General features: G+C 46.7%; 2 protein-coding genes across 2 annotated transcripts; one reads left to right on the top strand and one right to left on the bottom strand.

Moving 5' to 3' along the window:
• Window positions 1-52,720: 52,720 nt before the first annotated feature.
• On the top strand, window positions 52,721-74,308 carry LOC119373870 (acylpyruvase FAHD1, mitochondrial). Its single transcript, XM_037643934.2, has 4 exons — window positions 52,721-52,919; window positions 56,936-57,032; window positions 66,676-66,828; window positions 69,095-74,308. Exons 1-4 carry the CDS (start codon window positions 52,858-52,860, stop codon window positions 69,440-69,442), a joined length of 660 nt encoding a protein of 219 aa, XP_037499862.1. The 5' UTR covers window positions 52,721-52,857; the 3' UTR covers window positions 69,443-74,308.
• A 2,952-nt stretch (window positions 74,309-77,260) lies between these two features.
• Window positions 77,261-103,314, bottom strand: LOC119374588 (copper homeostasis protein cutC homolog). The gene is made up of 9 exons (XM_037644751.2): window positions 103,101-103,314; window positions 101,754-101,827; window positions 99,208-99,319; window positions 98,171-98,339; window positions 95,740-95,780; window positions 91,669-91,707; window positions 81,432-81,565; window positions 80,715-80,742; window positions 77,261-80,299 (listed from the first exon to the last, which is right to left on the bottom strand). The coding sequence occupies exons 2-9, from the start codon at window positions 101,763-101,765 to the stop codon at window positions 80,109-80,111; spliced, it is 726 nt and encodes a 241-aa protein (XP_037500679.1). The 5' UTR covers window positions 101,766-101,827; window positions 103,101-103,314; the 3' UTR covers window positions 77,261-80,108.
• Between the last annotated feature and the right edge of the window lie 40,865 nt (window positions 103,315-144,179).

The raw sequence follows: 144,179 nt of genomic DNA, 5'->3' as shown, positions 1-144,179 counted from the left end.
CTGCAACTACAACTGACGTTGCCCTGCCTCTACAGGGTCTTTTTCCAAAGCGGCTTCAAGAAGCTCTTAACGCAGCATAGCCAGGCATAGTGTAGTGTAGTAAGGGAGTGGTAAAGGCTAGTGAGGGCGAAAAGGAAGCACAGGAGGAGGAGAGGGTAAAGCATGGCATAGCGTTGTATATTATAGTTTAGTATGTGCCGAGCAGCTTGTAGTTGAGCAAGCGGATGGGAAAGGGAAGTGGGGTGAGGATAACTAATGTCATTGTGAGGAGTATGGAAATGAGGGGGACAAGGAGGAGGTGAGGGCGTATACCACAGCAAAACGATGTACAGTATGCCATAGCAAAGGGCGGGAAAGAGAAGTGAGGGTCAGGAGGAGTTATTTGAGAGCCATCAGGAGCGAAAGGAGGAGAGAGGGCAATGTAGATGGAGATAAAGAAAGAAACATGAAAGAAACAAGAAAGAATGAGACCTAGCAAGAGATACAGGAACAAAGAAATCTGAAAGAAAGCAGAAAAATGAAGATGAAGAGAGAGCCCAGTCTGCGTTCGGCAGGTGTTGGCGCTTGTTTTCCAGTTTCACTGTTTGCGTAGATTGCGCAGGCGCAGAACTGGCTTCAGCATTTTAATGCTCAGCGTTGTGGCTACGCATGTTTTGCGACGATAATGGCGACCATGCAAGGACCCCTGATGTTGCATTCAAAAAACTGTTTACTCTCCACCTTTACTCAGGAAAGCCGGGACCAATGGCAGGCCTTCTGGGAGAAGCACGTCATCGCTTCATTTTAATTTTCGCATCTGTTGCGGAGCATGTTCTTTTTGTTGTTTTTTTTTTTCGACACAACCAACAGAAGGGTGGGGGGCTTGCTGAGGTGAAAGCTTCGACTAGAAACTGCCAAAATTATACTAGTTCTTCCTTGAAGCTATGGTAATCGCCTTTGTCGTATAATACGAGTTTATTGCGAGTTTTATCTGCGTGGAATAGTCTACAGAAGAATACGCCATGTGTAAGGAGGAAGAAGAACAACATGCCGCAGTGGGACACCACCTCAGCTGGGAGAGCCAAGCGCGAGCTGTTGGTGCCAGCGCTGCGATTCTTGTATCGGTTGTCGTCGCCCGCTTTCAGCGTCCATAGGCATCCTGCCCAAGTGCTATTTGCGCCAATAAACCCCGTATCAGAGTGGTGGAGGTGCTGGGTACTCAACCTGGAACTCCGAAACAGGAGACTACCCGCTGCCCCTGAAATGGCCAACGAAACCGCCCAGCAAGGCACGACCCAACCTCCGATGCCCATCGTGCCCACGGCGCTGCGCCTGCGCGATCCACCTTTCTTCAACGGCACCGATGAGCAAGACGTCGAAGACTGGCTGTCGACATTTGAAAAGGTGGGCGCAAGCAACAAGTGGGACGACGCTTCCAAGCTGCAATATGTTTCCTTCTACCTGAAAGAGGTCGCAAGCCTCTGGTTTAACAACCACCAGACAGAATCCACCACTCTGATACGGGGTTTATTGGCGCAAGTAGCACTTGGGCAGGATACCTATGGACGCTGAAAGCGGGCGGCGACAACCATGGAGGAAAGAAAAAAAATATAGGAGGGAGCACGCCTAGCGTTCACAAGCCAACCTCATCTGAAGCCGCGCAATCCTCCTTTGAAACCGCGCCAACCTCCTCTGAAACGCTTGCTCCTCGCGTTCGAGGCTCATTTCCCATGGTGCTCCTGTTTCATTTCCTTTTTTGGTGGGCTCATGAACAAAAAACAAAAATTGACGAGCGCGCGCTTCTAGCGTCCACAAGCCAACCTCCTCGGACGCCGCTCTCCCCCTCTCACCGCTTGCCTATCACGTGAGGGTGCTCATTTCCCAGCATGCCCCTGTTTCATTTCTTTTGGCTGGGCTTCAAAAATGTCACGTGACGCTCCCTCCTGCGACACAAGAATCGCAGCGCTGGCACCAACAGCTCGCGCTTGGCTCTCCCAGCTGAGGTGGTGTCCCACTGCGGCATGTTGTTCTTCTTCCTCCTTACACATAAATTACTTTGTGATCACGGGTTTGGTTAACGTATGGAAGCGTAGAACGCTATTGGGATGAATTGTCAACACAAGATCAGGTGTGTTAGCTGAATGCTGGGTATAGCTAGTGGCTGCATTAACAGTCTGAGTTGGTTCAAATGTGAAGCATCCCCGTATCAACGAAATTACTCTCAATATCATTTTTCGATGTGATAAAGACGAGGTCAGACCTATTTATACCGGGAAAATTAATGCCACTTAACACCGACAATTGGGGCATTCGTAAATCGAAATTGCAGTGATTCTATTGCGTCATGGATCATAGGCATAACTGCGCTGTCGGAATCGGAAAGCAGATAGAATGCGCATAATACGATATGGGGGTGGGCGGCTCTATACCGCACAAATACAATTTCTAGTGAAGTAGTAACGTCAGTACAGTAGCCGTTCAGGTCGAGGTGAGCAGCGATGTGCACAACACCACCACGTTGGTTAGGTCGGTCAGCCCGAAAGATATATGCAAATATGGGTAAGAAGCAAGTATTTCTGCTTTGTTTATGCGTGAATCTATATTTCATTTAGTGACATAACGTTAGAGTCTGAATAGTCAATTTTCTTGGCCAAGATATCATGTTCAGGTATTACGCTGCTTATGTAAGTGAAAAGAAACGAAAGATGATCCCGGCCTTCTTCAGGGCAGCCACGTGTTGACTGTTATGGAATGTGAAGAACCACGTATTGTCCAACCGGGTCATACACGTCGGTATCCTCTCTTGTTACAAGTTCGTTGTGGAGTTAAGGCTTTTTTGTTTGATGCCAATAGCTATGCTTCAAGTATCTGATCAGGCTGCACGAAGCAGGCGCACGACGTCGTGTGTGTGTGTGTGTGTGTGTGTGTGTGTGTGTGTGTGTGTGTGTGTGTGTGTGTGTGTGTGTGTGTGTGTGTGTGTGTGTGTGTGTGTGTGTGTGCTTGCTTGTGTGTACATGTGTGCATGTGTGTGTGTGTGTGTGTGTGTGTGTGTGTGTGTGTGTGTGTGTGTGTGTGTGTGTGTGTGTGTGTGTGTGTGTGTGTGTGTGTGTGTGTGTGTGTGTGTGTGTGTGTGTGTGTGTGTGTGTGTGCTTGCTCAGACTGTTACCTGTTCTATGGGCGGCGCCGACAACCTTCGAGGCTAGCCCACAGGCCGGTCGTATAGAAATTGCTGCTGGTCTAGCTAAACGAATGCTGCACGTATTCAGAAAGGCCAACTCATCACCCGTCACAAGCTCTCACCACATTATTGTTCACGTTGAAGCTATTGGTAGCAATCCCGTCATGCTTCTGATCATTCGAGAAATTGGTCTAGCATGACCCACCTTGTCTGTTGTCGGTTTGCAGGTATCGTTATTGAAGGGCACAGTAATGAGGCAACTTGTTGGAGAGGTTTTATACGTCACGTTGTATCTGGTAACGCCAGCACGAGTCAAATTCTGAAAGAAGAGATGCAAACAAACGCATCTTACGAATACCGCGCTAAGGTAGACAAGTCAATTTGTAAACGTGACCGAAAACGGCTAGCTTTAGCTGCATGAATTGTGGCTGCAGAACCTTTGCAGTGGAACAGTGTGCGGCAGAGTTCACTTGAGATTTGATGACCATGGATCGTTGCTGTATAGCCCACGTTTCGTCAAGAAGAAATTTCGTCAGAGCTGCAACTGCTTCAGGCCAGTTGTTACTGCACCGACATTGCCAAGCCCCCTAATCGAAACGTGGGCTTCCGCGACGTTTCCTGCGTGATCTTTGTAAATAGGCAATTCCATTTTAGCGTGACCGTGATAGCAGGGCTTAAAGGAGTACTGACAGGATTTTTAGACATCGCAAAAGGGGCATATTGCGTTTCCTTGGTATGCACTGTTAACACCCTCCGCACACCGGAGGCAGACAACACGTATAAAATATTTTCCTTTGATTTTAAAGTTTTCGTCACTGAGCATCTGCAATGCCAGCACCACCGCAATGGACATTATCCCGACGAGCCAACACAGTTCCACTGAGTTTGCGAATTCTGCATCCTTAATGCAGCCTAAATCGCAGAAATCACTGTCGGGGTCGCTGGACGACAATTCGCTCGTCGTTGTTTACGTGCGCCACGAGCAGATGACAGTTCTACCGCTAGTACGTCGCTAGTTATTATCTGCCCGTGATCTGACATTGCGATGACACGTTACTGAGAGGCCGCGCCCTCGTTATGGAAACCGAAAGTGTATTTCTAAGGCAGCGGTATTAAGGCAGCGGTTGCAGCGCTGACCGGTTCAGCTCAGAGCCCAAGCGGAGAGAGATCTTCCTTCTCTTCGTCCGGCGCACACGCGCAATGGTCCAAGGGGCTGGCAATATGCATGTAGCAATATATTCGATGCATTCCCAGGCACCACAATACCCTTTTTAGGGTTCTCGAGACCAGTGTTTAAATGCGAAGCATTTCTTAGCGCACTTCTGCGACTTTGAGTGTATCTATCTATCTATCTATCTATCTATCTATCTATCTATCTATCTATCTATCTATCTATCTATCTATCTATCTATCTATCTATCTATCTATCTATCTATCTATCTACTTTGTGCTCTCCTGGCCGTTTCGTTAATGGGACGTATACCAAAATTGGTATGGCACAACACGACTGTATGACGGACATAAATGATAAGTCACAACATGAAAATCAATATATGCATGTCATGAACTTGATGATTTACATGCCATGGCCTTGGTGCTCTTGCGGCCGTTTCGTTAACTTGATATATATCAAAATTGGCAAGGCGTGACAACATTGTCTGACAAACATAAGTGACAGGTCCTATCGTGCAAATCATGACACGGATGTCACGTACAGCATGATTTACATGACATGGTCTACATGACATGACATGGTATTCGTATAAGTTAATTCGGAGCTTCGGCTATAAGGGCCTGAAAGACTGTTCTTTTTTTTCTTTCACTACGTGCTGCAGCTGCACATGCTTGGTAGGGGGCGGGGTCTCTATACCGCGTGAATTTCATCACGAGAGCCAGGTGCTACAACGGTGCTATAACGTGCATATCGCAAAAAGTGAGTCTTCCACCTCAATTTCACACAGTCTCGTGGGAAAAGTATCTTTTGGATCGACTAGACGACCTAAACCCGACCAAGTTGATACAAAGCGATGGGGTGCGATAAGTGTCTTATTACGCAACCTGGGGCAAGAGCTCACGCACGTGACCTCTTTCATTAGGTACTGCAAATGGTAACGATACGCGTACAGCCGTCAGAAAGCTCCACTCTGACGCTCCGCAGCGTGTCCTGAAACGGTTTGATTGACGCCAGCGCCGCGTAGCTTCGGGCTGTGTTGCCGAGATGTTACCAGTGCGTGCCGACATACTATCCAAGCATACCGATATATTATCTCGGCAACAGCTCCCAGCGCCTAAAGCTTGCTGACGACTGTACGTGCGCTTATCGTTAACCTAAAAAAATAAGTATGGCAGCATCGCACTGGTGGTGCCAAGCCTGAAGGAAGTGCGGAACAGGGCGGCCTTCCTTGTTCTGTGTTTCTTGCTCTTTGTTTTTCCTATCTCTTTTTTGTGTCTCTGTATCTTTCGCTATGTGTATATTTCTTTCCTTGTCTTTATATCTTTTTTCTGTCTTCCCTTTCTTTCTCCCTATTTCTTTCTTTTTCTTCCTTTCCATCTTTTTCTTTCTCTCTCTCTCTCTCTCTCTCTCTCCGTACGCGTTCTCTCGTCAACCAAAGTTACTGCATCCAACGCCGGACAAATCGGCGCACGTTTTCTGGGAGCGAAGCAGAAGTTGAACAAGAGAACGAAGAGGAAGAAAAGGATGAAGAGAGCGCGTGCCTATTCACGATTACGATCATTTTCGTTCGCGACGAACAAGACTTTCCCCTAAAAAATGTTCATCTGTCGCACCTATAGCAAATATATACGCCCGGTTTAACGTAAGCAGGGCAGTCTCACCATCGTCTGGGCACTCAGCATTTCGACGACCACGTAATAGTGAGTGAGCTTGATGTACGTGTGCATCAGGGCGTCCTGGGCGAGCGCTTTGAGCTTGTCGTTGTTTTTCACGTCGGCATCCACCCACTTTGGTACCCCGGAGTCTTTTGTTGGCGAGCACGAAGGAGGCGGACGCAGCACGACAAGTGCGAGGGCTATTCCGAGAGCTTTCGCCATGATTCCTGAGGTACGCTGATGAATTTCGCCTTCAAAAATACATTGAAAGAATGAGAGATCTGTCATTAACGAGGCTTATCACAGAGGCTACCTTATCAAAGGCAACGAGGCACTGCAGTACAGTCCTGCTTGATTTCATTTAGCTAATTATCATTGCAATGCATCCGAGAAGCGTCCGAGAAGTGAAAATTGCCTTTAAAGGGCCCCTCACCAGGTTTGACAATTTTGAGCTAACGAGCGCAATGCATACACTGGGTGTTCACGACCACGTCTGCCAAAATTTGCAACGCTACGCGCCGCGGAAATGGGTCAAATTTCAAGGTGAACGCTGCTTGCCCTTCCTCTCGCGGGCGCGCGCTTTAGAGAATGAGGGGATGACGTACATGAGAAAATAGCCCTACGTGGATGGTAGTGCTGTGACGTCGCTCCTCTACGTAGACGACTGTGCTCTGACGTCGCCAACAGCAGCACGTGACGCTGCGATAATTATTTGACACGACATGTTTATTTTGTGTAATTTGTTTCTTGAATAGATTAATAAAACTTGAGAGAAATAATGAGACACACTAAGGGAATGCGTGCGTCTTTTTCTTTTTTTTTTCGTGAATTGCAGCGAGATGCGGGGCTAATGTGCCTCCCTTTCCCATGCGTTCGTGTCCACGCGGTTAGCGCATCGAACAGACGCCAGCCCTGGAAACGAAAGTAATTTTCTGGCGCGCTCGAGCGCTCATTATGCTCGTTTATTCTACCGCATCCAAGTAAACGTTAATGCGGCACTGGCTCATGATACCGCCACTCTCATGCCCGTACAAATGTTTCAACTTTCATGCCTGTCCCGCAGAAACAGGCAGTACACCACAGAGAACGCCGACAAAACGCCCATAGCCGCTACATAAAAAAAAGTTAGCGGCCGTGCAACGCCGCTCGCGTGCTCGGGCTGGCTCGGGCACGTCATGCGCACGTGACCATGCATGCGCATGACGTGTTCATGCGTATGTGTCAAGTGAAGAGGGCGGGGAAGGGATTTGGCTTGCTAAGGCTACACGGGGCGAGTGGCAAGTGTTTGAAACGCGCCTCCTCGCATCATGGTTTCGCGCCGCTACAAATTATTGTTTTTTTCAGCTCGTAATGAACCGATTTGAAAAATTCTTGCGGCATACTGCTCTTCATTTGGCACACAACAACTTCCAGCATCTAACTAAAATTTTCTATGTGGCCTGGTGAGGGGCCTTTTAATAGAAACCAATCGTGTTCATGTCGTTCTTTTTTTTTTTTTAACGCGAAAGTGTTTTATGCCGGGGTCCACCAAGAGTGCAGTGACGTATTTCCGTCACGGAAATGACGTCTAAAAAGTATACACGAGCAGATGGCAAAGAAAAAAAGTTCCGTCAACCGGGCATCGAACCCACGACCAGTCGGTCCGCAACAACAGATGACGGGCACGCCATCCACTACGCCACGGTCACAGACTCTATAGGCTTTACAAACGCGCCTTTTATATCTACCACTCTCCCGGTAGGCGGGGTGGTGATGCGCTCTGGGAGTGGTAAAGTAATTCGTTATTACTGTGGCCTCCGCGATAAGCACCTGCAACACGTAACACGTCCCTCCCATTCGGCGCGTTTTCAATAGAAGTTCAATTTTGTCAATGCCTTAACACATCGCGAGGTGGCGACCTTAGCCAAGCGTCGTAAAAGCGTCGGCCTCGCTCATAGCTCTGCGACGCGCGCCTGCCTCACGTGGCTGTATCACCGCGTTCCCCGCTCACGCGCTTGCCCCTAGAAAAATCGCAGCCGGGCTACCGGGGCGGCACGACGCGCTTTGTGTTTCCCTCTAGTCCGGCCGTGTTGTTCAATCACATTTTAACATGCCGCGGGATGGCGACCAAGTGCTGCGTCCAATATGCGACTCTCTTCTGGCTATCACACCTCGTTCTCTGATTACGCTTTCACCGTTAACTACTACAGCTACCAGTTTAGTCATTTAGCAGGGACGTTAGTCGTCGGGATAGAGATGTAACACCAATCAAAGTGGGCACATCCATGTTAAACGGGGCTATAGCTGCCAGCCGACGTAGCACGTCGGCAGGATAACCGGTCGTGATTAAGGGTAACTGATTGCATTCCAAGAGATGGCAATCGCGTGAGGGGGAGACAGAAAATTAAGTGGGTAGATGACATTAAGAAGTTTGTAGGTATAACGTGGCAGCAGAAAGCACAGGACCGGGTTGATTGGCGGAACATGGGAGAAGCCTTTGCCCTGCAGTGGGCGTAGACAGGCTGCTGCTGCTGCTGCTGCTGCTGATGATGATGATGATGATGATGATAGCTGCCAGACATCAGTATACATTGTGCAAGCTCTCTTATGTCAATTTACAGTAAACAGTCAGTTACTTGTGTATGGGCACGCTTTACTTTCGTTTTATTCCGATTCCTATGACGGAGGGATCAACCATGGTTTTTTTTTGTAAGGTGTATCTCTTCCATTTCGCTGTTCGTTCCTTCTTTATACTTCAGGCACCACTTCTGTCACTTCGGGTTGTTCATCCCCAAAAACTTAGCGCGTATCACGTTTTTCAACAAATGCAGGCTTGCACTCACTTTCTCACACAACCACGTGGAACCGGAACCTCCTGCCCGCCTACAAAACAGGCAAAACTAATCCTGCTGCTTTCAAAAATGCGTTGTAAAGCCGGCTTCCAACAGCAGGAAATGGGGAAAGAAAAAGACCTACCCTGCGCGTAGGTTACTTTCTGCTCTGTGTATTTTTTCCCCTTTTAGACGTAACTCAGTCACTATCTTGTTTCCTCTTTGGTTTTCCTATTTATGCCCCTACGTCATACAATGTATTGATGCCCTAAGGGCACTATAAACAACTCAGTCTCCATCAATAAGTGAACATAATGGGATGTGAAATCGAATGCACTGGGTGTGGAACCGAAAGTCACGGATTCGCGGCCTCGGCGATCACATTTCGATAGAGGTGAAATAATAGCGGCCCGTGTAATATGTGACGTCAGTGTGCGTTAAACAACACCCGAAAGTCGAAATTTCCGGAGCCCTCCACTACATTGTGCCTCCCTTCTGAGACAGCTCGTCCAAAAACTATAGCAAGTAGGGGTGTGCGAATATCAAATTTTTCGAATACGAATCGAATACGAATATCCACCTTCGAATATCGAATCGAATATCGAATATCAAAGAAAAAATGCCTCCACAGTAACAATATTTTATTTAACATGTAGCTATTCGAAAAAAAAAAACATTAACAGCCTGACTGGCAACACAACATACACTGCTATCTCCAGAACACAATGTCCAGGCTAGCACAATGCACATCACAACACAAGCAAATATCACGGCACAATGAAAGTAATGGCTAGATGTTATCATGAAGAAATATGTGTTGCTCCACATGATCAGGCAGCAGGCGCTCCCTTGTAACAGAGACAACCCCCCCTGCCACTGAAAAGGCACGCTCGTTTGGAACAGAAGCGGCTGGTATAGGGAGTTACATGGGGCAAAGCTTTGCCAGACTGGGGTATCTGAAGGTGTTTACAGTCCGCCACCAGTCACATGGGTCACTGTCTTTCTTCAGAAGTGGTCTCGCATAGTGAACGAGTGGTAGTGCGGCACGTTACGGCCGCATGATATTGAAAATGTACGGTTACATGATCGCCAATAGCGCTGCACGTCGGAGATGCGCCAGCAATAAATCATACGTATTTGGACGCTCGTCGCAGGTAGATATCGTGCCTCCGTGCACTTACAATGTTTATCGCTCCTCTCGGCAATGTTTTTAGCTATACGAACGCAGCAGAAATGTGGAAGACGAGTTATTTATTGCATGATAATCGAATCTCATATTCGAATTTTTCGAATATTCGAAGTTATCGAATATTCGAAATTTTTCGAATACGCAATTTTCGAATCGAATACGAATATTTTGAATGTATATTCGACGAATATTCGAAACTTTCGAATATTCGCACACCCCTAATAGCAAGTTATTTTGCTGTGAAACAGTGGAAAAAATTTTCCTCTTACATGGTTGAAGTTCTCGAAGTTTTACCCTCCATATGAATTCCGCATGCTGGTTAGCTACCCTCATCCAAGATAAGGAAGGGTATTTTGTAATTATGCCGGACAGTTTGTTCTCGGAAAAAGCATTAACAGCCATAACAAAAGAATTTTAGGACGGTAAAACTTAAACCATCAGTAGTTAGGCAACGTGCTGTCGACCTTTTGTTAGGACATTGTGCCTCATAATCGTATCGTGGCTTTGGCGTGTAAAACCCCATAAATTATTATTGCGAATCGAATATACTTTGAGACCGCGTTCTCAAGCATGATCACATGGCGCATGTGCCATGCGATTGGTTTGATTGTTATTATTGGTGTGATTGATTGGTGTGATTGGTATTAAAGCCACGCAGGTTAGTGAACGTAATTGTTACGTTTCTTGCTCCTATTTTCCATGTAATTCAGCTGCGGTGAAATTTTTGTGTCGCGATGTTTATTAGGCTAGGTATATTTTAGTTGATAAGCGAAACTTCAAATTCGTTAATGGTACACGAATCAAGCCTGTTTTCAGAGATACGTGTTATTACAAACGGCAGCAAATGGTCTATAACCGAAAATAATTAGAACTCCTTTACAACGCCACATTTTCAGTTACCACGAAAACGCTGCCTACACAAATCACACGTTAAGGCCGACCAGCATGCTGCAGGCTCGCGAAATGTTGCACTCATCGATGTGCGCTTCTATGCCGAATGGCACAGAGGAGAATAATGTTGATGACAACCAGCCTTTGTGCATATTGCTCATTACAAATGCTTAACAAGAGGCCAATGTGAAAAACTGATTGATTGGTGCAAACATAATAATTACTCACATGCTCTGGCCGAAGGAGGCGCTTATATTGTTCATACGTCCCAAGCTACGCCGTTCACCGCAGTTTTATTTTTTTTTATTTCTTCTGTGGCCATAACAACCGTTCCAGCTTGGTTCGCTTTCTATAACAGCTGCCCTTTTCAAAAAATGGGATCGCTATTCCTCCTCAGGCCCTCCTTGCTATATAACTTATGCGACTTAAAACATAATAAGTGGGCGCCGCTTGTATTTACAGCCATTGTTTTTATTATTAGGATAAACTATGTTTTCACTATTAGCCATCTGCGTGCGCTTTCGAAAGAAAATGTATCTGCTTTAAACGATGCAGTCGCGTGTTCTGCTGCAAATCCTCGCTCTAATGACAGTCTTAATGCACCATGAATAAGTGCAAAGGAATGCAGTCCGGTAACTCAAGGCCGGTGTGTTTCTATCTAAATCGATCACCTTCAGAACATGCTCTCTCTGTACAATTGTTTCTGTTATTGACGTCAATGAAAGTGTAATCGTAGTAATTAATACTTCTCTCTTTTTTTCGGTGTCTGACACACTGGTGACCCTTTTAAAAAAGCAATGAATGCGATAGCAAGAAACTAATGCTATACGAAGTGAGGCTCGCCAATGGATACTCTCAGTTTGAACAGCGCTCCTGTTGCAAAGGCGGCCGAAGCAGCGAAGGAAACTAGCGTGCTTCAAGTGTCGAGCTGTGACATTTGATAGTTCGCGCTCATCGTGTGTTTGTTCGTTTGGCGGCGTCCCTTGAGCTCGAGTGACTTTTGTACGCTTCGTAACATGAGCGCGGACACCACGGTGAAAGCTTGAAACAACCCCCTTCCCCTCACCACCAGAAAACCGCGCGAGCAGACAGCGGAAGGGCAAGGTTCTCCCTGCGCAATATGAAGCGAGCGAGCTCGCCGACGACTTTTAAATGCGCCCGTCGTGCTCCTAGCGCCATCTCGCTGGTAATGAAGAAACGCTTATAAGAGCCGGCCGTCTATATATAGCGCTCGCCGTTAGCTACGTGAAGAATCTGCGTTTCGTGGCGTAGCGGTTAGCGCCACTCGCTGCGGAGCAAGAGGTCCCTGGTTCGATTCTGCGCTTCGGAAGCATTTTTCTGAATTATTTTTCTTTAGGGCTTTTTTATATATATACATACTTATACATATACGGTGCATGACGGCGACGGCGACGGCAAAATTCAGCCGAGACTGTCCATATAATTGCTATCGCAATAAAAATAGCACCACCCTTGCGGGCGCACAGCACTATTTTTCGATCGTTTTCACGGTTTAGAAGAAAACCTCATTTGTCCTCAAGCTAAGAGTCGAATGCGTGAATAGGTTTAATAGAACACTCTTAATAATTTTCCCGCGTGCAAGCTTTGCGGCAGCTGTAGGCGGTGGTAGACATTACGGGCAACCCTGCCAGGGGCAACACATGGCTCCCGCTTTGTGTTCATCGAACGACGCAGGACGCCGAGTGTGATGTGATGCTCGAAGTGCGGAACTTCAGAAAGTTCCTCGATCTCAGTACGCGTCTGTCAGCAAACCACATCTGCGCTTCAGAAGACCAGTGCTTTTGGATGCAAGACGGGAAATATTGGATGGAACGTAGAACCGCAAGCCATGCTGCGCACATGCAATATTTCATTTCTATAGTTGGACACAACTTTAAAAATCCGCGGCACATCTTCCTCAAAGGCGGATGCACCTAAGGCTGCACCAATGGGCGCACACTCCAGACTGACGTCATGATGCCGACTGCATGAGCGTGACTATATATTTAGTCGCGGAGGAAATCGGCAGCAGCGCTTCGGTCGTCTGGGCGGGGCTTCTCCGGTCTTCTTAAGTTCTAGCCGACTCAGGCACGAACAAAATGATCAAGTGTCTTGTAACCCACGTCGACTGGAAACCAATAGCCATAGCGTGAAATAAACGGCACCACATGCAAGTTGAGAGGCACTACTGTTTAATACCGGTGCCACAAGGGCCCGTTCGATTGCGATCAGGGCCATTCCGGATCGTATTTCTCGATTGCGATCAACAATGGTTGCTGCTACACGGCTAATCTGGATCGAGTCTGGTTCTGACCAGGGGCGTAGCCAGAAATTTTTTTCGGGGGGGGGGGGGGGTTCAACCATACATTAGGTATGTTTGTGCGTGTGTTTGTATGTGTGCGTGTATATATAGGCCAGCAAAATCGAAAAATTTCGGGGGGGGGGGTTTCAACCCCCCCCCTGGCTACGCCCCTGGTGCTGACGTCAGTCAAACCGCGATCTGGGAGCCTGATCTCGATGCGCTCATCACAATCATCTTGATCCCGATCGAGCCTGATCGCGATTGAGAGAGACCATTATCAGCACCTTATCATGATCGAGTATAATTGAGATCGGCCCTGCTAGCCATCGAGTGACGCCGGTGTAACTGCAAGTGACCCGGCGATTACTGGAGAGAGAAAGATAAAAATGAGGGAAAGGCAGAGGTCAAGCAGAATGATAACATCCGGTTTGCTACCCTACACAAAAGGGAGGAGGAAGGGGAAAGAAAGATGGAAAGGGCAGAGCGGAGTGAAGAAGAGGAAATGTTGCATTGGTCAATGGTAACGCCAATGTTTCTCGAAGTATTGCGGCAGTAACGTCGAACACCATGAAATCGGTCACATTTAATATTTTTTCCACTGGCCGCCTTCGGAAGGTGTAGTGTAAGCCGCCTGCTACTTCCGGAACTTCTGCACTAATCTGTCTATACTTTTGTCTACGCCACCTACAAGTAAAAAATGCGGGGTTGAACAGCGTTGGAGGGCTCCCTGGTTTTCATTGTGTATCTAACATACCAGGTGGATTCAAGAACCCCCAAGGTCAGCGTTAAGCCAAGATAGACCAGCTATATAAAACATATTGCCAAAATGGAGATTGTCAAGTTTATGAACAAGAGGCAGCCATTTTTCTAGTTGCTCGCTAGAGGTGCGCTTAGCCGAGAGACGGAGATTGAAAAGGTCATCGCTCTAAGGCATTGTGAACGCGAAAGATAGCGGTTTAGTTACATGACATGGAGGTATTTTAAAGCTATGATGTTGAGGGACACGCGTCGCAAAAAAATCCAGCGTCGTCGTTGGCGTCGTCAGCGGCGTTGTGCCTGAGCGAAAGATCATCCCAGTGGATGTAAAGGAAAAAAAATGTTGCAATGGCTTAGCTCGGCTATGCCAGGATATACATAGCGTCAGCAAAGGTTCGGCTGATTATTCTTAGGTTTCAGTGTCTCCGCAGCACGTTTAGCCTTCTTCTGCTCATTCTTCCTACGCTCAACCGCTAATTTCCAGGAAACTACTTCGAGATCCGATGAGTTAAGCTTCTCCGCTCTTCTGCGCCGTTGAGCAGCATTTGCGCTCTCCTCCTCTATGGCTATAGGCGATGCGCAAAGCGCCGACCACGCCATCTGCCGCCATGGCTCGGAAGCGCTTGCGGGGCCCGGCGAACACTGTTTCAGCGAGCGTCTACGCGAGTGCACGGATGGATGTGTTTTTCAACGTGATTTAACGACTCTCTCGGGCTTCAGCGATGTCGAAAAATAACTGCTGCGTTGTCGGCTGCTCAAACACATACAAAAACTCGCCAGGAACGCACTTTTACAAGTTTCCGGTGCTATTTCATGAGCGACAGTGACGGCGACGGTGGATTGCGGCTGTCCGACGCAAAAGGTAAGCAATCGCGCTTTGTTTAGGCAGTGTTAGAACGATTACCGTGTTTTTATTTCTCCATTTATGTCGCTACGTCTTCAGCGAACGCTCGCGAAAAAAAAATTCGCCTTCTTTAAAAAATTTAAAAGCCTCCACTGAGCCGCAACCGCCTCTTTCGAATTTCGCGGAAATGGGATTTCGATGAGATGCTACAAAAAAACTATTGTAGCTGTAGGTCTGACAAATTGTCTCCACATACTACCGATAGTTTGCGTCGACAAAACGTTATTACTTCGCAGTTTTGATGCTCTTATTTTAAGAAAAAAATCGCAAAGTCGCAAAGTACCAATGCTTCTCTACAGCATAAAGTTCAATAATGCTCGAATTTAAGATATTTTTTCTCCGCGTGCATAAAGGCCAGACTTCCCAAAAGTTTTGAGAACATTGCGATATATTAGGTTAACAAATTCGTTGAACGAAATTGCTGAGAGTGACTTCAAACGTCAACTGGAAATGTTCAACTGAGGACAAGTCTCTAAAAATGCAATATTTCGAAGATGATTTAAAGAAAACACCATCTTCGATTTTCTTTAAACATTTCAGAATTAAAGCCAAGCACGTGTTCTAACTTAATTTGTAAAAACATGTTGCATTATTTTTGTGACGTAGAAGTTATGAAGCACGAAAAGTAGCCAAATTGACGTAAACTGAGTAACCACAACATTGAGCGAGCATGGAGCAATAATTTCCATTATCATTATTTTTAGGTCGTGAATATGTTCTGTGGATTGATGGATTGACAGAAAAGAACAGGAACAGTTGGTTCTGAAGAGCAAATTATTACTACATTTTACGCACATCACAAAGCAATTTGCAGTGGCTTAGCTCGGCTATGTCAGGATATACGTAGCGTTAGCAAAGGTTCAGCTGATTATTCATAGCTTTCCAGATTATCTAGGATTATTAGCCTACTTCTGTTCATTCTTCGTACGCTGAATCGCTAATTGCCAGGCAACTACTTCGGGATCCTATGAGATAAGCTTCTCGGCCCTTCTGCGCCGTTGAGCAGCATTTGCGCTCTCCTTCTCCATGGCGTTACCCACCTGCAAACGCCAGTCAGAGGCGCTATCGAGCGGCTTCAGCGCAGTGTCAGAAGGCGAAGAGCTGCGCGCGCGCCGGCGCCAGTGTGTCTGGCGAGGCTAGACGCCGCTCCCCCCGAACGTGCAGACCAGCAGCGGCGAGCCGCGCGCGACAGTGGCGGAGTCTGCGCGCGCGCCGGTGCCAGTCTGCCTGGCGCGGCTAAGACGCCACTCCTCCTGAGGGCGCACGCCAGAAGAAGCCTCATCCATCAGAGAAACCGACATTTTGTGCCAGAACTGTTTCAACCGCTTCAAACAGATCGCCGTAGAGTCTCTGGATGCATCTCATTCTGACGAAAATTTTGTTCCCGAACAAATTGCTGTCGAAGAGCTAAACGTATTCGTGAAGACAACAAAATATTTTTTTTTTCAGCGAAATTACAGGGGGTCGACGGACATGCACCGACGTTCTTCTCTGAAGACACCCAGCAAATACGTAGCCAAGCTGCTATGACAAGCTAGGTGACCACCAGCTCCGCAGTGACTCAGTCCCGCGCCACTAGCCCAAGCTGCTGAGATATTTTTTCGCAAGTTTATCGTGCTGGTTTCAAAGTTTTACCAACGCTGACCCTTCGCGTGGCCGCACCTGTGAAATCCATGCGCCGGCGCGACAGCGCTCCCTCAAAATCTCCTATATAAACACATGGCACGTAAACGAAAGTACTGTGTCGAGAAAAAACGTTGGTTCATGCGTCAACGCATGCAGGCATTAGTGATCGGGACGGTGTAAAGAAAGCGGTGTACTTACGATGAGCTCTACTTCGTAAGGAAGCTTGTTGACGCTTGTCTGTCGCAAACACTTGGCGCGTATAGTGGCATTGTTGTCCCACACAGCTGTTACATCGGACACATGTCCACTATTATAAAGCACGGCTCCTTTGCGCACACTATCGCCGCAAAAGTAATTATCAGGGACGCGCACAAGCGGCAAATCGTACGTGCGCACTTCCGTCATGCTTGCAGTGAAAGGAGGCGTCCGCTACGCGACCCGCATGCGGTTCCAATGGCCGCCGCTACGCGGCTTTCAGTGGAGCCCCTATAGGCGTTGCGCATCGCGGATACCACACTGGCAAACGCCAGTCAGAGGCGCTATCAAGCGGCTCCAGCGCAGTGTCAGACGGGGACTGCACAGCGAAGGCGAATAGCTGAGCGCGCGCCGGCGCCACTGCGTCTGGCACGGCTACGACGTCACTGTCTCTGGAATGCGCAGGCCGGCGGCGGCGAGTCGCACGCGGCGGCGGCGGAGTGCGCGGGAGATGCCGGCTCCGGTGCGCCACCTGCGTGACATCACCGATCCTCGCGCATGCGCAGCACGGCTCTTGACGAGCCACGCGAAACCGGCTCGGCTAGGCCAGCGTAGCTAACGCTACAAAATCCGAAACAGCTTGGTCAATGAATGATCAGTCTGACGGCTAATTTATCAGGGAAGCTCCTTCAAACAAAGTAATGTAATTGAGTTGGAGAGGAAATTTGGTAAATTATGGTCAGGGCTTCCGGAAGCAAGACGAGCACTCTTCCAAAAGCCGCGACGGCTCTTTTCTTTTTCCTTTATAACAGGGGCAGCAATCGTTGCACTTACCATGACATTTCAAAAATTAATAATCATGCATACTCACACACAAATAAAAGGCAAGAAACCAGACAATTGCACTATAGAGTGTCACTACAGCCTTCACATATGCTCCGTAATTAAATTATTGTCGAAACACGTTTTATGTTGATCTCGGAGGTTCTCTATTCCTACATAACAGTCTTGCTCAAGGAGGTTGGTCTTGCTCTCATAATAATTGCTGGATTTTAACGTCCCAAAACCGCGATACGATTACGAGACACGCCATAGTGGAGTGGAGAGCTCAGGAAATTTCGACCACCTGAGGTTCTCTAAACTGCACCCAGGGCTGGGCAAAGATACTTTGAAATTGTATCGCGATACAATACAAGATACTCAGGCAAGAAGTATTTGAGATACAGATACAAGATACGACAACACTTAATGTATCCGATACGACACATTCCAATTGTATCTTAAGATACTTCGATACATTCGCAAATTTATTATATGTCTATATAATGTAGCACTAAATGCCTATGCAGAAAAATGTTTGCTTGAAAATTTATTAACTGCGACCAATTTTGTTTCATCTGAATGAAATGTCTGTTAGTATCTCAAAAGCTTTGTATTTCTTGCTCAAGACATAGTAGTTTGATTCTGAAACAACTTATTGGCGTTGAGCTGCTTAACATGGCAGCTCTTTATACACTTCGCTTATTGGGATTCTAGCTTGTCGCTTTTGTAAATGGTGGCAGTCGCTGCTCTGCTTGCCACGAGCTACGGGGTTGCCATCTAATCACAAGTACTTAAATAAGAAGCCTCCGCACAATGGTGCAACTTGCGCTAGGGAGTTCTACCTTGCCCGTAAACGTATTACGGTTTTCGCAATACCGGATCACCAGGCAGGAGTACAGCAGAAATAACGCTGGTAGCGACATTCTTTGCTACCCATCGAGTTTACGTACAGGACATAAAACTGCAATGACTTTTACATTCTACTTATCTGCTAGCGTAAAGCGTTTGTTAGGGACGTACTCACTAATGCGCAATTTTTAAAAAAAGATCTTCTACGAGAGAACATGTGCAGCCCAGAAACATCTCAGATGTATTTTATAGTTGTACAAAGCGCCGCAGGACACGGCGCCATGCCCACTATACTGCCACCTATAGCTCCAATCACCTGGTTATTAGTAACAGTGAAAGCTTTTAGGAAGCCTAAAAATGGAAAACAAATATATCTAAGTGAAATAGAAAAGCGGTTCCGTATCAAACACAGTGAATAAGTATAGAAACGGATAGAGGCGGCACCCTCAAGAGCTAATTATAATTGTTGCATTTTACGTCCCAAAACCACGATATGATTCTGAGAGACGCCGTAGTGGAGGGCTCCGGAAATTTCGACAACCTGAGGTTCTAAAACCTAAATATAAGCACACGGGCCTCTAGCATTTTGCCTCCAACGAAATGCGGCCGCCGCGACCCGGGTCAGCAGTTAAGTATCGTAGCCACCAGACCACCGCGGCGCGTAGCCTCTAATAGCTGTGGCAATTGAGCATTTAAGGCAAGAACAGAGAATACTAAGTGAGAACAACACATCGTTTTGTCGAACAATGTTTCTCCACTCCTTTTGCCAACATCTGTAAGATGGCTCCTAGTAATTTACGCTATTATAATGCAAACTTATTTCGCTGTTTTACTATGTAGTAAGCAGAAGTTTTGTTACTGTATACTCCAGGCACGCGCAGGTCATTACACATTTGTCCTCAACATCATCTTGACATAAGAGTAAACTCAGGTGGAATATATATACGCAAACGGTAGCCAAAATGGCGCTAAAAGTAAGAATAAAGCAGAGAGCTTACCTTAGCAGCAGGTTAAATACATATTGCCCAAAACAGACCGAAAAAACTAACAATGCAGAGAGATAGGTAATGCATAGAATGAAAAAGAGAGATAGCTTAGAAAGAACTTGTGCTAAGAAACAAATTATAATTTTATTAACTTATTGAATAAAAGAAAGAGGAATGCCAAGAGAGCTTCTGTTAGCCGAATATTTGTTCCGTTATGTGCAGCACCGGTACCTGTGGTTCTATATATGTAAGAATCTTATTTGCATATAAGTCTATCTCACTGCGTGTAAGTCAGACGTATCCATGAGGTCCTTCAAGTCGCCGATGTGTGAAATCCACGAGACGCAAAGCAACCCAATTCTTCAGACTTCGTAACGAAGCACAACGCAAGCGAAAGTTCGATAACGACACTACATAGGCATCAGAATTATTTGCGAGAGACGCCGCACGCATTGGAGTGCGTCGCACGACACAGTGGCTAAGTGCCAAGTGTCATGGAATCGACACAAATATAAACAAAAAAACGAGAAAACGAAATGTCTTCTGGGCGTAGACGTTCGCGCGCTTTTCACTCGAGACGACGCGAACGCTACCACGTCACTCTGCTCCATCAATATGGATGCTCAGAGCTCATCGCCTGCCCTTGCTTGAAAACCCTGGCGGAAAGATAAAATAATGTCACTGCCTTCAGTTTAATTCTGGTGGCTTAGTGGCAACATTATCAGATTGAGAAGAGGAGTTCAGTCAGCGTTTATGGCTTCGCACGGTGGTGTGGCGATCACAGTATCTTGTATCTTAAGATACACGATACATTATTCAATGTATCGGAAATACAGATACTGATACACGTCTTGCGAGACGTATCGCGATACAGATACAAGATACACAAAGAGTATCTAAGATAGTATCTAAGATACATGTATCTTAGATACTGCCCAGCACTGACTGCACCTAAATTTAAGTACACGGGCCTCAAGCATTTTCACCTCCATCGAAAATGCGGCCGCCGGGATTCGATTCCTCGATCTTCGGGTCAGCAGTCGAACACCATAACCACTGGACCACCGTGACGGGTAGTCTTACTCTTCAGAGACAATGCCGGCCAGTAGGAAAGACGAGGTCATCGGGTAACGTCCTGACCTTTGTCACGTCAAGATACTTGATAATGATACAGGTAATTAGAAAAAAAGACTTTTAAAGCCACGACGGCTCGTTGGTTCAAGCTGAATAAAGGGGGACTATGCGAGTAGGTTGTCATTAACCTAATGAAATGTGCCAATGACATGTACTAATGCGTACGTCAGTAATGCTGAATATCCTAATTATGAATGAGGCGATTATGCGAAATCGTGTATGTCATTGCTTATACTAGGGTAGCCAAGGGGGAGGTGTTAAGGGCATCAACCCCCCTCCCCATCCCCTGAAATTCTTGAATTTTTAATGTGCATATATACAGGCACGCATACAAAACGCACATACATAAAGTATGGTTAACCCCCCGCCCCCCCCCCCGAAAAAGTTCTGGCAGTGCTACTGATTGCTCATGTCCAGAAATTTTGGTCATTCCCCCTTCAGCTTTTTCTGGAGCTTCACTGCAGTACTCCACCGTAAGTGATTGGTTGGTGTTTTAAAAAAACACTATATCTAAATATATCAGCCGAATTTCAAGAAGTTTCAAGTAACATCGATTAGAGAGGGCTAACTTTGAACAACATGCTCAGAAACGAAACTTGGTCATTATGCCATTTTTGAGTTACAGCGCCATCTTGTGAGATCATGCGATGAAGCCACATTCCAGGGGGTTCTGTTCAACAGTTTCCAAGAGAGGGCAAACTGCATTGAAATGTGCGAAGGTGGAACTGTAAAACGATTGAAAACGGTTCGCGTTGGTATTGCAATGGAAAAACATGTGTTTGTCACTTTGTCTCGACGTGAACATAGAGACAAAGTGGATTAAGGAGGATTAAAGTCTGGGGCAGTGTGGAGAAGTTCATCAATGAAAATTGGAGTGAATCGCCGTGGCTTAAGGCAGATTAAGGTGCAGACTGATGCATAGAGTGGTATAGAGAGGATGGATCAAGGTGGATTAAGGTATGGAGCAGTATGAGGTAGTACATCAAGCTTAATTGAAGTGAACCACAGTGGCCTAAGGTGGATGAATGTACGGATTAATGCGTAAAGTTGTGTAAAGCGAATGGATTAAGGTGGATTAAGGTGTGAAGCAGCATGACATACACCCCAAATGTTATTTGAAGTGTAACAGAGTGTCTTAAGGCGGATTAAAGTGTGAAAGGGTATAGGGATGATGGATTAGGGTGGATTGGGGTGCGGATTAAGGTGTAGATTAGTACAAAAGCTGGATTAATGTGGATTAAGGTCTAGATTACTACAAAAAAGCTGTGTTGAGGCGTTTATTGGACGGTAGTCGGCGACGATATGCAATGGCGACAGTCAAGGCACAGACACGGAGTCAGAGCGCGAGCGCGAAGAGCCAAAGGCGACGACCCACTAGAAGGCTATAGAGAGCGCAACCCACTACTCATTAAAGGCTTCTCTACAATTTCCCCGGGTACGAAAAGGGAGCCGTCCGGCGACCTAACAGCTCGTCACTATGAGTGGGTCATAGTAGGCCTTGAGGCGCTCCACGTTGACGATGTCGCGCCCTCGACGGCGCATACCCAGGAATTCGGGACATCGCTTTTAATTCACCTTTTTTCACACCACGTGGCGTACGGACCTTCAACGTTCAAAATTCGCGCGATGACGCTTGCCGTAGTCGCGCGAATCGAGAAAACCACAATACATAAAAAAAGAAGCACGACGACGATATCCGCTACAAGCAGCGAGCGCGAACCTAAATCGACGACTGATAACCGCAGCGCATGCAACGAGCGGCCGGTTGGGCTGCTCGACCGTGAATCAGCAGTTCTGTTGCAATGAAAGGAGGCTTACATGTCGCTTGGCTGCGCTTGATAACGACGAACTCTCGAAAGAGCGTGCTGCCCTTCTTCGCATCCCCTGCCTCTTCAATATATTTCGTCCGATTATATTGTTGTTGGCTCCCACGGGTTTCTTAAAAGTTCTAAAGCAAGAACGTCCATTAGCGCTGCTGTTTTTGTAGTGTGAAAAAAGCTAAATTCCAGAATATAATACAAGCTTGTGAGGTGGTGATGACGATCGCGGGTTTCAAAATGTGTAGACAGACGCTTGCCGTCCCTAATTTCAGTTGGCCTCAATTTATGAATTCAATATTTTGCGCTTTTACAAGACGTCTTGCCGTGTTATATTCGCTGCCCACAGACATTTTTCTTTAAAGCTCAATTACCAGCAGAGGTAAAGCAACAATACCTTTGCAAGCACAATATTGTTCAATGATCTTTTTAAAAAGAATCATTTTAATAGTCACCTTAGTTTCAACAGCGCCCCTAACAAGCTCTCGCGGCTATGCGTCCGTGTGTCTGAGAAAAACAATAAGGCCGCCTGTGACATGCAGCATGTACAACCGTATTGCCCATGCGTAGTTGGGGTGGTTTACGAAATACCCCTCAGCTGTGGTAGGACATACATCGGCCACACTGGTCGATGTTTAAATATCCGATTAATGGAACATGAAGCCTCCCTTAACAATGTATCTGGTTTACACTTGCCTTCGCACTGCAAGTCCTGCGCATGCGCGCCCCGGTTTTTCGAAACCACGGTGCTTGGGAAAATTCGAAACCAGGTGGCCAGAGAATTGTTGGAGGCTTTTTGCATAAATGAGAAGAGTGCCCAATGTGTTAGTGTGCCTTCCTTGAATTTACATCGCAACGAATTGCACTTTTTAGACAAGTCTTGATAACTCAAAGTAGGTTGTCATTCTGTTACCGTGATTGTCAATGCGACTCGCCCATGCGCGTGAAGCTACCTGGAATGCAATGTTCTTTCAAATAAAACAATTTTTAGTTTGGCACCACTCCTGTCATTTCTTGTCCTCGTTCCTTTGTGCCTCCAAATTTTTGTCAGACCATGCACCAACTAGCCCAAGAACACGTTTTAGTGGATAACTAAAGACGCCGGAAAGCACCGACTTCATTATGCTCATGACATGCTACCCAGGCCGCGTTTTCCTCTCCGCTAAGTGTTGGTGAAAAAGGGCTGAAACAGATTAGACTGATATAAGGTATCGTGAAACCCGCCTTCTTGTTTGACTGCCTATGCTGATCTGCAACCCTTCAGGGTGGCCTAGTGAATAAGGTGCTCGACTGCTGACCCGCTGGTCGCGGGATCGAATACCGGCCGCGGCGGCCATATTTTCAATGGAGACGAAAACGCAAGAGGCCCGTGTACTTAGAGTTAGGTGTATGTTAAAGAACCCCAGGTGGTCGAAATTTCCGGAGCCACTACGGCGTCTCTCAGAATCATATCGGGGTTTTGGGACGCAAAACCCCAACAATTATTTATATTATATTATGCTGGTCTGTAGAATTGCAGGAGGTCGCGGCTTGAAACCCGGTTCTTGCGGTCAGTTTTATTCTGGACAAAATAGCTTATTTCTATTTTTACATCGTAAAGTTCGTTAAAAAGTCTCTCGTCAGGGCCCATTTAATATTTTTACTACGAGTTGAAATCTTTTGCTTATGTGCGCAAGTGACGTGGAAGGTGCTCGAAAAGCCGTTTTATATTTATTCTCTGTGTCGTGCCTTTGTTTACCGATAGACAACGTAGCACCTCACGAGGCGATGTTTCTCAAATAGTTACACTGAAAGTTGTTAAAGGCAAGCTGAGCAACCTTCCACGAATATCTTTATTTTTTTTAGTCAATTAGTTCACTGTTGAGCGTGAAAAAGCGCGCCGAGAGGGGACAGAAAACGAAAAGAAGCACACATACACATCGCTAGTGTGTGTGCAACTCTTACAATAGCGGGGTGTACCCACTATTATAACAGTTGCAAGGCATTGAACTGCCCTGTTACCGTGCTGCCAGAAGGTAAATATTGCTGTCAACGCAGACCTTGTCCGCCTCGGTGGAGCAGTAAATATGGTGCTCGGCTGCTAACCGGAAGGTCGCGAGTTCGATCCTGGCCGCGGCGGTCGCATTTCGATGAATGCAAAATGCTGGGGGCCCGTGTACTGTGCGATGTTAGTGCGTGCATGTTAAAGAACACCGGATGGTCAAATATTCCGGAGCACTCCACTACGGCGTCTCTCATAATCATATCGTGGTTTTGGGACGTTAAATCCCGGATATTACTAACGCAAGCCTTACCTATACCACGGCGATGGTCTGCAAGTCTGCAAGCGGAGTTCTTTCCCTGCATTTCATTACGTACCGTAGGCAATGTACTACATACTCTGTTTTTCTTACGTGATGAGCCCCACTTTTTTTCTGTGTTGGTTCGTGGCGCTTCTAGAGTGGCCGCATTGAGCTTCTCGCAATGGGAGCTTAACTGAAGCCACGTGCTGCAGTCGATGACGCTGAAATCAGTGTGTTGCAGTGCGCGACTCACATCTCGCGGAAAGTGTGACCCCCCTCTTAAAGGCATGGCCTACTTTTTTGATTATTTTCATACTTAGTAGACACGATATTCGCCTGCTAAGTGACGGACCGAATTTGTCAGAAATCTTACGTGATGAAATTCTTCGGTTTCCTCGCATCACTCATTGCCATCGTCTCAATCGTACAGTAATGCCAATAAACACTAGAGGGTGCTAAGTAATATCATTAATTAAGAGGGCAGTGTTGTATGGCTTGTGATTTTCAAAGCTCCTAGTGACCCGGTGAGCTTGGAAGCGTGGGCTCGTGCCATACCAAGGAAAGATCGAAAGCGCACGCCTCGTGACTACGTTTGCGAGAAGTACTTCTCGTAGACTAAGGCCTATCATTCGTATAAAAAAAAACGCACTGGGCCCCTTATGCATTAGACTAAGACGACTCGAAGGTGAAAGTTTTCTTCTTGTCGTCATTCGATGTGTCTGTTCTGCCCCACCCTCGTGCAAAAGCTTTCCGCACCTAACGTGGTTTTGCACTGCCTCCGTGATTGGCCAACCGATCACAGAGGCAGTGCAATGCGACAATGTCATGTGATGAAGTCACGTTATGTGACGTCATCATGCCGTCATAATTACGTGTTTTTGGGAATGTGTGACGTCATAATAACGTCCCATCGTGATGTCATCACGAGACTAATTTTTGTTGACGCCGCCAACGCCGTGGAAGCAATTGGCTGATAAAGTGTGGCGCTGCTGAGTAGCGAGGTCGCGTGTTCTATTCCCTGCCACGGCGGTCGTATTCTGGCAGGGACGAAATGCAAGAACACATGCTTACTTAGGTCTGTTAGATGCACTTTCTAGACCCCCTGGTGTTTAAAGCTATCACAGAATCTCCCACTGCGGCTTGGCGATAATGACAATGGGGTTATGGCACGTAAAGACCCTTAAATTAATATTGTTTACGTAGGCCGCTTGGGGGCAACAAAAATAATGCATGAAAAACAACCTCGTACACACGCGTCATCATTAATGCGGGAGTGTCACGCACAGAGTTCTGCCTAAATTAATATTCTGCATGCTCCATCACAAGCATCTGCTTATCAATAATTCGGAAGTATCCATGTGAATGCGCACATGGATACTTCGGAATTACGCATGCTCTTGCCGTAGGATAAACACCTCCCCGAAGGGAATCGTGAAGAAATGCGAATGCATTTCTTGCGCCGAGAGTGCACGGCGTAGTAATTATAATGGCGTAAAGCTGGACACATCGACGCGCTCAAGTGTATCCCTTTTGGGCGCCTCTTTCAACGAACGCTTCCTACGTGCGTTCGTAATCACCTCCGGGATGTTGCCCCCGCCTTCAATGCAGCACAGACGCGTTTAGAACGCGCTGTTTTCAGGCTGTGCCAAGGCAGCACAAACGCTACAAACGCGTTTCAAACGCACTCCATTGAGGCGGTGGCGCAGGGAGGAGAGAGAGCGAACGGCGAGAGGAGCGACGAAGCACTGCACCTACCCTCTCCTACACTCTCTCCACACACGCGGGAGCTCCCGCGATGCGAGCGCGCTCCTCCTCTCCACTCACTCTCCGCTACCCCGCCCGCACCCCCTGCTCCGGTTGCTAGGGGCGAGGATAAGCGCGCGCGCCCGCAGCTGTTGCTATGGGAGGGGTGTGAGAGCGGAGAGGCGCGCGGACAACGCCGGACGCCTCACATAGCCCGACTAAGAAATGCATTCGCATTTAAAAAAATCGAGATATAAAGGGAGAAGGCTATGATATTCCTCTAGTCTTGCTTGCTTTATTCGCTAGGCCATCTTCTGGGGCTGCTGTCGCATCCGAAAAGCTACAGCGCAGTGTTTCCGTATTTTGGCGGTGTCTGTATTCTGGCGGTGTACAAGTAAAGAAATGGCTCCTCCTAGTCTCTGTATATATATTTTTTTGCAGTGAGATTGCAAGTGGTGATATCCACAACCCGACTAGACGCTTAATACGAGTGCGGTTTAAACCGATGCACCGTGGAGAAAACAATAAAACAGGTTGAATATAAATGCTTCAAGCTTTCATTTGTGGTAATTCAATTTACATAAACCAACACTCTACCAGTTTCACGCCTTAGTAATAGTACTACTACTACTACTACTACTACTACTACTACTACTAATAATAATAATAATAATAATAATAATAATAATAATAATAATAATAATAATAGTAATAATAATAAAAATTCGGCAGATCCCACGCATTTTGGGAATCGGTTTCATGCGAAGCAGTGAGCGAGTAGTTCCAAGCTGCATTTTTTTTTTTGGCTTTGAGCCAAGCGTTACAAGTTGGATGGACGTGTTTTTGTAAGTGTAGTAGTCGTGTGCACACCGTGGGCTTACTAGGCACGTTGACAACACTGACGTTTAAAGGATATACTTATGGTCTGACGTAACGACGTACACCAGTATTATCGAAAAGTGCACTTTACGGTGCGATGATGTGAATATCATACGTAACTTTCGTTAATATATTCCTCCGCAGTCGAGCAATGATTCAATATAGCTTGCTGAATCATAGGAATACAAATGTAATGTTTATTAGACTGCTCTAAAAGCGGAGCCAACACTGGAACCACAGACGTTAATCTGATAGGATACCTGTATCGTAGGAGTACAGATCGTAGGAGTATCATGTAGTGTTCATTGCTTTCTTGTAAAATTAGATAGCAAGCACAACAACCACAATTGACGTTGCACCGCTATTACGCCCGCGTAGGCTGTTTTTCCAAAGCAGTTTATAGATTTGGCGGGGCTCAGTGGTAGAATACCTGATTGGCACGCAGAATGCTTGGGTTCGATTCCTGCTGGGGTCCTAATTTTCATTCTTTCCATCCGTCGAGTCAGCGCTGCCAATGTTCGTTTTTCTTAACGCTCTAGAATTTAGGTTACCAATGTCAGTTCTCGCCGTTCCTAGGTAGACACAAACTGCCAATCACCTGTGGCACATACCCGTACACTGCTGCCCGTGGTAAACGGGTATGTGCCACACGTGTCTAGTGGAAAGGGTTTGACGACGTACGCGACAGGATTTTAACGTCATTCATGTCATGACCCTACAATCATATTCGTCAAATCCTCTTACCCTCCCATGCAAATTTTGGTCTTCACCAAGTTAAGGAGGCGATCATGAGAACACCCAGACGTAGGCGGCTAGATAGATAGATAGATAGATAGATAGATAGATACGTAGATAGAAACGCTCAAAGTGCCAAAGGTTCGCTAAGAAATGCTTCGCATTTAATAATAATAATAATAATAATAATAATAATAATAATTGTTATTATTGTTATTAGTAGTAGTAGTACTAGTGGCGTTTAATGTCCCAAAACAACGATATGATTATGTGGGATGCCGTATTGGAGTGCTGCAGAATTATTGACCACTTAGGGTTCTTTAACGTGCAACTAAATCTAAGATTTCTTCCAGTATTTTTATATACGGTTCGTCGACGCCCTGATTCCGTTGTGCCTGAATGACTGCTGCCATCTCGACCGAATCAAACACCTTCTCGTAATCTCTGACGGCTATATATCGGGGTTGGTTATATTCCGCGATTTTGTCTATCACTTGATCGTGTGAATGTGTTTATTGTCGAGTAGCCTGTACGGAATCTTGCTATATTTTTAAATCGCTTGTAAACAATGGACAGTAAGCAGATCGGCATGTAATATTTCAAGCCCTTGACGTCGTCTTTGATGTGAATTAAGGTGATTTTAATATTATTCCAAGATTCTCGTACCTTCGTCGTCAAGAGACACTTTCTATACATGGTGGCCAGTTTTTCTAAAACAATATGTCCCCCGTCTTTCAACAGATCTGATGTTACCTGATCCTAACCAGCGGCAATTGCCTCTAAGGATTTCTTTACTTCCCATGTCATTACTGGTGGGTTGTCCGATTCCTCTGGCCTACTAATATACTTCTTACGTTATCGTCCTCGTTCTCCTGGCAACTGTACAGATATTTGTAAAGCTCCTCAGCTATTTTAACATTCCTATCCATATTGACAGTGACTTTGCCTTCCTCATCTCTTAGTGCATACGTCCGGTTTTTGCTTGTGCGCAGTTTCCTCTTGACCCCTTTGAGGCTTTGTCCGTTCTAGAGATGACCGATAAAAGGATGGGACGAAGTCAGTCACGTGCGAGTCACGTTTGAGACCCCAGCCCAGCAGCAAAAATTAAATAAAACGATACAACGTGGCTTCCTAGATGAAGTCCAGGAGCGGTCTATACAATTCGCGCATCCACTTGGAATCAACGTCCATCGGCACTGTCGACGAGCGCAAGGTGAGGTTGTGATATTTACAGAGTACTCGAGAGACTGGTTAGACCGCGTGCGCGTCGCTCGCACCGCATATACATGTATATAACAAACGATAAGATTCTAGCGCCCTTCGTTGATACTAACTGCAGTTGTTGCATTTTAGAAACGCTGGTTGTACTTTCACGTGTTTGCTCGCAGGTGAATGCATGCCGCAGATATGTGTAGTCGTGCGCAAGATGAGTCTCTAACACTGAAATTATCGTTAAAATACGCCATAACGACTAAACGCAGTGAGCAAGCGCAAAAGTGTTCATGACACAAAATGCTGAGGCGGAAAATTCTATGGCATTTCAATAGGATACATTCGCATTAGTACCTTCCAAGTATTCATACACTAAACATGAATTCGGTGTTCCGTTCACATTATAGACAAACGAACGTCGTGACGGCATCGGCACGCGATAACGCACATATCAATTAACTGCTACGTCCGATATACATACGCTCGGCAATACCTACACTGACTGTGTTATTCCTTTCACATTTCATGCGTAGTTATACAGGCAGATGCGTTTGGATAATTGTAGTCTTTTACGATGTAAGAATATTCAACAAGCCACGACGTGTACGTTCCTTTCGTTTCGTGCTCCCACGGCACCAACGAGCCGCGGGCGACCGAACGGCCGGCTCGCTCGATGTATACAAACTTTTCCCATAGTGCGCCATGCTCCCGCGGGGCTTTCTGGGATTGCTTGAAAAGGTTCATTAGCAAGAATCTCGCAATGCATTCACCCTCTCTCTTTAGACTATCATCTGATGCTTTGCAATCATATGCCTCAATTTTCCGCGTAGCGGGCGTCTCCCTACGTGGGAGACGCCCGCTACGCGCTGAGCGCGTTCTGCAGGACGTAAATAAAGTTTTTCCAATCCAATCCAATATATCTGCACTTAAGTATTAATTTCTTAAAACTATCAGTAGATTTAATTACTCCTTTAAATTGCAGAAGGGTGTCTTGAAGGGTCAGTTGGTACATGTTACTGCGTTTCAAACAGCGAAAAAACGGGGCGAAGGCTTAGGAACAAACAACAGAAGCGCTGTTCATTTGTTCGTTAGCCTTCGTGCCGCTTTCGCGCGGTTTTGAGTGCAGTATAAACTGGCCCTTGAACACACCCTTCTGCAATTTGTTTCTCTTACACCAGGCTCTTCTGCACCCAGTGTTTTGCATAACTCATCAATGTGCGAGCGCTTGTGTTGGTGTTTTTTCCTAAGCCTTCGTCCAATTTTCGCGCCGTGTTCAACGCAGTACTCCTTTAAATCGTCATCTCTCGTAAAAGTTTCTCTTGACACTTGTCGGTGATAGATGGTATCTATAGTAAACGAATAATTATAATTGATTACGAATTAATGATATTTATGACTGCTAATAATCAATGATGTTCTACTACTTCCCACCATTGTACTGTAACTGCATAGATTGAGATATATAGCTGCATAGATTAGATACTATCTATCTATTTTACTGATGTCCTACACTGACAGCTTTCACCCCCAAATTGAACATATTTTGAATTCATTGTCACCATTCATTAGTAATGCACTGTGTACCAAGGTGCGAATGTAGATCAACATTAGTAAGATACTCTTACCGTGAATTCTGCTTAGCTGACCTAATTTAAAAAATTTGCGCAGCTTGCACTGAGTCGCGCAAACCTGGGCTAGAGCAGAGCTGGTCGGCACTTGGCTGGTCTTGGCTTGACTAGACACACGTGCATTCACACGCCGATGCACGAAGTGTTCACGGGGTCACATTGGTAATCACGAGTATAGACTAGGCGTTGATCGGGTTCGATTGGGTATCGCTCGGCAGTCACAACACCAAATAGGTTAATTAGCTTAATCAGATTAATTGGAATAATTAGCGTAATAGGTCTAATTTGCACACTTGGAACTTGGTCTAGCTTAACTTGCATCCCTAGTCAAGCTAGCATTAATTATGTATTAATCAGCTTAATTACGCTAATGAGCTTAATTAGTATAATCTACATACTCGAGGCTTCATCTCGACGAGCTTTCACAGCAAGTCAGTCTAGACCCAATGAGTTAATTAACGTAATTAATACTAATTAGGCCCATTCATAATTATTATATATATATATATATATATATATATATATATATATATATATATATATATATATATATATATATATATATATATATATATATATATATATATATATTAATTATGAATGAACGATACCGATATATCGGTGCCGAGCGATACCGATATATCGGTATCGCTCGGCATCTCTTGCCGAGCTCGGCATGACTACGCAGACTAGAATCTCAACTCGGCTTAATTAGGGCTAATTAGCCTTCTGGCTGTATTATGCTTGGCTAATTAGTTTTCATCGTGCTCAACAAAACTTAATTACAATTGGCTATGATTAACATGGCTTAACTAGGCACAGCTATGCTGAGTGCGCCGGCATAATGATGATTGTGTTTTGTCTACCTCGCGAGTAGTACAAAGCGTGGACATAACTCTGCTGTAAAAAAATATTAATATTAATTACGCTGCAGAGCCCCTAAATGCCAATTAGCAAACATTCCAAATGTATTCAGCCTCTTCCTATATGCTTTCATTTGATGCATTACTATGTTGTCGACCTATTAATTTATTGACCATATACCCGCACTTGGCAACTGCCTACAACGATCACTAATAAACTATAATCGTCATCTTTGGCATATCTTTTATTTGATAGCTTTAATTGCTAGGTTCCATAGATTTTCCCCAAATTATCCCTGATTACTAATTATCGATAACTATCACTAAAGATAATTGCATGTTGTTATTATCTATCTCGGATGGTAATTTCATACATTGAATACCCATATTTAGCATGTACATATCCTTCTATACTGAAAGACTTCTATTATAACCTTAAAATTGGTGAATTCATTACAAGTGATTACTTATGTGGTCAGGGTGCAAATGTGCATAATGTTGCTGAGTAAATCTCACTCAGTGTGAATTCTTGGGGGTCATTGTCAACTCTGTTGATTTTCCATAGTAATTAAGCTGAAAGACCCCTAATCACTAATTAGCAACCTAAGATTCTTATATCTTTGATCCTCTTCGTCTCCACTTCCATGTGATACATTACAACGCAATCCTCCGATTAGTTGATTCGTATTTACCCCTTTTCTATTTACCTCAAAGTGTAAGTATTAATAATGACAGAGTACAATTACCATATCTCTTACACCTTTGGTTACTAATTAGCTATAACAGTATCTACTGCTAGTTACTTGCATGCGACAGCCATGTAATATTAATGGCGTGCATTGCAATACTATATCTAAATATATATATAATATACATGTCCTTCTATACTAACCGCCTTCACCAATAAGCTTTAATTTTTTAAATTAAATTTAATTTTATTTAATTAATTAATTTAATTTAATTTAATTATTTATTTTTTAGTAAATTCATTAGTACCCTTGATTACTTACACCCAGTGGAGCAAAATTCGTATTCGTATCAATATATCTTGTCAATTCTTACCTACTTTGAATTACGAGGAGCTATTCTCATTTTTGACCATCTGCTCTAATTAACCTAAGACTTCTCATTGCTAATTAACAACTTAAGACCTCCACAGTATTCATACCCTCCATATCTTTAGCAGCTTCAAGAAAAACAAGCTTATATAAAAATACTGACATTTTCACCTGTTTTAAGGCAACCGTAAACACTGTGAAGCGTATGCACCCCTATAAGGTGGTTTCGCTGCAATGCACCTCAGACAAAAGTTCCCGTCGAACCTCAGAAACTTCGCCGACATCCACCAAACTTCACAGGTACGAATATTGAATCATCGAGATTGGGTCCCTTCAGTGATTTAAGCAGGTGAGGGCGCATTGTTTTTATATAAATTTTTAAATTATCTCCTATGGAGTTTCACATAGCATATAAAAGTGGCTCTCGAACCCAGGAAGTTAATGGGAATAAAGCAAAACTTCTCGCACTGTGGCATAATGACTCCCATATTGTATGGACGAAGTGATTTAAGCGTATATTGAAGCGTTACGCTACAATAAATGTTTAAAGGTCGGTTCCCATTGAGTGACGCTGCCACTCAGCAGCCAACGCAACAGATGGCGCTAGTTGTCGATGTCTCGAATTCCTGGACATGCATGTCCGAAGATGGTTCGATGGGTTCGATCACGTAGTTGACCGGGGATGTGCGCTCGACGACCCGGTAGGGGCCTTCGAATTTCGGCAGTAGTTTTGTAGAGAGGCCAGTTGCAGTGGTAGGGACCGAGAGCCATACGAGCGCTCCAGGGAGGAACGTGGACTCAGAAGTGGTGGTTCCACCGCGAATGCTCTTCTGCCGCTCTTGTTCCTGCGTTGTAAACGTCTTGGCAAGCTCGCGACATTCTTCCGCAAGCCTGGCTGTGTCAGATATCGGCGCACACTCAGTTGAATCCGGCTTGTATGGGAGTATCGTGTCTATGGTGTGCGACGGGTGCCTTCCGTACAATAGGAAGAAGGGTGAAAAACCAGTTGTGCTTTGAGGGGCGGTATTATAGGCGTAGGTGACGAAGGGCAGAATGGCATCCCAATTTGTGTGATCGGCGGCGACGTACATTGAGAGCATGTCGCCGAGCGTGCGGTTAAAGCGTTCGGTGAGCCCATTCGTCTGCGGGTGGTAAGCCGTAGTTTTGCGGTGAACAGCACGGCACTCTTTTAGAATGGCTTCGACGACTTCCGACAAGAAGACACGGCCTCGATCGCTGAGAAGCTCCTGGGGTGGACCGTGACGCAGCATGAATCGGTGTAGCAGGAAGGAGGCAACATCGCGCGCTGTAGCCGCTGGGAGAGCGGCGGTTTCGGCGTATCGTGTAAGGTGGTCAACAGCGACGATGGCCCAGCGGTTACCAGCCGATGTCAGAGGAAGTGGTCCGTACAAGTCGATGCCCACGCGCCCGAACGGACGGTTCGGGCAAGGTAATGGTTGTAGACCGGCGGGTGACACGTGCGTTGAAGGTTTTCGGTGTTGGCAATCGAGGCAGGAGCGAGTGCAGGATCACGTAGCGGTACATCCCTCGCCAGAAGTATCGTTGTCGAATGCGGTGGTAAGTTTTGGATACCCTAGAGTGCGCGCATTGTGGATCAGAGTGGAAAGACTCGCATATTTCAGACCGCAGACTGCGGGGTATCACAAGTAGCCACTGGCGGCCGTCGGCGTTGTAATTGCGTCGGTGCAGTAGGTCGTCACGAACGGTGGAATGGTGGGCTTGACGACGCAACGCGCGAGTGGTTGGTGTTGCCGACGCGTCAGTGAGCAAGTCGATCCATTTATCCTTGCGTTGTTCGCTGGCGATGGTGTGAACGTCGATGGAAGGAACAACATTGTTAGGTACCGAGCAGGGGGCATCGTCGTCAGGCATGGGGGAGCGCGAGAGGGCGTCGGCGTCAGCGTGCTGGCGTCCGTTGCGGTACAGCACGCGAATATCGTAGTCCTGTAGGCGAAGTGCCCAGCGGGCGAGGCGGCCTGAGGGATCCTTCAATGACGACAACCAGCATAGTGCATGATGGCCGGTGATGACATCAAATGGGCGGCCATATAAATAGGGTCGGAACTTTGTAAGGGCCCATATGATCGCCAGGCATTCCTTTTCGGTGACGGTGTAATTGGTCTCGGCTTTAGTAAGCGTACGACTTGCATATGCCACGACATATTCAGGGAATCCTGGTTTGCGCTGCGCAAGGACAGCGCCAAGGCCAACACCACTGGCGTCTGTGTGTACCTCTGTAGGGGCCGTAGGGTCGTAGTGGCGTAGTATGGGAGGCGACGTCAACAAACGACGGAGCTTTGCGAAAGCGCCGTCGCACTCCGACGACCACGAATGGAGGGGCCCGTTACTTCCTAGGAGCTTCGTCAGCGGTGATATGATAGTCGCAAAGTTTCGAATGAAGCGCCGAAAGTAGGAACACAGTCCTACGAAACTGCGCAGTTCTTTGACGGACGTAGGTTTCGGGAACTCGGTCACGGCCCGAAGTTTGGCTGGATCGGGGAGAATTCCGTCCTTGGAGACGACGTAGCCGAGTATTGTCAGCTGCCGTGCTGCAAATCGGCACTTCTTTAAATTCAGTTGCAGACCAGCGTCGCTCAAACACGTCAACACATGCCGGAGGCGTTGAAGATGCGTGGAGAAGTCTGCAGCGAAAACAACGACGTCGTCGAGGTAGCACAAGCACGTGTGCCATTTCAGGTTGCGCAGAACAGTATCCATCATGCGCTCGAAGGTGGCGGGCGCATTACACAGCCCAAACGGCATGACGTTGAATTCGTACAAGCCGTCGGGCGTGACAAAGGCGGTCTTCGGTCGAGCGTCATCAGCCATAGGTACCTGCCAGTACCCTGAGCGCAAATCGATAGACGAAAAGAATTCGGCTCCTTGTAAGGTGTCTATCGCGTCGTCTATTCGCGGTAGTGGATACACGTCCTTACGAGTGATCTTATTGAGTCGTCGGTAGTCCACACAGAACCGCACAGAACCGTCCTTCTTCGCAACAAGTACGACAGGAGACGCCCAGGGGCTGTTAGATGGTCGAATAACATCGCGTCGAAGCATGTCGTCGACTTGCTCGTTGATTACGCGGCGTTCTGTGGGAGATACGCGATATGGACGTTGCCGCAGTGGTGGTTGGGCGCCAGTGTCGATGCGATGCGTAACGGTGGACGTGCGGCCGAGAGAAGTTTGAGCAATATCAAAAGAAGCGCGAAATTCTTCCAAGAGGTCTAGAAGCTGGGAACGCTGGACCGGCGTAAGGTTGTCAGCAATGGAAGAAGCAAGTACATCAGCGGGCGATGAACCAGACGTGGTCACAGAACTGAGCGTGCCGGAACTGGGGCAGTGCGTGCCATCTGGTTCGTCCATAACTTGTGCGTCTTCGAGGTGTTCCACGCTGCCGAGACATTCTCCTCGCGCCAACGTAACACTGTACGGAGATGGGTTGATAACAAAAATTGACGTGCTGCCCTGAGTGACTTGCACGGTCGCGAAGGGCACCAGCAAGCCTTTCCTCTTGCAAACACGGTCGGATGGCGAGAGGAGGGCGTCGGTGTCGGAGAGACTGGCGCAGTAGACGGACACGGCCGTTGACGAGTATGCAGGCAGTTTGGTGTCGTCTTTGACGAGTACCTTGCTCACAGACGATGGACTGTCAGTCGGCGTCAGATCAGAGAATGGTGAGAGCTCTATTTCGGCGGGTGCGCAATGAATCACGGCGTCGTGGTGGGAGAGAAAATCCCATCCTAGGATGACGTCGTGAGAGCATGCTGGAATTATTATCAATTCGACGGCGTACAGAGCATCCTTAATCATGACGCGGGCTGTGCACACCGCTGTAGGGTGAATACTTTGGGCGCTTGCTGTACGGAGTCTCCCTCCGTACAGCAAGCCCGGGAAGTGGCGTCGTCACTTTTCGCAGTAGTCGGCTAAGTTTGGCGTCAATAACGGATACGGTGGCTCCAGTGTCAATAATGGCAGATGCGCGCACACCGTCCACAAACACGTCTAACACGTTTGATGGGCTTCGCTGACGGCTTTCGCAGTTCGATAGCGTCGCAGCCCTTGCCTCGTGGACTGCGACGACTAGTTTTCCTGGTCACGTGTGACCGGCCGTGGCCGCATCGGTGACAGTGATCGGCGTCGTGGTGACGGCGAACGGTGGGTAGATGGAGCTGGGCGAGACGACGGTGACATAGGCGGCGGTGAATCGTAATACGGGCGGCTTGACTGGCTGGGGATGGCTGAGGCTACACGAGGCGGCTGCACGCGATTGCAATAGCGGGCGACATGACCGGCGCAACCACACGCGAAGCAGATCGGGCGGTTGTCAGAAGTGCGCCATCGGTTCGCCGGGGTAGGTCCCATCCATGGAGCAGGACGCGGTGGACGAGGCGTCTGCTGATACGACTGCATGATGGGCTGCATCGGTGGCCTAGGCATGGCGTCGGCAAACGCAGCCGGCCCACTCGCTTCGAAGGCTTGAGGTCTGGCGACGGCTTCGGCGTAAGTAAGTGGGGCAGCCACAGGAATCGCTTGGGGTGACCTGGCTACAACCTGCGCGTAACTGAGCGGCGCAGGTGCCGGAGGAGGCTGGTGGTATTCCGGCATGACCTCCGCAATTTCCTGCTGAATAGCGCGGCGTAAGGGAGCCAGCAGCGTGGTCGACGGCTGTTCAACATGCTGCGGGTGAGGGAAGGCCAGTAGGGAGAACTGGCGGGCAATTTCCTCGCGCACGAATGACTTGATCTCGGCGAGCAAGGCGGACTGATCAGAAATGGCCGACAAGCCTGCGAGATCGGCGTCGCGTGATGGAGGTCGACGGGTCAGCAGTCGCTGCCGGCGCAGCTCCTCGTAGCTTTGGCAGAGCGTGATGACCTCGGCCAGAGTACAAGGGTTCTTGGCGAGCAGCATAGTGAAGGCATCGTCGTCGATGCCTTTCAGAACGTGGCGGAGGACGTCTTCTATGTAGCTCGTAAAGGACTCACCGGTCTGCTGAGCTCGTTCACGTAAACGTTGTTCGGCTTGCAGTTTACGAACGGCAGGGCGGCCAAACACATGGATGATGGCGGTCTTGAAAGCAGACCACGTGGGGAACTCGGTGGTGTGGTTGTTGTACCACAGGCCCACCACACCCGCGAGGTAGAAAACCAGGTTGCTGAGTTTGCCTGCCTCGTCCCATTTGTTTGGTACGCTCACACGCTCTTACATCGCAAGCCAGTCCTCAACATCGGTCCCATCCGCGCCGGTGAAGATAGGAGGGTCGCGGATGCGGGGGACACCGGAGCATGCGGTCGTTGTGGAAGGAGACGTTTGCTGAGCAGCGTCTTGAGGCATGGTAGTTGGTAGGGTACGGGATCTCAGCTCCAGGGGCATCGAATAGGAGCACAGCACTCTCCACCAATTTGTTGAGGCGTTTATTGGACGGTAGTCGGTGACGATATGCAATGGCGACAGTCAGGGCACAAACACGGACTCAGAGCGCGAGCGCGAAGAGCCAAAGGCGACGACCCACTAGAAGGCTATAGAGAGCGCAACCCATTACTCATTAAAGGCTTCGCTACAGCTGGATTAATGCGCGATACGATATGGAGTACTATAGCAATGTTATTTAATGTGAGTCAGAGTGGATTAAGGTGGATTGTAAAGAAATGACGGATTAAGCTGGATTGGGGTACTGATTAAGGTGTAGATTAAACTAAAAAAGGTGGATTAAGGTGCGACACGATATGGAGTACTATAGCAAAGTTACTTGAAGTGACTCAGAGTCGATTAAGGTGGATTAAAGTGTGAATGGGTATAGAGATGATGGATTAAGGTGGATTGGGAACGGATTAAGGTGTAGATTAATACAGACAAGGTCGATTAACGTGCGATACGATATGGAGTACAATATCAATGTTATTTGAGGTAAGTCAAAGTGGATTAAAGTGCATTAAAGATTGAAGGGGTATAGCGATGATGGATTAAGGTGGATTTGCGCATGGATTAAGGTGTAGATTAATACAAACAGGTGGATTAAGGCGTGGAATATTACAAAAAAGCTGAATTAAAGTGCGATACGATACGGAGTACTATAGCAATGTTATTCAAAGTGAGTCAGAGTGGATTAAGGTTTATTAAAATGTCAATGGGTGTAGAGATGATGGATTAAGGTGTATTGGGGCACGCATTAAGGTGTACATTAATACAGAAAAGGTCGATTAAAGTGCGATACGATATGGAGTACTACATCAATGGTATTTGAAGTGAGTCAGAGCAGATTAAGGTGCATTAAAGTGTGAAGGGGTATAGAGATGATATGTTAACTTTGATTGGGGTGCGGATTATGATGGAGAATAATACTAAAAGGTGGATTTAAGCGGATTAAGGTGAATATTGTTGCAATAAATTATGGATTAAGGTTCGATATGATATGGAGTACTCTAGCAATGTTATTTAATGTGAGTCAGAGTGGATTAAGGTGGATTAAAGTGTGAAGAGCTATAGAGATGATGGATTAAGGTGGATTGGGGCACGCATTAAGGTGTAGATTAATACAGAAAAGGTGGATTAAGGTGCGATACGATATCGAGTACTACATCAATGGTATTTGAAGTGAGTCAGAGCGGATTAAGGTGAATTAAAGTGTGAAGGGGTATAGAGATGATGGATTAAGGTTGATTGGGGTGCGGATTAAGATGTAGATTAATACAAAAAGATGTATATAGGCGGATTAAGGTGTAGATTATTACAAAAAGCTGGATTAAGGTGCAATATGATATGGAGTACTATAGCATTGTTATTTAAAGTGAGTCAGAGTGGATTAAAGTGGATTAAAGTGTGAAGGGTGTAGTACAGGGCGTGTTCAAATAGGATCGAGCACGAGGTCCCGGTCACCATTCCCGATTTTGATAAAGCTTGCTGTAGGTCTAGGCATTACACCCAGATTAGTGGTTTCGAAGTTAATCTTGCGAAAAAAAAGTTTGTTCGCGTGAAAAAAATATACAAATTTTGGCCGAAGAAAACACTTTTCCGCCAATTTACCTACTTCTGAATTTCTGAAGGCAATCCACCTTAATCCACTCTGACTCACATAAAATAACTTTGCTATATAGTACTCCATATAATCAGCACCCCAATCATCCTTAACCCCCTTCGGCCCTGGCGTCCTATAAAAAGAACACAAAGAAGGATTGCTGTAATTTGCGACATAAATTACTCAAAGATTCAAAAATATGTCTGTGGTATCCTCAATACACCTGTACAAACATAGGTAGTAGTTTTTCCAATGCATTGCATGATGACCCGGAGCCGTAGCGCTTGTGCCGGCTTCCAATGTCTTGTAATTCTGCTTGGGAAATCAGCCTGCATTTCTTGCTAATTTGCAAGGGGGTCCCAACAGCGAGATTGTATATAATTGATCTGAATACTTTTGCTGCATTGTAAGAATGGTGCATGAGAGGGCTTGGAGATAACGAGGATGAAGCGCAGTTCCATCAGCTTACCCATGCAGGCACGGGCGACAATAAGTGCGGCGCATCAAAGGAAGATTCGGCAACTTATTATGAAGTTAGACCTTACAAGGCGTCTAATAATTAGATAATGGCCATTCAAGTTCATTGAAGAGCACTGTGTCACGAGTGCAAGAACTTGCTTTTGGACCTTTGCGACGCAGTAACTAATATATAGTTGCTGGCAGGCTAACTTCACAACAATTTCAGGTGTAAACAGAGTAAACTAAATAGCAATATCGAAATTCACCATATTTCTCTTCACACCCATATAGCCCTGTTGTCCTATATATAGGACATGGCGCTATTTTTCTCATACACTGATGGGATGCCCAGAAAAGATTATTTTCGTGCTCTTGAGGTGATAAAAAATCAATCTCAACAAGAAAAAAAAATTATCCACCCGTTCAGGGCTGAAAGGGTTAATCCGTCATCTCTATACCCCTTCACACTTTAATCCGCCTTAATCCACTCTGACTCACCTTAAATAACATGGCTATAGTACTCCATATCATAACTAAACTTAATCCAGCTTTTATTGTAACCATCCACACCTTAAAGGGACCGACAACTGATTTTTCTCGACCCAGTTTTTTACGGCGCGACAGGAAGCTCACCCTTCGTAGCGTTTGCAGCTGGAGTGGTTTATCCGAAAAGCACGTAGTTATTTTATAACCAGTATTTTTCGATTTGAAAGGCTCCAAACACGCATGGAGGCTTGCTTCAGCAACGCTGAGAATTAATAGCGATGCCGCTTGCCCTTGTGAAAGCTGTCGTTATTCTACTTTCGCAGGAGTTACTGTAACTATGCTTAACCACCTTTATTTTGAGCTTTCCAACCATTTTTGAAAATAGCGAGCTGTTACAATGAGATGTGTGGCTTTATACACCTTCCCGGTATTTGTACAGCGCTCTGTGCGCCTGTGCCCAACGTTGCCTGCGCCTGTGTCATGGATGGCTTGTCCCGGCGTCGTTACTCTTTCTATACACTAGCCAAGCCAAGTAATCGAAAACGTAACTGTGCATATGCACGGCCGCACCGAATAGCAGCGCGCGTCATTTCTGAGAGAAAGTATAGGTAGCAAAACTATGTCGCTCCAAAATCTTAGCGACCTGGAAACTGCGTGCACGGTTGCATGAGCACGCTGAAAAGTTGCTCAAGACGCGCTGACGAGCATGGGATCATTACGTCACGCGAAGACAGCGCCACTTTAATGCATACTACTAACGCAGGCATATGTGTACATTTTTATGGAGTAGTACATTTTAATATAAAGAAACGAACAATATTTCAGTACTAACAAAAAAATCGTCGACCGCGTACAGTAATCAACGGTCACGTGGCCGCCTTCGTCGGATCGTTCATGCTTTTGCCGCCAGAGGCGCCACAGGTCATTTTTCGCGACTTTCATTTAAGAAATAAAAATATAAATCCATCTCTCACGAAAAAAACGGGGTTGGTTTGAGTCAGTGCGACGGACAATCTTTACATCAGTGGAGTCAACTCATTTCATATTCTGGGCAGTTGTCGGTCCCTTTAATCAGCTTAAATCCACCTTTTTGTATTAATCTCCATCTTAATCCGCACCCCAATCAAACTTAATCCATCATCTCTATACACCTTACCACTTTAATTCACCTTAACCCGCTCTGACTCACTTCACATACCATTGATGTACTGCATATCGTATCTCACTTTATCCACCTTTTCTGTATTAATGTACACCTTAATGCGTGCCCCAATCCACCTTAATCCATCATCTCTATACCCCTTCACACTTTTATCCACCTTAATCTACTCTGACTCACTTAAAATAACATTGCTATAGTACTGCACATCATATCGAAATTTATCCAGCTTTTTTGTAACAATCTACACCTTCATCCGAATAAATCAACCTTTTTGTATTAATCTGCATCTTAATTCGCATCTCAATCATCCTTAATCCACCATCTCTATACCCCTTCACACTTTAGTCCACCTTAATCCGCTCTGACTCACTTCAAATACCATTGATGTAGTACTCCATATCGTATCGCACCTTAATCCACCTTTTCTGTATCAATGTACACCTTAATGCGTGCCCCAATTCACCTTAATCCATCATCTTTATACCCATTGACATTTTAATAAACCTTAAACCACTCTGACTCACTTTGAATAACATTGCTATAGTACTCCATATCGTATCGCACTTTAATCCAGATTTTTGTAATATTCCACGCCTTAATCCGACTTAATCCACCTTTTTGTATTAATCTACACCTTAATCCGTACACCAATCCACCTTAGTCCATCATCGCTATACCCCTTCAAACTTTAATCCACTTTAATCCACTTTGACTTACTTCAAATAACATTGATATTGTACTCCATATCGTATCGCACGTTAATCGACCTTTTCTGTATTAATCTACACCTTAATCCGTTCCCAATCCACCTTAATCCATCATCTCTATACCCCTTCACACTTTATTCAACCTTAATCCACTCTGAGTCACTTCAAATAACTTTGCTATAGTACCCCATATTGTGTCGCACCTTAATCCACCTTTTTTTAGTTTAATCTACACCTTAATCCGTACCCCAATCCAGCTTAATCCATCATCTCTTTACCCCTTCACACTTTAATCCACCTCAATCCACTCTGACTCTCATTAAATAACATTGTTATAGTACTCCATATCGTATCGCACATTAATCCAGCTTTTTTGTAGTAATCTAGACCTTAATCCACCTTAATCCAGCCTTTGTATTAATCTACACCTTAATCCGCACCCCAATCCACCCTAATACATCATCTCTATACCCTTTCACACTTTAATCCATCTTAAGACACTCTGTTACACTTCAAATAACATTTGGGGTGTATGTCATGCTGCTTCACACCTTAATCCACCTTAATCAGGGGCGTAGCCAGAAATTTTTTTCGGGGGGGGGTTCAACCATACTTTATGTATGTTCGTGCGTGCGTTTGTATGTGTGCGTGTATATATACGCAAGCAAAACTGAAAAATTTCGGGGGGGGGGGTTTGAACCCCCCCAACCCCACCCTTGGCTACGCCCCTGACCTTAATCCATTCGCTTTACACAACCTTACGCATTAATCCGTACATTGATCTACCTTAGGCCACTGTGGTTCACTTCAATTAAGCTTGATGTACTACCTCATACTGCTCCATACCTTAATCCACCTTGATCCATCCTCTCTATACCACTCTATGCATCAGTCTGCACCTTAATATGCCTTAAGCCACGGCGATTCACTCCAATTGTCATTGATGAACTTCTCCACACTGCCCCACACCTTAATCCTCCTTAATCCACTTTGTCTCTATGTTCACGTCGAGACAAAGTGACAAACACATGTTTTTCCATTGCAATACCAACGCGAACCGTTTTCAATCGTTTTACAGTTCCACCTTCGCACATTGCCATGCAGTTTGCCCTCTCTTGGAAACTGTTGAACCAGAACCCCCTGGAATATGGCTTCACCGCATGGTCTCACAAGATGGCGCTGTAACTAAAAAACGGCATAACGACCAAGTTTCGTTTCTGCGCATGTTATTCAAAGTTAGCCCTCTCTAATCGATGTTACTTGAAACTTCTTGAAATTCGGCTGATATATTTAGATATAGTGTTTTTAAAACACCACCGATTCAGTTACGGTGGTGTACTGCAGTGAAGCTCCAGAAAAAGCTGAAGGGGCAATGTCCAAAATTTTTGGGTAAGTATGTCTGATGAGTGAGATACTCAATGCGTGTGAACGTCGAGGTAACATGGGCGCAATGCACTTTATAGCGTGTACAGAACTGTGTGAAGATCGCGCGTCGAAACAAGCAACAATAAAGTCGTACTTTGGACAAAGAAAGCAGTTTTATGCCCTGAGAATTGCATTGTTTCCGATAAGTGGCGTAGCCAGGGGGGGGGGGACACACCAGGCCCGTGCCCCCCCCCCCCCGAAATTTTTTTCTGCCATGTGTTACAGAGCCCGAAATGACACTCGACCACACTTACCTGCCCGGACCCCACATCAAATCAAAGGCGTGCCCCCCCCCCCCCCCCCCCTGAAAAAATTTCTGCCTACGCCACTGCTTCCGATATGTCAAGCGAAAGAGCAGGCAAAGCGGACGATGGGCCATAGTTCCACTTTTAAAGCCGAACTTTAAGCGTCCTCACATTTTTGTTTATTATTTATAATTGCAGAACTGATATATTCGAGTGATTAGGTTGCTAGAGCCACCTTAGCGTGACCGGGAGCCTTGTAGCCCCTGGGGAGAAAAGGAGAATTGGTCGAGAGGAAACGTCGTAGCTACCGCGAGACGTCTCCCCATGGTTTAAATAGATATGGGAACGTTGGGAAGACATAATAATATTATCTGTGATATAGGTCCCAAAACCACGATATGATTATGAGGGACGCCGTAGTGGAGGGCTCCGGAAATTTTGACCATCCGGTGTTCTTTAACGTGCACTGATATCGCACAGTACAAGGACCTCTACCATTTCTCCTGTACCGAAATGCGACAGCCACGATTGGGATGGTACCCGCGACCTTCGGGTCAGCGGCCGACCACCGTATCCACTTACCCACCATGGTGGACCCTTGGGAAGACATCTAGAATCCATTTTGGTGACGTACTTCAGCGAGGCCGCATATATTGCTGAAGCTATTGCTGAACTGAAGCTGAAGCACTGTCAACACAGTCGAGAAGTACTTTGGTGCACAGTTCACATGAAAACACTTTAATAATGATTTAAAAAAAAACGAAATTAAGGCATATAGACTCCTCTCCATCAGCTTTTTTTTGTTTGTGTTTTTACTGCACCATCGACAGGACACAACGTCGCAGAAGAATGCCGTGCAAGCGCTACTGACTTTCTAACAAGTTAACAACATACCGGCTCTTCTGAACGACTTTAATTGGAACGCCTTTTTGTGTTTGTGTTCATTTTGTGTTGATATTTTAATTTCTGTCTTCTTTTCAACGTTTACTGCAGTGCAGGGTAGAAAAACGGATACCATAGTATCTGCTCAGTACATCTCTATCCTCTTCATCTTTCTCTCTTGCAATACTTCGAGCAGCAGCTCAAATCCATGGCGGCAGAATGAAATGCAAGGAGTGATTCAAACGTTCAGTCGGTGACTACGTATGCATCACATTGGTCTCAAAAGGAAGTGCAAAAAAACAGCCTTGGCTTACACTTGAAAAGGCAGCAAGAGCAAAAGTATGGGCTGCAGCGGCGCAGTCAGTCAAGAACTTTATTGATAGGTCCTGAGGAGTTTAAGCCGCCGGGTGATCCACGTGGAACACCCTAGAAGCCGCTACCGCAGGCGATGCCCGAGTTGGGGCGGGAACGTGGCGGCGTTTCGCCAGTTCTCGGGCCATCTGCACTGCCTTGACTTGGTGGTGGAGCTCGGAGTTCGTAAGTGCCTCTTCCCAGTCGGACTCACTGGTGAGAGATCCCCGAGGTAACGCGGCGAGACATTGCCAGAGCATGCGCGAGGATGAACAATAAATAAAGTTCTCTGCAGTCTCGGCATGGTGGAATGAGTTGTAATGGCTGAGTCGGCCCCGTGATGGGTACGTTCTCGTTTGTAGCATGCGAAAGGCTACCGCTTGCGCACGTTCGAGCTTTCTGTGTCGTAAGGGGTATTGGCTTCTTTTTCGTGGAAGGTGAGTAAGGGGCAGCGCTGGGCAGTATCGCGATACAAGAGTATCGCGATAGTATTTCAGAGATACTTTTGAGTATATGTATTTCTATATCGAATACATTTGAAAAATGTATTTGTTTCTCAGTAGTGAAATACATTTACGATGTATCGCCTGTATCGCGATACTATGCAGGACACGGGTATCTCGTTACATTGTTTTTTGTGTCGGAAATGAGTTGCGGCGTGTTTCCAATGGGGGAATGACGTTTTTTTTTTCTTTTTTGTGCCAAGACAAGCAAAGGCGCGCCGCCGGTCGCCGACAGATAGGGCGGCGATGGTTTCTCCTCAAGCACAGAATGGTCCATGTGGTAAAGCGCGCGACAACGCAGGTGGCAGAATCGCAGGGGCAGTGTTGTCGGCCTCTGCCGACGAAAGTCGCTGTCTCTCAAGGTCAGTGCAGCACGCCGAACTTTTTTCGGGTGGCAAGCCATTACTTCGCGACCCCCGGCGCGGATACCGCCTTGGAACAGGCTTTGCAATGCTTCGCGGGCGTTCAGTTCTCAAAGAAGCGACACTCCCCTGCAATGTCTTAATGGCGCTGAGGGTACTGTAATAAATAAATAAATAATCTGAACGTTTCGACGCGCTGCAACTTTAATTACATCATGCTGCACTAATAAGTGTCTTTGCGTATTATGAGCATCCTTGAAATAAAAAAGAAGTATTCCAGTATCTGTATCGCTGTAACTGTATTCCGGAATACTTTTTTCGTCTTATTGCAAAAGTATCTCCGAAATATATCTCAGTATCTGTATTTTAGGCTTCCAGTTCATGTATTTCGATATCTGTATTCCGGAATACTTTTCTGAGTATCTCTGCCCAGCCCTGGTAAGGGGTCGTTAAACTGTATGTTTGGGCCCAGCTCTTTCTCAGTATCTGTATTTTAGGCTTCCAGTTCATGTATTTCGATATCTGTATTCCGGAATACTTTTCTGAGTATCTCTGCCCAGCCCTGGTAAGGGGTCGTTAAACTGTATGTTTGGGCCCAGCTCTTTGGTGGCTGATTGAACGTCGCGGCGGGTGAGTTCTCGCGCTCGGTCATGAGCCACTTCGTTGAGGTTGGATTGTCGTTAGTGCTTCTCTGCCCATGTGGGCAGAGAACCAAGACAGGTAGTGCGAGCCCGTGTACTTACGTGTTTGTAAAACGTGGTCTGCTTCACGCCCGATATTGCCAGTTTCGTAAGCCCGAATGGCGGCGCGGGAGTCTGTGAAGACGCTTGTGTGCGAGGGGTCGATCACCGCTACCTGCTCGGCTATGGCTCTCGTTGCTAGCCTAACCGAGTCGTCCGAGCGTAGGACTCCATCGCCATCTACTACCGCGAGTGCAAAGGTGGAGGAGTTACCGTATTGCGCCGCATCGACGAATACGGTAGATTCGCGATTCGCGGCGGTACGGTCGAGGATAGGGCGAGCGTGGTGCAGGCGTCTGCCTTTGTTGTGTTGTGGGTGGACGTTTCGTGGGAACCATGTAGGGATCTCGGACATCTCTCGGGAGGGTTACTGCGCGTTGAAGGTAGGGGCGTGGAGACATGCCGGCCTCGTTTAGAAGTCGACGGCCTGCCTTGGAGGAGGAGATGGCGCGCCACTGGGGTCGTGGTCTGGGCCTCGATCACTTCGTCCATGTCGTTGTGCATGCCTAGTTGGTCGAGACGGGAGGTACTAGAGCATGTTTTAGGGTAGGCTTAGGATTTGTTTAAAGCTTTTGCGCAATATGTGTTTGGTTTCGTCTTTTTCACCTTTGTCCAGTTGTGGGCAGAGCAGCCAGAAATTTTCTTTATGGTGTTTCAGATAACTAGAACCAAACACAGTTAAAACTCGACTAAAGAAACTTGATTTTACGAATTTCCCGATCTAGCGAAGAAATTTTCATTCCTCGGCAGGCACACATAGAGTCCTGTGTTGTCATCAACCCGATTTAACGAAGTTTTTCTGGAAATAAATGAGTAAAAATGCAGTGATTTCTTTCTAATTTTGACACATGGGTTTTTCTACAGGCATGCTCTATCACTATCGCGTTGAAACGTCGAGGCGCCCTAGTCACGACCCTAGCTTTCTTTGATGAGGCTTGACGCTGCGCCCATGCACTGATTGTAGCACTTTTACTTACGAAATGGCGCCGTTTATTGCCACTGTAAATCAGGGGTCTCGCCACGGCCCGCGGAGGTTTCGCAAGCGGCCCGCAGCTTCACAAGGAATAAAATGTTTGTGACTTTGCAAAATGGTACTCGCATATTATATACTCACTTATTGCGATTAATAACGCTTTCTTAAGCTACAGAGACGGGACTGGTCTCAAGCATTTCTTTTTCGTGAGAATCCTCGGTCAATGCGTTTTGAGTCATATATCTCGTGTAGTTCAGAATCGGCATCCAGATTTGAGTCATTCTGGAGATTAATATTATCGATATGTTTCTCGAATCCTGACGTCAAATCTCCTTCGGAAGCGACCCATATATGAGATATGGGCAATGTGTTCTTTCAAATGGCAGCATTAGCATAAGGTGTCATTTTGGTGACACAGGCGTGGGTTATCGGCAAATTCAATGGCACAGCGGTTTCTGGGTGTAAAAAAGTCCTAACCTGTATTAGCCGTTTATATTTTGTAAAGGATGTGTGTGTATGTGTGTCCACAAGTTATCTTGCTTGTACAAGTCTGTGCGCAAGGACTCCAAAGAAATAACGTTGAAAGGAACAGCTTTGCCATCAACGGACTGCCTTTGTGCCTTTTCTTTCTTTAAAAAGTGGCGCGCACGAGTATCAATGTTGAATTCATGAGGAGGTGTGTGTTGCAGTGGGAAGCATGAAATGTGCACTGCTATAAATATCTTCATAACACGGTGTCATGTGAACGAAAGTTAGTTACCACGAGGCGAGGCGTGTTTAGGCGTGTTGTGTTTTAAAGTCCCTCTATCTTTCAAAAGTAGCGAAAGGTCTTGATCCAGCCGCCGCGTCCTGCGATAGGTCGGTTGGCGACACGTGACCTTTTCGCCTTCGCGCCCCGCCCAAAGGGTCCAGCAGCGGCAGCGCTGTGCCGGCGATAGGTACGGATCACTGTTTTCAAGCGTGGAGTGGGGTGATTTTAGCGAGTAGAGAGTACTTCACGCGCCTCTGTCGCATTGTTGTTGCAAACTAGAAGCGTTTATGCACCTGAAGTTGAGTGGACGCAGGAATTCCGCGTTTGAATTTATGTTTGGAGCGTCACGTGCTAGTATGTCGGGTCTCTATGACTTCGGTTGCCTCCCCGCGCGGAGGACAGAAAAAAAAAAGTTTTTCTTTTTTTTCTTTTCGTTCCTCGCGCCCCGCCACGGTGGTCTAGTGGTTATGGCGCTCGACTGCTGACCCGAAGGTCGCGGGATCGAATCCCGGTCGCGGCGGCTGCATTTTCGATGGAGGCGAAAATGTTTGAGGCCCGTGTACTTAGATTTAGGTGCACGTTAAAGAACCCCAGGTGGTCGAAATTTCCGGAGCCCTCCACTACGGCGTCTCTCATAATCATATCGTGGTTTTGGGACGTTAAACCTCAGATATTATTATTATTTTCGTTCCTCGCGGTGAGAAAAATATATGCTGAAGGAAGGCCCAACAAAATCAGTCGCAAGAAATTTGTGCCCACAGAAAACACCCGGATATGCGAAGTAAGTGATTTTGTAATGGTTATAACTTCAAGCAGCCTTTCGCCTGGCCGGCGTGCGTTTGTTCGTGCATATGCATGAGCATTATCTCAGCAACGCTATTATTGCTTCGGCATTCTTTATGCCGTAGATTTGTGCGCAGTAGTCAATTGAGAGTCACACCCCGTATCTCTAACATTAAATTGCTCGGAACCCAATAAAGCTGTCTTTGTTTTTCTCACCGAGGTGGCTTCAACACTACAAGCTAACAGGGAAATGAGCATTTGGGATTAGTTTTTTGCCACACCTTGCCGTGTTTTGCCGCACTGCTGTGTGCGAGATCGATTAAGACTTCTTCGTTGAAGCATTCTGCGTGATGTATTCCCTAGAGGACCAGAATGCTTTTGACATGTTCGAATAAATAATATTGCAAGACGCTTGGAGGAAAAGACTGAAACCATATATGCCGCACCGAACATCGTTGCTGATTTGCCAAGGCAGAAGGAACGGAAGCCACCCTGCAAGCGAATGAGGGGGGATCAGTGCTCACAACAAAACTACCAAAGAAAAAATTTGTTATGAATTCATGCAATAAAACCCAGTTTTTCAATAAGTACTCTTTTGTTCTCTTGCATCTCTACAAAAAGCCACCTAACACAGCTTTTTTGTTGTAGTCTGGTTTTAGGGCCTGTACGTGTATCCATACCCTAAATTTATTTGAAATAGCATTGGGTAACATTGCAACGTGCCTTTATATCTGCGGGACACGGAGGCAGCGGGGGTAGTAAAAGGGGGACGGCTTTGAATAAATGCACGTTGTTAAAAACAGTTAAACATTAAAACGGGCGAGGCACTAGTGGGCATGCTATATTTCCTAGATCTTGAAAGGTACTCAAGCTGCTGATATTCCTCAAATGCAGTGCAACTGCATTGGAGGAATATCAGCCCTTCTCCTAAGTAAATCTCTTAGAGTATAAACAAAATAAGCTTAGTTACAAATACCGTGTAACCGTGGAAAGACTTCCGAACACTGAAAACACAGTCAAACCAATAATAGCGCGTATTTTGCGCTACGTAATACAAGGGCGCTAGGTGCCCGATGAAGTTTCCGAAAGTAGCAGTACGCTGACTACCTGCCTATTTTATTCGTGCTAGAAAACAAGCACTTTTAACTCACCCAAACACCACCTGTTTTTCAAGTTACGCTGCATGTCAAAATATGCAAAGAAAAAAAAAAATAAATGTCCTGCATGACTGCTTGGGGAACCCGCTCGGAACCTGCTTCGGAAACGCACGCGTTTTATTTCAATATTTAACGTGATCCATGCTCGTTAAAGTTATTGTCCCTGTAGTTTCATAACTGATGAACATCTTAGGCAACAAATATTAATAATTTAGAGGTTCAAGCGAGCACCGATTTCGGTTTCAGGCGCCCACAATATGCACGGGAGCGAGCGGCGCGTCGTCTGCTATCGCTGCTCCTTGGACCCCTCGAGAGGGCGCGCGTGTAGTTGTCGCTACCTTTATAAATATAGGGACCTTATTGGATGGATGGATGCTATGAGCGTCCCCTTTATAACGGGGCGGTGACATGTCTGCCACCAGGCTCGAAGGATAAAAAAAGAAAAAAAAAAGAAAAAAACTTCCTTGTTTCATGTTGTCCTAATGCCTTATCTACATTGATTAAATCTATGTTATTATAACAAAAAATATAAATTCACAGTCCATCTCTCTGCCTCTTAAGACAGAATAACCTTTTTTCCCCCAATTATTTATTTTTGTACTCCATCTCTACTTTTCTGCCACCAATACTCTAACCGTCTCTTACTTATTTCTATCGCGGGCGTGTTCAGCTTTCCATTGTTGTCCCTAAAACCCAAGGCTTCATGTAGACTCGTGCCCACACGTATACCTGGGTGAATATCGCCACATTCAATCAGTACATGTTCCATCGTTTCCTTAGTTCCCCCGCAGCATGTACATAGTTCTTCTTCGTTACTGAATCTCGCTTTATAACTACGCGTTCTCAGGCAGCCCGACCTTGCTTCAAACAGTAAAGCGCTTCCCCTTGAATTATCATAAAACCTTTCCCTCCTTATTTCGTTTTTTCCTTTTCGGTAGTTACTCAGAGCCGGCTTCTTTTCCATCGCTGTCATCCAATAAGTCTTCTCCGCCTCTCTGACCTTCCGCTTAATGCTCCTTGTTGCCATATCGCCCGCACTGCCAGCCGTATATTTACTGGTGAGCCTCCTAGTTCTTTTTCGCCACTGCGTGTCAACGCTTTTTCTATACAAATACCTGAAAACCTTCTCTGCCCATCTACTCTTCTTCATTTTCCTCAGCCTCTCTTCGAATCTCATTTTGCTCTGCGCTTCCCTCACTTCAAAGCCTGTCCATCCCATATCACCCTTCACCGCCTCATTTGTCGTCTTCCCGTGAGCGCCCAAGGCGAGGCGGCCCACCGTCCTTTGATTTACATCCATTCCTGCTTGCACCTCTGACTTCATGCACACCACTGAGTTCCCAAATGTAAGCCCCGGAACCATCACACCCTTCCACAGCCCTCGAAGCACCTCGTACCTATTGTATCCCCATAAAGCTCTGTGCTTCATAATTGCAGCATTCCTCTTTCCCTTTGCTACCGATGCTTTCTCTTGTACCTCCATATATCTATCTCCCTCATTTACCCATACTCCGAGGTACTTGTACTCGCTTACCCTCGGTATTTTTTGGCCCTGTATTAAGACCGTATGGTCTCCGTGATCATTGAATATCATCAATCCACATTTTGTTGCACTAAATCCTAGTCCTAGAGCCTCACACTCCCTTCCGCATATATCTGCCAGTCGCTGTATATCATCTTGACTGTCCGCAAATAAGACAATATCATCAGCATAAAATAGACCTGGAAGCTTCTGCTCAACCATCGCTCCGACCTGTTTGTGTGACAAATTATATCCAATGTTGCTACCTTCTAGCGCTTTTTCCATCCTCGCCATGTACAGCATGAATAACAGCGGGGACAAAGGGCATCCCTGTCTCAGCCCCTTGCTAATTTCAACGCTGTCCTTGCTACTTATTCCTTCCCATTCTATACAAACTGTATTTTCTCGGTATATTTCTCTCAAAAGCTGTACACAGTCGTCACCTATACCACGCCAGCGCCTCCTCTGACCACGCCAACAGGATAAAGAAGCCCGCGTCAAGGCAATCCAATCCAATCCGGTCAGCTCTCGACTTTCGGTACTGCGGGCTCCTTGGGACTCTACTTGGGCTGCTGTCGTGCCGCTTGTTTTTTCGGCGAGACAACTTTAAATTTACCAGCGGGAAAAAGAACGCCGGAACGCAACCATGAGACTAAGCAGATTTGTGGAATTCGGCAGGAAGATTATATGCGTTGGAAGAAACTACCGGTGAGTTTATAGGGTCCTGTTTTTCTCGTGTTTACGCACCTCCGACTAGCCGCTGCGGAGAGAGGGGGACGGACGGATCTGCGATAAACGTGCGATGATCTTTTATTTTTCGTGTGACCAAGTCGGGTCCCGCGTGCGTCTTGCCAACTAGTCAGTATTTCGGGAACTTCTCCTAGAACGTTATCCCACGTTGTTAGGCGAAAACAACCAAATCCTTGTGGTGTCGGCCACGCTAATATCCTTGCGCCTGTTTAGCTTTTTTTCCTCCTCTGTATCGAGTAAACTTCACGGATGTCGTCAGCACGTCGCATTCCGCCAGTGGACGTTGACAGCTGTTCATTGCGTAATCCGGAGTGCGACATTTTGCGTCTCCGGAATGCTGATAGCCTTCGGAGTGCGGCCTTTTACAGCATTTGGCTCCGTATCATGTACCGCCGCTCTCATCGGGGCTATTACCCTCCGCTAGTAGAATCAAATAAACAAAATAGTCTTAGAAGATACAGGCAAGCGGTATGGCCTTGCATCGATACTGACTTCACCAATATCAAACTACAGCGTGCTTCCTGGGAATTCGCTATACTGTTTCAATATTTTTTTATGGGGAGGGGTTGGTGCAGCGTATCATGAAGGGGCTAATGCATCTGGGTAGAACAGCGACATGCAAGCAGGCTGTCGGTTACAAAATATCTGCGAAATTCCGGTCGGAAATGCAGATGTACCAAACTGAACTGTCGGTATCTGCGGCTTATCGCTCTTGCATTGCGCGATCCTACTTGCTTCCACAGCTGACGTGTTACGTAGAAGAAGACATGCGTGGGAGATGATATTGCGCCACTGCATTTCTGTAGTTTGCTGTATGTACTGCATATTAAGTGTGGCACTTTAATTATTTGGTTATACTTGCTTAAGCTTTCCCGTAGTTGATGTCGCAGACATCTGACCAAATCCCTAGTGTTCATAAACACTAGAATCGTGCGTTCGTGACATTTGTGAAGGCCCACAAGGCAAAGAAAAGCATAAACCCCTTTCCTGTTCGTGTAAATGCAGTGCTGTAAACATTTCTGTATGCTTTGGTTTAAGACATCAACAAGCATGACCCACCCTACAGCTAAGTGTTCAGATGCTCAGATACCTGGCTCGTAAGCCAGGTATCCAACGTGGCCAGCTAGGTCTCGCAAGCAGTTGGTGCACGTTGCTCTGACTTTGCTATGTTCATCAGACCGCATAATGAACATCGCTGGAAGATAAATCCATGCAGCATTGGCCTAGTAACATGTGACAAAGTGGTGCCCTGCTGTGGATCCCCTGAAAACGTTCCCTGTCATCGATGTCTTGCTTCTCTGGCTGTGCCGCTGTCTGATGCTTTCAGCAAAACGATCACAATGAGGCTTCAACAGTACATCGGTGGTCACATGTACCACTCATCACCATTTTCTGCACATGTAGGCAAACCCTTACAGACACGCCTTTTACCCAAAAGACAGTGCTCTGTCTGGCACATGTTTTGAATTCAGCATTCAACATATTGCCACCTCATACCACTCTGTAAAATAACTTTTCGCTGGGCTAGTTGGTAGTTCCTGTTTGTATAAAATTAATCGAGCAAAATAATGCACATTTACATATGCACACACCCACACAACGCAACAAAAATACATAGTGTTGTGTGTGTTCTGGTTGTGTGAATGTGCCACTTTTGTGCTTAATTAATTCTTTACCAAAACGTCGTACCGCACTGCATTACCTTGCTCATTTTTTATTTTTCTTCAAGCCCCAAAGTTTGCAGCAGCGGCTTGATAGGTTTGCTCAAACTGTATGAATTTGCTTACAGAGCCGTGACTTGGTGCGCTTGCTTTATGTAACGTGTAAGAAGTGAGACAATGGGCGAAATGCTTGATGCAGCAAGAACTCTCCTGGAGAGTAATGGGAGAAATCTTGCTGAGGGGTCAAGTACAAGGAAAGCAAGTGCCATAACCAAGCACCTCTGTCATAAATGTCGTACATTGCTAACATTTGATGAAGTCGAGGGTTGGAAGAGCAGTAGTAAAAAAAGCTGCGCTAGTTGGTACGAATGCACTGTGGAATAGCGCCTGTATCGTCTCTCTTGGCCTGTGTCGCTGTGTGTTTCTTGCACTATTCCACAATGGTCGGAAGAAATCACGTCTGGTCGGGATGAAACATTGGCGAAAGCTTTGGTGGATGCCAACTAAAGTTAAAATGTATTTACTTACGTTTAGAAGCCAAATTTTCAATAAATACGTTCTCATCTTGGTCGACGTGCATCACAGTTTTGGCCGGTGACAAACATTTGTTAGTCTACCGCACAGCCTATTGATAAACTTCTCTCGGGGTTGTCCATATTTCAAGGAATTGGCGCTGCATGGCTTCCGGGGAACTCTTGAATTGTTGTTGCATCCACTGATGGCAGAAGAGACGTTCCTTTAGCATATGCATATTGGCCAATTTTGATCAGTTTTGAGGTCAGGCTAGACACCTTTAATGGTGAAGCGAGCACTCATTTCTTGTGATTTCGCATTGGCTTATGATCTCTTGCTGTTAGTGCTGGATGCACCACTGTAGACCCCAATGTGAAAGTGATTATTTAAAGACGGCCATAATCTTGCGCTGTGAAGGATGCATTGGCGTGATTTTGTGGGACCTTCAAGGTCAGTTGCTGGATGCAAAAAATTGGAGAGAAGACTTACGTGTGGAATTCACAGGGGCATCATGGGCTCATTGGTGCATAACGACAGAGCAATGGCACAAAATTTGAGGCAGATTTTTCAAGACATGTTTATTTGCAGGACAGACATATGTACAGACGGGTCCACTGTTAAAAGGAACACTTGATTTTCTGTTATGTCCGGATTTCGCTCTCCTGCAAAAGCCTAATGGCCTAGATTTGGATAACACCACTGGTGGTCGACAGTTACGAACCCTTATGATAGACTAGTATCGTGCACGAACAATGTTTCCACATCCACTAGCCGTTAGGGGGCCAAAAAAATGAAAGTTGCTCATTCGAGTGTTCCCTTTAACAGTGGACCGTACTGTACATTCAGAGGGAGATGATGTTGGCTGAGTCGGTGCAGTGCAGAAAGGACCAGTGCACAAAAAAACACATGTGCCTCTGACATGTTCTTCTCTACATTAATGTAGTCGTCCTTCTTTATGCCACAACTATGCTATGCGTTTAAGACACATATACATGCATGAATTGATGGTAAATGCACATCAGCTGTGACTGTAAAACTATATACAGTCAGCCTGCAGTAATGCAAGTGTCAGATAACTCGGTAGATAGCTTGCTGACACAATGTGCACCTAGCCTGTACAGCTGTGCTCAATATGACTTGCAATACGGGAGCGCGTTGCCTCACTTCTTCAAAGATTGCACATGGCTTCAACTGGCGCTCATTTCCTCAACTAAACAATACTTTGTCATTTAGTGCCTATCCAAGTGAGAGAATAGCAATTAGTCGTAAAAATAAAGCCAAGTTGAAGCCACGCGCAATCTTTGAAGAAGTGAAGCCACGCGCTCCTGTGTTGCAAGTCTTATTGAGCATGGCTATCATTTCGGCCTAAGGTATCTCTCATAAAAGGTGTTTTTATTTATTTTTTACTGTTATCTGCTTCCTTGAACTGTGCTTGACATCGATGCATGCTGCAGTGAGTGACAAAAAGAACGTCCTTCGATTTGTGCTCACTACTGCTGCGTTCTCTGAAGTGATCGTTCAGCCATCTAGCCAACTGCCCAATGTAGTCTTTGTCACAGCTCATAGGAATCCCGTGTACTTCACAGTCTCCATAATACAGAAACTTCGGTTGATGCTTCTTCTAGCAACCATCAAGACCTTCTTTTCTGGCGCTTGTGTCGTCACACTCACTTCTGTTCACATCTTCATTTTGTGCATATTGCTCTGACCTCCAGAGGTTGAAGGTAAACTTTATAAAGGCAGGTGCGATACTTCAAGTGGTTGGTTGAGGCTGATTCCAGTGGCTTTATCTTCTGACAGGGAGCATGCCGAGGAATTGGGCCACGCTGTGCCCAAGGAGCCGCTGCTGTTCATGAAACCTCCAACAGCCTACATTACCGAAGGGCAGTCTATAATGGTAAGTTCAGCACAGGGAAAACAACTCTGTAATGTGGGAACCTTAAACCCGTGGCACTATACTCGAGGGAAGCTTCTTGGCAGTGCCATGGAAGCCACAGAACTGAAACGCCTGTCTGCTAGCGCACCGTGGAATAGCACTTAATTTTATTATTTTCTCCTTTCCCTGCCTCAAATAAATGCTTCATTATTATAAAAACTAAGACGGTTATGGGAAGTCATAAAATTATCGCTCACTTTGCAAAAAAATTGCTTTTTTGTTTTTCATTTCATAGACAGCACCTTGTTTTCTGCACTCCTGTTCTCGTTAGTAAGCATGGTGTCCCTGACATAAGTTGGTCTGTGTGTGGCTGCAAACCCATCGTTTAACCCTTTATGCGGCACCAGGACACATACGTCTCACTTTTCAATCTGCAAAAAAAATTTCCTCCCACATCACCCGTTGCCAATTAGCGCAACGCTAAGTCACTCATATCTTGCCTAAGTCTTCGTAATCTCGAGGAAAATTCTTTCACCACGTTTTTGAAGGGCGGAAGTAGTGTTACAGTAACATTGAATTTCAATCAATTTTTTTAGTAGCTTCTGAATTTTCATCATCTTCAGATAGAAAGAACCTACCAATCTAAATGCCAGATAATTTCCTCTTTTTCTGATTTTTCAGAGGCAATTTTAGGTTCCAGTCATTGCGTGTTTTTGCAAATTTGTGCAATAACTTGACCGATAAATGCATCGAAACACAAACCCCTGCGAAATCGCCATGCTCATCCCTCAGCGTAATTGCTCATATTGGTGCATGGAAATATTTTTCTTTATACCATATACGAAGTAGCCACATATTCAGGCACAACAGCCGTACTCGTCAATTTGATAGCGGAGCAGAGACGGCAAATGGAGAGAAAAAAAATTCCAGATCCCACGTGAACCGCAGCACAATCACAGCGAAAGCTGACGGTGGCGTAGACCCTTTTTAGCCTTGGGATACATACAATACACTACGAAAAGTACCACTACGCCATAAATCAAATTTTCGTGAAGTATGTTGAAGCGCCTACTAAGCCATTTTCGTCATTCTGCGAGAAAGCGAGGCACAACTACAACGTCTGTAAGGGAGTATGTGCACTTGTTGTTGACGTCGACGATGTGCGATGAAGAAGTACGCTCAGGACCCTTTGATGGTTGGAAGCTTGAAACAAGCCACCACCAGTTATGTGATTTGCACTGGGCGTGACATTCGTTGTCGCTATTTCCTCTGCCGTCATGCTGTATAACATACGCTGACGTGGGAGAGAGACGGGGGAGGTGTGCGAAGAACTTTACTGAGACCCCGAGGAAATGGATCATGCGCTTGTGGGCTTCCTTGGCAACCAATACAAGTGCACTTGCGAGGAACCCACTACGCTATAATCATTGTAATTTTTGAGAAGTAGGGCAGCAGGCACTGTGCCATTTTTCGTCATTCTACGGAGAGCCGTGCTATCTGCTAAACGCATGCAAGGCATTATGCGCACTTTGTTGATGCTGTGCCTGATGACGACGAAGAATTATGCAGAGACCTTTGTAATGGGTTGGAAGCAATCAACACCTACTCGTTGCGCAATTCGCATTGTGTGACGCCTGGTTATAGAATTCGCGTTGTGCAACGCTTGGTGCTTATTTTACTCTTCTACCACGCTATATTGCATATGCTAATGTGGTGCGTTCCCGACACGAATCCTGTATAGGACCTTTTTGCAAAGCAGTTTAAACCACCGGCATGGCTCAGAGGTTGAATACTGGGCTCACACGCAGAGGGCCCAGGTTCGAACCTCGTTCCATCCTGGAATTTTTCTTATTTCGTTTTTTTTTCTTATTTCGAGCGATACTGGTTACGGACACCGGCGGCGGCGGCGGCGGACAACTACGGCGCCAAAAACGGCCGGTGAAATGATCTCATAACAGCTTTCGCTGTAAAATGGTTGGTGCGTGAGGTGAAGTAAGCTTTACAGGAACAGACCACAGCACTGTGAAGGCTCACAAGAGGCGCACGTGCAGGTGGGGTTCTACTGCTGGAAATGAGGTCCGCACAACTTTCCTCAGCACAACATGAGAAGTGATACCGTGTACCACTTGCTTCGGCCATATCATCCCAAATACCCGTTGATGCAATTGCGAGGCGTTGCCCTCGTGAGTCAGTGGGACAATGTTTTCCCACTTTTTGAAAACACTCTCATGAGTCAGTGGGACACGTATGTCCCACTTTTTTTTTTTCAGTAAACTCATGGCTTGCTTTTGATGAAATTTGTTTTATACTATTTCTTTGTAGTTTATATCAATGTACCACAGCTGGTTTTTATATCATCGTATCAAAAATATAGGCAAACGTACAAAGGGTTAATTCTCTAAGAAAAGTAAACTGGAAATGGGACACCGAAATGCACACTGAACAATCAGAATGACTCTCTTCCATTCACATTTTGTATGTATATGCTTTTCTAAACACATCAACGTTGTGAGCAAGCAAAACTGGAACTGAAATCTGCTGCAAGCTGCCACACTAGTAGCGTAGTCACACTAATCTGCACAAGCCTTGCCTCCATAGTGTTTGCTCCACTGCCAGGCAAGCTTTCCACAAATATAGTGTAATTCAAAAACATTTTGAACTTACATAACCTCTTTAGGCGGCCCATAATTCCGTCCATTGCAAACCTATTTCTTGCATGTTCAGAAACAAGAATAATTTGCAACTGCAGAACAGCTCAAGAAGGTTCGCTTAACCCTTTCAGGCGCCCCCTATGAAGAACTGTCTGTAAATGCGTCAAATTGACATAACCAGCGATGCTACCGAGGACTTCTGATTTGGAGCAATTTTTGGAGCAGCAAAAATTCCGTTTTGGAGCACTTTGGAGCGGGAAAAATTTTCATCTTGTAGCACTTTGGAGCACATAATTTTGCATCTGGGAGCACTCTGGAGCAGCAAATTTTACATCCTGGAGTGCACTACAGAAGTATATTGCATTCAAGCACCTGAAAATTATTATGGGGCTCTTATGAAGGCTAGAAATATTTTGAATCATTGCAATTGTCACGAAAAAAATCATCTCAGGAGAACTCCATACTTCACTCGCTAATGAAAAAATAGAGAGAGAGAGAAATAGATGAAAAGTAAGAGGCAGGGAGGTTAACCTGGTGCGAGTGACCGGTTTGCTACCCTGCACAGGGGTGGGGATATAGGGGTCGGAACGAGGACAGAGAGAGAAAGAGATAAAATAAAAACAAAGAAAAAAATGCACACATGCAGGACGTCCTATCAGAGCCGTTGCGATAGACCGGTTGAACGCAGACAGCGCATTAGCGCCTGCACAACCTTCTTCTGTGACGTTAAGTCCTGCCGGTGGCTCAGGATTCATTCTTCCGAAAGAGTTCGGTCGTCCAGTTTATCAAGCGCGTTGCAAAGCGACTGTCTTTGCGAACAGTACTGTGGACAGTCGCACAGAATATGCTCAATCGTTTCATCACTTCCGCAGTGGTCACAAGCTGCAGTGTCGGCCATTCTTATGCGGAAGGCGTACGCGTAGGTAAATGCGAAACCCAACCATAACCTGCAAAAAATAAGGACTCATGCAGTTGAGTGTTCTGGATTAACCTCTCCGGCGATTATTTTCGACATTAGCAAATAAACAGAATACCGGATAAATAAAATTGTAATTTATGAAATAAAACTCTAAATACATCTATGTGGTTATCAGCAGACGTGGTAGACAAACTTCGTGATGTACAGCAGTGCCTCAATGCCAAAGAGCCACACTGTCCCTAATGCATTCCCCTAAGAAAACTCCAAGGCGAAAGCCAAGTTTTTTCTTCTCGATCGACGGGTTGATTCTCCCCCTCCCTCTCTGCAAGCTTTCTGCACCTCACATGGTTTTGCACTACCTCCTTGATCGGTGCACCGATCACGGAAGCAGTGTAAAGCGACGATGTTATGTGATTACATCACCACGTGACATCAGGATATATGACGCCATGTTGGCATCACAAGTTTTGACGGTGTATGACGTGATGATGACGACATCACATGATTATTTTTTACGTCAATTGAACGCCGCCCGACGGTCAGTTTTCGTGTTTGATAAAGCATCTAAGGCTTTCGCATTATTATTGCGTATTCAAAGTTAACAGCCTGGCCGTTAACAACCTGGCCTTACATACCAAACTGTCCTGCACCATGTCACCTTTGTGCCATGCGCGAAGCAGCTTCACTTATCATCCACTTCACAGCTCCTCAATTTTTTTAAAATTTTTATTGTGATAGCAATTATATGGACATTCTAGGCGGATTTTTACCGTCGCTGTTGCCGTAATTTTCCGTATAAAGTCCAAATTAATAACATCACCACGCGCATTCTAGCTGCGGGTAAAAGCTCGCGAGCGCTGGTGACGAACGCGGCTGAAGCGGAGATTAAACTAGCCGGCCGTCTGTCTCCGTCGCACGGAGAGCGTATGAGATAACATCTTCCCGCTTGCGGGCCTGCCGTTGATTGCTCATCAAACATAGAGGAAACGCCCCGCCGGTCTTTCGTAAGGAGCATGGAGCGACGCCGGGGGAGCAGATGGGGGGGGGGGAGACAACCGCATCGTTGGAAAGGCACTGTCGCTTGCGCGCGCGCTATCTCGAGGCATCAGGAGACGGCTCGTAAACTTGCTGTGCTCTCAACACTTACTTCGCGTTTAGAGAACTCAAAGCACGAAGACGCTTCGGTTCCTGAAGCGGCCATATCCCCTTAAACCGGCGTTTTGTTGAGTTACGCGAGATCGGATCCAAAAGAGTTAGCTGCTAGCCTTACTTTCGTTTAACAATACAATTTGTTGATATCGCATTCATTGCTTCACCCTTAAGCGAAATTGAGTTTTTTTAACCGTCAGCTATTGACCCTCGAACGCGAGGGGCGGACGTGTAACATGGCGCAGCCGCTTCACTGTGGGCCATAGAGTTAATATACTGACTCTAGAGGAAAAGCTCCCCATAGGGCCCATGCATTGAAACCTATAACCGCATGGGTTCCGCCATGATGGAACAAAATGAACGTTGCCAGACCCTGAGATGCTCGCTATATTTGACGGTAGTAATCAGTTTTAATCTACCAACCTAAGCCAGCTACGCGCTGTTCAGGGAACAACAGCTGCGTTTTGATGCATGAAGCCGTGTGTTAGTGTAGCGTTGTCTGAGCAGCTGGCCCGATTGAAAGCAGTTAACATTTCCACCTGTTTGTGCATGGTTTTTACTAGGCACTCCATACCAAAGTTTCTCCGTTCGCTGGCACAGAGGTCACTCGACAGATTCGCAGCTCGGAGCAAAGTCCGTAGGCCGTGGTTGCACGCTGATTCGACTTGCAATGGCGAGACACCTGTATCCACGTTCTTTTTCAGCTCATTGCTGCCGTACTTCAGCGCAGAGAGCCATAAAGCAGAAAAATGTCGATTGCAGCATGCGGCGGGGAACGTGAGTGAGACATCTCCCGAAAGCTTCAATCAAAACTAAAGTTACACGGCCCACGAAGCTTTATCGCCGTTAAAAAATCTTAAAAAATCGGTTCCGACTAATTCGTACATAACCTTCAGGGCTTGTCCCATCTCTTCTTTGCCGTCCGTCCTGGTTTGCACTGAAGTTAGCTTGAAAGAAAAGAGGGCTGTCACATGAAGTCGAGTGGTACGCGGCGACAGAAAACGCACACAACGGGACACTATGACAACTACGAGATACAAGACGCAAACGAAGTTTCAGGGGCTTTAACACGACGCACAAACCGGCACAATCGGCCGCAAGCACACACTCGCGTACTCGCGAGTGTTGATATGGTGGTGCCATCTAGTTAACCAGCCTGCAAACGCTCCTTTCCGCGCGCAGTAAATTGCATAAATAGCCGTTGTATTCTTTCGTAGAAGTATTCAAAATAAACACAAGACAATATCCGCAAGTTTTTAATTGTGCAGATGCTTCTTTAGGATTGATATGTGATGGCAAGAATGACAACGTTCCAAGATGTCAGCGTTCTTGTGGTTATAGGTCTCGCGGCCCAGCTTTTCCTCTAGAGTCAGTATATTAACTCTATGCTGTGGGCCGTCAGCGACGGGCCCGCTACAGCTGCACATTTGCGGCTGCTCCGACCAGGAGATATGCTTTTTATTAATCAGATGACATTTTTAAAAAAGCAAGCAAAAAATTCGAATTGGAACCCTAGCTCGTGAGCTCGAAGGGGCAGGGCCTTTTAGGGGGTATTCACCGCAGAGTGATTACAAACTCGGATGTGCTGGGGGAAGGAATTATGAAAAAAGCTGTTCTGGATGAAGATCCATGGATAAAGTATATCTGAGGAAAAGTGTCAACGCGTTCCCACCGTTCGCGTGCTCTTCCATAAACGCGAAGCAAGAAAAATCCTATATTGTTCTATATCTACCTCTAGCGATCTCAGATATTATTCCGCGATGTCCAGAAACAGAAGTGACAGACATTTTAGCGGCACGCATGTAGTTATTACTGAACATTGCTTTCCTTACGTGCCGTGCGACGCTTGAAACGAGCTATCAGCAGCGTTTCGGGAACAGACGACGTCCGCCGATGAATCGCCCTCGCAACCTATTCGCTACCGATAGGCCTAGACGTCACGAGCCTCTGCGGAGAGCGCATTTTGCTGTCGAACCGACTTGCAGAACAGAAGCTGCATCGGCACCGTGCATGGCATTGTGACCTCGACTTACTGCGCAACCAGCAGGAAAGAAGAAGGGAGACAGGAAAGAGCGCTGCAACGTTTTGCTGCAACGGCATTGTGACTTACTCGGGACGCACGCACGAGCGCTATTTATTCAGCCGAATAATTCTTGGTCCATGATTGCGACTTTGGCAGCCCCAAAATCAAGCTGCACATGTTCTGAAGCGCCGGCGGTGCGATTGCCGGTGATAGACGCCCCCAAACCTGAGACTTTGGCGCAGTTTGGCGCAATTTTCGTCGATATTATCAGGATGGCGCAGTAAATACAATTTGGCGCACTTTGGTGCAGTTGGCGCAGGAGTGGAATCACTGCATACCATTATTTTAATGCACTGAATATTCTATTTTAGCAAAAATGTCATTATACATTAATTTATATGTTTTATAGTAACTAATTCTAATTCAATTATAATTAAATATCTCTTTATTCTGAAGTCGTTCATGCTCCGTTTATGCATAAATAGAATCAAATCTCAGGCTAGAAATACAGCGCAAGTTCATTTTCAGTTATGTTCATTTTGAGCAAAGAAAAATTATACTTTCGTCTTGGCTCGCGGGAAGTGGCACATCAAGCTATTCGTTGAACATGGTAGTGCCTTCAGCAGTGTGACTATGCTCAGCAGTAAACTGTGAAATGAAGTTAAATGAAGACATATTTTTTAAGCAAGAGGTTCAATTCACCAAATGGTCAATGAACTTTGCGCTTTCTTAGCCACTAGTCAACACAGCTAGCAAAAACAAGTGGTGTATACAATTGTCTACAAAGCGTGTCAAAGTGTTAAGGGATTGTTGACATTGATGCAGTGTTTCTTTTATCTTGGCACAGAATGGTGAAATTTGGCACATGCACTACAAATCGCACTTACAAAATAATTCTAAGTTTTCGTTAGCATAACGCCATTCATTTTTATTCTATGCGAATCTACACGTTCCTTGCTTGTGCAAAGCCTTGCACAGCGATGAAACACACTGGTGGGCTGGAACTACTGCTAGTAAGCTGGAAAATAAATCGTGAAGGTATGTAAAGCCACAGCTGTTTGCTGTCATGGAAGAAGAGAGAGACGTTGCTCGGCTTACATGCAAGAGCCCTGTTTAGTAGTTGCACTTATGGGCGTGTGTTCAGTTGGTTCACAGCACTGGGTGTTCTGCAGCATGTGATTTCGTTCCATCATATTTTCCTACCAAGATTTCTGCTGCCAGTGCCTGTGAGAGCAAGTATATGGCAGCTCGGAAAGCACAGGAATAGTGGCTAGCCCATGGGCTTCGCAATACTTTCTCCTTCTAGCTTCACATGACTTTGTGACTATTCACATTAATGTTTTGTAAAAAAGGATGTTCTGGTCATAGTGCAAGATGCAGCAGAATGGTGGTAATTGAAATTCTGATAATTCACACAAACATGAAATTTTTGGTTGACCTAGTAGCTTTTCAGCGTACTTAAAAGCTGCTACATTCAAACTGCTCCATCGTGTTCATTTGGTTAATTCCTACTTTTCGCTGGTATGTGCCGAAAATTATCTGTACTAACAATTCCATGTTGACTGAGGAAGCATGCTCACTGCGACATTGTTTGGGTTCAGGATTAGCTCCAGAAAGAATGACGCAGCACGCACGGGGACAAGCACACGCAAGACGTCTTTACACACACAAAAAGACTGAACGAATATAGAAAACAGTTACATGCGACGTGATGGCTGCTACGTGAAATAGTCAAGCAGTGGCGTACCGTTTGCCATCGGAGCCGATGAGGTCGCCGAGTTGAAGGCGTCGTGCGTAGACCGTGTGTCGATGCCATAGCTCGGTGCTGGTCTAGCCGCGTGGAGTCACGGGGTGTACTCCGCGGCTGTTGATGCCGGAACTCTGCGCCCAAGGGACCCGTTCCACTGTTGACGGCCTCGGCCCATGCGTGCTCGTGGGGCGAACCCCGAGTGTGCCCGTCTGCACACGGCGTCGAGGCTTGGCCCGGCCTCGTACACAGTCCCTGGCTCGATCTTCCCGTAGCGGGAACGCTCCGTTACGTCGAGGCACCAGAAGGTAGGGCTGTGGTTCCTCCCACGGACCGGACGCCCAGCGAAGGAGATCCCAGTCTTGGAATGCCACTCTCGCGCACGGCCCACGCACTGCTCACGCTGTCCCGAGGCATGCCGCGCACACGATTGCCGTCCTCTTCGCCACCGCACGACACATACGTGATTTGCCCCCACATGGTGCACACATTCAAAGGGCCACAAAAGTCGTAACGCAAGTCGCCACTGCACGGCACACTGTTTTGTTTTGCCCTATTTGAAACCCGCACGCACCATATATTATTACACTCACACCCTGTAAAGAGTACCAATATGATCACTGATATCCAAAAGCGTTACTGGCATTCATTCACAGCTGTCTGTGGCATTGCTGCTGCCCTAAGAAACAATAAATATTACTACACAAGTTCGTATGTTCCCCAAAGTGGTACTGATGAGAACTTTCATTTATTCAAGCGAAATCGTGGGGCGCCCTCAAGCTTGAATTATCGAGAGTGTACTGTAGATACCTTTCAAGAGGGAACGATTTGTGGTTTGCTTGTGAGGCTGGATCTCTGTTTGTCATCATTTATAATTGAAATGATTGAACTGCCGGCAAAAGTAGGCCAGTGTCGGAGAGACAAGGGCACCCATGTTTCACAAGTGCCTGAAAGCTGGTCAGGCATGCCAATTGAAAGACACTTGTCCGTCATTGAATTCGGACTTCTTGCGAAGAGCCAGCATATAAAAGCATTTCCTCTCTAGAAGTTGCCATTGTTGTCATGGTAGTCGAATCATCACTTTGAAAGAGTTGCTTTTAGTAATGTCGCTTGAAAACCATATAGTTTTTTTACGTTCGCTATCAGTGATGCACCCATCGACTTCTCCATTTCAGATTCCTCGGGGCTGCGAAGAGCTAGACCACGAAGTCGAACTGGGTGTGGTCGTAGGACGCCGAGGGTCGGCCATTCGAGCAGAAGAGGCACTCGACTACGTGGCGGGATATGTGGTCGCACTGGACATGACTGATCGGCAGCTGCAGAGACAGGTGAGGACTGCCTCAACCCGTGCCAAATGAAAATTGTTAGCATATTTACTCGATTACAGTGCTGTGCACTGCTTCTTCTGCTGTGTTGTATAGGTAGTGTCATAGTAGTACATTATAGTTACTGTTACCATCATGGAATGCCATTAGATGCCCATAGTGTGCATACTGCTATGTGAACGCGGTGGCCATGCTTGTCTGAACAGGAAGTGGCAGCCAACACGTTCAAAGGAAAAATATGCTTAAAGCCACGACATGCAGTGTGGTAACTTGTCCCCGTGCCATTTACCCCTGTGTTGTGCGCGGCATGCTCATCGGAACGGAAGAAGAGAGACCTCAGAGCCTGTGGCAATGTTGGTAACTCCATTTATTTATGTGAAAAATTTTTGCTGCAGGAGATTTGTGAGGTGATGAGTTGTAAAGTGAGGTCCTTCTCTGATTACCGGGAAAGGTGTTTTAACTAAGCACACCATAATATTGACAAAAGATACATTGAAAGTATGCGCACCAGCCGTTTGCTGCACCTTCCACGTTGTCTACGGCGTACGTACGAAACAGAGAAAGCAAATCACTGGTGGAGCACACCAGGTCAATTCCACGAAAGATCAAAGAACAGTGTATAATGGATGTTTCCGATTTTTCTGATAATTTTGTATGTTGTGCACATATGACTGCACATCACGAAATCGCAGTTCATTTTCCAATAAAAATTTTTTTCAACGCAGGAAAATTCTGCGTTGAAAACCAAACCTCTTGGCGACCACTCTCCAGAAATTGATTTCCATTCATGAAGAGACCTTGCCTTTTATACCAATCTCTCAATTGTGGCACAGCACATCATAAGAGACACATGGAGGGAATGCGTTCTCTAGCATGCAAGATATGAATTATACTAAACTGAAATAGATGAAAGAAAAGGAGGCTACAGCTGAAAGTGCCTACTGTGGACTGAGGGATGTCTAACACTGGCGTGAAGTCGCAAACCACGCAAATGCATTTAATTGGAGCGATCTTTTTCTTTACAAAACAGTTCCCACTTTCCGGCAGTAGATCATTACTGTTGTTTAGTGAAGCTCAGAGAAGAAAAAAGACGTGTTACTGTATTTTCTTGTTACTAGAGATGTCCTTTATGCAGTAGCCACCACACTCTGGAAACACAATGTTTGACATTTTCTGCTTTTGTTCTAATAAAAACAATGCAACATGTTTTTTCATAATGTCATTCTGCAGTCCTTTGAGAACATTTTGGGGGACTTTGAACAGAATTGAGATTGGCGTTTTTTTATTATAGATTTTTTAATTGGAGGAGCACTTTTGTCTTTTTGGTGTTTCGAGCATGAAAATTTACTACTTTGAAAATTATTAGAGAAATACAAATGCCGAGGTTCATTACTCACATAAAGGCCTATTCATACTGCAAATATGAACAAGCTAAGATGTTCACAGAAGTAGCCATAGCGTCCCAAATTTGACTGATTTTCAAAAACGCAGCGTTTTTCGTGAATTTTTAAAAATACATAATTTACTCAGAATTCCATGAAATGATAAGAGCTATTTCCTCTTTACTTCTACTTCCGCCAAAAAGAAAGATATTTGTAATATATAGCTTGAGTAGCTGCCAGCATGGTTCCGAATTTACGAAAACGCACTCTTCGTAAAATGGTCGTCGTCAACCGGCGACACTTGTCGAATTTTCCTGTGTTGAAAAAAATTTTTATTGGAAAACGAACTGCGATTTCGTGCTGTGCAGTCATATGTGCACAACATACAAAATTATCAGGAAAATCGAAAACATCCAAGTACACACCTTTTTTTGATCTTTCACACTTTTTTTTTCACACACTTTTTTTTGATCCTGACCACCAGGATCACCACTGATAACTTGGGCACTTGCGAACTGCACGGCACAAGAGGAGAAGAGGTGCCGAACTCTGGTGAAAAAGAGGCTGCATTCTTGCAGTGGCAGACATTTCCCCTGACTTGCTTGTTTGTAGGGCACAAGTTTGCCCAGTTTAAGCTACTCAGTTAAAGTGTGATTCTTGAACTGTGCATGACAATACCATGTGGGTGGCTGCAGCCCATGGCATATGCCTACTCAACAATCTGCGATCTTATATTCGTCTTCTAACTACTGCGCTTCAATTAAAACCAACAAATAACATCCTTTATGCTCTCCTCGACTTTCTTATGTGTTAACTTCATAAGGTAGTGTAGCAAAAATGTGCCTCCGAGTGAATTCCCTTCCATGCATGCCATTTGTGTCATGCAGTGCCAAGCTCAGGGCCTCCCATGGGAGCGTGCCAAGGGCTTTGACACCTCCTGCCCCGTGGGGCAGTTCCTGCCCAAGGAGTCCGTGAGCGACCCTCACGCGCTCACCCTCTGGTGCAAGGTGAATGGCCAGCAGCGGCAGAAGGGAAGCACCTCGCACATGCTGTTCACCATCCAGCAGCTGTTGGAGGCAGCCAGTGCGCGCTTCACCCTTGAACCGGGCGACCTCCTGCTCACCGGCACACCCAGCGGCGTCGGGCCCGTGCATGCCGGTGACGTCGTCGAGGCCGGCATCGAGGGCCACGGCCAGGTTCGCTTCCCAGTCGAGCAGCAGCAGCCTAAGCAGTAGTATTTTGCTAGGGTCGGTCGTTTGCGGGTCGGTCATTTGCCTGTTGAAAGGACCTGGCGCTAACGAGGTTGAAGGACAGGAGGAAGGACTAATGCTATCCAACGCTCATCCTGTCCTCTGAATTAAACAGGACAAGGATACAAAAAATGGCACGGAAATATGACCAGTACAGTGGTGGTCTTTGCTTTAATCTACATGTCCATGTTCGGCTTGCACGGCATCCTTTATTCCTGATGAGTCGCCTAGCCTGGCCCTAGATGTTTCTGCTTCACGTGGTATGTATGGTATGGTCCTTCCCGTCGTGTTCTGCATCCTCGTTAGCGGTAGGTTCTCTAATCGATCTAGGCGGTCTCGTAGTTATGAAGCAGAATGTTCTAGTTCCACATCTGGTTCCTCTTCGCATGATGAGTTTTTGCCCTAAGCACGGCTTTTCCATCTGAAGCAGCTAGGCAGTCCGTATGGGCAACTTTAGAATGAATGTGTGGATGTTAGTGATCCACCACGGAAAGCTACTTCAGATTTCTTTTTTCTGCCGCTGCAGTCGCATATCAGGTGTAACTGCCGGCTCCTGTCTAAGAGTCTAGTTAGTGTACAGGCTTTCAACACTGGGTTTTCTTTATACTATAACCCATTTCGCGCCTGGTGATGATGCTTAGAATGTTGCAACTTTTTGTCATGAACCTTTGATGGACTTTACAAAGTACCTCATTCTTTTCTTCATTTTTGATTTACTCTTTTCTATCCCAGCATTCTAGAATAGAGAAATCTGCACCTATTACACTGCCGTTGAAGCGAGCTGAACACCGGTGCTATAAAAAAAAAAAAAGAATTCCTTGCTGCCTGGGCTTGCATTCACGATAAGCAATTGCAGAAATGAACCAATCGGTTTTGGGTAAATTTTCCAAATGCCCAAACCTAGGACCCCATGTACCGTATCATATCTTTACAACACTGTGTGTAGGCAAGCTCGTGTGAACAAGCTACACATTTGCTAGCTAGCTGAAATTTTGAAAATGTTTAGTATTTGAAATAAAATGGCCAGCTTGTTATTCGGCGGCTTTACAGTTGCAGCAAAAATAATTTTGAGCTTCTCTTTTAGTACAACTTGAATATGTGCACATGTTCTGCACTTCATTTCAAAGGCCTACATGTGCCATCTAGTGTAACCTACTCAGATTACTAGGTGTTGTCCAGTAGCATGGCCAGCAGCGTGTTACCTGATGATGCGGCTGATAACAGTGCCGACTGGAAGTTCTCCGAGAGTACATGAATGCATGGCCTTTTTTGGGAGGCACTGGCAGTGGCTGCTGTGGACCATCTACTAAACAGACCTTTGTAGACCTTTGTAGAAATCGACAAGAACATCACGTTCGTTGCATATTTCCTTGCTCTTTCGTAGCACTGCGGGGGCTTCTGACATTACCAGGAAAACGAAGCCATTCCAGTTGGGCCCCACAGGTTACGTAAAGACAGGTTGGGAATTGTCTCTGCTTAAGCTGTGCACCGTTGGCTACTCCGAAATTTTTTCCCCGATAGGTTTCTTCGGCATGGTCAAGGTTCAGTTAGCATGCTTACTGTTGTGTCTTTTCTGCAAGGTACCTTCGCCCTTGCCTCCCGATAGCTCAACTCAGGGCCAATCACTCATTGTGACACAGTTTCATTGAAGTCTATAACTTTGGTCTTGTCCACTTCTCTTTTTCTCCTCTAGAGCAGAGTGTTGTGGGATTCGTTTTTTTTTTTTTTCCCTCAACACTGACTGTGGAACTGTGGATGAATGAACAACTCTATCAGAACATTGTGGAACTGACGAGAATGCGATTTTCCACGTGTTTTGGAGTGCGCAAACCTTGAAGCATGATAGCCGAATTTGATTGGTCGATCACGAAAGGCCCTGTGAGCCATGGAGCCCGTGTCCCCAACACAGAAATCCTGATCCAATATTTAAAAACGGACTGTTCCATTCCGTATTGTCACCGAAGTTGCAACAGGTAGCCTCTCATCCAACAGGTAGTCCGGGAATTCTGACGGGTCGACTCAATCACTTCGTTTGCTTGTTCCGCTGTTAACTGCAAACAGGCCTATCAGTGTATGTACACAATCTGTGTCACGGAGCGGATCAACTTGCTCTGTATAGACTACTGAAATTTACCATAGCTTTCGCTGTGCTTGTCTGTAGACCTGGTAGTTCAATGGCAAGTGTGAACTACTACCGTACTGCCGGGCTGCCTGCAAAAAGCGGCAAGGCTGTTTACATTCTTGTTTGATGATGCCACACCTAATAGACTCCTGTATATCGGTGTACATCTTAGTGCATCTAAGTGTTTATATACTACAGCAGTTTCTAACTCCATCAGGTAATCTGCCACCGATCATTTGAAGTTGCAGGGTTCCCTTGCCTTGGGGATAGTAGAGGCAAGTAGAGGGCAGCTGAAAAGGCTTGAATTGTCCTGGACATTTTTTTAAATCAAAACTGCCAAGGACTAGTCCGGAACATCCATTCGTTCCTCCGCCTCTTCTGAATATTGGCAATCATTTATGCATAGTTGTATTTCTAATATCGGGGCGATGTTTTTTTTTTTAGGGAGTACATTCACCAGATGATAGCGAGGAAGTAGGGCTTCATAGTACAGCCGCCCAAATCTTTAACTATTGTGCGCGAGCGCCGACTTTTTTGTGTGTCAGCGCCATACGACGGAGCCGAGTTGCAAACAGGGCGAGAGTAAGTGCATGCCCACGAAACGCGCTCGGCTGGGCCCATCGTCTGCTTGGCTGTTCCTTCGTGAGAACGTCACCCTGCATTAACTCACTTCAGACAAACAGGCAGCGTGTCTTACTCGTATCTTATATTCCGAAGATCAGCAAGCAACCGAGAAAATGAAACCCGCAGACGTCACACACCCCCAACCCCCACACATGAGATAAGCTGACAAATGTGGATCCTTCACTTGTTATCTGGCGATGCAAATGCCTTTTTTTTTCTGCACTTACTCTTGCCCTCTTTGCAACTTGCATCCATCGTACGTCGCTGACGCACAAAAATGTCTGCGCTCGCGCACGATAGTTTTGGTCGGCTGTACATGGTGCTTAGTTCAGACTTTTCATTTCTGGAGATCTTCAGAAACGCGATATAACTGGCCTGCAGTTACTAAATTAACTGCTAGTGTCACACACATTTCATTACACACATTCAGATTTCTACCTGTACAAGCAATTTCTCTCTCTTTTTTTTTTTTTAATGGCATGTAAAGGTTTAATGATGCTGTCAACTGTTAGTGAAAGTTGTAGAGTGTGGTAGTGCTAGCACTTCTAATGTCTTATTGAGCTGCTTGCATTTAATAGCCTGTGTGCTTGACTAGCCACAGCCTTCTGATTTTGTGCTATGTTACAAGAAAAGGCTAACCACATCTGGCATGTGTATACTGTGCAATTAAGCTTTAACATGTATGTATCTTTACGGGTGTTTTACGAATCAGGTTTTACAACACGGTGAATAGAAGTGTTTTACGGCATAACTTTTTTAACTAAGAAACAATTGTTTGAGCTTGTTTAACATGTAATTGCCGTTCATGAGCCTGTGTAATTGAGTGAGAGTCCTTTCATGTGTAATTGGATGAAGGTTTTTCTCACGTGCCCGAGGACAGTTTCGCCAGAAAACTTCGACATTTGTCTGTGTTAAAATATTGCAGGGCTGATGACATGCCTGTCTGTGAAGTCTTCCAAGCACTAATTGCTGCATCCGAGAGAGTTGACGTTTGAGCAGACGTTCTGTAGTGTGAGTGCACGTTGTTTGAAGTCGCACCGTTTGACCACTGGCCAACGTAAGGAGTAGTGTGATTGAAAGTTGAAAGCATGATGTATAGATTTAAAAGAGCAGTGTTTGAAGGAGTACTTTGCTGTATCGCAAACTGCTGTGTTGCAGCATTGAAGAACTGCACCGGCAGCACGGGTGGCCAGACGTGGGACCTCTTGGAAGTTGAATTTCAGTCTGAAATTTTTTGTTTACTGGCATACTTTCGGTAACCGTAGAGGAATATTGTCTTTACTTCAACCTGAAGCCATGATTACTAGTGCCGGCTTCAGTGATGCCCCGAAACACTGCTGGTGTTTGGTAAAGAACTTTTTGTTGCACTGCGACGCATGCGCAGTGTGACGACGCGTCTGTTTCCGTCCCGCAGCCGTCTCCAATCTATGTGAGGATGGAAGGTTCAGCTTGGTTTACCTTCAGTTTTTTAGAATTAACACATTATGTGTTGATGCCTTTGTACTCTAAGGCGCAAAGTTATGAGACAGCGTCTCCTAACTTTGCTCGTGCTTCTAGGAGCACGCTGCCGTAGCTTCACAGTAAACCTGAAGGGAGGCGTCATTCTTTAGGACAGTAAGTGCCAGTAGCCAATCTGAGTTGGTGCATTTTGACTGAGCAAAAATGGCTAGGAGGCCCACTGACCAAGACACTCTAAAGGGAGCAGATACTGCACTCTAAAGGGAGTAAGTACTTTAGGCCAACTTTTCTTCTCGCTAACTATACACAGCACAGTTGCAGACTTGCAAATACGCCATGAGCATTACACATGTTAAATGATGGCATTATTATTGTGCTGTCGTTGAATGCCAGCTCACCCAGTACCACCCATTACTGCACGCTTGTACTTGTAGTGGGTGTGCCAATGTTTGCTGCATTACGTGGCAGTCTGCAGTCCTCTGTTCTCTGCTGCTGGAATAGATTCCCTCGTTCCTTATGCATTTTAGCTTTTTGTGAGTCGATGCCACTGCCGTTTCTAGTAGCAAGTGCTTACGGAACATTGTTCCGTTTCCGTGTGAAGGTGATTTTTCTACTATTGAACAAATAAAAGTCGTTAATAACAATCATGCGTGATGTGTGAATCTTCCAGCGAAGCTTTCGCTGGCACTATTTGTGCATTGCTCGCATTATTAAGGCGAAAGCCTTGCGAGTAAAAACATATGGCATTGGACAATGCAAATTAACAAAACTCGCGTGTGGCACATAACACATTCCCTGTCTAAGAATTAGTTAAGGTTCAATAAAACGTGAATTAATGTAGCAAGTATGCTGATTTCATTCAGCACATAGGGTGAATCGGTGTGAAGGTAAGCTAAAGGGAATCGGAGTTAATTAAATATGGGTATGATGTGAAATAAAGGTGAATCAAATGCCGTGAATTAAACGTGAGAGCATAAGCCTTCGCCTGTGCTCTGCTCTGCTTTAGCTAAAGGAAGTGCCACTTTTTATCCAGCTGCATAGTGCCTGCACTTTGCTGTCATAATGCGGATGCCGTTTTTACCAAGCTGCTTTGCACAGAAGGCATACGCATAGCTGCCAAGCAGAAGGCACTCGCATGCACGATTGTACTTGTCAACACGGGCTGTACTTACAGTCGTAGGCGTATTGGTAAGTGTGGAAATTTGGCTCCGCCTTGTCCATGCTAGTGGCTTCACTTTTTAAGCACTTTATATGCTTTACTGGCCTGTATTTTGAAGCAATCCCTATTCCTCCGAACTCTTTGAAGGTAAAAAAAAAATGCACGCAGTGCAGCATCCCTGCCGAATTGTGGCACACGTAACCCCCCCCAATTTGTTCATAAAGATCGCTTCACTGCAAAGCGATGTAGCGAGAAAGACGAGCTATATGCGTAATCTGTGTAGCTTGGTAAATCTACCTAGTGTAGCTCGGCTACGGTAGCGCGAGCTACAGCACGTGCTACCGTAGCCGACAACAGTTGCCTTTCTCGGGCCAAGAAAAGGCAATGGCGAGCCGTGAAGCGACTGTACGGCTGAATACTAGTGCTCGCAGGGTCAGAATACAGCAGTGCTAGCCGGCCACATGAGATCCTTCCAGTACATAAACAGGGCACTAGTATTCCAGTATGCTGTGTTTCCTGGTTTGCTGTTATGGAAGTGATGAAAGATGTAGCTCTTGCAAATGCTTTTCCTTTCCATCACCAATTTTGCTTTGTACAGTACTCTCAGTAAACAGAAATCCCTTAAAACTGTACTGCTGCTTTAATGAGACACTTGCCTCAATTATGATTGGTTTCGCTTTTGATTTCTGAACCCCCGTTCTTCTATTGGTAAATGGAACTCCTCTTATATACAAAACATATTTTCCTGGTCCCTTCAGGTTCCGCTTAAGCGGGAGTCTATTGTACACTCAAACCTCAATATAACAAAGTCGCATCTGCCACGAAAATAACTTCATTATATCAGAAAGTTCGTTATAAACGTTTATTTTTAACACTGTATCTATGACAACTACTATTCATTTACTTCGTTATAACCGATAATTCGTTATATCCGTGTTCGTTATATCGAGCTTTTAGTGTAGATTAAACTGGATGTCGAGAATCATCCGCCATATTGAACAGTAAAGACATCCACTTGGAAATCCCATGCATACGTGTGGTGGATCCCGTTCACATCCTACATTTGATGCATTGAAAGCTGCGCTGTCTCTGCAAGTGCGTTTTTCTATCGGAAATATCCTTGCGGAAGAAATGCCATTGCTTCGGCAAATGCTGTCAACCGGGACGTTGAAGCTCAAGGATGGTGCAAGCACGGGAGCGAAAATGAGCATGGTGCACGTCGTCAAAAATATGGACAGCTAGCACGGGGCCTTTATTTGCCCTCCTGTAATGAGCGAGCTGCTGCAGTGATCTTCGCCACACACAGCCATACATGTAGTATGGCTGTGTTGTGGGAATACCCATGGCAGCGAGAACTTCTGTGCAGTGAAGCGTACTACCTGTGTCTACAGGTGCTTTGCCTGTGCCCACTTATCGAAAAGAGGACCATCACAGTGCCTCAAGAATGTGAAATGCCTCATCTGAAACTCATTCCACCAGAATGCATGGATGAATAAATGAATAGGTGAGGTTGTATGTGAGAGCTGTGTGCACCTCAACAACTCGGAGTAATGTGAGCCGAGCAGAAACACCACATATTGATGTCAATGGTAGAATGGCACGGCACTGTTGACACCTGGCTCTGGCAGTAGTGAAGCTGGCAAAACAGTGCGAGCCGCAAGCTGGCGCGGCATAGGTTACTGGCTCCCAGTGACACGGGCCAACCACCAACACTGGCAAAATGGCGATATGCTTATTCCCTCGTCATACAGAACTTTGCCTTTCAGTCAAATTGTACGGCGGTGGTACGAAGCCATGCGCATAGTTCCCTACCATGTTTACCAGAGGGAACTGTGGCACTGCGATCGTTCAGGCCACCATGGGATGATGATAGTACATGAATTTGCCTAGTCTTCGTGGTTGCATCTTCAAACGCACTTGTGGCTATGTTTATTGTTGCACTTTGGCTTGTGTTTCGGAGGGCTCATTGTGCACCTCACAGGACCAATCTGGATTGATGAGGCTAGAAGGGTCAGGGTGGTGAAGTGGGCCTGCTGAACTTTTGCTGAACTTTGCCTTGCGACAAAGTGGCTGCAGGCCATACGGAACCGAAAGTATGAAGCTTAGCCAAATCCAAGCGCTGTCCATCATTCCCACGCTCACTGAAGTGTCATGCGTAGAGTCACGCTACGTGATACGATGGCGCACAGCAGCCAACACTGAGCTATCGCAATGTGCGCATAGCTCATGAAGAGCCTTCAGGCTGTGGTCCCACACACGTTCATATATTTATTCTTCGAGGATGGTGTTAGGAACAGGGATCTATGGAAAATGTCTTCAACAGGCTTTCTGCTAGATTCCGCGTGCGTGTGAAAGCTGAATATACTTCGACCAATCTGAAGCCCTAAAGAGAGATGTATCCAGTCAATGATGAAAGAAAAGTGACACTCGAGCTGCGAAATTGCAAGGTGAGCAAAACTTTATTGAACACACATACTGCAGGTATACTTTGGCAGGTTAAATCACTTCGCGTACCATAGTACATCCTCGTAAAAAGCCCCCAAGAGAATACTGTAATGTGCATCTCTTGGAGTTGCTGCAATTGGTTTGCACATTTTTAAAAACCTGTGCTTTTCTGCTACACTGCAGTTTTTACAACCAACAAAACCATTGGGATAGCAATGTAGTAGTAGTAGTTGGCAGTCGAAAATACCACATACAGCACACATATATACACATACAAAATAGCACACAGTAAAGAGTGGCATCAACAAAACCTCTGCAAACGAAATACGAAGAACAATGTGCCCACATCCCACCCAGCTGCTGGCAGCAGAGTAGCGTCGCTTTGAAATGGGATCATTTGGCAATGGACGCAGTAAGTTAACTAGGCGGGAGCGTAAAGTTGGCTGGCAAGCTCATTGCAAAGTTATTCCTGCCATCTTTTTTCCCTTGCAATCTCAGCTCAATGCATGATCTCAGTGTACTGGCCAAGACTGTCTAGCTGCTTTGCCATAGGTCTGCTCCGCAAAGCGTCAGCAATAAGACTTGCCTCGGGTTCTGCTACGATTGTGTATTGGGCTTATCTGTTGGATCTAGTCAGTCATGCGCAACGCTCCCAGGGATCCTGGGGTGTTATCGCGCAGCGATGCATTTTCCGATGCTACACTTTTCGCGATTGCTCATTGGTCACACCGACGGTCAGTCTGGCCAATGAGCAAGCACGAATGGCATTGGCATCGGAAAAGGCATCGATTTGTGATGGCACACCCTAGTTTCATTCCTTCCTCTGCGCATGTTGCCTTCAAAAGCTCTGCTTCCACTACCACTGCTTTGCCTCTCTTCAGTACATAATTGGGAAAACTGCCTCTCAAAACCACAACGCAAAAGTATTCTAAGTGTATACACTATCAACATAGCATGCTGCGCTCTGAATATTGATACTGTACAATTTGGCACGGAACAACAGAATTTGAGCATGCTTTTCCAGCTCGGTGCGCAACAAGTGATGAGCTGGTAAGTAGCACGGCCAAGCCAGGATGGACAAGAAAAAAAGGAAGGAACAGCGCAGCCACCTGGTTTGCCAGATTTCAGCTTTTGCACATAAATAAGCCGATATACCATTACAGGCTTATGACCCACTGCAGTTATGACTTGCTTACGTGCTTGCTGGCTTTTAAAAGCCATAGCATGCATCGTTAGATTATAGAGCTACAGTTACAATACGCGGGGGATCTTATCAATTTGGACTTCCTACTGGAAGGACATGACGGTGACGGCAAAAACCCGCCGAGATTGTCCATATAATTGCTATCGCAATAAAACATACTGGCAATAAGACAAACGCGATTCGCTGACAAGCTTGAAGTTGACCAAACACTTACGTAAACCAAACTAGTGTTTCGGCAGTGCTTGTTGTGTACATGTAATGGTGTAACACAGTATTCCGTTTGCATCGCTATACTTAGAGGATGCCCTGAACATCAAATTTGGATTCATGAAGGTGGCAAGTCACAAGTGATTGCCATAATAGTGCTTATTGGTTATTTGCTACAGAGAAACGCAGCCACGTTTCTAGCTCAACGTTCCTTTCGTTTGCCAGAAACTGAAAAGGGGGTCCTTGTCCAGCACTATTATATCAAAAAAAAAAAAAAAAGGCCCGATATTGTTAGGCTGAGAGGTCTGGTTGAATTTAATAGGTGTAAAAAATCACTAAAACTGTAAATTAATTAATAAAACAAGCAAATTACAGTGTAGAACCTCATTATATAATTAGGTAACAAACGATTTGCCATCCAGTCCAGGCAAACATGCATTACATCAGTTTACATCAAACGCTCATTAATTCTCACTGCACCCATCTTAGGAATAAGAAAACTTCCATTGCTTGACAAGCTGTCGAGGAACTGCGCTGGACCAAAATCTGTATACTCGCATTTTCACTGATACAGTGGGCAAAAGATTTAACGCCACAGTTGGGAAGTAGCTGTGTGAACCATGGCGGGAATGCTTAGCGTTTTCTTTTTTTTTTTTTTTACGTGCCTTTCACGCTCTGTACAACCCTGTGTTGCTCATGCGGCTATCAGGTCTCCAAAGTCGCCGTATCGTTGCAGCCGAAGGCGAGAAGTTTCGTCTTTTTTTTTTTCTTTTCAAACTCGTAAGAGGCACACAATTCAACATATATAGCAGGAACCGTTTGAATATGAGATGGCTGGAGACTTGCAAGCTGTTTCTCAACTTCGCTACAACGACAATACATTATCCAAAGCCCGTCAACTCGGTCAACAAGCAACTCGCGAACGAGTTGCGCATGTCACGCTGCAAAGAAAGTTGCGAGACTCCCGTAGCGTTTCTGCTGCTCACTTTACGAAAGCTTCTCCCGCCGCCATGTGAACACTTATTTGCTTCCATGCGATTACAACAACAGTGGCAGTTCTTGTGCACATTTAGTATAAACAACAAACAAAGACGAGAAATTTGTCCGGTAAAAGCATACCAGCGTGGCAAGCCTTTGCTGTTATCTTGGTCCATCAAATAATTCAGACATATCCTCAAGACCCTGCAAACCTAAACAAGGTTTCACTTCACAATCTCGATATCTCGATTCAATGAACAAAATGGAGTCTCCATAAAGATGTTGCTCGAGCCAGTGGAAATCCATACATGCTGCCCACAATGACATACAGGTTCGACGACTGCAGTCTGCAGGAAACTGCGTTCCAAAGCATCGGGCACGCATAGCCTACGACCACTGCACGAGCCTTGAAAGACAACCTCTTTGGTGGCCACGTCGGCTCCAAGTGGCTCGTCTACAGGTGACCCTGTGCGTAGACGATGGCCAGAAGGGAGCGCACGCGAGCGGCGCTGCAAACCCGCTGATCTCCAAACGACAGGGCGGACGGTGTTGCGGTGGGGACGGGCTCGCTCGCGGAGGCATGTACGGACCGGACTCCAGTCGCGTGCAGTAGGTGGGCCAGATTGGATTCGCTGACTCCTCCTCCTGTGGATGACGAACGTAAACACAGTCAAGTATACGAGTTAATGACCAATGATTCAGATTCAGCAGGCAAATGGCAGATAGCCAGAAAAATGGGCGAGGGATTGACATCCAATGGAATCTCTGAGGGGATTGGAAATTGGTTCGTGTAAAACAGGGTTTGAACCAATGAGAGACCCCACGCACATAGCAGTGTGCTGAAATAAAGTGACAGCTGATCGCATAGGTAGTAATACACAGCGAAAAGGGAATCTACAGTGGGCTGCAAAAGCCGGATGAGCAGACATGGTACCCTGATGCATGCCAGTCGCGTTATCTCAACCACGACTTAAGCTCCACATTTGCTTAGGCGAGTTGTGAAAATACCAGTCTGGTGGGGGTCCCTTTGATGTTACAGTATTTAGAGTATAGCACTCACCTGGCATCAGCTGTATCCGGCCCTTGGCCTGAAAGGAGGCGGGAAATAAAAAGTAACAGGCTTCAATTACACGACACAACACCTACATAAATAATGTGCAATGTTAGGAGAAAATGTTAGCATTAGTGAGCACGTTGTAGAGAGCAGGCGATACGCTGTCATTGAAATTGCATGACAAAAATTCAACTTTTATGAGTTAGTCGTTTGGTTTGTTCCAAGGCCTTACCGCTAGTACGTATAGACAGACTACTTCAGTGGTTTCGGCTTTGAAGCAGTGCAGGCAACATATCAAACATAAAATGCTCATATTTCTACAGAGTCTGCCGCCACATGAGCATCCAGTCGCGGAGCTGGAGTCCAAATTAATGCACAGCGTGCTGTATTTCATCCAAAATTTGATATTCCTGGTACATTAGGTCTATAGGGCCAGTGACCGAGATGACCGGATTTTGTCCGATAAAACACGACATCTGACAGGCATGTCTGAATTGGCAGCGTTCCGAGAATCGGTCGGCAACTGCGTGGTATGAAATCACTCTTGCAATTGCTACTTGAAGCAACTTGCCGTTTCCTTCTTTCTTCTAACTGTGCCATTCATTCGGGCTATTCCAGTATGCAAGTTCATTAACCTAGCCGAAATTTCATCTCATACTAGTAAGGAATGTTCTTACTAGCTGACTGGCAAGTCACGCAACTAGTAGCTGCTAATGTACGCACCTGGTTAGCAAGCCTAGCAAGCAGCTCCAAGCCGTGCTCCACGCTTGCAGCTTGGCCACTGGTCAGTAGACGTCGAAACCCGAGCTCAATCACCTGTTCCAGGGCAGTCTGGGGATCCCGAGCCACATCAAACGCTGCACAGGCGAGCAACAACGGTCAGTCTGTTCCCGAGGAACTGCTGGTTGGACATGCCAGATCACACTACATACCTTAAGGGGGGACATGGTACCTGAAGCTATTTTTTTTATTTATGAACCAAATTCAATTTAAAAGCACAGGTATATGTATTTTGTTGTGCTGATTTCAAAAATGCAGTGATTTTTTCTGTGACTCAATTAGTTACCGAAATAATTAGATATTAATTACTAATAATTGGTGAGACAATAGATAAAAATCTACTGAGCAGAAAGTTAAATTTAGTGCATGAATGCAAAGTAGAATACATAAGGATTGAACTGCTGCAAGCAGTTTTCAAATCCAACAACAATTAGCAATTTAGGAGCTCATCAAAGCTTAGATGTTTATGTCACAGCCACTAATGAACTTGAACAAAAGCAAATAAAAAATTATAGAGAGAGAAAACAAATAATCTGCTTGCAGCAGTTCAAGCTTTAGGCATTAAGCATCACATATAAAAAAAATTACAGCTGTAGCTGTCCTAGGAATTTAGATATCACTGTACCAAACAAGAAAAAGGAGTAAAAAGCTTGTTCTGAGAAAATCGCGAAAAACGTAAACAGCTCAATTTATTCCAGAATATCATAAAATATTTACAATTTACCAGTTGTAAATGATCAGTAGCCCCCTGGCACATAGTCTGTCTGCACACTGTTGCCTGTGTGGCGTTTTTTCAGGGCTCGGTGCATATTTTCTGCTGATGCACGCTTTCGAGTTGAAGCTTCCAGGCGCCGCTGATCTTTTTCAGCCATACGATTTCTGCACAGTGTGCTGGGGCTTAGGCTCAGCTCCTTTAGTATTGATGCAGTTGCTCTCACATTTCCTGCATTAAACCTTAGCACTGCCTCCGCCACAGCTGCTTTTACGGTAAAAAGGGAGGCATGGCGCTCCTTTGGTGCAAGCGACCATATGACCGAGTGGAGGCTCTCATTGCCGTTTTGAGTCTTCCCTCGGAGGCACCTCTCAAGCAATTTTCTGTTGCTCAGGCGTTCGTATATAGGCAACAAAGCCTGACAAACATGAGGAGGCAGGTTGCGAGGGTGTTTTGGTGCTGGCTCACCCCTAGCCTCTGCGGCATTTTGGCGGCACCACGAATTGGGGCCTGTTGGGCAGAAGGAATGGTTTGACGCAGTGTCGTTAGACGTTATGTGATGGTAGGTTGCCATCACTGCCTTGTGCATGGCATCCACATCTCCTTTGTGCGTTTTTAGAGCCCATCCGTAATAGGAGCTTAGCCGCGTAATTAGGTCAGCTGTGAGCCGACCTTTTCCGCCAAGGCTCTCAAGGCCAGAAGCTTTGCTTCTTGAGACGAGGTTGCGTAGTGCCGTGCCCATACGTTTTTGTACGTGGTTCACGCAGTCCTCTTTTTCCACTTCTACGTAACCGTAAACTTTCTCCTCTTGGAGTGCGAGATACGTACGGCTGTCTCCATCACTAAGTACTGTAGTGTACCGAAGACCGTGCCGCTCGAGGGACCGCTTCCATAAAATAAGAGCTGCCTCCACTTCCATTTCTCCTGACTTTTTGTTAGTGTTCTTCTGACACTTGTGGCCTTTCTTCCAGCTTTCCAAAGACGGATCGCCTTCCTTTGGGCCCGTCTCGCATCCCGCGCAGAAATTGCTCAGGACAACGTAGTCCAAACAAAGCCCCGTGAACAGTTCTATCACGGTGCCGACGCCGATGTGCGAGGAATGTCCGCGAGTCATCCACGACCCATCGTACGACACCGCGATGTTTCCGGGGTTGCTGAGGCACAAATCTTGATAGAGCTCGCGAACCGAGCGCGCGCACTCGCTCGTCACATTTTTGGCCGCACGATCCGCTGCGGGAACCAGCTTACCTTTGAGGTAGCTTTGCCACGTCTTTGTGTGGAGGCCGCGACGGCTAATGTTCATCAGCGAGAATATATCATTAAAAGCTGTTTGTCGGTTTCCTGTAGCTTGCATGGCGCGAGCCGCGAGAACATTCACACAGAACGGGTTTGCCTTCGGTTCACCACGGACGCGCGGCGAGCTCCAAGTCCACGTCACGTCACTGCAGTTCGTGCACACGAGACGCAGCTTGACGGCGAGGCCGTATTCACGATCGTCTCTGACGATTTCTAGGTCACCAGCACTGCATAATTTACATTTCGCATGCACAAGCAGAGTGTTCACCAAATCTAAGCTTACAATTGTAAACACACTCGCGTCAGGCGTTTCACATGCGGAATCGGCGTTGTCGGTCAGCAGATCCCGTTTCCTTTCCGTCGCGGGGGTGGACGACAGCTGCAGCAGTTTATCTTGAGCTCTTTTTCTGCCCTCTTCCAATTCTGCGGGCTGCAGAAACTTCGTATCGCAACGCACGCGACCATCGGCACCTCCGCACGACGACGGGCTTGTTAGGCCTAGGTCCGTATCGGCGGCATCAGCAGAGGCGGCGGCCGCGACGCTTTCGACGTTCGGCTGCGTTACACTCCTCTTCCTGATGTTCTCGATAAGTGCGCGTCGCACTTTCTTCGCCCCAAATGCTTTTTTCGTGTGCGACTTCTTCCGAGCCATCGTTCTACACTTCAGCCACACCGGCGTTGGTCACACACTGAAAACATGGCGCATGGCCGACAGCGCGGATGAGCGCTGTGCAGACGACAAGAAAGGAATTCCGCCAATCGTATGCCGAACTCAGGTCACGTGCGCTGGGCAACGAATGAGGGCTTGCGCTGGGACTCTTTTTTCGCGCGCTTTTTTGAGAAAGCCAATGGCAGCATAGAATAGGAGTTGGCGGGAAAATGAAGAAGAAAAATAGCTCTTTCAAACGAGACCAAGATAGCCACGCTACGACGCGTGAAACGGCCGCTGCGTTTTGCGAAAAAAGGGCCTTTTTAGCAATAACTTCGGCTGCAATTCTGCCAGTATTGTTGAAATAGAGTTATGCTACGGCTAAAATATTAATGTAAGAACTGAGAAACTTTGTGTAGTCGTGTAATAAGACCTCTAGATTTCGAAAATGCCATTTTCCAAAACTCGATTTTTTCGCGATTTTTTCGTCCCAAAGACCCGTGTCCCCCCTTAAAGGGCCCCTAAACCACCTCCAATGTACTCTTTTAAGATTTCAAGTATAGATGTGCGCATCGAGTTCAGAAAACTGTCACGATCAACAGTGCCAAACATGGCAGCACTACACGCTGCGAGCATGTACTCCTCTTTGGGCCTTTCAGTATCACCAGCGGTGGTTGTGGTGTCATCAGGACAATCTGGTCATGTCAGCAGGAGAAGGAACACATTTACAGTAGAATCTCGATAAACGGAAATCGCTTAAACGAAATTGCCCGTAAGTTGGTTGGTTTTGTGGTAAAAAAAGCTTTCAGTAATCGGAACTAAAATTCGCGCTTCACCGTGTAAACGGAACCGAAAATAGAACTTCTGGCAGACCCATAGCCACGAGCATCAGCCTTTTCTGGTTCCAGCTGTACCTTTTTTTTTTCTAGCCTCGTAAGCCTCGTTGGTAGTCTGCGCAACGAATGCAACATTGCTGTTCTTGATCAAGTCGTTCGGTCTCTGTTCGAGTCGCCTATGTTACAGCCGCATTGTTCCTGCCGTCGTGGTGCCTATCGTGCTTCATTGCCGCGTTGGTGTCTTCCAACTTCGGTGGCTCGTACGCGCTCGCGAAGTTGAAGCCTCACCTGCGTTGTTTCAATGGCGATACAGAAGCGGACACACCATGCGCTGACATTGGAAAAGAAGATGGACATCATTCTCGACTTCGAAAGCGGCTCATACTCAAACACGGCGCTCGTGATGAAGCACGGCGTCCCGAAAAGCAGCTTGACGAGGATCTTGCACGACAAGGACAAGCTACGAGATGCCTTCGAAACTTCACGATTCGGGCCCCAAAGGAAGTGTCTGCGACACAGCGATCACGAAGAACTGGAGAAGTGTCTGGTTTTGTGGCTTAGGAGAACCCGGAGCCAGAGCATTCCCATCAACGGGCCACTAATCAGTGCCAAAGCAGAAGAGTTTGTTCTTCAGCTCGGGATGAAGGACTTCTTGCACAGTGAAGGCTGACTGACAAGGTTTAAAGAAAGAAATGGCCTCGTTTTTCGCACCATTGCGGGAGAAGCTGCAGCAGCTGATGCGACTGCGTGTCGTGACTGGCGGGCGCGACGGCTGCCGGAGATAATGCGGCAGTTCAAGGACGATGACATATACAACGTGGATGAAACAGCACTTTTTTTTAAAGCTCCTGCCATCAAAATCAATCGCTTTTAAAGGCGAACTATGCACAGATGGCAAAACTGAGCAAAGACAGACTGACTGTTCTTGTTGGAGCAAACATGTCAGACAGCGACATGTTGAAGCTCCTTGTGATAGGAAAATCAAAACATCCTCGCTGTTTCAAGGGCGTCACTACTGTGCCCGTCACTTACGAGTCAAACTCGAAAGCTTGGATGACCCAAGCCCTCTTCAGCAAATGGCTGCACACCGAGGATGCGCGATTTTCGTGGCAAAATAGGAAAGTCCTTTTCCTCGTTGACAACTGCCCTGGACATGGGACTGAAACAGGACTGAAGTCGATTCAGTTGGAGTTCCTCCCAGCTAACACCACAGCACTGTTGGAGCCCATGGATCAGGTAATTATCCAAGCCCTCAAGTCACGCTTCTGCAAGGGTCTCTTGCAGAGGATGCTCTTGTGCATGAGCCAGGATAAAGAGTACAAGATGGACGTTCTTGGCGGCATTCGCCTCATTGCCGATGCCTCGAGGCAGCTGACTCCCCTTAGCATAGCAAACTGCTTCAGGCATGCAGGATTTTCTTCAAGTGACCTGACATCAGACTTGGAGGAATTTGAATGTGACGGCGAAGATGCCCTTGAAAGGCAGGAGGTAATTGAGCAGTGTGCTTTAAGAGAAATCACACTGGACTTAGATGAATACGTGCAAGTTGACAGCGGCGTTGCAACTTGCCCCGACTACACTGTGCAAAGCATTGTTGACAAAGTGTCCGATGAGGAGGAGGAGGAGCTGGAAGAAGACTCGGAAGAGGCAGCTGCCACAGAAGTTACCACACTTCATGGGGCAGTCTGCTGTGCTGTACCTAAGGAATTTTTTTCTTAAGGAGCCAGAATCTGAAGTGTTTCTCCAAAGCCTAAGTGACATGGAGAAAAAGATTCTGAAGACGCAAGGACTGAAACAAAAAAAAAAATTGATGCATTTTTTCAGTCCACAGTTATTAATTGCTGCCTAATAAACTTGTGAATGCTATGTAAAAACCTCATGTAGTTTCCTTGCTTTCTAAAAAACCATGAGTTACATTCACCTCATAGTGTTTAGAGATCCATAAAATAGTATTAAGAGAGTGTGCACAAATAAATCGGCACTTTTTTACATCTCTCTCAGTAAAGAGAACTCCTGTTAAATGGAACAAGTTTTTTTGGTCCCTTGGAGTTCCGTTTACTGAGAGTCTACTGTATCTGCCTGCAGGTACGCATGTCCTCTGCTTAACATCCTCACACAGCAAGGAACACTCGGCCAGGACGAGAGATGAGCCAACGAACGGAGCGTAGGAAAGGAAAGAGCGAAACGAGCAAGGGCTGAATTTCAATCATCAACGCATCTAACTCCACTATTACGGCATCACCGTTTCAAAACATTCTTATGGCCACGTGCTCGCTGCAGACTCGTGCACAACTGCAACACCACGCCTAAATTTCAACCTCTCGGTGGTTTCGGGGCCCTTTAATGCAAAAAAAAAAGAAAAAAAGAGGGCAGACTGTATCACAGAGGCAAATGTGGCAGTCACACCTGCTCAATCATTTACTACTGTCAGCAGTTTTCAAGATAAAGCACTGCAATACACTCAAGCCTCGATATAACGAACACGTATATAACGAATTATCGGTTATAATGAAGTAAATGAAGAATAGTCTTGTCATAGCTACAGGGTTACAAATAAACGGTTATGACAAATTTTCGGATATAACGAAGTTATTTTTGTGGCAGATGTGACTGTTATACAGTCGAACCCGCTTATAACGAACTCGAAAGTGTCGTGAAAAGTGGTCGCTATATCAGTAGTCCGTTGTATATGGACTCGCCTTTAAAAACGTGTGCTTAGCGGCCAAGCCGTTTTTTTTTCTGTGCATGTTTATTAAAGTGCACCCAACCCGTCCGGTTACAAGCTAAGCCTTTTCGCGTCATGAAGCGACACCCACTACGTGCTCACGAGTGAATTACCCGCCTTTGCAATGAACTGACACCGTTTCACCGAAGCGCGGTACTGCCACGTGGAGCCGATCATGCCTGGCTAGTTGCGTGCAGCGCGTTGCCTACTCGGCTCGCAGAGTCACTGCCGGGCCGCTTGCTGTATGCCGTATGCGAGCGTTTGTACGTTCTTCGTGCCTGCTCCACTCCGGACTGTGCACGGGTGCGGCGAGTAGCCTGTTTGTTCAACGCAGCGAAAACAAGCATTTTGGAAGCAACGCGCACCTTGAGTTGTCACCTAGCCAAACACGCAGTATACACTCGCTGTCAGTGCATCGACGCTTCTCGGTGCCAGCGCCGCTCAACAACAGCGAGCTACTTTCGTTTCTACAAAGCGAGGAGCACTTTAGGGCGGCCTCGCACAACGCAGCGGCGGCGAACTTGTGAACGGCAGCATGGCGCGCTCGTACCGCCGTCAAGTGTACAGCGTACGCCACATGCGCAGCCGAACAGATATCTACAGATGACTGTGATATAAGGTTGTCGGCTGCAAGTTATAACTGCACGTTCATTGATGGCCGCCACCTCGCCTTCGCTCTTTTCTGATGCTTATCCGCGAAGGCATCGCCGCAATCGCGCGGAAAATCGGTCTCTGCTGTTACCGAAAAGACGGACGACCTTTTGTGGCACATTGTGGCTATTTGTGGCGTCGACGAGTTTAGGGACGCAGTGAACCTTTATGCGATGGAAAGTTATCACAGTTATCACTTCTTGCATTTATGCCTTCTTGCGTTCCAAGGCATTGTTTGGTTCATCGTAGGCGGTCGTAGCTGCAGAGAACGGCGTCAGGAAAGGTTACCGTGCGAAAGCTGACCGCAAGACTTCATGCTGCCTCCTTTCTTTTTTTCCTCACTGCCATTCTGCCACTGAAGAAAAGGCTGGAAAGTGAGCGACCTCGCTCGCAGCGTCCGAAATCTGTGTGTGGTGCTCGCCGATCAGGTATATATCTTTGTCGCAAGTAAACTTGAGTGGGGCACGCGCCCCTCTAATGCTTTAGAGGACCTCTTTTAACATTTTTTCGCTTCGTATGCGCTATATTTTTACCGCGACCCTGTCTGAAGTGTTCGTTGTAAAAGTAAGAGGCTTTGAAAAATGTTCGCTATATGTGGACGCAGCTTCAATGGTTAGCATTGGAAAATCGTAGGTGCACCCAAATATGGTCGTTATAACCGATAGATCGTTATACGTGGGATCGTTATAAGTGGGTTCGACTGTAATGAGGTTTGAGTGTATAATCATGGCAGAAAAAAATTGGGGGACCCTTAAGCTTCGCCTTTAAGAGTTGAACGCGATAGCGAAATCCGGCCCCTAGTGCGCACTTCAACCACTAAGTGCATACTTATTAATGTGTATTGTTACACACACGCACACAGACACTCACGCGCGTGCGCGCGCGAATGGTACAGGTTTTTGATCTAAAGCAAGAGTCGCATGGCCTCCAAGATATACACCACACGCTCGCCATCTCGGAGGCCATGAAGAGTCTCACAATGCCTCACAGATGGCAGCACATTATCTAGAGTTTGCTGTTTGCTTGATCAACGCCTTCGCAAGCTGGCATTGGCTCGATATGTTTTCCGCTAGATCGACATAGTTGTCCATCTTTGATGCAAACATCAAATGGTTACCAATAAACTGGGAGCAGTAGGCAGGGCATTGCCATGGGTGGTGCCCCAATACAGTGATGCTACCGAGGACTTCTGATTTGGAGCAATTTTTGGAGCAGCAAAATTTCCGTTTTGGAGCACTTTGGAACAGCAAAATTTTCATGTTGGAGCACTTTGGAGCAGATAATTTTGCATCTGGGAGCACTTTGGAGCAGTGAATTTTACATCCTGGAGTGCAATACAGAAGCATATTGTATAAACATTCAAGCACCTGAGTATTATTATGGGGCTCTTGTGAAGGTTAGAAATATTTCGATTCATTGCAAATCTCATGAAAAAAAAAATCATCTCAGGAGCATAGGCGTGCGCACAAGGGGGGGGGGCAGGGGGGGGCGCCCCCCCCTAATCACCTAAGAGAGGGGGTGCACAAAATCTGCCCCGTACATTGACCCTTGCGATAGCAGTTATATGGACAGTCTCGGCGGATTTTTGCCGTCGCCGTTGCCGTAATTTTCCGTATAAAGTCCAAATTAATAACATCACCACGTGCATTCTAGCCGCGGGTAAAAGCTCGCGAGCGCTGGCGATGAACGCGGCTGAAGCGGAGATTAAACTAGTCGGCCTTCTGTCTCCGTCGCACGGACAGCGCATGAGATAACATCTTCCCACGTGCGGGCCTGCCGTCGATTGCTCATCAAACAGAGAGGAAACGCCCCGCCCGTCTTTCGTAAGGAGCATGAAGGTACGCCAGGGGAGCGGAAGGGGGGGGGGACCGCATCGTTCGAAGGGCGCAGTCGCTTGCGCGCGCGCTATCTCGAGGCATCAGGAGACGGCTCGTAAACTTGCTGTGCTCTCAACGCTTACTTGGCGTTTAGAGAACTCAGAGAAAGAAAACGCTTCGGTTCCTGGAGGGGCCATATTCCCTTAAACCAGCGTTTTGTTGAGTTACGCGAGATCGGATCCAAAAGAGTTAGCTGCTAGTCTTACTTCGTTTCACAATACATTTTTTGGTATCTCATTCATTGCTTCGCTCTTAAGCGAAACTGAGTTTTTTTTTACCGTTAACTATTGACCCCCGAAAACGAGGGGCGGACGTGTAACATGGCGTAGCCGCTTCACTCTGGGCCGTCAGCGACGGGCCCGCTACTGACAGCTGCGCATTTGCTGCTGCTCCGACCAGGATACATGATGTTACTAATGCGATGACATTTTTTAAAAAGCAAGCAAAAAATTCGAATTGGAACCCTAGCACGTGAGCTCGAAAGGGCAGGGCCTTTTAGGGGGTATTTACCGCAGAGTGATTACAAACTCGGACGTGCTGGCGGAAGGAATTACGAAAAAGCTGTTCTGGATGAAGATCCATGGATAAAGTATATCTGAGGAAAAGTGTCAACGCGTTTCCAGTTCGCGTGCCCTTCCATAAACGCGAAGCAAGGAAAATTCGATATTGTCCCACATATCTACTGCGAGCGATCCCAGATTTCATTCCGCGATGTCCGGAAACAGAAGTGACAGACATTTTAGCGGCACTCATGTAGTTATTACTGAACATTGCTTTCCTTACGTGCCGTGCGACGCTTGAAACGAGCTATCAGCAGCGTTTCTGGAAGAGACGGCGTCCGCCGATGAATCGCCGTCGCACTTTCTCGCTACCGATAGGCCTAGACGTCACGAGCCTCTGCGGAGAGCACGTTTTGCTGTCGAGCCGACTTGCAGAACAGAAGCTGCGTCGGCACCGTGCATGGCATCGTAGCTTACTCGGAACGCACGCGCGAGCGCTATTTATTCAGCGGAATAATTCTTCGTCCAAGATTGCGACTTTATTGGCAGCCCCAAGATCGAGCTACACATGTTCTGACGCGCCGGCGGTGCGATTGCCGGTGATAGACGCCCCGAAACCCGAGACTTTGGCGCAGTTTGGCGCAAATTTCGTGGATATTATCAGGATGGCGCAGTAAATACAATTTGGCGCACTTTGGCGCAGTTGGCGCAGGAGTGGAATCACTGCCCAATAGGATGGAAACATGCAAACGAGGATCAATGAAAACAAATGTCATGCTCTTTTTTGAATCCCTATCATTAGGCCCTTATGGAAACTCGCTGCAGCATTACATTCGTTGCCATTCGCTCCAGTGTGTCCCCAGTTTAGAAGAAAATGTTGTAGTGCAAGCTCTTAGAGGCAAGGTGTTCCAGAGCCAATGCAGCCAATTCTCACCTCTGTGGAAGGTTGTATCTGCCTGGGGACCAGCAGCAGCTGCAAAAATGGTAATGCGGGATTACAACCAACTACACTCAAACCTTATACACAATAGACTCTCAATAATTAAAACTTTCAGCTAATTCAAACAAATCCTAAATTTCTGTTTGGCCAGCTATCTATTCAATTTATTTCATAGCCGCTTAATTCAAACTGCTCTACTGCACAAATTTGATTAATTCGAACTTTTCTTTTTGCTTGTCCATGCATAAAAATATCTGTTGCCTTCGTTGCTTCTAGCTGAACATTCGTGTTTTTGTCATTAACAATCGCAAAGAAAAGCTAACTGCCTGCCTAAAAAAAATGACCAAACTGCACGTGCCAGCAATGGCATGCTGAATGAGGGAGAAAAAAAATTGGATGGGCTAGCCTTGATCTATTGGATGCCAATCACTTTTTCCACAGTACACTGGTGTCAGGTGGGAGAGCGTCCCAAGATTGGGAAGGGGCCACCAGCTGTCACAGGACACAACACATTTCGTCCTTTAATTACACACAGGTGCGTGTGCTGTATAATAATGAGTACCAGACTGCTGACGTCCAGAAACTTTAGAAAAATCAAGCGTAGTGTATTTGTGTAGTGGGCAGTGTGCTTGAAGAAGTAGTTGCTCATGAGCCCCATCAGGCAGACAATCTCAAGCAGCTTGCTTTTTCAGGGGCACCTTCGATAACATTAACTTCTGATAATACAAACAAAATTTTACGGTCCCTCTGAGTTCCTCTTAATGGGTGTCTCCTGTATGCAGAAATGTTTAAAATGCTCATGATAATGTTTTTCAATGAGAGCAATTATGGAAAGCATAAGCATCAAACCTGCTGACAAGCATGCCCTCGGAAGAAAACTTTTGTGTTCTCTTGCCTTTTATAAAGAAGCTTAGAAAGGAACTGCTAAGAACATCTTTATGCAGTAGACTCAGCAAACTGAAATCTCTCAAACAGAATTGCTGCTTAAATGACACAACTTTAAAGGGGCCCTGCAACACCTTTCTGAGTTACATTGGAATAGTCTCATTATTGACGTATGACTCTTCACGAGTCATATGCCGCAAAAATTTTTCGAATCCGTCAAGTCTAAGTGGTGTTACCAAATTACAGAGATCACGTTCCGCAACTTTCTCTCTCAACTCAACGCAGCGAGCGCGCGGAAAGCTGCGCGCGGCGTGAAGGGAGGGAGGGAGGGCGGAGGTGCAAGGAGGCGACGTCAGCGCCGGCGGCATTTTTTTCATTTTTTTCTCTCTGGCGTCTCGGCGCAACCACGTGGTCTGTGGCGCCACTTCCGGTTGGCTCGCGCGGTCGTCGTCGAGCGGCGGAGCCCATGGCACCGTGTATCGCGCGTGCTTGAAAACTGCGAGTCGGTTTGGTAATGTTGGGTGTGCACCTCGAACTGCCGTAGTGTTTTCATCGCTCTGCCAACCATGGACGCAAACTTGCGTGCGCGTTTGGAACGAATGACAGCTGAGATGGGTTTCGACCCACACTCCGATACACCGCCTCTTCGCACTGCTCGCGCTTGAATCGTGTTCAACACGGCAAAGCTGCGTGCATCCTTCTCCCAGTGGCGGTACTTCGATGCTGTTTGCTCTTCGAATTCGGGCGCACAGCGAGTGCGGGCTGACAACAAAGAACTACAGACTAGAAGAAAGGATCGTGGGGCATCGGGCCGGCGCGGACCCATCCCACGGCTGTCTGCAGCTACCGGGAAAATGCGAGTCTGCTTGGTTGCTGTGTCGTGGTTTCTCGGGAACCTGAGACTACGGGGAGGATACGCCGAGGTACGGCTCGATGACATACTGAACAGACAGCGAACGGGACTCTCGCCATACAGCGAACACAGGTATCCTAAGCTAGCCGGCGTCAGCATTGTTATCGGAGAAATGCTGCACCGCTGCCTCGGTCGGTCGTGAGAACGTGCCGACAATGCAGTTTCCAGCTGACGAGGCAACACTCGAACGGCTGCCACTCTCAACGGCAACCGGCAATGGTCAAAAGCACAGAAATATTCACGATTTCGGCACTGCACATGGTGAAGAAAACGCAACCACGCAACTACGAGCAGACGAACTGTCGGTGAGACCGGAAGTGCTAATATTAATGTTTGTTCGGTGTTTTAACGGCATAACACAATATAAACATACATATTATCTACTTATTGAACTCAAAATTAACAACTAAGGTAATAATGAGGGTGTTATCGTGATTAAAACATCAGCCAATGGTGGAACTGCCGACAATCGCGTCATATATTGCGGACTAATACATCATTTGTCGAGAGAAGAGGGAGCGATTTTCAGCTGACTTTGAGAATTTATTGTAAATTCCACTCCGCGCGCTTCGCTATAATATTTGGCTCGCGTGTTCTCGGGAGCCTCGACTACCGACTGGCAGCGCTTTTTGACCCTGCTCAAAAAGTGTTGCAGGGCCCCTTTAAGGGGAGACCCTGCTTCTGAAACATATTGCTTGTTTTTGAGCATATCATTATGAAACTTTCACAGCTTATGTATTTTTATGTGCTGATTTCAAAAATGCAATTATTGTTCTAATACAATATGCAGTTTTGAAACTATTAAATAGTTTTTGTATTGTTAGGAGCAGGCTTTATTTCTAAACTGTGAGAGTTATCAAGCAAATCAGCCTATCATAATAACCTCGAATGAATAACATATGCAATAAAACAAGAATGGATGTTCTAGGCCCATTTGGACAAAAGTTATATGGTATGGTGAACATTCCCAGCTTGATCCTAGTTTGACCAAGCTCGACATCACTCACTTGCCAAGTGTTCAACGAACCATAACTTTTGTTCAAACGAGCCTAGAACATCCGTTCTTCTTTTGTTGCATACAGTATTCATTCCAGCTTATTGTGATATGCTGATTTGCTTTATAACTCTCACAAGTTATAAATAAATGTTGCTCCCAACAATATACAATAAATATTTGATATCTTGAAAACAGCATAGTGTACTAGAAAAAGAATTGCATACATATTTGAAATCAGGACATAAAAATACATAAGCTGTGAAAGTTTCATAAAAATGTACTCAAAAATCAAGAAATATGTCTCCGAAGCAGGGTGCCCCCTTAATATGATTGGTTTCGTACCCAAATACTGTAACCATGTTCATCTCTCAATAAATGGGAACTCCTATTAAATGGAACATATTTTCAATTGGTCCCTGCAGGTTCCATTAAAGGGCTGCTCTTGAAATTTTTTTTTCTTATTTCTTGATCGATTTTGGTGATACTTGGTGAGTTTTTGTATAATTGTGTGCTGATTTCAAATATGCAATTATTTTTTAAGTGTAATGAGTAGTTTCTAAAATACAAAATATTTCATGTGCCTTTTGGGGAGCAAGATTTTTTTTTTTAACAGAGAGAGTTACAAAGTAAATCAGCATATCACAACAACCTGGAATCAGAACTGAGTGCAATGCAACGAAAATGGATGTTCTAAGCCCATGAGAACAAAAGTTAGAGTACGCTAAACATTCATGAGTGCGTCAATTTCAAGCTGGGATTTCCTTCGCGAATGTTCAACATACCGTAACTTTTGTTCTAATGGGCTTAGAACATCCATTTTTGTTGAAGTACTGCACTCAGTTCTGATTCCAGGTTACTGTGATGTGCTGATTTACTTTGTAACTCTCTCAGTTTAGAAAAAACCTTGCTCCCCAAAAGGCACATGAAATATTTGGTATTTTAAAAACTACTCAGTATCGTATTTACTCGAATCTAAGCCGATATTTTTTTCGAAAAACGATGAGTGAAAGTGGGGGGGGGGGTCGGCTTAGATTCGAGTACAATGATTAAGTTTTTGTTTTCCTGGCCTTGCGAATTTCAGGGGTCGGCCTATAATCGAGGGCGGCCTAAATTAGAGTAAATACAGTATACGTAATAGAAAAATAATTGCATATTTGAAATCAGCACACAAATATACACAAACTTATGAAGCACAAGAAAAAGCACAACTTGTTAAACTTAAAAGAAAAATTCGGGAGAGTTTGAACGTATGCAAAAGGCCTGCACTTACCAAGAAGCCGCTGGCAAGTGTGCATGTCGACATTGCCTTCCCTAGAAAAAAAAGTTAACGTTTGATCATACGGAACATACTCTCGTCCGATTATCTCCATCACAAGCTATGTTACAGTGAGGCATATGTACTGTATTTACTTTTGCATAACCCAAATGTAAAGTACAGAAATTTCAAAGCTAAAGTTGGGATGCACATTATAAGCAAATTTTGGTGTCCAAGGTGCTTCACGGCAATGCAATGAAGATGGCAGCGACAGCAACAGCTCAAAATTGACCGTAGGTGGGGACAGGAGAATGACACTGGTGACTGAAACCGAGTGAAAGTAAAGATTCTACCGTCTTTGAACATGATTTGTGGGATCATTTCAATTAAGGCGTAAAAGTGATTTGCCTGGTTGAAATTTGCAGGTACAGTATAACCTCATTACAACAGACCTTCATAGTGAAGAGGATTTTGGTCTGTTGTAAAGGGAGTATGTAAAATCCAAGTACTCTTACAACAGACTTTTATGTAAACATTGAATGGGTCTGTTATAACCGGAGAGAATTACGAGTCACAAACATGGTCTTCTTTTTAACGGGGGACCAAAAAAAAAAAAAAAATGCGATTTTTGGAAAATCGCATTTTCAGTTTCTGTAGCCCATTTTCTATCTGATTTCAAAATATCTTCACTGAAAACTGTGTAGAAGTGCTATAAAATTTTATTTTGTGCCTGCCGACTTGGCGAAAATTGCGGAAATAGCAAAAAAAAAAAAAAAAACAGCGTTTTTGAAAATTATAGCTTGGCAACGGCGCAACCGGTCGCCACCATTTTGGACTCGTCGTAAAGATCACTTCTCCGTGTTCAAGTTCTCCGTTTCAGCTAGCTTCTCTATTCAGTAACAAGCGTACAAAAACCACATGCTTGAAGTTCAATTCAAGGCCTCCGATTGGCTGCTTCTGCCGTGATGCTCGCTTCGGGATCGTAGTCTGCTGCTTGCGTGTCGCGAGGTCGTAGCTGTCGAAAATTGCACTACTTAGTGACACGTTTGCACTCGTTCTGTGTTCACAGGTCGATGATAAGTTAGAACGCTTTAGTTTGGCAGCTGCAAGCGGAAACTCAATCATCAGATTACGATAGCACGCCGCACTTGTCGCGAACATCGCAGACGTGCGACTGTAATAGCGTTGACTCATTGGATCCGCTGTTAGAGGTTCTTCTTATCAGCACTTCGCTGAGCTTATGACGAAGACCACCGCGGGACAACTCTCTGTACTCGCAATCGAGCATGACGTACTTTGAAACATCGGGCACCGCGGCCACGCACATCGCAACCGAGCTTTCTACTCGATGTCGTGGCTAGGCCTAACTCTGCTCACGGTGCCAATGTACAAGACAAATCCGAACTTTGCGGGCAAGAACATCGCGCTAGCGAACATGCGAAAACAAAGAAGCCGCAATGTCCTTCTTTGTCGCAAGCCACGAATCGCATCGCCCGCTGGCTCCTAAGAACCACGGATAGGAATTTTGCGCATCGGCAGCGGACCAAGCTCACCGCGCAGCGACCGCTCGGAGAAGCGGTGGCAGTGGATAGCAATTTCGCGCGTCAGCGTCCCAAAACGCAACACCAAGCACGCTGCGCGCTGATTTTTTGTCGCTACAGCTAGGCATAGCTGATCATTGACAGACCGGAGATCGGCGGCCTTCGTTCTTAAATCGGTACGTCGACATCCGCGGCGCGCTGTTCCCGTCTCGAAAGTATGTTAAGCGATGTTTGAAGTCGGAAGTTATTGAATTTGGTATGTCCGTGGTAGAAAAGTCCGCTCTAAAGGAGACCTGACCACCTTGCTGGCCTGACATTTTAGTCAATTATATCCGAATGTCTGTTGTACCAAAATCCATTGTAAACGAAGCTCAATCAATGGAAAAAATACGGAGGTCGCCATAACGCCGCAATTGGTATGTAATATCCGAATGTCTGTTGTAAACAGATCCGTTGTAACGAGGTTATACTGTACATTATTCTGCGGGGTTGTAGTTGGTGGTGTGGGTTACATGCAAGGGCAGCTTTATATGCGAGAAAGCACGGTAGAAGTGGCTTTGTTAACCCTGTAATGCACAGTGTATTGTGCAAGCTACACACACTCCGATACGTCAAAGCAATTAAGCATTGTAAACTGCCACTAAGCTGATACCTGTACTTTCGACATTTACTAATGAAGTTCCAGCAATAGATGCCTCAAAAAGTGTTTATAAATTATTAGTTGCAAGACTAATTATGTTGTACATCAAATAACTTTTCACTGCTTTTCTTTCATAAAAATATTATCCAAGACTAGAAACGGAGGTGAGCAACTTCTTCGAAGTTTTCTTGATAAAGAACAGGCTCTGGGCATTTCAGGGTTAAGGCCGTGGCAATGATCAGGCAGACAAGAAGGCAGCGCTCACCTGGTGAGTGCCCCTATGACAAAGCCGTGTGCGCCATTCTGGCGGAACAGGGTGATGTCAGTCACCATGGCCTCGACTTCCTCGGCCGTGTAGCAGAAGTCACCAGCCCTCGGCCGCACCAGCACCATGATTGGCAGGGGCACTCGCTGCCGGATGGTCTGGAACAAGCCTGCGTGACCACAGTGGTCCAACGTGAACAGTTGCTTCGTGCCTATAAGGTTCCGAGTACTTGACTGAAATGTGAAATAGATCATTGACAGCCCTTTCATGCAATGGGCCAGCTGTGCTCGGCTAGGCATTAGTGTTAAAAAGCACCAGGGATGAACTCAGGCTTGTTGACAGTATCATATGCGGCGACTGATGAAATTCTGGCTGTAGCATCCTTCTAGTGAATAACGAACTCATTCACATAGGTAAGTTGCCTTCCCACTCCCAAAAAAGGGTAACAACTCTGTGGATAAGATCGACTGCTTCCCAAATAGGCGCTAGACAAAAGGCTGTTTTTTGACATGGTTGAGAAGCTAAAACATAATCTCGAGAAGCCCCGCAGCAGCGAGAAAAGGTGTAGTGATGAAGGCAGCTACATCCATGAACAGTTTGAAAAATGTCACTGAAAAATGTCGAAGATCGTCACAAGTCTAGAACTGTGGAACAAGCGATGGAACAAAAAATGTTGGGTGCAGTGTTCAACATCGCCCCGAATGGAGGTTAGAAATCAAGTTTTCTAGTTTTGTGTGCTGAAACCAAGACACGGTTACGAGACATACCGCAGCACACCTCTGGATTCGTTTTGACCACCTGGGACTTATTTGACGTGGCCCCAAACATGCAGAAGCTTCTGAATTTCGCAGAAACATGGCCACCACGGTCATCAATCGAACCAGCACCCTCATGATTACCAGGGATATGCCACAGACGCTAAACTACCAAGGAATATATTCAAGAGCTAACGTGCACCAAGCTTTTAAAACTTGGCACACGGTAGCCAGGACCCCCATTCATACACATGGAAATCGACATATACACGCACAGCTTACCAAAGCTAGGAGTGAGTCCTCCAACAGCCAGGCCAGCACACAGCTCCAGTCGCGTGGCCCCAGACTCGGCAGCAGTTAGTGCCGACGCCACAGAGTCCACACACACCTCCAGCTACGTCAAAGGGAAACAAACAAAGCACACTTTGCAGAGGAATTCGCGCAAGAGCAAGGGTGAGAACGGTCTACCTCACTATTCAATCAATAAATCAAGTTTATTTCCAGCATAATAGTTGGGGGTCACCTTAGGCGAAAAGCAGTGAAATGCAGCTTGAAGGTGCCTGGGGGCCCATACACAAGGCAGCACACACATACATTTATAGGCAACATAAGCATACATAATGAAAAATAAATGTTTAGGGTAGTCTAGAGAATAAGAAAGTAATTTCAGAAAATACTAGTAAACACAAGTACATACATACATTGTATACATGTGCATACATAAAGGAAAAGAACTCGTGTAGTGAAATGTAATAACATCGAATTGCGATAAATATCTTGATACACCCATTTAAACATGCTCGAGTTTAACAGGCTTATGCCATTAGATAGTTACAGCAAAAGTAGAGCTAAGAAAGAGAAAGCAGTGTTTAGTACCAGTTCAGAAATAAAATATTCGCACAACTCTTTTTTTACAAACGTGAAAATTTCCAAACAGGAAAGCCTCTCTGCTCCACAAAAGTAAGAAAACTTGAGCTGAACACCAGCACATCCCTTGGGCTTGTGCATTTTCCAACTTAGAGGCATAAAACTGTACAGTCAAACTTATTTAAAATGCTGCATCTGGCACGGTAATTAGTAATTGTTGGGGTTTAACATCCCAAAACCACGATACGATTATGAGAGACTCTGTAATGGAGGGCTCCGGAAATTTCGGCCGTCTGGTGTTCTTTAATGTGCACCTAAATCTAAGTACACGGGCCTCAAGCATTTTCACCTCCATCGAAAATGCTGCCGCCGCGGCCAGGATTCAATCCCGCGACCTGCGGGTCAGCAGTCGATCACCATAAGCTTGAAAAACCGCAGTGCAATAAAGTAGTACCGGGTAAGAAACATAAGCTTCTAGTCAATATCTGATGTATCAAAGGCACAATTATCGTGCGGGAACCGTGGCGGCTCTGGCACGATAATTGTGCCTTTGATACATCAGATATTGACTAGTAGCATGTTTCTTACCAGGTACTACTTTATTGCACTGCAGTTTTTCAAGCTTAAAGCAGACCAAGGAAAGTAACCACACCCCTATCCCCCCAAATTCCTGCAAAATATTTTTACATAAACATAATTACAAGAGTGTTACTCCTCCAGCAGCTGGGAATCTTGTAAATGAACCGCTTGCTGGACTCGTCTTTCTGGTAAAAAAGTATTGGGCTGTTAGGTGCCAAAACAGCAATACAACTACGAGGCCCGCTAAAGTAGAGGAGTCCACAGGCATGTGCAGGGTTCCCCATTAGGGGGGTTAGCCTCATTGCAGAACCCACCGACCTTTCCCCGTTGGTAGAGTCCAAAAGGCATCGTGCTTCATCATATTTAAAAAATTAAAATGAAGTGATGACACACTTCTTACATTGGTCTGCCTTTGGTTCCTGGCTTTCTATGAGTAAAAATGGGAACTAAACATTTCCTGGAATGCAGCATCAGGGCCCTTTGGCCGCCATTATCGTCAAAAACCTGTGTGGTCTCTTAAAGGGACTGACAACTGGCCAGAATGTGTGATTAGATCCTAGCAGAAATGAAAAGACCGTAAAATATAGTGACAGATTCCAGCATTCTTTCTGCGTTGCGAGTGGGATTTATATTTTTAAATCGTGTTTAAAAGCAGTAAAAAACGGTATGTCGCATAGCCTAGCAGTAGAGCCTTGAGGCTGGATTATGGAGTCGATCACTTTGCTGTACGTAGTCACATAGTCTGTCGTTGTCATGCGCGCCATCATAATTAGTTCTGAAAGTTAAGAGTATGTATATTAATTATATATCCCCGCTCTATTTTGCGCTGCTTATGAGGTAAAAGGAGTTGCACAGTGAGAAGCAGCGCTGCCTTCGCAATAGCCAGTGGAACATGTCGAGCCACGGCGCATGTGCGCAGAGTACGCGCATGTGCAGCAAACCACCGCACTCAAACACGAACCACTCTCCCACTCATTGTTTGCAGCATAGGTTGTCACTTGTCTATACAACTTCATATTCGCCACAGATAGAAAAATTCTGATTACAAATGTTTCACGGCATTTTCCACGTTAGCATTCCGTGATCAGGCACTCTCACCAGTAAGCTTTCCGTTGCGCTTAAGAAAATAGCCACCATAAAAATTGGTTGTCGGTCCCTTTAACAAAGCTCTTTAAACAATGACGGACAGGTCCAATTTAGCAAAAGTATGGGGCAGACATTGACCCCCCCCCCCACTCTTAGGTAAGTAGGGTGCCGCTACTCCTAATTTCCAAATGAAATTCCCCAGAAGTCACAATGGCATGTGTCTGTACTACATACACAACATTTCACACTTTGAGACCATTCAGATCTGTGCGGCATTTTGCCTCCCTCTGACGTACCTCGAAAACCATTGGTCAATTGTTGTTGGCTCAGCAAGCCAATGCAGGGTCAGACAGAGTTGTGGCACGTGCACCTGAAAAAGTAAAAAAAAGAAAAAGGACCACAGGTCAACACACTTCTTGCAACGTGCAATCAATGCCCTTCCAAGTCTGTTGCTGCTGCGCGTCCCACACATTGTCTCGGATGAAGGCAAGACAAAAGGCAAATTCAGCCAGTTTTCTGTGACATTTTTATTGCAGTGATTTCTTCCATTTGTTCAGGTGTACAGATCTTGCACACTTGCAATGACAACGGGAGTACAGAGGGGACGACTGCTAAAGGGAACACTTGCACACGAAGCCTCTTTGCATCTTTTGCTCTCACAAAAGCAGTTGCATTACCACTGCTGGGTAATACGTTGTTCGGCTGTATGCACATTGCAGGATGCATGACAACAGCGATAATTCAACGTACACTCGTGTAAGCTGCTGATGCCTCGCTATTCTTAATCTAATCGCCGACGCTGTTGGACCACTTTAGTTTGCCAGTATGTCAGACAATGAATGACTAAAAAAAGTGGTGCTTCCGATAAATTATGAGATAAATTATCAGACGGCCGCATTGTCACGTACGATTGTTCCGGCAGCTTATTAGATTATCAACAGAGTATCAGCTGGAAACGTGGTCAGTGTCGCAGGGCCCAAGCGCAAGGCTCATGTTGGAGAACGACACCACACGAAAGGATTAACCAAGGATTTTTCGTTGGTTACTTGGTTTACACACAGACAAACAAGACAACGCAGCCCCGCCAGCCAAAAATCCGCTTAAAAAAAATCTCCTGCACGGAACCTTCAGTTAGGAAAGAGCTGCTGACCGATACCAAAGCTTCGGCATCATGGGCCAATTGCAAAATATTTGTCTGCTAGGTTAGGAGACAGAACGTCTGTCAAAGGCTCTTGCGAGTATGAGTTAGACGTATGACGCTGAATGGCATGAACTTGTCACGTCGTTAACTGCTAAGCAAAGTTCAACGCTCTGAAAATTTCAGCAAGCCAGCGCTTGCATGCCTTTGTAGTTTTTACACCTCGCGCCAAAGGTCTGACCACGACTGTGCACTTTCAATTGCGATCGAGTCCGATCTGTATATCGAGTTTCCTACTCGCGATTGCTTTATTTCGCAGGATGCAGAAGGAAGCTAATCGCACAGAGAAATTCAATCCCGACCGGTGCTTCGATGGGTTCAAAAATACCCGTTTGACGCCCATATTAAGGTTTCCCCGACAAATCTACGCATCATTCTAGCTGTTGGAATCGGCATACCGGCGCAAACTTGTCACTAGCGTCCAAGCAATCACAAACTCACTCACAACAGCAGGCTATCCTGGGTCCCCTTAATTCTTGCACGTGTTGTTCTGCGACCGAGGATTACGGCCCGATTGTTTCGAACCAAACGCTGGGCACTCAAAAACGACAAATCGCAAGCACATCAAGTCTAATTGACAGCCCCTTTCCCGCCGCCATAGCGAAAAACACAAGTAGCACATGGAGCGATGACAAAGGGACAAAGGCCACAAGAAATCCATCGCTCTAGTACATTGGACTGGAAGAGGCATGCGAGTGGCGTTACACACAAACTTCGTCCACAGTAACTAGTGGCATCAGCGCTTGAAAAGACAAAAAACATACCTTCAGTGCGCCTTTCTCCTGAGAGTGTGTGTAGTTCACAAGATGCTCACGCTGTTTAGACTCGTTAACTTATCGGTAACTACCGTCCTACCGTAACTAAAGGAGGCAAGGCGCCACAGTGGCCACAGCTGTTACCAGCTGGTAGTACGTGTGTGTAAATGTCGCGCGGTGCTTTTAGCGCTAAAAGAAATAAGTACACTTGTTTAAACCTTTTCGGCATGTACGCTGAAGCACGCTGCAATAAATATACTTTATTAATCGATTTCAGATTTACGTTCGCGGCGCTAGCTGCTTTTTTAACACGAGCATGCAAGCTGCTGTTATCTCTCCACGAGAGAGATAAAGTACGGTCTCACTTCTAGGCGCTTTTTCTCCCTAGAGACGGTCGTTATTCTTGGGAGTCTAGGTACTGATGAGGAGAACCAGGAAGGAGGTCTCCGCAGAGTCCCATATGTGCCCACTCGCGGCCTTCGACAACGACGTCCCGCGTAAATTCGCCATAGATAAATCGCGCCATGGTAAGTTCTTGCATTCTTCGCCCTACGGTGTTAAATCGCGTAATTTTGTTGCGTTATGGGGGCGCGTGAAAACATGGTAATTGTTAATCCCAGGTGAAAATGATTCCCATTCCCAGCTGGATTATGAAACCTGGAAATCTTTCCAGGCTGGAAAATTTCCCAGCTGGAAATGGAAAAATTTCCAGGTTCTATAACCCAGCTGGGAATGGAAATATTTCCAGCAAGTATTTCCAGCAGGAAATGGCAAAATTTCCAGTTGGAATCCTTCATTCCCAGCTGGAAGAATTTTCATATTTGACCTCGCGGCTATCGCAGGCGTCTTAGCATGGTTCCTACAGGACCTATTCGTCCAGTGAACTGCACACAGTCAAAAAACATGGTGGTAAAATTTAACAGCATTTATTTGAACGCTTGTAGCAAGTGTTGGAACATATATCGAGATGTAGAATGAGTTTGCTCATATCCTCGTACACCATTTAAAAAAAAAAAATATTTATACATAGTGAGCGAACATCAAAACCACAATGACCCATAAAACGCAATTCTAGCAAAAGTATAGTTTTACCAAATCACATGAACAGCATCAATACAGCTTTCAGAAACAGTACCACAATACAAAGTCAATGCAGTGCAAAGCAAAGGCGAGCAAGATCTGATGAGCACTGCGGTTTATACTGTAGGTGCTATGTAAAGATTATTTCAGGGGCGTAGCCAAGGGGGGGGTTGGGGGGGTTCAAACCCCCCCCCCCCCCCGAAATTTTTCAGTTTTGCTTGCGTATATAGGCACGCACACATACAAGCGCACGCACGAAACACATAAAGTATGGTTGAACCCCCCCCCCCCCCCCCGAAAAAAATTTCTGGCTACGCCCCTGGATTATTTATATCGACCTTAAACTACTCCGAATAGGCGTCCAATGAGTTGACTCGAACATATGTAATTACTCGCGTTTGTTGAATAGACGCATGCGCACCAGTAGGCACAAGCATTGCACGGCACAGGGCTATTGGAGACAAAGGCTGCTTACACAAACCGGCCTGCAGTGTACTTCGCGCATATATAAACATTACACACAGCCAGGTAACATGACACCGTGATAACGAAGACACCGTGATAACGAAGCCCACAAACATTCGGGACAAACGTTCACTTATACTTGAGATATATATAAATGTAACTTACATATCCAAATGGAACAATCAGAGCTCTTTTTTTTTCCCCCAATATGGCGTCGTGCTGCTTTTCCTGCCGTCGTCGTCCCCCACATTTCTGTATCGCTATCGTGTTCGCCTCGCTCGTCGTCCATGTCGTGTCGTGCCTACCACCAGCGGATCCCCTCGCTCCTCAGACTATCGCGGCTGGACACCCGAACCATGTTTTCTGGACATTTCGGCTCATTCTGCCTCCACCATCCGCGAGCTTCGATGTTAGCCTAACCGTCGACCTGTTGCGGCCTCCCCTCTCAAGAGCTGGCCCTCTGTCGCCTGTCCGTGCTTACCACGTCTTTCTCCTGACATGATGTGTCTCCCGAGCAGCCTGGCCCATCCCTGCTTACATGCGGCGACATCTCGCCCAACCAAGGGCCAGCAGTATGTGCACGCTGCGACAAACGTGTGAAGAAGGCACCGGACAAGTAGGCCTACGCCGGCACCTATGCCGGCACCGCAACACGGAACTTTGCAGCACCCATGGCAACGCCTACAGTGCCCGCAGCTCAGCCTGCAACGCCGCTCAACCCTTTCGTCGTCGAACTGCCGGAAAAGCTCGACTTTCGGAGACCCGAGGAGTGGAAGCGGTGGTTTACACGATGGGAAAGGTACCGCGTCATCTCAGGTTTGAAGAACGAAACCCAGGTAAACACACTCATTTACGCGATGGACCGTGAAGCAGAAGATGTCCTGGCGTCGCTCAAACTTTCCGACGCTGAGAAACTCAACTACGACGCGGTAACACGAGCGTTCGCGAAACATTTCGTGCCGCGGACGAACGTGATATATGAGCGGGCGAAGTTCAACAGCCGGAAGCAAAAAGCGCATGAGTCAGTCGACGCGTTCGTAACCGAACTCTATACTAGCCGAAACCTGCGAGTACGGAGATCTGAAAGAAGAATTGATCCGCGATAGGCTCGTGGTCGGTCTCGCAGACACGCAACTAAGCGAGAAGCTGCAACTTAACGCCGAGCTGACTCTTGAAGCCGCCGTCACCGCTGCACGCAACTCAGAAACGATCAAGCAGCAGCAAAAAGATCTACGGCCGCAGCAACAGACGCCTGCGGCATGCGTGGATGCTCGAAGAGCAAAGGAAAGCCAAATCAGCGCTCTCAAAAAACACAGCGTGATCAAACGGCGCTGACGTGCAAATGGTGTGGCTCAACAACGCACCCACCATTACGCTCTATGTGCCCGGCGAACGGGAAAATATGCAGTGCCTGCGGCAAAAAGGGACACTTTGCCGCCGTGTGCTTGTCTGCCTCTCCGGGGAAGAAAAAGAGCACCCACCAAGCCGTTTTGGAAGAGGTTTATATGGGTCCATTGACTGACCAACAGGACTCTGGGCCGTGGAGGACTGACGTTACAGTAAATGGCTTGCCAATGAAGTCAAAGTAGACACCGGTGCAGATGTTACCGCTATACCTACAAGCCTCTACAACGAACAAGTCATGGGCAACCTGAAGCAGGCCCAGAAACAGCTGCTGGGACCTGGCCGGACCAAAATCGCAACAATGGGTCTGTTCAGCGCAACCTTGTGCTGGAATGGCCGAGTGTGTGAAGAAGAAGTTTACGTGATCGACAAGTTACACGATGCACTTCTCGGACGTCCTGCAATCAAATCATTGGATATCCTTGCAAGCCTCCTCGAAGTCACAGCGTCAACAAGCAAGGTCAGCGACCCTGCCAACATTCTCTGCCACTACCCCAACTTGACTACAGGCCTGGGTCTTCTCAAGACGGAATACAGGATAATATTACTCCCCGATGCCAAGCCAAGCGCTATTACGTATCCGCGGCGAGTACACCTGCCCATGCTGCCCAGTGTCAAACGTGAGATGGAGAGAACGGAGAACCTTGGCGTCATCGGAAAGGTCGACGAGGCCACAGAGTGGTGCGCACCTATGGTAGTCGCGAAAAAGAGAGGAGGCGAGCTTCGAATCTGCTTTACTTCGGAGGGCTAAACAAGAACATTTTGCGGGAACGAGTCGTAATGCCCACCGTCGACGAATGTTTGGCCAGACATGCCGGAGCTACATGGTTCAGCAAGCTTGATGCAAGGGCTGGTTATTGGCAAGCTCCGCTAGCACCAGAGTCCCAGAAGTACACCACTTTTCTGACGCCATTCGGCCGGTTTCAGTTCCTCCGATTGCCCTTTGGAATTTCGACAGCACCCGAGTTTTTCCAGAGAGAAATGCTAAGAGTTCTAGAAGGCATTGAAGGCCAAGCGTGTCTACAAGACGACATTATAGTGTTTGGCTCTTCAAGGGAAGAACATGACGCACGACTGCACAAAGTACTGCAGCGCCTGCAAGAAGCTGGCATCACCTTGAACGCAGAAAAATGCGTACTACCAGCAGTCAGTGAGATTCCTGGGACACATTGTGTCTGCGAATGGTATCAGTGCCGACCCTGAAAAGGTCAGCGCACTATGTCACCTAGCAGAGCCTACAGATGTAACAGAAGTGAGGTCCTTCTTGGGAATGGCCAACCACTTGGCCAAGTTTCTCCCGGGGCTCTCGCAGCTCACAAAACCGTTACGTGACCTGCTTCACAGCGACGCCGAATGGTGCTGGGACAAGCCACAGCAAGAAAGCTTCAACGCCGTCAAGAAAGCATTGACGACGACTCCAGTGCTTACTCACTACGACCCTTGTAGTCATCACACTGTGTCGGCGGATGCATCGTCGTACGGTCTTGGAGCTGTCCTCCTTCAAGAGACAGCGGGTCAGAGACTTCCAGTAGCCTATGCCTCAAGATCCCTCTCTGACACGGAGACGCGATATGCGCAAATAGAGAAAGAAGCACTGGCGGTTACATGGGCCTGCGAGCATTTCCGCTCCTATCTGCTTGGTCTGCAGTTTCACGTGGAAACTGATCACAAGCCACTATAGTGCCATTGCTGTCATCAAGCCGCCTGGACGAACTTAGTCCCCGTCTGCAACGGTTCTGTATGAGACTCCTCGAGTTCGATTACACCATTGCCCACATCCCAGGCAAGGAAATGCATACAGCCGATGTGCTCTCAAGGAAACCACAGAAGGAAACGGACAACAGCAGGCCAAGGAGCCTTAGCAAGGCCATCGTAGAACATGAAATTCTCACTGTGGAACTTCTGCCTGCTTCCCACGATATGCTTGAAAAGATAAAGACAGCACAAGAGAACGATCCTGTTCTAGCAAGAGTTGGGGACTACTGCACGACGTCGTGGCCCAAAGAAGTGGCACTACCTCCGGACGTGGAGAGGTATTCAGCATTTGCCCATGAACTGACACAAGTGGATGGCATTTTACTCAAAGGCAGCCGCAATGTCATTCCACCAAGCATGCAAAGTGATGTGCTAGAACACTTGCATGCCGGTCATCAGGGCATTGGGAGATGTAGGGCTCGAGCCACTCAATCGGTGTGGTGGCCAGGCATTAACCAGCACATCCAAAGTTATGTGTCAAGATGCCCTGTCTGTCAACAACACCGTAAACCACACGCCGAGCCTATGATATTCTCCCCACTTCCTAAACACCCATGGGAAGCGATAGGAATCGATCTCTTCTGTGTGGATGGTGTTAACTACCTCGTAGTTGTGGACTACTACTCACGTTTCTTTGAACTCAAAAAGTTGAAGCGTACCACCACAGAGAACATAACACAAGCACTGAGTCAGATCTTCGCGCGCTTTGGGGCACCGGCTATCATACGATCAGACAACGGCCCTCAGTTTGCTTCGGCACAGTTCAAAGCGTTTGTCAAGCAATGGGCATCAAGTCACGTAACCAGCAGCCCCTACTTCCCTCAGAGCAACGGCGCGGCAGAAAGAACAGTTCAGACTGCTAAACAGCTGATCAAGAAATCGCCAAACATCCACAAGGCTCTGCTCGCGTATAGAGACACGCCAGGGAAAGAAGGATTCACACCAGCGGAACTCCTCATGGGAAGGCGCCTAAGAACTGACGTGCCCGTGGCACCACATGTGCTGAGGCCACACTGGGGCACCGTAGAATTTACGAAAAGAAACGAAGCCTACAAGGTCAAGCAAGGCCAACAATATAATCGGAGACACAGGACCTTGGCAAGAGAGCCCATTCAACCGCAGACAGCCGTCCGCATTATGTCTGGTGCTCCAGCAACAGGGACCGTCATTGGGCCAGCTCACACGCCTCGTTCGTATGTAGTGAGCACACCTGGAGGTCTCACAAGACGCACCAGCAAACATCTCCAGCCGCTACAACCTGTGGCGACAACAAGAAGTGGACGAACCGTAAGAGCTCCGAGTCGGCTTGACCTGTGACAAGAGCAGGAGGGTCACTTCAAAGAAGAGGAGGTGTCGCGGACGCGCCACTAGGAGATGGCGCTATGTGTACCCCATCACGTGACCAGTGGAGGATCAGGCGGGAAGATCGGGAAGATCCTCTCTGGGACCTGGGTGTGTGATCGTGTCTGTTGAGCTAACATGTAGCCACGCGTGCCCGCGTGCTTTAATCCTCAATAAGTCATTAAACAGTTGTCGTTATCCGTCTGCTCGTTCGTGTGCTCTGTTCACGACCACGACAGAGGTGCACCTCGAAAAGTAACTAGTGTACTGACAGTTCTTTATAAACATGTTTATAAACGGCACACTATACAATGCTCATGGTACATTGTGTATCTATTAGATACAGCGGCTGAAGAGGATCATCATCGTGATGACATTTGTACATGTTGCATTTGCAATGGTTCAGCTGTGTGCATAATTTAATTTAGATTCACGAACACGTACGCAGATTTGGGCAAGTTGGTCTTGCGTAACAGCTGAACCACAGTCCACATTTGACAACAAACAGGAACGACAGATAATGAGGAAACAGTGCATTAGTGTAGATTTTACTAACTTTCACAAATTATAATTAATGCTCACTTAATTTGCTTCGATTAAATCATATAATCGACTTTCAATAATGAACTCAATTTGCATTGATAATTATCATATATACGCGCAGTCGTGCTTTTACTCGTTTTTGCATGATTATCGCTCCTCAAGACGTCAGTGACGGAGGAGTCACGAGAATGCCGCCATATTTTTCCTTCTCCGTAGAACTAGTAGAACGGACTGGACCCCACGCCCGTTCTACGCCTGTGACACGAGTGGCCGGCGTCGCTCTGCGGAATCTTTCTGTTTCCTTATCGTCTTACTTGACTTCTTTATCGCCTCGGTTTCACGCTTTCGCAAAGACGAAACTCAACTCACGCGAACGCCGTTCTTTTTTTTTCTATTTTTATTCTTCATTCGCGCAACACGCGATGGAGCCAATACAGCCTCAGAAGTACCTAGGCCAATGGCCGTCACTGGGGAAAAAAGTGCCTAGAAGGTAGGAAACTCTATGCCTAGAAGGGCTTTTCATACTGGCGGCGCCACCGTCGCGCGCTGATGAAAGGGCGAAAGAGACCACGTGCTTTGTTTTCTTCGTGATGACTTCCGAGTGTTTAAACTGCGCAAACCGTCGCGTGTCCGCACTTGAGCCGAAGCAGTGGAAATTTTATTTATTCTTTTTGTTTGTGTTGTTCTGGTTGCGTGTCTAAAACGTTCCGATTCTTCCCCGCGGGCGAGCTGCGAACTCGCCTTCCCGATGAGATCCATGAAGAATGGCAGTTGACAAGCGGCGGTAACATTAGAAAACGCGCCAAGCCCGGACTTTACGCAGAGCGTCGGCAATTTGGGTGGAGTGTACTAGACCTTAGCACATCGTGAAGACTGCGCCCGAAGGCGTTCAGAACATGTGAGTAAGGAACTTGCATGTTTACCCCTTTTAAGGCATTTCAGTACCGAGAGGTCCTTGTAGTAGAAGCTACGAGTGCTTTTTTTGGTGCAGTTGATTCTAGAGCTGAGCCCGGACTGTGACTGCGTCGAAAGCGCCCCACCGAGCCCGACGCTAACAGGCAGCGAGCCGCCTGGCCCGGCCGGATGTACAAAAAAAAAAAACAAAACAAACAAAAACAAAAAAAAAAATTCACCGCCATATCTACGAAGTGAATGATGTTAGAGGAGCTTGCTCGGAGGTGATCGGGTAACCCGCGAATGCTCGTACACATTCCTCTACCATTATATAGACGTGACAACGTTGTTATATATGCGTTACATACACAATGTTTATTAATGTGCGGTTGGATGCAGTATATACATTTTGATGAAGTATATATACATTTGGATGAACAATAAACATTATATTTACGCAAGACATGTTGTTTACCAAGTTCGAACACATTCCTCTACCATCATATATAGACGTGACAACGTTGTTATATGCGCATTACATACACAATGTTTATCAATTTACAGTTAGATGCACTATATACATTTTGATGACGTATATATTCATTTGAATGAACTATAAACATGTATACACAAGAGATGTTCTTTTACAGAGCACAAGGGCGTCCCTCGATGAGCTTGGGGACATCGTTCCCCTAAGATGATGGCTTTATGATCAGTGAAGTATGTTACCAAGGGATCATCGATGATGGGACGCAATGGAAAGTTTGAGAAGGCAACATCGATACAGGTGCCCCTGATGGTGGTGGGACGTTTGCAGTCGTACGATACGCATCGGAGAACGTAACGTTACATCATGTGTTGGACTAGCCAATCGCTTTGCATGATGTCAACGTTCAGATCTCCAACGAGTACGAAGGGACCGCGTTTGAACTCGGTGCTGTATCGATGCATTGCCTTCTCGATGTACTTGGTGACGTCTCCTTGTGACAAGTTCGGTGCCATGTACATGGCCATGACTACTATCCCGGATGAGAGCTTCAAAGCGGCATGCTCCCCGTTATGGCTCTGGCTGGTTACTGGCAACGCAGGATCTTCAGCCGCATCAGGTAGCTTCACGTACATCCCGACACTGCCCGCAGGACGCTCCGCTTCTTTGGTGCAGACGACTGGAACGAATGCATTGATGTGCATGTTTCCAGCGTTCCACGTCTACGTGAAGCAGAGAACGTCAGCTGCGGTCAGGACGGGAGCATGTTCGATGCTGCGGAGATGTATCCAAGCGGAGATGTATCCTAGAGCAGTAACCTAACTAGCGCTTGCGCCACTTGCGCCGAGCGTGGTGTGCGCCGCCTTGAGCGGTGGCTGGCGGTGGCGCGCCATTTAGTGAGCATTCTTGAAATCACCGGAGAGAGCGCAGCTGCGCTTCTGGAGGGACCAATGATAAGTAGTGAGCCGACGGTCACACCGGTGTGGACAAGGCGCGAACGTAAGAAGCTTGGTGAGCAAGCTCCTAAAAGACAGCCCTGCTCATGATTTTGAGGGCATTGTTGCGACCATACACTCTAAGTCGAGTATTTGGGGAGTATTTCTGCCACACAACAATAATCATCTTGCTTGCTCGCGTTTTCTTTCTTGAAAACCCGGCTCTAGCCACTTTCCTATCAAGAATGCAATGTCACGCTGGTAATGCGCGCGCCATTCGTGATGCAGCATCAACGGTCTTCGGCTGCCACTATCGTTAAAAACCTGCTTGTACTTAGCCCTGCACTTTAAATAAATACAGGGCAGGTTCGACTGATTAAAACTGTGGGGCGACTTGCCTCCCCCCATGGAGGATTGTGCACGACTGTGTCTGCGGCGACAAATATTGTTTTCCGAAAAGTGGCATTTTATGTAACACATTCGAAGTAAGACATGAGCAAACATTTGTGGCCGTCACTGGAGACAGCTTGCAGGTAGTGTAAAAATAAGCTGTCCAATGATTCGGGCTTCAGTGAAGTGCTGCGCCCTCTGCTCCACTGTGCCACAGGAATTTGAACAAACTGGCGTGAATGCTCGTGGATGCGACAACTGGCACGCCATGTGGCATTTCTGTTGCGCCAAACTTTTTTTTCTCGTGCCTTCTGTGCCCTCTTCCCATGGGTCTCCTCATGGGCTTCGACCCGGATCTTTCCCGTAAACGTCCTCCTCTTCTGGGGAGTGCTGGTTTGAGGGGCGACATTTCACGCGACATTTCACGCCGCCCTCATTGTCTTCTCTTCAACGCACGAGTATGCATCGTAGCATCAGTGTTGTTGCCTTGCCAACGCGTCTTGCACCACACGCTCCTTCATAGGGCGGGAGGTTGTGGCTGTCAGCTGTGCAAGACAACACGACTGCAGCTCGTCTCTTCTCGTTGCCAGTGGACCAGGCACAAACTTGTCGACAACAAAAAGCGTGAAATAACGTGGGATGAAAAGAAGAAAGCTACAAGACAAGCGCATGCTAACAACTGGTCTTTTATTTATTTGCAACTGGTCTTTTATTTTATTTGCAAGAAATAAAAGATACTACTACTAATACTATATACAGGAAGTAAAGGCACCTGTTCAGCACGAAACCTCTAAGTATTCCTTCTATCTCAGGTGAAAATTTTTAACTGGGATTCAGCTTGTCTCAGGCTAACTGGTTTAATTAACAATTCCCAGTTGCAACTGGAACCAATTGCAACTGAGAATTTTTAAACCAGTTAACCTGGGACCAGTTGTACCTGGGTAGAGCCGTATAAAAAAAACACACTTACGTCATATAAAATAAGAAGCGAAACAGAGTATTGGTATAAATGGGCGTTTATTGCCATGATCAATACCACGTGTAGGTACTGTCGAGTTTTTTTTTCAATCACGCAGTGCAGGTTTAGAGGACTCCATTCACGGCGATTTGGAGGCGCTTCTCTGCTTTTATAGAATCTCGAATATTTTCAGAAAGGATATTGGTGAAGTTCTTCTTTGCAGGACTTGCATCAGCCTTGTTAATACGCTCCCAGTGAGCAAGTGTTGCTGAAAATAGCATGGCACAAATGTCACATGCAGTCATGGACAAAAGCTTGAAATGGACTCTCACCTGCAATGACTTGCACCTTTTCCGGTGTCAGCCTTGGTTTGGCTATTTCACCTGTGATGTAACCCTTTAAGAATTCTTCTAAGTAACAAATTTGCTTAGGGCCCTTTTAATGCATTGTGAGGGGCAAGGGCACGTCAAGGTAAACTGGCGTTTGGTCAGCATTGTTGATTTCTTGTCTTGTATTGTTGATACAAGACTACCTGACGAGGCACCTAAAAATGAGGCGCCAGGGTTCACACAGTCCTGCTGCATGCACATCTACATGTCGCAGCTTCTTGTGCTTCTGAAGGGCACTTGCCTCGTTCTCCACCCCAATTTTCATGCGTATTGTGGCAGCGATGGCCTTGGTACCTGTCACAGAAGCGATAAAATTTTGTTTAAGAACGGCACAACAGAGAAGACGAAAAGACTTTTTAACCATACGAACTACAAGCAGCGTGTTCTCAAAAGTCTTTTCATCTTCTCTATTGCGTGCTGTTCTTAAACAATGCACCCGTACCAACTCGCCCAACTGTCAGTCCAATAGGTTTTCGTGCGACAGGAGCTTTCCGTACGACAATTTCGCCAAATTGGGACGCTGCCACCCCTTTTTTCTTTCGCTCTCCTCGTGCCACAGTGGTACAGTTGCTTGACCACCAGTCATCTCCTCTAGAGCCTGGCTCCTTCAAGAGAAAGTGAACACACAGCGAACTCATCTGGCTGACCTGGTAGCACAGTGAGGGGAGGCTTGCTACTCCTCATGCACAGCCTCTGCTTCCTTGCATGGTTTCACTGGCATGTAGTTGGCATCTTCCATTACAGCAACAAGCATTGGCTGACTTCATTCTTTGGGATCTGTGCTTAGATTCTTGAATGCACCCACTCCCAAGGCTGACAGCCTTGTTTTCAGCCATGCCTTGCGACCATGCTCTCTATAGATGATGAAACACAACACAGGAACGGTGTGGAGTATGAAAAATTCTTTATAACTGAAAAAATGCAACTATACAAAACCCAAGTAGCGAAAAAACACACAAGTGCGTCACAGATGTGGGCCTTGACGTAGCTGCAGCTCCAGTGTCGAGTCATTAGGCTCGTCGTGTCGCTAGTGCACAGCCGTCAGCTCCATTGTCAAGTCCCCGCAGCGTCAGATTTGCAATTTCGGCAAACTGTTGCGGTGTGACCCTCAGTACCTCAGCTGCAGGTACTTTGAGCGCAGCTAATGGCTGCTGTGTCCCTGTCTGGTATGATCTTGTAGTCACTGCCAAACTTACTGCTGGGACAGATTCTCTATTCCCTATCTTCAGTCCCATCATTGCACTTGTGTTTGCAGTGCTTCTTCAGCATTCTCTGTAGCAGTGTTGTTCTCGCATGTGTACATATGCGACATATTTCCCTGTCAGTCTCTGTATGTCAGCTTCGACGACTGCCGCCATGGCCCACAACAGTGGAAAGCCCTCTCTCAAGTAAAGTAGAGCAAGCAAAAAATGTACAAGTGCCAAATTGAGAGAGCGAAACGGACGAGCTGTCCGATGACGCATGAATTATGGGCGACCAGGAATTCCATTGCTCAGACAAAGCAGTGTTTCAAGCGTTTCACGCGCAGTGTTTCAAGCGCTGCACTGAAAAGGCCTCTGGCCGCCCCCCATCGCCCCAGTTTCCGGTGTATGACGACTCGACGTCCAGGTCGGGTTTCGACGCCGCCAACCCGGTGTCTCCCGCGCAATTCTCCGCAGTCATGGCTTCTTCCTTGAACGCCGCAGGCGGTCATCCGCGAAGAACGTGATAGTGAATCCGGGAGCCGCGGAGGCTGACGGATTGTCAGGCCCGGCCTGGCTCAGGGTCTACAGCAGTATTATGAAGGGAACCGACCAAAGACGCTCCGCTGCCCCCCGTGCCATAAAACTGAAGGGCGCACACGGCGCCTCGCTACTGCAGTACTCGCTACACAAGAGAAGCTGTCACCTGATCCTGGTGTCTGCGCGGTGGGCCCGCGAGGACCGTTGACAGAATTCTTCCAGGAACTCCGATTCTGAAATGTGCATTCGTTACCCCGGGGGTCTTCTTTTTGCCGAGGCCTGGGGTCCAGTCCGCGTTTTCGGGAACATCACAGCTTCAAACATCCGGTAACCTGACCCACTGTTTTCCTGTGCCGAGTGACCTTCCGTGTTGTATTATTCTGGCTTCACAGAAACTTGATGGGAGTCCTTTCATTTGTTTTGTCCAAGGACCTTCTGGAAGGTTAAAGTCCTGCTGCTGAGCAAGGACCGACTTGGAAAATAAGCATCGCGCTAGAGATGAAAAAGAGCATTGCAAACAAATTCACTCGTTAGTAGACTCACTCAGACAGACTCGTGAGTCCACTCAGGCCGACTCACGAGTCCAGTTAATCGGGAATTTTGGGTCTGAATCTAGGTGAGCCCGCGCAAGCGATATATTGGTAAAATTGGGTCCAGATGAGCAAACGTGCGGCGATCTTGAATCTGAGTGAGTGTTGTTCAGGAAAATTTAGGTGAGTAAGTGAGCCCCCTCCCCCCCCCAAAAAAAAGGGATAAATCTGAGTAAACTCTTTATTTTACGAAACTATGCATATATCTTTCCTTGAAAAATTCTTTTGATATGGTATTTACATACAGGTGTGCATTTGTAACCTATTTTTGTGGGCTGCAGATTACCATTTGGTTTAAATATGCAGTCCTCAAAGTGCAAAATCATCTTTTGTTGTAATCTTATTTTACAGTTCAGTTGAGCACTCTTTACAACTATAGCAGCAGTGTAAGCCTACCTGCTGTCCGTTAATTTTATACTGTGTATTGCATGTCACACTTTTACATTCATGCTGTAGTTGTATGAAAGTTGGTATGATTATTTGCTAACTTTTATATTTCTCGTGCACATTCTTATCCTATGCCGGTGCCATACGAGTGCTTGTTACCTATGCGCAAGGGAGTCGGGCTTGCACAAGGGAGTCGGACACAACAGAAGACGTCTTGCGATCAAAGGTGACAGTGTAGCATGCAAGACTGCTGTTGCAAAAAGTTCTAAATGCAAGTAATTGTACAGAAAGAACGAGGCGTGCTGTTGGCATGACAAGGATATCTGCCTTTCCATCCAAAGCCTCAAATTTCATATTTTTAAAAAAATCTGTGTGTGAAAGTGCATACGTTTGCCACTCCCATCCTGTTGCCATTCCACTGCATTTTCATCTGCTCAGGTCACACAGGCGTCAAGTTGCGTTGCGTAGCAAACGGACGAAACAATTCGCTCACCTCCCTCCCACGGGTGTCATAGCGCCTTGTCAGGCCATCCGCACTCGGCAATCCACGAATGCAAGCGTGCATTGCACGTGAGCAGCAGTTGTTGAAATTCTCAAACATTTAGTGTGCAAAGATGAAGGTATATGCGTACGTACAGCTTACGTATGATGTGGATTCTAGAAATTTCATTGACGAAGAGCCTCCAGTGGAGCACCATGTCCGATATTGTTGGTGTCGCTTGTGCACTTTCCTCGCTTTCGTCTCCATTCGAACAGAAGTTCGGACCAAATGGCAGCAGTGCGTTGAAGAAGTCTCATGGTATGTGGCGCTGTTGCCATATAATGCTGCATTATCCGCACGCGCGGAAGTTTTCAGGGTTGCTTAGGCGGTGGAGATGCACAACCCCCGCAGTGGCCGTTGCGTGGCCCGCATAGCTGGCTCCTTCTACAACAATTTGCACCTGGGGGGACATGGCGCGCATGTCATTGACCCCTTTCACCAAGGTCGTCTCTAGTCCTGATGATTCTTTGTTCAAGGCGTTATTTAGCTCTCCCACAATTACACAAGGTTACATCTGTGAGCTTTAGCTGCGAGGTTTTACTCGTATGCCTCATGACTGACCCCAGCGTGTGTCCTGGGAACGTCCCTATCGAAACTCTTTATCGCCTTTCACCCTCTCCTTGAATGCTTCTGCGCATCGGACTAAATTTGAGTCACCGGTGATAATGAGCTGCTCAGACATTCCTTCTGAAACCTGCACCTGGCTGTTGACTAAGTGACTAGCATGAGTCACGGCTGCTTTGTCCTCTCCCTCCCTCAAAACTACTTCCCAGAAGCTGGGCCCTGTGATGACTTGATCTGCCTTTGTCATGCCTGATGTTCCTTTCACTTCTCCCCTACGGGGGGTCGTCGCCCTAATGATTGCGCCGTCACCTGAGTCGTCTTTGTTCACTTTGACGACCTTTGATAAGCCCTCCTTGGCTGACCTGAGCCTTTCTCCCATCGCCTTCGTTTTCTCTCGCTCTGTCGCCAATGCATCCTCCAGCTCTGCAATTCTTGTCATGAGCCCACTCTGGACAGCCATCATGTTTTCCATTTTCTCCTCAAACTCGCATTGTCTACACTTGGCGTCAGCTTCTTCTGCTTTCTCATCTGCACAAGCTTCCATCTTCCAACCTGCCCCTCACCCTGAACACTTTACGGTCTTTTTGATCATGGCTAGGTCAGTTCACCGATGCCCACGTGTTAGAAAACGTCACAACAATTAGTCACGGCATATAAATACACTGCCCAAGCCAAAAGAAACCACAAAAATCAATGAATATGCTACACTTCAAAGCACCTGTGCATGCACGTGGTTGGTCTATGTGCACACCTCAGCCACGTGGTGGCAGAAAAAACAGTACAAATACTGTAGTACTACGCTGCAGCGCGGCACGACTACAGCACTTCGTTGTGGCTCTGGAGAGAAGCTGTGGCGAAACTGGGGGCAGGCGCAGCCGACTCAGCCTCTTTGTCGGCAGCGGGAACACTCGCGCGCGTTGCTCAGTTGGTGCGGGGAACTGGGGCGCCATGCCAACAGCTTGGCACGCTAAACCGAGAGGCTTGCTGTGCGAAGCTGCATTTCCGCGTTGGCAGAAGCGACCCCGGGGAAGCGAGGTCCGAATTATTGCTGTGTCGTGGCCTGCCACAACAGTGCAGACAACACCAAGGCACGCGATTCACGTGTGAAACTGTATTGGTTCCCAGGCATGTCGCACGAGAAATAAAGGCGACAGGCGTGGATTACCACAGTAAGGAGAATCAAGTATGTCCTAGCTGACAGCGCTGTCTCGCCTTCTGTTTTGGCTGTCTCAGTTCATCGCTTTCGTTTGTCTCGACTACCTGAATTGGTACGTAACGCGGCGCATGCACGCAACGAACAGTCATGATTACTCGCTGTCTTCTCGCATTGTGAAAGTCCAGTTATGGTTGTAGGTGCAACGACTGTGTGTTTTGATTCCTCGTGTTCGTGAGACGTAGCTGTCATTGTTGAACATTCACACTCCCGTTATACTGCAGTTAGCTTGCGCAGTTGGTTGAATTCAACTGAACTCGGCACATTGTCAAAAGTTCGGCGCCTGCAATTTACACGTTGGGAAGGCTGCTCTATCACGCCGGAACAGACGTCTGTGCATTTTCAGTAAACTTTACATTGTTCTGCTGGTTTGCTTTGTTTTTGTCACTTTATTAGGGTGATATATATTTCAGCCTCTAAATATAGCTGCCTCTTAATACATGCTTTGCTGTTGCCACCTTTCAGTAGCCATCTTCTGACTGTGTGACTTTCTAGCCACGTTCGCGCAGCAGGTTTTATATGCCTTTAAAGTCGATATCCTCATAAAAAGAGAGTGCAAGCATGACGCGATAGCCAAAATAATGAGGCGAGCAGGTTAACTTGCTTCACAGTGGTTAAAGCTCAGCTATCTGCCTCGCGTCTAAATCGGCAGGTGATGCTCCAGCGGCACGGAGAACTTGACTCAAACCTTCTCGGAAAGCAGTGCCATGGCCGTATGTTTTTTCACACGCCGCAAATGTTTGTTCACGAGTGTACACGGCTGCTGCTGCAAGCATGCCATATCAAAACAACAGTCATGTGCTTCATAGTCCACAACGCAGAACATCGATAGTGTGCACGGCTTCATTTCGCAGTGCATATGGACCATTACATATCTTTAACATGACAGAATGAGACTTGCCTCGAGGTATACGTCCTATACGGTGTTATCGCAACTTGTGAAATGCATTTCGCGTTGAGTCGGGCATCATTGTCGTCTATCGTCTGTTGCACATCGTAAACATGATTGATGAGCCTTTCTCCTTTGATTAAGCTTGCCTTTCGGAAGTGCCTGTTCAGCTGGGAGACCTTTTTGAAAACCGCACTGCAGGCAGTGCATTGTGAGGTGCCACAAGAGCTCTGCACATGCACAGAAGCGAGCGGAAGCGCGGTGGAGAAAAGGGAAAATGCGCATCGTTTGCCCCGTTTCTATTTTTCTGCCAGAGATGGCACTGCCTGTCGAAAGTAGCAGCGCCACTAAGCTAGGCTTGGAGAGCCTATTGCATGCATGCGACAATGTCAAAGTGTCTGCCGGCACATTTTCCCTGAGCCTGTTGCGCCGGCAAGATAGCCCGAGGGAATGTTTGCTGGCAGTTTCTTTCAACTGACAATGCCACTTGTGTGCCTCCAGAACAGCGCCAGGGTAATTTAAAAAAAATTCAGACAGCTCCTGGTCTGCTGGTGTACGGTGACCTGACTGAATGCCAGCTAAAAGCCCTAATATGTCTGTAAGGTTAAACCAATTAAAGAATTGCAATAGTGTCACAACACTTTTGTTTACTTATGCAAAATTAATTTGCCCTTCTTTACTCAGACAAGTTTACTGCAGTCTGAAAACATTGAAATATGCCTTGTTCCAGGGAAGTTGGCAGAATTAGGAGACTGAGGAAAACAAGCAGGATTTCTTCACAGCCACGCTTCCTTTTGGGTCTAGCATCCTACAAAACTATAGAGAAGTATTCTGATGTTGCTGCTTTTGCATCAGTGCCTCTTCTAGTGTTTTCTGCGCACTTTAAACCAATGTTTCCTTAGCTTGTTTATTGCAAGTACGCCGTGCTTCTGTACTATTCAGAACGATATTCAAATTCATGTTGCGAAATCCAGTCTTGGTGATTAGGAAAACTGCACTCCACAAAATTCATTCCCACATGTGTATAAGTGGAAGCGACGTAGACAGACATTCAAAAGAATAATTTTTATTTGTCACATCTCATACTAAACACAACGTGAAACCTTGCATCTCATGCACAGTCACCACATTGCCAAACTTTAGATTTTGGTCGCTTTTTGAGATGCACATACGGCAAGTGGTACCATGACAAACACCAATCGCACAAGGCATAGTCATGTGCGCTAAGATCTGTTTTGCATGCGTTACATTCCCACTGTTGCAACTAGCGATATAACCGCCGCCGCCCTCGGAACACACGGAGACAGTTCACGCGGTCGGGCAACAAAACCGTGTACGTTTATTAACACACTTTAAAGCATATGGCGAGCTACATAAGGCGAATTAGTAAACGCAACACGCTAACACGCTAAACTTATGCGCTGACATTGAATACTGGGAAACAACACGCACCCTCAAGAGAATGTAAGCCATGCAATAAGACATACAATAAGACAACATAATACAATACAAATGCGAAAGCGGCGCCGCAGATGCACGACTCACCACGAGGGCCCGAGGGAAGCGAGCCGCGGTACCGACCCCCACGGACCCCGTGGCCGTCGTCCATCCACGCGCGCTGGCACACCCCAAAGAGAGATTCACTCCTGTTTCTATGCGCCGGCCTAAATTCGCGGCGGCGATGCCGGCGCCACCGCGCTAAAACTCAGGTTACAGCAAAGCGCATCACTGACCTTGGACGAACGCCTCGGCTTACGGCAAGCACGTGCGTCCAAACACAGCGGCCGCGCCCAAGTTACGGCAGTCGCCTTTACAGATGGTGATATAGCACCCCCACGTCCCCCCAACCTTAAATCAAACGCATATCCCGGAAAAACTTGAAACAAAAACAGCTGCACAAGCTCTACGAAAGAACAAGTGGCCTAAATGTCCCTACAGAATGTCTGTGCACCACGACACAGCCGCTGGTAGACACCGCTGCACTGGCTTGACCTCAGTCCCGGAACCGCAAAGGCAACGTGGCTGTCGGCGAGAGAGAGCGTCGCTCGCGCAGACACGTCTTCTGGTTGCGGGCAGCACTCAGCGAGGGCGCTGATTTGAAGGCAGCTACGCAGGTCACGGAATGTCGGCCATCGGTGAAGACGATGTGCAGCAGACAGCCAGCTGCGGGTTACAACTCCCACTGCGTACACTCTCGAAAGAACGGTGCAGTCCGGCTAGCAATGACATCGGCGGTGACTGAGACGACAAATGCAATGAACGGTTGCTTTTTTTTTTTTAGTTTAATCGTGTACGCAAGCTAAAAATGAGGGAAGCTGAGTGCAACAACTCGACGCCACGATCCAGCGGGTTGTGTCTCACGTGCAACAGGCAGCTAAGCAAAGTCTTAGGCCTAACGACTCGCTCGACACAACCGGCATCCAAAACAAGCACTCGCACAGGCGCAGAAGAGGCAGCCACGAGGAGACATCAGCTCTGTGAGGTGGCCCTAAGCGCTCGCAGCACACAGCAGCTTACCGAGCGATAGGTGTCCGCCGTCCCGGACGATGTCACGACGCCCCGGCGTCGAGCCGCAATACCAGCAGCAACAACACCCGTGGCCCCTGGCCACCCGGCTACACAAGCCGCGACTACCAGAGTCAAAGAGAGAAGAAAACTATTTACAGAAAAACCTCGGACCACCCACGAGGCTTCCGTACTCAATTGCTTCGGGCTTGCCTACCATCCACGTGCTCTATGCTTCGCTCTCCCAGGATGCGGACCATGTGACTCTCGTACCGACACTCAACGACCTTCTTAAAAATAAAAATGAACCGCCTGCGAACAGATAAAAACTTAGCGTGCCGACAAGTTCGAACACGCCACAGCAACCGATCTCATCGCTCTCAAGAAAGCACGCCACCGACGCTAGTGATGAAAATCCCCCCTAGGCTTACTTTACCTGGCTCACACAAATGTTATCCTGAACAGCGAAAACTGTCGTCCGATGCCCCGAGAGCGCCACGTTGGGCAGCCAGTGTGGGGTCTGAAGCGATAAACGCCGCCGCCCTCGGAACAAACGGAGACAGTTCACGCGGTCGGGCAACAAAACGTGGAGGTTTATTAAACACTTTAAAACATATATGGTGAGCTCGCCGGCCGAATTAGTAACACGTAACACGCTAAAAATGCTAAACTTACGCGCTGACATTGAATACTGGGAAACAACACGCACCCTCAAGAGAATGTAAGCCATGCAATAAGACATACAATAAGACAACATAATACAATACAAATGCGAAGGCGGCGCCGCAGATGCACGACTCACCACGAGGGCCCGAGGGAAGCGAGCCGCGGTACCGACCCCCACGGACCCCGCGGCCGTCGTCCATCCGCGCGCGCTGCCACACCCCAAAGAGAGATTCACTCCTGTTTCTATGCGCCGGCCTAAATTCGCGGCGGCGATGCCTGCACCACCGCGCTAAAACTCGGGTTACAGCAAAGCGCATCACTGACCTTGGACGAACGCCTCGGCTACGCCCAGCACGTGCGTCCAAACACAGCGGCCGCGCCCAAGTTACGGCAGTCGCCTTTACAGTGGTGATATAGCACCCCCACAAACTTTTGTTAATACTTCGGCACTTTTTTCACTGCCATCCAAGCATCATCTGAAAAATAGCTGCACACAGCATTTACGTCAACATTCACATCTAAAATGCCCCAATACACATTCTCGGGCTTCTGTTTGACGCCCTCCTCATCAAGTTTCTGTCCCTGAATGGCAGCTTTTGCAGCACGTTCACCCTCTAGCCAAACCAAAATTCTTCTTTTTTCTTGCACAGATAGAGTTAAATGGACCTTGCTCCTTCATGCCAAGCTTTCGCCATTTAGGTAATCCAATTACAGTTAGTGTGTGCCCCTTTGGCCTCCCCTGTTTCTGCATTGCTGGTGCCACTTTTATGAGTAAGCAGCGTGGAGAGTTGGGTGAGTTAGTCAAGTTCATTCTGGTCGAACTGCGCAGTGGGACGAGACACGAAGAGAACGGCAAGACAAACGAGCGCACTTTTATGTTGCTCAAGGAAAGTGCAGATGACGTTTCAGCCACATTGTTTGCACTTGCATGAGGTATGCCAGCAGCATCATCAGGAGCTTTTGGTATATCAGCATTTTCCAACAATGGATGCAGCAACATTGTTGTCGGAGTTGCCTTCAGCCAAAGGAATGTCTGGTTTGCTCTGGTGGAGCAGCACACTCTTCAGGAGCAAATTGTCGGGATCACGAACTTCACCAGAAATTAGGCTAGTGTCATTGAAAATCATGCCGCCAGCAGTGTTATTGTTTAGAGTGGCTTCACTAGCTTCAAGCGACTGAACATTGGGTTCCTGTTTATCTGTGGGGTTGTCTATGCCCGAAGCTTCAGAGGATTTTCACTTAATCGTTATCTCTACATGTTCTTGTTCACAACAAAGAGCAATAATGGGGACGAAAAGAAGAAAGCTACAGGACAAGTGCATGCTAACAAATGGGCTTTTATTGAAGCAAATGAATATATACAGGAAGTAAAAACACCTGTTCAGCATGAAACCTCGAGGTACTCCTTCTATCCAACCTTTCAAGAATTCTGCCAAGTAACAAACTTGTTTAGAGCCCTTTTAATGCATTGCGAGGGACAATGGCATGCCAAGGTAAACCGGCGTTGACCAGCTTTGTCGATTTGCCCTAGCTGGAAGATCTTGAATTTTCGCAACAAAATAGTGTGATGCTGGAAAGCCACAAGCAGCTCTTCAAGCAATTCGGGCATCTGTTGCGAAGTCGAAGTTTGCCGGTGTATTGTAAATCCAGCATGGGCTCATGTAGCGATGAATCCAGTGCTTTTGTCCCATACAAGACCATCTGGCGAGGCACCTAAAAACGGGACACCAGGGTTCACACAGTCCTGCTGCATGCACATGTACGTATTGCTGCTTCTTGTACTTCAGAAGGGCACTTGCCTCATTTTCCACCCCAATGCACTTTCTGGCAGCGATGGCTTTGGTACATGTCACAGAATCAATAAGCTTTTGTTTAAGAACGGCACAACAGAGAAGACGAAAAGACTTTTTAACCATACAAACACAAGCTACGTGTTCTAAAAAGTCTTTTAGTCTTCTCTTTTGCATGCTGTTCTTAAACAATGCACCCGTACCAACTTGCCCAACTGTCAGTTAATAAATTTTCGTGCGACAGGAACTTTCTGTACGACAATTTTCGCCAAATTGGGATGCTGCCACCCCCTTTTTTTCTCTCTCCTCGTGCCACAGTGGTACATTTGCTTGACCACCAGTCATCTCCTCTAGAGCCTGGGCTCCTTCAAGAGAAAGTGAACACACAGCAAACTCGTCTGGCTGACCTGGTAGCACAGTGAGGGGAAGCATTGCTACTCCTCATGCACAGCCTCTGCTTCCTTGCATGGTTTCACTGGCGTGTAGTTGGCATCTTCCATTACAGCAACAAGTATTGGCGACTTCATTCTTTGGGATCTGTGCTTAGATTCTTAAATGCACCCACTCCCAAGGTGACAGCCTTGTTTTCAGCCTTGCCTTGCGGTCATGGTCTCTATAGATGATGAAACACAACACAGGAACGGTGTGGAGTACGAAAAATTCTTTATAACTGAAATAACGCAACTATACAAAACCCAAGTAGCAAAAAACACAGATATACCATGACATACCCTTACGCATTTTATACAAAAACTGGCTTTCGCTGCAACGACCTCGCCACTGAGAGGAAGTTTGTTGTTGCGTGCCTCTCTTATCCAAATCAGCAGCGCCTTCTCCAACTCCGGGTAGGCGCTGGTGCGCATTCGCTTCCGTGACATCTTAAACTTGTCATTTGCAAAAGCATCTATTATCGAACGCTTATTTTTGATGAAATTCGAAAGCGTGTTAGGCTTAATGCCGTACTTCCGTGCAATGTCTTGCTTGGCGGTGCCTCCCTGTTCCACTTCCTTCAAGACTTCGACTTTCGTCGCCAGATCAAGCATTCGGTACGAGCCGCGTGTTGCCATTATTCAACGTCGCGACCAGCCGAACACGGAGAAATGCCTGCGACGCGCAGCTGACACAGTCAACGAAAGACAAGGAGAGAGAGAGGCTGGGACGGGCCGACACACCGGCGCTGACTGAACGATCTTGCTGCTTCATGCACTGTGGCGCTTCGCACAGCGGCGATGGCGACAACAGTGCGCTGCAGACAGCTTCGATGGTGACGACACCAGTGCGGTAGCTGTTCTGGCACATTGCACATTTTATTGAAAATAAGTTGCCTCTAGGCTCTAGATTGAAAAACACCTTATAATTAACTGATATTATGGGCTTTCAGCATCGAATTATCCAGCATATTTTCTATAGGGTTGCATACAAAACTGACGGGAGCACTTTTTGACTTCTAATTAACCAGAAATTCCAATTAAGCGTCTTTGAATTATTGGGAGTCGACTGTAGCACACGCGGCAGCCCAGGGTTGGGTCCTCTGGTCTGTCGTAAGGCAGATTGCATGCGACTACATTGCCACGGATGTCTTTCTTGTTCTCCGTCACGTCACCTTGTTCGACAATGACAGGGACGGGACACTCGTGCCTGCGGTACAAGTGTTTTAGTTCTATGCAGTGTGCCGATAGGTCACTAACCTTGAGAGGGGTCTTGTTTTGATAAGCACATAACGCCGTCAATTTCCCTCAGTCCGGCGCACGGCTCAAAAATGAACTTCATCTTAGCAAGGTCCGCAACGTACCTGGCACCAGCGTTTGAGCTTTCGACTTGTTGGTATACATAGATCAGTCTCGTCATTGCCCCAGGTTTCCAAAGCTCACTGGCAGAGGTAGTGGTGAGTCATCGTACACCACATCGCCCAGCCTGCCTCTCATGGACGCAGTCTTTAGTGAACAATTGTAAACATTGGAGCATTGAGCTCTTTGTAGCATAGATATTTTTTTTTATTTAAATTGGCCCAACTCCACTTTAATGTAATGTCCTTGGAAGCCATGCAAATGACCTCAGGACTGTGGCAATGTTGTCGGTATCTTCAGCATTTTGCTTTTGACGGCAAGGGTCCATGCGGCGGTTTTCCTGCAAATCTATCAAGAGGGCTGTTTTTCGGCTGACTCTGCGGCTGCCTATGGCTGCGCAGAGGAGATTTTTTTTCCCTTATGAATGGTGGCACATACTCCATTTCACACACACACAAATCCGCCCGAAGAAAACTCTTCTTGTTAAAAGTGTACTGTGCGGAAAACGAAAGTGCTACACAACTCATTATATTAACGACAAGAAACTGCAAAGCAAAATAAACATGCAGAAATGAAAAAGAAAATTAGCAAAAAGCGAGAACATACACTAAAAACAAAGTGGCGACTGGGATGGGAGGGTATATCAGCAGTGCATTGAAGAAGTCTCGTGTTATGCAGCGCTGTTGCCATATAATGCTGCATTATCAGCACGCGCGGAAGTTTTCAGGGTTGCCTAGGTGGTGGAGATGTGCAACCCACGCAGTGGCTGTTGCGTGGCCCACATAGCTGATTCCTTCTGCGGCAGTTACGTTGTTTTGCCAGAGTGAGGAGTTCGACTTCATGCTTTACTGGATGGTGTGCAAGACACGGGGACGCACCCGATTGGCGGGAAGGACAGCATGGTGCGCACGACCCGAGTCTTGATCGGGTACTCGAGAAGGTGCTGGCATTGTCTGTGGGGCACTGGTAATGAGAGCAGCGGGTGCCGTGTCTGGAGGGTACAGCTCTGGGAGTCTGTGGTGTGGCCGTCGAACTTGGCAACAGCTGGGTGAGGCTTCTTGGACTCGCAGCAGCTTCCCTACAGCATATATTTGTCGGGTATGCGAGAATGTGCTCTGTGATGGTACAAGCACGTCTGCAGTTGGCTGCAGTCCAATCCTAATGATTTCGAAATCTTGGCAGTTGCGATACTGCTATCAATAAATGAAAGAACATCATCCAATTTTGCAATCCTTAAGACTGAAGCCTAAACAAGTACGCTGTGACGCAACTTCTCGGAGCTCAACAGCTTTCACTGCAGGTTTGCACGCGCAGTTCTGTCTATGTGCATTGCAAATAATATGCCTGTCCATTAGAGTGTAATCGTGGTGAACAGCTGCTTGTTCCTGGTTGTGTACAATTTATGGTAGTGTGAGTTGTCATGTACTAACCATTCTTACATAGATCTGGCAGATGCAGAAAGTTCCAACCATCAATGAGCAAAAAAACTGTTGCAAAGTGCTTGCATGGTAGTGGTAACTTCAATAAATCTAAACAAGTACAACTTGGAGCATCCAACTTCACTTCATGGAAGCTGTTTTGCTGACTAGCAGAACGGATTAAGAATTGACCTTCTACATTGCTAGCTTTCAGGTCAAGCACACCACAGTCAGCAGGTCTTGCCTTTCGTTCCACAATGTGCTTTATCACAGCAGAAGGACAAATTCAGCCCAGTATAATGGCAGAGCTTGTAGCTTGGGGAAAAACTTGTGCTTGTTTGCAAAAGCTGCAGCACCTTTTTGGGAAAATGCTTTTCAGCAAGGATTCTAATGAGTCCATGAAGACTGCAGCGACCACTATTTCTTGCCAGGCAAGCTTTTAATTGTTTGTTTTTATTACTTTGTTCCATTGTTCGTGTCAAAGGTAAGGTCGTTTCTGTACATTTTCACCCACATTTCCTTCACTGCAAGCCACTTTTGAGATTATAAATTTGCAGCTTCTGGTTTTTTTATCCAATGAGAAGACTGCTGTAACGCTAGGCTATTCACGTTGGTAATTGTAGGGCTATCGCTGTTCTCAGTGTTGTTTCAGTTTCAGTTTTCTCTCTAGCATGCCACTGTGGTGCAGCTGCACCTGAATCGACCTGAAATAGTACCTTGAAGACTTGTATAACTCGAAGGCCATCGTTCCACGAAAATTCTTCTTAATAAGTGGATTTTCATATTGACTAATACGAAAGCAAGAAAGTATGTTTCAGACTAATGTTTATCCTCTCCCCCACTTCGATACATCAGGTCTTGCTCGCTTCAATGTGTTAGGTCTTCACTACGTCAGGTCTTGCTTGCTACAACAAGCGCTAGACCATCGTGAGCCGGGAGATCCAGACCGTCATGTGCCTGCTGCTGTCCAGCGAGACATCAGAAACAGTAGTCTCTTGTGATGTCTGTGATGATCACAAACAGTAGTCTCTTGTGATGTCTGTGATGATCACAAACGGTAGTCTCTGTGATGGCGCATCCAACTAGAACTCCAATGCTGAGACAAAGGGACGTGTGCACGCTGGGACAGTGGCCCTGAGGCAGGCTCGGGAATGCAGCCGAGTGCCGAGCCAAGGACTAGCGAGTGATTGGTGTTTATTCCTGATGATGAGATTTATGCAGTGGTGATGTGCCCCCTGAAGGAAGAAAGCTGGTTTCGAAACACTGAAACCCACTACACAATGTCACCTCGCCTCTTTTGAGGTGAAAATGTAGGCGGCATCGTTATGCAATAGTTCTGAACAGTAATATGCAATTTTCATACAATGCATTATACAATGTGTGAAATTGTACTATACTGTAGCATACTCGCCTTTATACTATGCTAGGAAAAATGGCACGTTTCAGACTAATGTTTATCCTCTCTCCCCCTTCATTACGAAATGAACGTAGTAGGCATATTTTAGAGGAAAATATATGAAAAGCAGGTGCACCCTCACACTGCTGTCTCCAGCAAGGCCATGTCCATTATGTACAGCTTTGTGAACGATATCGTCGAGCCGCGGAGTCGTCATGTCTTGCTCACTACAAGTGCTCCAACAAGTGCAGGCTAATGTTTATCAGTACGAAATGAACGTGCTTGGCATATTTTAGAGGAAAATATATAAAAGGAGAACAGACAACGGAACATCAACACAGTGCGCATACACACACATGTACCAGGAAAGCACTTTGTACCGGGAAAATTCCGGGTGCGTGAAATCGAACTAAAATGTTATACACAGCAAACAGTACTTATCACTGCAGCAAGAGCACCATTGAAAGTCACAAGATAATGACCGTAGAACGGCCTGTTATTTCAGTCAGTCTCCATTGGAGAACACTCGGGCAGTGGTGATGACTTCCCGCAACAGGAGGGCCAGCCATGTCGGGTGGCCGGCTGCTAAGGGATCACTGCCTGCTGGCAAGCAGGCTCACCACCAGCTGATCCACTGCAGGTGGGGCCGTGGGGGGAGGCAGAAGTGTTACTGCATTTCAATGCTCATATAGGGACAATTAACTGCATACACTAGTAAAAGGCCACGTGATGGGAATCGTGCATCTGCGCTTGTATGCCACGTGTGGCGCCAAGTCGTTCTTTGTGACTTCAGTAAAGAATAACGATATAAATCTGCATTTAATGACGGAAAATTGGCAGTCGATCCACGAAGTGAATGCTGATGATGGAGCAAAGCTGCTTGGACGATTATGAAATGTTTAATAAATGATTACGAGACTGTTTATGTGTTTGAGACTTTATTTATAGACATCGCGCATCGGCGCCGCCTGCTCCCACTTGCCAGCGGCTTTGCGCGCTTTCCTTTCGGCGTCGGCTCGTTCACGGCGTCGCCATTGAGCTTTGCTGTCTCTGACTCGAACTTCTGGGTTTGCCCGTTGCTCCAGACGTGCTGCCGTTTCTCGATCTCGTACCGCAGCGTCAGAGTCGCGCCATTCACTGTTTCAGAAATGCTTGTACTAGGTATCCTGACACGTAACAAACTATGTTCGATTCAAGTACATTTGCTGGTTGTTCGGTGCCTTCAGGTCTGAAAGGTTTGAGCTGAAGGTGTCTACCACAGTAGGACTTTCGCGACAGAGTCTTACTTTCTTTAGCTCAGTTAGAACAGGCTTATCTGCTTCGCAGATAGGCCTGTTCCCGACAACGATGTGCCCTAGACCGGCAGTGAACTGAAATGTGTTTCGAGTCTCATTACAGCCATGCTGCTGCCAAATGATCCCAAACAGGTTCTCCAAGGGATCCTGATTCAGACAGCGAGTGAGGAAAAAATTGAATTTATAGGATTCCTGCAAATCTGCCCACAACATACAAACCGCTTTAATCGTCACTTGCCAGCCCTGAATGGTTCTTGGTTGCCTAGGTGCTTTGAATTTTCAAGATTTAATCCATGCAATGCACGAATTCAAGAATTCAATTTGCCCTGTAGAAGTACTAATTGCATACCTCATTTTTCTTTCAGTTATCTTTGCACAAGAACTGTTCAATGAATCAAACAACTGATCTATTTTCTCAACAAACTCAGCCCTGCTTGCGGCTTCTGACATTAAAAGCTATGAATGCTTCTATTGCCAGATAGACACTGTTGCTGAGCACCTGAGTGGCCCACTTTACTTTCATGTTACCAAATGCACTTTCATAGATGTGCCTGTCAGTGAGTTTGGGTAGGTATTTTAGTTCCAGGTGATGTGTTGATTCATACAGTCTTAGTGTGCCCCAGGAAGCAACCCTATCACCAATGGAGAGGTCATGCTTCCTCAGATTATTCATTATACATTTGAACAGGTGGGGGACATCAAAAATGTAGTAAATCTTCTTTTATCAGTAATAAAGACCTGTCAGGGCTCACACCCAGTGTCCTTGCAATGACGCAATTGCTGCTACCCTGGTCACAAACCAATAAACCAATGATTTGACGAAGAGGCCACATGCATTCAGCTCAATGATTAGCTTTTTCAATAACAATAAAAGGGGCCCTGAGCGAACTGTCCCTCTCTGTCAAAAAGGCTACTGGCTGTATTCATTTCTTTGCTATCCCAGAGACCAACACAAGTGCTGCAGTGTTCGCTATGCCATTTGTTCTTTCTCTGTCTGGCATTATCAACATATCCATGTATGATGTCTTCCTTAGGGTCATGCTGCAGATTTCTTTTTAATGAAATTTTGTCAAAAATCGGGCAGGAAGCACTGTTTTGAATTTCCCAATTTTATGTCTTTGAATAACTCGAGAATCTGAGGCAGAACTCCTGTTTTTGCGGCGCTGTCGGCGCTGTTTCTCCCAAGCACGGCGATATCGAGATTCGAGAGTGCAAAGCACAATGGGGGCCACTTACTTACCGCCGGTCTGCCGGCCACCCCTCCTTTGGAAAATGGAATGTGCTCGACAGTCTTGCCGTCTCGTTATCGGAGCGCTCACACAGCACCGCGGCTCCCGCCGCCGTTCACTATTGGCAATCTTTTTCCGTTGAGACTGTACCTTTTCCCTTGCCTTCTTTCGGTATGGTTGCGAGCGCTTCTGGCGGCCAGCCTTCGCCCAGATGCGCAGTGCCTAGAATGTACTCAGTGGTACTCTACGATAGGGTTACAATGAAATAGAAGTGTGGTGGCGAGTGTTCTTCCGCAGCACCGCCACAGCAGGAAAGGCTGACGTACGCACATGATTTTAAAAAAAGAGAAAGGAAACCTGCATCTGCCGTGGTGGCCACTTTTCGGAACATTCGAGATGACATTCGTACAATCGGGAGATTAGGTCCAAATTCGGGAGTCTCCCGGACAATTCGGGAGAGTTGGCAGGTATGCTACACGGTATGCGTGAAAACTCTGCGCATAACACAACAGTACTGCTGATGCGAGTGTGCGCTCACTTGGCAGAAAAAAAAAAGCAGAACGTGGTAATGTGCGCTGCGCAAATGCCTGTGATGTTCAGCACTTTCTATGAGTACCAGCCGATCTTCCACGAGAGCGTAGTAGGCCACCGCCAGGCTGTTGATATTCAGGCATGCATCGGCAAATGCCTCATGTGCAGCGATGCAGTCTCTCTCTCTCCTCTTAGATTATTAATTTTTTTCTGTTACAGCAGACTGACTCCACTGCTGTATCCATGGGGTGGCAGTGTCCGCACTTGCAACTGCGATAGCAGTAGTACTGCATCAACATTTGCGCTGCACGCGCCGTCACGTGCAAATCAGCACTGCCGTGCTGGGTGGTCGTAAAAACATTTTTTTTTTTCACGTTTTTAGTCGTCTGTGTCAAATTAAACTAGCACCGACTCTATCTATCTTCATCCGGACTTGCTTTGGTGCGAACGGCTTGAAGTCTTGCGGCAGTCCGGTGTTCAACTCGGCTGTTATTGCCGCATACACCTTCCCATTCCTTGACGTGCTCCGCGGAGGCTCAAACGGTTTCCCCAAAGCTTAATCAGGCTCTCAGTGGTTGGTACAGACCAGTTTGCAAGTTTTTCGCACACGCTCGCCGGCGCACACCCCTCTTCCATGGACGCCACCATTTTCTTGGTTAACCACCGAACTGACGTTGCCAAGCTAGGCTTGGTACAACCGTGGTTACGCATAACCATGGTCTCCACTAACCGTGGTTTTGGCTGCCTGTGTAGCAAGGGTGTAAGGCACCCTGCATTGAGCTCTCTTTCTAGTGTTAGAAAAGCTTCTGGACACTCTGCAAGTGACTAAATTTTGAATAAATGCCTGAGTAAATGCTTTTATGATTGTAACACTAGGAAAGAATTCACGGGCTTCTTTCTATGCTATCCTTGCCAAGTACTTGCGTAGCGGAAATACTGCTCTATGCTTCTGTTGCTGAGTCGGTGGCCTAGGCTTTTTAGCGGCCAGTATCACAGACACTGCTGCACGGCTGTACTCCAAGAAATCAGTGATTGCTGTGGTGGAAGTTGTTGCTCCACTTGTGGCTGCTTTCTTTCTGCTTTCTGTGAGGGCTGCTCTCTGCCGTCTTCACGGCTGCCTATGGCTGCGCAGATGAGATTTTTTTCCCTTATCAGTGGTGGTGCGTACTTTATTTCACACACATGCACACAATACTCGCCCGAAGAAAACACTTCCTGTTTGAAGTGTACTGTGAGGAAAACGAAGGTGCTCCACAACTCATTATTTTAATGGTAAGAAACTGCAAGGCAAAATAAACATGCAGAAATGAAAAGGAAAATAAGCAAAAAGCGAGAAAATACACTAAAGAAAAGATGACAAGCAATGCACTGGCAACTGGGATGGACGGGTATTTCAGCAGTGCGTTGAAGAAATCTCGTGGTATGCGGCTCTGTTGCCATATATGCTGCATTATCCGTACGCGCGGAAGTTTTCAGGGTTGCCTAGGCGGTGGAGATGCGCAACGCACGCAGTGGCCGTTGCTTGGCCAGCATAGCTGACTCCTTCTGCGGCAGTTACGTTATTTTGGCAGAGTGAGGAGTTCGACTTCATGCTTTACTGGATGGTGTGCAAGAAAAGGGGACGCACCCAATTGGCGGGAAGGACAGCATGGTGCGCGCGACCCGAGTCGTGATCGGGTATTTGAGGAGGCGCTGGCGTTGTCTGTGGGTCACTTGTAACGAGAGCAGCAGAGGCCATGTCTGGAGGGCACAGCTCTGGGAGTCTGTGGTGTGGCCGTCGAACTCTGCAACAGCTGGTTGAGGCTCCTTTGTCTTGCAGCAGCTTCGCTACAGCATGTATTTGTCGGGTATGTGACAGTGTGCTCAGTTATGGTACAAGCACGTCTGCAGTTGGCTGCAGTGCAATCCTAATGATTTCAAGATCTTGGCAGTTGCGATACCGCTCTCAATAAATGAAAGAACATATCCAATTTTGCAATCCTTAAGACTCTGAAGCCTAAACAAGTACGCTGTGACGCAATTTCTGGGAGCGCAACACTTTCACTGCAGGGTTTGCACGCACAGTTCTGTCTATGAGCATCGCAAATAATATGCCTGTCCATTAGAGCGTACCTGTGGTGAACAGCTGCTTGTTCCTGATTGTCTACAATTTGTGGTACTGTGAGCTGTCATGTACTAACCATTATATAGATCCGGCAGATGCGAAAAGTTCCAACCATCAATGAACAAGAAAACTGCCGCAAAGTGCTTGCATGGTAGCTGTGGCTTCAAAAAATCTAAACAAGTACAACTTGGAGCATCCAACTTCACTTCATGGAAGCTGTTTCCCTGACTAGCAGAACGGACTAAGAATTGACCTTCTACTTTGCTAGCTTTCAGGTCAAGCACACCACAGTCAGCAGGTCTTGCCTGTCGTTCCACAATGTGCTTTTATCACAGCAGGAGGACAAATTCAGGCACACTATAATGGCAGAGCTTGTAGCTTGGGGAAAATCTTGTGCTTGTTTGCAAAAGCTGCAGCACCTTTTTGGGAAAAAGCTTTTCAGCAAGGATTCTAATGAGTCCATGAAGACAGCAGCGACCACTATTTCTTGCCAGGCAAGCTTTTAATTCTTTGTTTTTATTACTTTGTTCCATTGTTCGTGTCAAAAGTAAGGTCGTTCCTGTACATTTTCACCCATTTCCTTCACTGCAAGCCACTTTTGAGATTTATAAATTTCCAGCTTCTCGTTTTTTGTCCAATGAGAAGACTGCTGCAACGCTAGGCTATTCACGTTGGTAATTGTAGGGCTATCGCTGGTCTCAGTGTTGTTTCAGTTTCAGTTTTCTCTCTAGCATGCCACTGTGGTGCAGCTGCACCTGAATCTACCTGAAATAGTACCTTGAAGACTTGTATAACTCGAAGGCCATCGTTCCACAAAAATTCTTCTAAATAAGTAGATTTTCATATTGACCAAAACGAAAGCAAGAAAGCATGTTTCAGACTAATGTTTATCCTCTCCCCCCCTTCAGTACGAAACGAACGTAGTATGCATTTTTAGAGGAAAATATATGAAAAGCAGGTGCACCCGGACACTGCAGTCTCCAGCAAGGCCGTGCCTATTATGAACAGCTTTGTGAACGATATCTTCGAGCGCATCCCTGCAGAGTCGTGAAGTCTTGTTCGCTACAACAAGTGCTAGGCCATCACGAGCCGGGACATCCAGACCGTCATGCGCCTGCTGCTGCCCAGCGAGACATCAGAGACAGTAGTCTCTTATGATGTCTGTGATGATCACAAACAGTAGTCTCTGTGATGTCAGCGCGTCCACCTAGGACTCCAATGCCGAGACAAAGGGACATGGGCACGCTGCCATGTCCATTATGAACAGCTTTGAGAACGATATCTTCGAGCCGCGGAGTCGTCACATCTTGCTTACTACAACAAGCGCTACAAGTGCTGACTAATTTCTATCAATACGAAATGAACATACTTGCCATATTTTAGAGGAAAATATACGAAAGGACAAAAAAAAGGCAACGTAACTTCAACACAGTGACGCACACATGGTACAAGTAAGCACCCCGTACCAGGAAAATTCAGGGTGCGTGAAATTGAACTGACACGTTTTACACAGCAGACAGTACTTATCACTGCAGCAAGACCACTATTGAAAGTCACAAAATAATGACCGTAAAACAGCCCGTCCATTTCAGTCAGTCTCCATTGGAGAATACTCGGCGGTGGTGATGACTTCCTGCGACAGGAGGGCTAGCCATGTTGGGTGGCCGGCTGCTGGCAAGCAGGCGCACCACCAGCTGGTCCACTGCAGGTGGGGCCGGGGGGAGGCAGCAGTGTTTCTGCATTTCAATGCTCATACAGGGACAATTAACCGCGTACACTTTGGGATAATTAACCGCTTACATTTTGACATTAAAGTCAATTTTCACATGGCTCATCTACTGAGATAAACACCAGCGTGACGTCAGGCTACAGTGTCAATTGTTGCGACTTCATGCAGCAGTATAGCTAGTCATGATGACGTCGGGTACCAAAAATGGCCGCTTGTACATAAGAACATGATAAGCTCATACTGTGTCATGATGTGAGGTTATAATAGGAAATGAAACTAGCTTTTAAAAACATCTTGTTCTATTCGAGGGTGCACTTTTCCATTTTTTCCATTTTTCAAGGTGCAATCATGCTCACCAGTACATTTTCTATGCTCTTGAGGGCTTGGCTTTTCGTTTATTTGACACAATAAAACTACGGAAAATTTTTGCGTCAGTACCCCTTTACATTCGTATGCTCACATAGCTTAAGTTAGCAGTCAAGAGGCAGCATGCTTTCAGGATAACTTCTTGAGCGAGTTGGTGTTTACTAGACATATTGTAGTAGCGAAAAGTTCCAAAACGAAAGAGAACGGAAGGAGTGGACGGACAGACAGGCGGTCTTCCATTTCACTCCTTTTGTTTTATTTCTTTTTCGAACTTCTCGCTACAATATGCTTAGCACGTTTTCAAATTTGGACTAGCTAATCGTGAAGCTTACCTGGGGCACATGCGCAGTATCTTCGGTGTTGTTCCCTTCATTGTGCTCATTGTGTTGATGCTCGTAGGTCGGGTTGCCATCCTTGTACTTAACCAAGTGGATGTGCTTGCAGATGTGTCTACGAAGCTCATTGTCAGGGCAAGTGCAGGTCATCATGTGCACGCATACTCTGCTTTCAGGGCAAGTGTACATGCAGGGGTTTGGGCATGTGCCTTCACAAGTAACAACATACTTGTGGGTAGGATGACTGTGACCGAACAGTCCACTATTTAAATGAAACTTTGGTTATCTCATTTTCAGAAATTGTTTTTCCTTTGTTATGCCTAATCCTTGTCTCGCATTCAAATTCACTCTCTGTATTCTTAATGAATTTTGTGAAGGGGTTGAAAATTTTGTTCCTTGTCAATTTTAGGAACACCGATATTAATTTGTATACCCGGTTGTTCATTTTCCCGTGGAGGTAACAGTACTTTATTGCTTTATGCAGTGCCTCAAGCTGCATGTTGGTGTTAATTCCTGCTGTCTTGCGGAAGCAGGATGCCCAAACCTCTCTCCGATTTACATAATGATTTTTGAAACAATCTCTAAATTTGAGCAGGGCTGGAAGCTCTTTACCTTTGGTCTCACAAACAGTACTTTATTACTTTATGCAGTGCCTCAAGCCGCATGTTGGTGTAAATTCCTGCTCGCTGACGATGGAAAGGTCGATGGCACTGCGCTGCACACCGCGAAGCACGAAGGTGGGACTGCCGGTGTTTATCACAAGTAGGCCGGTCTCTGCAATATAGTCCAATAAGGCCCCGCCTCTGTGATCCGTGCGGCCACTTCCCCACGTTGTGTGGTGCGAGTTAAAGTCAATACAAATAACAAGGTCACCATGAAGGAGCCGCGCCAAACGCGTCACGAAAGACGTGTCCCACTTGTGCATCAGCTCGACGTAGACACTCGTCACTGCCGTGTCGCACTCACCAAAACGCACTTTCACCGCGACACCCTCAACCCCACTGTACAGGACACTGGTGATGTCATTGGCACAGTGGGCAAGTCCATGGTGCACGTAAATAGAAGCACGAGGGCGAGCGGGCGGGTGTGTACTGTCACTGCACACAACTAGCCCGCAACCACGCACCTCACATCGAGCGCCGCAGTGGTACGCGGTGAATCCAGGAAATCTGCACTCGTCACGCACGCGGGCTTCTTGTAGTGTGATGACGTCGAACTCGTTGAGACGAAGGTGCTCAGCGAGCTCACTGTGATGGCGGCGCAAAGAACGACAGTTCCACTGAAGGATGCGCGGCCGCCGTTCACAGCGTTTACTCGCCATGGTTGGTGAGTGCTTGTTGGGCGGCCAGCGCTGCAACACAGAGCGGGCGAGCGGGACAGTTCTGCGTTAGAAGGGGTGGTAGGGCTCGGGTTCGGTGCAGACGAGCCACCAGCGGCCGCCGAGTAGGAGAAGCCCTCGCTGGTGGCGGAGTTGTGTGCAGTTGCCGTGTTCTTGCGAACAACGGCAAAGCCCTCACGGTGTGACATGGGGCGGGCAGAGACCTTGAGAACTTCGAGGAGTCTGCGCTCCTGTTGACAGCGGGGACAGCGGGGCTCTGTGGCCGGGTGTGCGGCACCGCAGAAAAGACATCTCAGACACTGCGCGGTAGACTCTGTGCGCGAATGAGACCCTCCACAGCGCACACCAACGTTACTAGAACATTCTAGTAACGTTGGCGCACACAGCATTCCGGTGGTGTGCACGAAACGGTCTCGTGGCCGTAACGACCGCACCGGTCACATTGCACTGGCCGTGGTCGTTGCGCGCGGACCGGGTGGCGCTGTTTGTAAAGTTCAATGTCCGCCGGGGGTTTTGAGCCGCGAAACTGAATCCTGACATTGCGCCCCGGGCGCGTGCGTTGAGGACGGGAAGCGGCGAGGTGAAATGTTATTCTGGAGTTCCTCCTCAGTGATAGCAGGGTCGACATTGTGAATTACTCCACTGCAGGTGTTTGTCGATGCCCGCCTTGCACGCACTGGGATTGCACAAATGTTGCAGACCGCCAGTAGGAAGGAAGGACTCACCAGTGTGACAGTCCTGCTGGTTGGTCGTCGCTTCGTCCACTGTTTCCTCCATGGTTGTTGGGGAGTGAGGAGGAACGTGGCAAGCCTGTGAGGCTCGCGAGGCTTGGCGCGGCGGCGTGGGTGTCAGAGGCGATTTCACTGGATAATTCTCGGAGATCACGGGGCACATCCAAAAGATGGTGGTAGGAAGTGTCCGTGTACCTTCTCGGATCCGTTGAGCGTCTTGGTGGGCCCTTGGAAGGATTTAGCTGGGCACAGGAACCAGAAATTGACGGATACGATACGCGTCCGTTCACTCTGGCCCCCTAGCGGCCTCTCCCGCCAGTAGGGGCTCGAGCGCTGTTCCGGCTGTTGCATCTACAGCCACAACATTGTGCGGCAATTTGCATCTGAAGTTGATTCGGACGTGGCCGTGCCTCGGCAGTCGCCAGCTGGGCGGAAATGGCTTCCTGTGTGGCAGACCAGAAGCTTGTCTTTCTGTTTGCCGGTCTATACAAGACGGTCTCCAGCTGTGTGTGTATGTGTGTGTGTGTGTGTGTGTGTGGGGGGGGGGGGTGATATTCCAAAGCAGTGCTTATTACCGTTTCCGACCGCTCGAAGACGGGGCCCCTCGCACCGTCGGTCCGTGAGGCCCCGGTCAGCTGGAGGATGCGACCACGGTAGCCCGTCAGCTGGACGCCTCTGGTGCCCCTGTAAAGCACAAACAGGAAGTGTAAAATGACCCACTGAGATATCACAGTGCTTGCACTCACCTCTGCTGTTCGCGCAGGCGGATGAGCTCCTGTTCTGCATTGAACTTCTCCTTCCGCCAGAAGGCCTGCCACTGACCGACAGACCTTTCTGCCGGGCCAGCCTCGTTGAGCAGCGTTTTCAGCTGCTTCCAGAGGTCATCCCGGACTTCGCGGGTGAAGAAGGGGTCCAATGGGTACGAGGGCGTCGTGAGCTGGGGCTGCTCCTCCATAAAAGCCGGCAGTAGCTCACGTTGGCGGTCGGACACCTGTGGACCGGACGGACCAGACACGTTCCGCCTGCACGACGACATTTTGAAAACTGCGCTACCCGTGACTTTTCTCTTTGTTTTTTGGTTCGTGACACCACCTAGTGACCGCATCCGGAAAACTAACATTAATAAATGTCAGTACTCAAATTTATTGCAATTTCAGAGAGTGTTTGAGCTTGAGAAGGAAAAACAATACATTTTAGTATAACAACTGCGTTTATTAGAAGACGAGAAACACTTCATTTTCAAGTATACGGTCCCCCAAACGATGTGCGTCTACTTCCGGAAAGCTCGCCGCTTGACGATTGGCTGTCCTCTTTCTCTCGGCGGCTTTCGGCGAGAGAGAGCTGACACCGCCCGCTCCTGTGACGTCAGCTATCCGCAGAATGAATGCGGAACAAACAGATCTCCGATCGCCTCTGGCAGTTTGCCGCACAACCAACGTACCGTTCGTTTCGAGAAACGAAAACGACGCCGGAATTCACACTCGCTCAACAACTCTTCAAAAGCATTCCACACCTCCAACACCTCTTCCTCTTCGTCGAGAATCGCCAACGCTGCGACAACACACGCGGCGAGCGCCATTTTCTCAAAAACTATGCCGTTGCGGCAGCCGAAGCCGCCGTATCAATCGAATCTACGCCGTGCAAAGCCGCTTTTACGCGCCGGAGCGCGCGTGCGATCCTCGCGCGAACGGTCCCAAGGTGGATACATAGAACTTGGGAGAGTGAAGCCGCCCCGAGCGCGCGACAGCCATCTTGCCAGTGGCAGAAAGGAGCCAAGCGCTGCCGCGCGCATGCTTCTTCGCGCTGCCGATGAAGTTGCTCGCGTTTGTAAAGCAGTGAAATCAAGTAGCTCTGGATGCAAACATTTATTTCCGACTTGTAAGCAGCCAAGTGACATATCTAGAAGTTAATTCACCTGCACAGTCATTAGGTAGAGATGCTTAACCCTTTGAGGGTCGAATTTTTTCGCGAAATCCAGTCCAAAAATGTGTAATTTTTTTATTGCTGAAATAAATTCTTCAGACGATTTTATTTAAGAAAAAAATTGTCTAAAATTTTTTTTCGTGACCGTAAAATGACAAGAAAATCATTTTTTTGTTACATACACATGGTTTATTCGGAGTAAAATCAAGCAAAATCCTGAAAAAAAAAGTTTAACAGTTTTTTATAAATAAAAATTATGCATTGTACTAAACGTAGCTAACAGACATACAAAAATAAGCTCACCAGAGTACTTTTCCGGTTAAAAATGTTCGTGCTCTAACACAAAACTTTTCAGCGTGTGATAGTCATTGAAGCATGGCTCGCCGCGCACGCTTTTGAGATGTCGCTCCGTGATCGTCGTCGGAGTCTAAACTCGTCAAAAAATCCTCGTCTGACACACTGAAATCCAATTAATAAGATTCTGATTCGGCACTTGGGGAATAGTCCGCATCGGAAGAATCGCTGCTCGATTCACCGGCAGCAGAGCAACCGGCGCGCGCTTCCATAGCGTAAGCGAACTGCGTCAGTGAGCGCACGCAAGAAAACTCTATGGTTGTGGGCCCATCCGGAAAGCAAAACGAGTGAAAAATCTGCAGTAATCCTTCGCCTTATCGCCAACAAGACGTAGTTAGCTTTTCCGAGACCCCGAAACAGGAAACGGAATCACGGCGGCGTAGTTTGTGTAATTTAGCGCCGCACGGAAACAGATGTAATCGCGCCCCGGGAGGCAACAAACGAGAGAGTAACAAGTGGTCACCCTTTGAGAGATTAGAAACCAAACAGCCATCAGCTTTGCGGGTGCAAGAAGCGAAAACCACCCGAAGGACGAAATCGAAACCAGCCGCACCGCGTGCGCGCGTTCCGATGCGCAACTCAACACCGCCGCGCCGCTTTGGAAAGCAAAAAAAAAAGAAAGAAGGAGAGACATTGGCGCATTAAAAAAAAATTCCACGTATTCCCGAAGCGTGGCAGCACATTCTAAGTAAGAGAAATGGTCGAAGAAGGCGCGCGTTTCAAACCAACCACTCCGCGGGCGCGCTCGGTTGCGCAAGCGATAGCCGGCGCGCCGTTTTGCGAAGCATAAAAAAAGCAACAACGGAGAGACATCGGCGCATGAAAAAAATTCCACGTATTCCCGAAGCGTGGCAGCACATGCAAAGCGAGAGAAATGATCGAAAAAGGCGCGCACTTTAAATCAGCTGCACCGCGAACGCGCTCGGATGGGCAAGCGATAGCCGGCGCGCCGTTTTGGGAAGTAAAATAAAAATACAACGCAGAGACATTGGCGCACGAAAAAAATTCCACGTATTCCCGAAGTGTGGAAGCACAGGCCAAGCGACAAAAATGATCGAAAAAGGCGCGCGTTTTAAAAATAAACGCTATGCCGTACATGTACGACGAAAACCCTTTGGTACCAGGAAGCGTCTGCCGTACATGTACGGCGAAAACCCTCAAGGGGTTAAATCAGACGCACGGTGAAAAACGTGATGACCGGTGCCCCATTGGTGATTAAAGTTAATCGCCCTTGACAGAGGTGGTCTCACCTTATTATTGATCCATTCTCGGTTTCTTTCCTTCGTCATGTGGTGTATACTCACTTATACGTATTCTTCAGCGATTTGCTTGCATAAATTGTAAACGTTCAAGTGGGTCGAAGTCAAGGATGTGCTGCTCCAGTTTATGGAACCACTTTTTCTAGGAGGAAGCTACCATGCAGGACTTCTAAAATGAGGTGTTTTGCCCCCTTCGTCATCGTTAAGATGCCATCACATTTAGCCTGTAGCTACCAGTCCTTTCTCTACTTCTTCACACATGCCAGTGACGTCTTGCGCCGGTGAAATAATTACACCTCTTCCGTTTAATTAAAGGTGCAACTCACCTGAGTGCAGGGCTGTGATGCACTGCTCACATGTAGTTGTTGTACGAACTTTTCGAGCATTGAAGCCTGCTATCTATGGCACCACGAAACCGGCAAAAGCAGAGAGGCTTTCGGGTCGGCCTGCAGGGCTGATCTGCGCATCTCAGTGAGCGTGCTTTTTGCATCTTCTATGGCAGCAGTAGTGGCTGCATTCAAGATGGAGACAATGTCTTGTGTCTTGGGAGCAGTTTCCTGAACTCAGATTCCTTTATTTCAGCATTCATCTTGAGAGCAAATGCTAGGACAGGAGCAAAAAGCCGCTATTATAGCGGCTTGACAAAGGCCCCTGCCCCTACAGAATTTGACAGCAGAGAGTCAACTTTTTTCAGACATCAATTCATGAGAAAAAAAAAACTGCAGTGCATGGATATACAAATTATCTATTGAAAAACATTAGGGATATAACACTGACATGCATTTTACAAATAGACAGCATTTCTTGTTTATAATATACACACCAAGATACACTTCTCATTTCTTGCGAACAGTGCACAACTTTTCAGAACAAAATCGCAAACATATGTAACGTGGTGAAACTATACAGATTTGTGGGCACATAAGCGTATGTAAAACGACTTTCACACACAACAAAACTGAAAGATGTGCCATATCTAAGGAACAAGCCAGGAAAAAAAACCAAAATACCGCATACATTACCGTATTTACTTGAATCTAACGCGCACCTTTTTTCCGGGAAAACGAGTCCAAAAATCGCATGCGCGTTAGAATCGAGTACCGAAAAAAAAAAAAAAAAGAAACTCGGTTATCGTATTGCCATCGACATTTCAAAATGGCTGCCTCCTACGCGCCTTGGCCATTTCTGCTATTTTTTCAGTTCGTACGTGTGCTGAGGAGATTGTCATCCCGTTCTGCGTTCGCATCGACAGCATGGAAGTGCAGACTCCAAATACTCGACTAGTGTACCACGATGCCGCATTTAAGAGAATAGTTATTACATGTGCAGAGAGACGGACGGAAATCGGGCCGCATCGCGGTCGTTCGGAGTTTCCGAAACGTGCGCGCGAGACTGGCGCAAACAGTAGCAGATTTTTTACAGCAAAGCTTCACGAAAAAGTTTCTGTGGACAAAAGCAGGGCCGGT

This window comes from Rhipicephalus sanguineus, chromosome 11 (genome assembly GCF_013339695.2).
Source record: "Rhipicephalus sanguineus isolate Rsan-2018 chromosome 11, BIME_Rsan_1.4, whole genome shotgun sequence".
NCBI lineage: Eukaryota > Metazoa > Arthropoda > Arachnida > Ixodida > Ixodidae > Rhipicephalus > Rhipicephalus sanguineus.
This window is presented reverse-complemented; position numbering and strand designations above follow the sequence as displayed.

Excerpts from the sequence above, each read along its gene's own strand:
- LOC119373870 (XM_037643934.2), top strand. The coding sequence starts at position 52,858 with ATGAGACTAAGCAGATTTGTGGAATTCGGCAGGAAGATTATATGCGTT. Across the intron at positions 57,033-66,675 it reads CCGAAGGGCAGTCTATAATG|ATTCCTCGGGGCTGCGAAGA; the intron begins GTAAGTTCAGCA and ends TCTCCATTTCAG. Across the intron at positions 66,829-69,094 it reads ATCGGCAGCTGCAGAGACAG|TGCCAAGCTCAGGGCCTCCC; the intron begins GTGAGGACTGCC and ends TGTGTCATGCAG.
- LOC119374588 (XM_037644751.2), bottom strand. Across the intron at positions 95,781-98,170 it reads GTCATAGGGGCACTCACCAG|GGAAGGCAATGTCGACATGC; the intron begins GTGAGCGCTGCC and ends TTTTTTTTCTAG. Across the intron at positions 80,300-80,714 it reads CCGGATACAGCTGATGCCAG|GAGGAGGAGTCAGCGAATCC; the intron begins GTGAGTGCTATA and ends CGTCATCCACAG.